This window comes from Miscanthus floridulus, chromosome 7 (assembly GCF_019320115.1).
Source record: "Miscanthus floridulus cultivar M001 chromosome 7, ASM1932011v1, whole genome shotgun sequence".
In the NCBI taxonomy this organism is placed as follows: domain Eukaryota; kingdom Viridiplantae; phylum Streptophyta; class Magnoliopsida; order Poales; family Poaceae; genus Miscanthus; species Miscanthus floridulus.
This window is the reverse complement of record NC_089586.1, coordinates 118,254,150-118,385,402: the sequence shown is the minus strand read 5'-3', so window position 1 is coordinate 118,385,402 and position 131,253 is coordinate 118,254,150. Positions and strand designations below refer to the sequence as shown.

At 46.4% G+C, this 131,253-nt stretch overlaps 6 protein-coding genes and 1 pseudogene across 8 annotated transcripts; 4 read left to right on the top strand and 3 right to left on the bottom strand.

Moving 5' to 3' along the window:
- Nucleotides 1-4,159: 4,159 nt before the first annotated feature.
- On the bottom strand, nt 4,160-6,775 carry LOC136464434 (small ribosomal subunit protein eS8). Its single transcript, XM_066463385.1, has 5 exons — nt 6,662-6,775; nt 6,447-6,519; nt 5,345-5,678; nt 4,751-4,926; nt 4,160-4,477 (listed from the first exon to the last, which is right to left on the bottom strand). Exons 1-5 carry the CDS (start codon nt 6,663-6,665, stop codon nt 4,399-4,401), a joined length of 666 nt encoding a protein of 221 aa, XP_066319482.1. The 5' UTR covers nt 6,666-6,775; the 3' UTR covers nt 4,160-4,398.
- A 38,605-nt stretch (nt 6,776-45,380) lies between these two features.
- On the top strand, nt 45,381-49,186 carry LOC136467718 (endoglucanase 7). Its single transcript, XM_066466488.1, has 5 exons — nt 45,381-46,105; nt 46,409-46,621; nt 47,130-47,330; nt 47,923-48,177; nt 48,278-49,186. Exons 1-5 carry the CDS (start codon nt 45,809-45,811, stop codon nt 48,974-48,976), a joined length of 1,665 nt encoding a protein of 554 aa, XP_066322585.1. The 5' UTR covers nt 45,381-45,808; the 3' UTR covers nt 48,977-49,186.
- Nucleotides 49,187-49,700: 514 nt separating this feature from the next.
- LOC136467717 (dynamin-2A-like) lies at nt 49,701-61,046 on the bottom strand. The gene is made up of 22 exons (XM_066466487.1): nt 60,717-61,046; nt 60,573-60,623; nt 60,372-60,492; nt 60,165-60,269; nt 59,694-59,755; nt 59,005-59,122; nt 58,569-58,914; nt 55,691-55,838; nt 55,491-55,592; nt 55,291-55,410; nt 55,007-55,090; nt 54,774-54,901; nt 54,235-54,322; nt 53,970-54,108; nt 53,545-53,621; nt 53,310-53,366; nt 52,782-52,920; nt 52,517-52,668; nt 51,950-52,063; nt 51,804-51,871; nt 50,595-50,761; nt 49,701-50,279 (listed from the first exon to the last, which is right to left on the bottom strand). Exons 1-22 carry the CDS (start codon nt 60,873-60,875, stop codon nt 50,065-50,067), a joined length of 2,760 nt encoding a protein of 919 aa, XP_066322584.1. The 5' UTR covers nt 60,876-61,046; the 3' UTR covers nt 49,701-50,064.
- Nucleotides 61,047-62,536: 1,490 nt separating this feature from the next.
- Nucleotides 62,537-80,582, top strand: LOC136467715 (pyrophosphate--fructose 6-phosphate 1-phosphotransferase subunit beta-like). 2 transcript variants are annotated; one of them, XM_066466486.1, is made up of 5 exons: nt 62,537-62,794; nt 63,020-63,175; nt 63,571-63,646; nt 79,350-79,490; nt 80,476-80,582. In XM_066466486.1, exons 1-4 carry the CDS (start codon nt 62,638-62,640, stop codon nt 79,351-79,353), a joined length of 393 nt encoding a protein of 130 aa, XP_066322583.1. In that variant the 5' UTR covers nt 62,537-62,637; the 3' UTR covers nt 79,354-79,490; nt 80,476-80,582. The 2 variants fall into 2 exon arrangements, with proteins under 2 accessions (XP_066322583.1, XP_066322582.1); XM_066466485.1 differs by having other exon boundaries at nt 63,571-63,692.
- A 9,109-nt stretch (nt 80,583-89,691) lies between these two features.
- Nucleotides 89,692-93,527, top strand: LOC136466126 (pyrophosphate--fructose 6-phosphate 1-phosphotransferase subunit beta-like; annotated as a pseudogene).
- A 1,842-nt stretch (nt 93,528-95,369) lies between these two features.
- Nucleotides 95,370-106,268, top strand: LOC136467713 (DExH-box ATP-dependent RNA helicase DExH15 chloroplastic-like). Of its 2 annotated transcripts, XM_066466482.1 has the most exons (16): nt 95,370-95,952; nt 97,212-97,387; nt 97,507-97,620; nt 97,979-98,087; nt 98,168-98,254; nt 98,541-98,659; nt 98,903-99,080; nt 99,231-99,830; nt 99,922-100,200; nt 100,285-100,491; nt 100,570-100,914; nt 101,416-101,652; nt 102,060-102,280; nt 105,012-105,111; nt 105,204-105,350; nt 105,466-106,268. In XM_066466482.1, exons 1-16 carry the CDS (start codon nt 95,440-95,442, stop codon nt 105,562-105,564), a joined length of 3,531 nt encoding a protein of 1,176 aa, XP_066322579.1. In that variant the 5' UTR covers nt 95,370-95,439; the 3' UTR covers nt 105,565-106,268. The 2 variants fall into 2 exon arrangements, with proteins under 2 accessions (XP_066322579.1, XP_066322580.1); XM_066466483.1 differs by lacking the exons at nt 102,060-102,280; nt 105,012-105,111; nt 105,204-105,350; nt 105,466-106,268 and adding an exon at nt 101,757-102,023.
- A 187-nt stretch (nt 106,269-106,455) lies between these two features.
- LOC136467714 (formin-like protein 16) lies at nt 106,456-110,999 on the bottom strand. The gene is made up of 2 exons (XM_066466484.1): nt 109,440-110,999; nt 106,456-108,065 (listed from the first exon to the last, which is right to left on the bottom strand). The coding sequence occupies exons 1-2, from the start codon at nt 110,798-110,800 to the stop codon at nt 106,616-106,618; spliced, it is 2,811 nt and encodes a 936-aa protein (XP_066322581.1). The 5' UTR covers nt 110,801-110,999; the 3' UTR covers nt 106,456-106,615.
- Nucleotides 111,000-131,253: the final 20,254 nt, after the last annotated feature.

The following is a 131,253-nucleotide window of genomic DNA, read 5'->3' as shown; positions in this document are numbered from 1 at the left end:
CTCGTCTGTCGCCTCGTCAGATCCTACGACAGACTTACTTGCAGCGTCACAGGCAGCACCAGCCCCAGCTCAGACCCAGACCGCTTCAGCGACACTTCCTGCTTCAGAGGGTCAGTCAGTTCAGAGCTCAGGATCTGATGATGATGGCGCCCAGTTCCATCTTGCTCCACGTACTTCAGCGCCCGACTCGTCCGCTGCAGCCCCGCCGTCCGACCCTTAGGTTTTGGTGTTTGACGCCAAAGGGGGAGAGGGTTTGAGTATGTGGACTTAGGGGGAGCGAGTTTTTGGGGGAGCTAGTTATCTCGTATTAGCTTATTATATACATTTGGAGTTTTATTTGTGTGATACACTATTACCTATGCATTCGTGTGTTTACTTTCATGCATACTATTATATATATGTGATAGTGCTATCTACGTGGTTGTGATGTTTGACATGTGTGATTTCTACTTCGCTTTTCTATATGTCATATCACTCGTGATTATGCTCATTTGCGTTTGCTTCCGCGTTTTATACTTTGAAGCAAATGAGCTTTGTTATTTGTACTCATTCTTAATTCATATCCTTTGAGTACATTGTGTTGGCTTGGGTCATATAAGCTTGACTAACTCTTTTGTTCTTATTGACAAAAGCTTATATGAACCAAGCCCGTCAAAAACCTCACTCCATAACATACTCGAGGTAGTATTGTCATCAATCACCAAAAAGGGGGAGATTGAAAGCATCTAGGCCCCTAGTTGGATTTCGGTGATTAATGTCAATACAAGATTACTATGACTAACGTATGTTTTGCAGAGGCAATTAAGTTAGGTCATGGTAATGGAGATCGATTGGGCAATCGAGGTTGTCATGCCCCTACGATGGAAATCGTTTCGGTTTTCAAAGGATGGACGACAAGGTTAAGGATAACTAGTTCTAAGTGTCGATTGGAGTTGGAGAGACACTTAGAGTAGTTTAGGACTTTGTTTTTCCTTTGGCCGTACTATGAAGGGGGGTATGAACGAGTAGCTTGACCTAGTTGAGTCTAGTGAATTAGGTGTGGTGCACACTTGTTAAAACTAGCTCTAGGTAGCTCCTATGAATGCCTAAGATCCTTTGGAGCAAACTTCATTCACATATGTTCGAAAGATGAAAGTGAATGGAGGGTCAAACACTGACCGGACGCTGGCTCCGGTGCGACCGGACGCTGGCCGCAGGGTCCGGTCAGTTCGTTTGACTGAGGTGGTTAAGTCTGTTGTGACCGGACGCTGGAGAGTCGTGTGACCGGACGCTGAGAGCTAGCGTCCGGTCGACTCCAGTAAGGGTCCAGACTTGGAAAAGTGTGACCGGACGCGTCCGGTCAGTGAGACCGGACCCTGAGGGTTTCAGCGTCCGGTCGAGTCAGTAAGGTTCCAGTAAGGGTTTTATGCGACCGACGCGTCCGGTCAGTGCTGACCGGACCCTGCCAGCGTCCGGTCGACTCTTTAAATACTGGTTCGCGGGTAGAACTGACCGGAGCGTCCGGTCATCACGACCGGAGCGTCCGGTCACCCCGCAGAAGCTCATAACGGATAGTTTTTCAGGCTGCCTTATAAATAGAAGCTCCACTCGTGAGTGGAGTAACTTTTGCTCATTCCAACAGCTGAGAAACACGTTTGTGAGTGCCAAGAAGAGCAAGTTCCTAGTGAAGTGTTTGTGATTTGAGAATCCAAGAGAGTAGCCTCACTAGTAAATCAAGAGTAGCCAAGTGTGCATCCATCGTCTCATTAGTCTTCGCGTGGTCAAGTGAGAGTTCGTGCTTGTTACTCTTGGTGATCGCCATCACCTAGACGGCTTGGTGGTGATTGGGAGTTTGGTGTTCACCCGGCGGAGCTTGTGGGTGACCCAACTCAAAGTTGTGAGCGGCTTTGGGTGATTCGCCGCGACGGAGTGTCGAAGAATCAACCCGTAAAGAGCACTTGATCCTTGCGCGGATCAAGGGGGAGCTACACCCTTGCGCGGGTGCTCCAACGAGGACTAGTGGAGAGTGGCGACTCTTCGATACCTCGGCAAAACATCGCCGCGTTCCTTTCTCTCCCTATTTACTTTGAGCACTTACTTTGAGTATTTACTTTAAGCAATTCAATACTTGTTTTACATCCATAGAATTGCTTGCTTGAGTAAGGTTGGAACATAGGTGGTGAGTTCGTTGTGCATTAGTTTGATAGAAATACTTTTCTAGGCACAAGGGGTTAATTGGGCTATCCGTAGGATTTGTTTATTGCAAGAGAATTTCGAATTAGCCCAATTCACCCCCCCTCTTGGGCATCTTGATCCTTTCAGATACATGCATAGAGCATTAAATGTAGACGAAAAAAAACTAACACAGTTTGGTTGAAAATCGTGAAATGAACGTTTTAAGCCTAATTAATCTATAATTAAACACTAATTACCAAATAAAAACGAAAGTATTACAATAGTCAAATTCCTAAATTTCACGAACTAAACACGGCGTGAGAGCGAATCTATAGCTTCTGGCAGGCCCTGCGCACCTGCGACTGTCGTGCCGGCAAGCGAGCCAGCCTGCATGATTTGTCACCCTGCCAGGTCAGGGCCATCTCGAGCAGCACATCGCACATGGAAGTGCTACGTTGCGTCAGGCGTCAGCCGCCGTTCAGCCTCAGCGGCGGTGGACTGGACTGGACGGGGTCACGGGGAACATCTTGGAGTCGGGCGTCGATCAATCTCCCAAACAGGCCGCACATAGGCCCGATCCCATGACAAGCGACGCTTGGCCCAAAAGGTCCGCAAGTCTGTTGCCACTGCCATGTCCACCAAGAACCAGCCTGGTGCTGCGTGCGTCCCGGCACTCGGCATCGGCAGTGAGGATCCAAGTTATCTAATGGTGTTTTTAATCAGTTACGGAGTAACTAACTACGGTTCAATGTAATTCAGTATATTTCTTAAGTTGCTGGCCAAGCCGACGCATGGTGGTCCAGTGGCAGGGCAGTCCCGCGGGACAATACCCGCCAGGGTTCAATCCAAAAAAAACAGGGTGCAAACATGTGTGTTCGGTGATACTACGCGTTTTCTTTGCATGTATGCGTGTGGTGTGAGTGTGGAGGGTGTGGGAAAGCTCCATATCTATCACTCAGCTCAAGAAACGGAGGATGGTGATGGTAAAGATCGTGACCACGCCAAGTGAAGATTGTCTGCTGGGCGGCTCCTTTTTGTCACTATCGTGTTGGGTTCTTTCTGCTCCGCGTTGGTTGTGTCTTTACGCCTGGTACTGTGTTTTCTGTTGGCCATCTGTTTTGGCCCTGTGTTTCCTTCTGCTAGTCTGGCCTGTGGTCCAGCTAGTTTCCTCTGTTTGTGTTTCTGTTTCTGTTTCTGAAATGAAAATGGATGGGGAAAAACATTTCTTCTTTCACGAGATCCATAGAGGCAGATGTATAAGAGGAAAGATGGACATGCAACCGAAAGAGTAGGATGGGCTATTGAGCTGTGCGATGAGGATTTGGTAGAAAGGACGGAGGGTTAGTTGCTATTGTGAATCGCGATGATCTAACGGCGACACAATAATGCGCAAAGTTTGGGTCTCTCCTTTGTCCATACAGAAACCTCAACAGGATAGAAAAAACTGCCCACGAACGAACGTGCAGGGTCAGGGGAGGAGTCGAAGAGAACAGTTTGATTTACGAAGAAACCATAACCGTATTGAAAAGGAACGCGGGTTATTGCTGCAGAAGTACGTCTCATTAGGTCAGATCTGAGTCTATCGCAGAGAGGACGGAATAATGAGGAGGCAAATATACTTTACTATTTAGCTTTCTTCAAAATTCACATAAATCCTATTTATTATGGTCTCCTCAGTTGTCTGAGAATTGAGACCAACTTCATACCAAGTTTCAAACGAGCCAAAGTCACTTCAAATCTTTTTTTTTTTTGTTTTAAAAGAATAAAAACAAGTTCAATCAAAGCCGCCGCAGATCGTATTGACCCTGCCAGCTCCAAAGCTCTGGCAGAGAGCTCTAGCTCTGTGCGGGGTGAAAGAGTGTTAGTGGAAGCCCTCGCCTGTGCAATGCGAGGAACCCAGGACCTTCCCTCTACTGCATGCATGGCCCACCCTTCGATCCATGAACACAATACATGATATCAAAACTTAAAACAGAAAATCAAACATATCGGCAGAACAATCTCATCGAGAAACCAAACCTGCTCATTGCAGCTAGCAAACAGGCAAAATAAATCACAACAATACATCCGGAAAATCTCAATTCTTAAGAGCTAGATAGAGTTGATTCATTTTTGGAAAATAGTGTTCTCATCAGGTCTGCAAAACATGACATAGACGCTCTGAACTTGAGACGACTAACAAAAAAAAGGAAGACTAATATTTAATAGGCCACATTTCAGCGGAGGACCATCCATGAGAATGCTCTAAGCTGCAGCGCCCTTGCCCTTCTTGCGCTGAAGCTTCTTCATGTAGAACTCAAGCTCTTTACCCTCAAGGATGTACCTGTTATACAAAAAAGAAGTGTATTGTAAGGAGCTGCCTGCAATATAAGATATAAGTGAAAATAAGGGGACAACTTCCATTCTACTTGAAGCCTAGAAGGATAAATTTGTGACAGCAGCCAACATACCTAAAATGTCTAGACTCACAGTGATTGTAACATAAAGAGTATAAACAAACATTAAGCTTTAAGCTACAAAAGTTAAATGGTACACAAACAGATAAGCTGCTCCAACAAAAACAAAGAAAGTCTGGTGGAAGTCCATTATTTCTTACCCATCAGCTCGGCCACACTGTCCAGGGCGGGAAGAAATGCACGCCAGCAACCTTCCACTGCTAAATTGCTCTTCAATGTGAGCGTCAAGCTCACGTCCCTTCTGACGCTCCTCAAGCTTCCTGTTGACATGGTTGCTCTTCTTTGTTTCCTCAGCTGCTGCCTCACCCTCTTGTCCCTGGATGAATGAATCTCAAACAATAAGTGATCCACCAGAGGAAACATAACAGACACTAAAGATAGAAAACCAATTAACTATAGATCTCTGCTTTATGGAAATACTTCAAGCAAAATATATTAATAAAAACAATCAAATTTAACATTTTCCATACAGAAATCTAAAACTCAATAGTGCAAAAACATGCAATTCAAATGTGAAACGTGGATAAGAAAAGAAAAGTTCTAAGAATCTGCAAGGCACAGGAGTAGACAATATAAACATACAAGAATGAGGTGAGTCAGTTGTCTTTAAAAGAGAGAACAGAAAGAGCTGATATTTGCTAGCTACAAAACATGATGTATGAACTATGAAGCCAATCCCTTATTAAAAACATTTAATAGTAAATAGTGAGACGCTGTGTTGCAAGAAATAATACCTCAGCAGATTCCTTCTTTGCAGCAGGAGCCTTTTTCTTCCTACCGATGTCAACTCCATAGTGAGTGAGGTACCACTGCTTGAATGGGGCAGCATCAACTTGCACAATGGCACTCTTCACAAGGGTTTGAGTCCTCACAAGCTCATTGTTTGATGCATTGTAGACCACGTCGAGGATACGGGTCTTGCGGGTAACAGCTTCACTTCCCCATGAGTAGTTACCAGTATCCAGGCGAAGAGCCCTCCACTTCACATTACCTCCACGAACACGAACCCTCCTCACTGTCTTGTTGCTTGACAACTTGGTGTTGGCCGGCTGGCGCCCAAGCTCATACCTTCAAGAGAATCGACAAACATAATAAATCTCTGAACAAAGTCCTCACATATACCTTCTAGAGGAATTGACAGACATAATAAATCTCTGAACAAAGTCCTCACATAGTATTGCAGGACACGATGAAGCCACATCAATAAACAACAATTTTAAGCTAATACTTCAAAAGAAGCTGATGACACCAATTCAATTTACCAAAATTTGCACATCTGATCTAGAATTCTGGTGTTGCCTCAAACACAGTACAAACGTGTTGCAATACAAATACATATCTATGATTATATACGTAATTAAGATGAAAATGCCTATTCTGAAACATGGTTACAAATATGATAATTCTCACCACATATCCCCTTAACAATTCCGAGAAGCTCAGTTGGTCACCTTCGAGAAAATTGAAAAATAGACACTGAATCAACAAATAAAATTACTTATACACCGTCAAGGCTGACATTCATTGTAATCATCATGGTAAACGATTTAACAGACACAAATAATTTTTATACAATAATCTAACCAAGTAACCACATAGTTGAGGGGTGTCATCTAAAAGCGCAAAGATCGCTGGAGGTCACCTAATGACATCGAGAGAAAAAAAAAACATTCCTCGATAAAACTCAGATCAATTAATACCGCCGTAACCACTTCAAGATCAAAGTTAACTACGCTAGGACCGCTGATCTAATCAAGCAGCAGTCTAAACTACAAACCGAAAGCACACATACATGAATCAAAACGAGAGAACAAAGGGAAGAGAAACAGTCATTACTTTCGCTTCTTCCTCCAGGCCTTTTGCTTTCCACCGGTGGCCCGGCGCTTGTGCATCGAGTCACGCGAGATACCTGCACGGACACATCCACATCAACCGCCGAGACGCCCATTAGCATCGCTCAAAACGGGGAACCACCGCGGCAGAATCGCTCAAACCGGAGAACCGGCGCCACAGAACAAGCAGAGCGAGAAGCGAGGAAAGTGGGATCGCACCCATGGTGGCGGCGGTGGCTTGGCTCCGCTGCTTCTCCTCCTCCTCCTGGTCCGCCTGCGCCGCCGCACTTCTGCTTGGGTATCACAAGGGAGAGAAGGAAACCCTAGGGTATGGGGTTTATATAAGGGGGGCGCCTCGGCTGAGGGTTAGGGCTTATTCACAGGCACCGGTGGGCTGATCCGACGGTCGTGATAGAGTGAGGCTGGCAGCGGCCATTTCTCAGGACGAATCAGCCCAGTTGGGCCCATCTGTCTCGCTAGGACAGGCCCGAATGAGAAGCGGCCTCGTTTGTATTGTATTGTATTCCTTTTTTTCGAGCATCATCCTATTTTTTCCTTATTTATGTATGGGGAGAAAAAAGAAGGCCATCTCCGAGAGTTTTTAATAATCCACTCCTAAAATATAGAAGATAGTTTTACATCAAGAATCGTATACTATTTCTAAAATAGCATAACCCCTTTTATATATTTTCTCTCTCTTACATTTGCATCAGGAACCCTTTGCTACTCCTTATTCTTTTCCACACCCTTCCACCTTTAGATTGACCGTCCGATACGCATGGGAAAGCACTATTCACATGACCGCTACTACACGCAAAGTTACACGCGACGGGGGAGGATTTTCCAAGTGCGTAAATTTTAGGAGCATGAATTAGAAGTTGTTGGAGGGTTTTTGTTTTTATCTTGCTAAAAATCAAGGATTATGAATGAAAATAAGATACTCTTGGAGATGCTCTTATTATCTTCGTTTGTATTCTTTTTTATCTCCGTTTGAATTCCTTTCGATCCTCTATTTAAATTTAAAATTATAAATTAGTGGTTATTTTTTACTGGTTCTATGAGAAATACGGTTTATTTATATAAAACAGACAGGATTGTGATGTAATGGAGGTGAGAAAACGGTTACGCACACTGCACACAACAACACTTTTCTATTGATCATGCGCGTGAGGATTTATACGGGATACATGAAGTCCCTTTGAACGTAAATCACCTAGTCAAGTTAGAGGTAATCAAGCCTAGAGAATAGCTTTACACTTACATACAACGCTAAGCTAACAGCGCCTGCAGTGCGATCGTGGTTGCTGCCTGGAGGAAGGAGCCAAGGATGGACAAACTGTCTAGAAATTGCCTAAACTGTTGAGTAGCCAAACCATTTTGTAAAAAAAAATAGTTTTTTGTACGAAAAAAATGTGTTTTGTATCATGTAAACCAAAAGCAGCAACATGTAGCGACCCCATTGGCTACTCCTTGATACCACATGATAGACGCAGTATCTAGACATTGAACGGCGAGCCAGTACTTTCCGGTAGTCGGCATCTGAATATGCAACGACTGCAGATAACCCCGGTGCCAAAATGAAGTCCAAGAGAGGTCGTTCCGTGAACATATATAAGGATCTGGTTGATCAGAGCCGAATAGAAATACAGCTGGGGCTGAAATGATCATATACGATCGTGGATTATTACTGCTGATTAGTTTGATGTGAGAGAAAAATACTGTTCTAGCTGAAAATTTACGATTGTTGACGACCAAGTGAACATGCCGATAGTGTCCTCATAAATTATAGGTGTCTCGTTATCGACATGAACGTCGTCTACCACTGAAACCACAAATAATATTAAATCCTAGAATATTCACTCCTACAAAGAGTCGAACCCAGGACATGAGGTGCTACCTATAACACTAGGCTACATGCTCTTTCACTTTTTGAGAATTTACTTTTTATTTGAGTGGAGCGTTGTCTTTATTCAATCACCAGAATAAGAATTACAAATGCCATCGGGAGGCTCCAAAAACAAACATGTTTGTCAGCATCAAAATTTGAACATCACCCTTTGAAGGTGAAATCAATCTTTGCAAAAGCTCTCATTTCTAGACTTTATTTGCTGGACGATGATGTCATACCTACTCATCCCCTCGTCCTATATGCTTCTCACCGCGTTGGCACAGAAGCCATAGCCCATTATCCTCTATACCTAAATAGGAGATCCACACCACAAAATTTTCCTAGCTTAGATCCCCACTACAAGATTTTCCTAGCTTCTCCTGCTGCCACATCATCATGGGCGCATCAACCACAATCACCATTTGAATACCGCATGCAACGTGCAACGCACAAGAGACTCCACCAACCTGCCCATGTAATCCCGTGGTCTCTTCGCCTACTTTGATATTTTGGCTTCCCACTTCCTAGTCCACCAACAAGACTATCCCCTGGACTCCCACTGCTTCTCTGTTATAAATGACATGCTCCAGACCATTACATCCGCAATCTGCCCTCTAAAGACTCCAAGAGGCAATCAAGAAAGTGCCACACCATTCCTATGTTGGAGCGTCACTTTGAAATTTCTGCACACCTGCCAAGATTGCCGTTTAGTTCTGTACACACATGTTGTACAGAACTAAACGGCAATCTTAACAGGTAATCTCTTATCCTGCCCGGTAATGTATTTTTTCTGCAATTGTATTCTTTTATCTTTCCTTTTTTTGTTAGACCAGAGTCCGCAACGATCATAGTAACTCTGTTATCCTTTTCTATACATTTCCTGTTTATTTGCATGATTTCAAGAACTTTCTCTCAAGTTAGCAAATTTCATATTGAATTAGTACGACTATTTTTCCTCTAATAGGATTAGGGTTTTGTTTATCTGCAAGTTTCCCTTTTCCAATTGTGTATTTCGCAGGTTGAAGCATTGGTTAATGTGATTATTCTATCTCACTGGTAACTGCAAAATTCTTGAAAGCATCACTATAATTTATTTGCAAGTTAACGGCCCTTGCTATATGCTGTTCGAATTATAATCCGGTGCCTTTTTACCTTTCACATTTCATCCAATCTATTTGATATGTTACCGCAACCAGGCAACCACACGGCAGAACCAGTTGCTGAAGTTTCCTCCGAACAACACAAAGACGCAAATTTACTCTTTACATTCATTGATGCCTCATGCAGAGTTTAATTCCATCCTGCACATCAAGCATCGAAATGTCAACGGGGAATTCCCCGTCGGGGTTACTGCCCCATCCCCGTCTCCGCGGGGACAAATTTCCTCCGTCCCCGTGAAGACTCATGGCGAGCACTTCTTCCCCATCCCTGTCCCCGCATCAACACCATAGCACGCCATAGTTTCGCCTCTGCTGCCGAAGCCGCGCTCACCGAAGCCGCCCTCGCCGTCGAGCTCGCCTCTGCTCGTCAGAGCCGAGGCTGCCGTCGTCGCCCGTGCTCTCCCTCTGCTCCGCCCTCTCCTCTCCTCCTCTGCTCCACCTCCACAGAGCGCCGCCGAGTTCCCTCTCTCTCTCTCTCTCTCTCTCTCTCTCTCTCTCTCTCTTTGCTTCCCCTTCTCCCTCTCTACTACGCGCTCACCGCCGCCCACCGCTCTGCTCCCCCGTTCTCCCTCAGCTCTGCTCCTCCCCATGGACGCAGGTCGCAGCGTCGCCGCACGGCCGGCCGAGCCGAGGCCGCTGCCGACGGCGCCCCGCGTCTTGCTCTCCACCCCGCCCCGCGCACCTGCTCTGCCCTCCTCTGCTCTCTCTCTCTCTCTCTCTCTCTCTCCTCCGCCCACTTCTTCCTCGCCCGGGTCGCCGCAAAAGCCGGGATGCTGCACATGCCGCCGGGGCCCGAGGGCTCAGGGATGCTAGGCAGAGGGGCTCGGGGGCTCCAGGATGCTGCACACGCCGCGGATCCGAGCTTCCGAGGCTCTGACTCCGACGAGGACACGGCCGCACGAGGCCAACTCAGACGAGTCGATGACGGGCGAGCTGCTGGGTGTGGCCTCCGCGACCATTAGCGTGCAAGAGCGAGAGTGCGAGATGCCGAGTGAGACAGGGGGTGGCGCGACATCTGGAGGACAGGGTTGGCCGGATAGGGATTGAGGAATGAATTTGTCGGTGTTTCGGACCGGGGGGTCCTCGACCGACTAGTGAATTTGTTCTGCGTGCTTCCGATTTCGGATGGTGATGCAAAGAGACACAAGGTTTATACTGGTTCGGGCAATCGGCGCCCTACATCCAGTCTGAGGGATAGAACTTGTATTCCTTGCACCAAAGTGCTCATAGTAGGGGGTTACAAGCTAAGGGAGAGAGGGAACTAGTCCCAGGTCTCGGCAGGGTGTGAGTGGGCCGTCTGAGACGTTGCTCTCAAGCGGCTGGAATGTGTGCGTGTGTGTATGTGTTATCCGGTCTTTTTCCTCCCCCCTAAGAGGCCCAAGTCCTCTCCTTTTATAGTTGAAGGGAGGACGAGGGCAGTACATGTATCACTATGCGACATCGTGCCAATAGGAGTGGCACGTCCGAACCCTGTGGCCCGTTTCGGTGGCGGCGTGGCCGTAGGAGCGATCCGTCCTTGGAATACTAAAGCGGCGTGGTTGTCCCATCAGGTCCTATGCGTCGTGGAAGCCCCGGGAATGTCTCGGAGCGGATGTGGCGGCGAACGTGCAAGCCCCGGTGGATAGATTGTGCGCGAGGCTGAGGCCTGGTCGGTGTCGAGGCTTGTACTGCGGTGGGGGGGTCTCGGCAGGCACGAACCCTGAGATTGCCGAGGCCCCGGTGTACAGTGCCGAGGCCTTGAGCGGGTGGCGGGTCATGGGTGTAGCGTTAGGACACAGTGGCCGGTAACCCCCGTCATACCCTGTCCCAGGTGCTGATCGTGGACACAGTGCTGGGACACAGTTACTGGTAACCCCCATCATACCCTGTCCCAGGCGCTGATCGTGGACACAGTGCTGGGACACAGTTGCCGGTAACCCCCGCCGTGCCTTGTCCCAGCCGGTATGGCGCTGATGCAACTTCGGGTCGCGTCGGCCATTCTATGACGTTGAGCCGCTGTTCGGCTGAGATTGCGGGAGTGGTTGAAAGTATTAATAAGACGTGACGCGCTGTTGGGAGGGTCGGCCGAGGCGGGGGGCGACGGACCGCGGACGAGTCGGCCTCGAGCGACACAGAGAATGAGGCCTCGCACGAGATGGAGATCAGGCTCCTTGCCGAGGCCTCGCGCGAGAGGCCTCGCGCGATACGGAGAACGCGCTTCCTACCGAGGCCTTCCGTGGAGAGCCTCGGGCGGGGCGGAGACGGCGTTCCTTGCTGAGGCCTTCCCTGGGGAGCCTCGCGCGAAGCGGAGTTGGCGTCAGGATGCCGAGACCTCCTGCTCGAGGCTCGAGGCGAGGAGGGGGAGGACCCGGTGGGCTTGGTCGTGGCGGGTGATGGGCCCACGACTTACCTTTTAGCTTTTTCTTTTTGGATGGGACTTTAGCAACCCATTTTGATGTTTTGCTTGGGGTACCCCATTCTAAGATACCCGACAGTAGCCCCCGAGCCTCAGGGGGAGTGCGTGCACTCCCCCTGAGGGTTTGCTAAGGCTTGGTTCATACCTGCCCCGTAAGAATTGGGGTTTATTTTTTCGAGGTTCTGGTGGGTGCGCGCGAGCACACCCGCCGGGTGTAGCCCCCGAGCCCCTGGGGGAGTGGAGTTACTCCTCCAGGGACTTTCTTCATTTCCATGTCTGAACGAGTAGTTCTTATTGCATTTGCCGAGCCCCCAAGCGCAAGTTCGGGTTGCGGGGGTCTCGGCGAGGCTGCAGAAGAAAAGCCCTATAGCCTCCACGTGGGGCGAGAGGTTCGTCAGGGGGCCCCTAACTTTGGGTATGACCCTCATGCTTCCTTTTGCTCAGGAGGAGGGGTGGAATGTGCCAGGCTACCCTCGATGGGCACGAGCGTGGACACTTCAGGTGAGCTGTTAGCGGGTAGTCCGAGTGGAGGCCCGAGCCCCGTTCGCCGGGGGTCGGCTAGTGGTCCAGAGACACACTCCAAGAGTACCAGGGGGTTTCTCTAGTGGGTGCCGAGGCCGTTCGCGGGCCTCGGTGGCTCGGTGCCTCCCTACGGTGGGATCCCATTCGGATACTTCCCCGCCGGTCTCGGACACGACTTAGGATGCCCCGAGCGACCGTTCACTCGGGCCTGGGCCATTCATAGGCTCGTCCTGATGTCGTCCCTGACTCTGTTGCCCTAGGGCGGCTGTCGAAGCCTTTTGGAGGCCCAACCTTCGAACCCCTGGACCGTAACGGGCTCGGCGCCCTTTTATCGTGTTTGTAGCGAAACCTCTAGCGTGGTTTTGGGCTGTTTGTCTTTGTCTTGGGTGTTCTGGCCCTTTCATCTGATCTTCACATGTCCTTTTCATTCGGACGGAGGGTTAGTTTGCCGAGCCCATTCTGGTCTCGGCGAGGTTGCAGGAAGAGCCCCTAGCCTCTGCGTGAGAGGGCCGTCGGGAATTCTCCTGACTTTTTATACGCCCCTCGCGCGTGAGGGTTTGTTTGCCGAGGCCCCTTTGGGTGCGAGCCCGGAACGTGGGGTCTCGGCATATTTGCAGGAGGAGCCCCCTAGCCTCTGCATAGGGCGAGAAGGCCGTCAGGGGTTCCCCTGACTTTTTATGCGACCCTCGCGCTTCCTTTTTGCTCGGAAGGAGGGGTGGAATGTGCCTCGCTACCCTCGATGGGCACGAGCGGTGGCACTTCCGGTGAGCTGTTATCGGGTAGTCCGAGTGGAGGTCCAAACCCCGTTCGTTAGGGGACGGCTAGCAGTCCAGAGACACACTCCAAGAGTACCAGAGGATTTCTCTAGTGGGTGCCGAGGCCGTTCATTGGGCCTCGGTGGCTCGGTGCCTCCCTACGGTGGGATCCCATTCGGATACTTTCCTGCCGGTCTCGGACACAACTTTGGGCGTCCCAAGCGTTTCGCTCGCTTGGGTCTCGGCCCCGTACAGGCTCACCCGCAGTCGCCCCTGACTCTGTTATCCTGGGGCAGCTGTCGAAACCCTTTGGGGTCCAGCCTTCGAACCCCTAGATCGTAATAGGCTCAGAGCCCGGTTCCTTCCTATGAAAGGAACAGGCCGCGGGAAATATCTTCCCTATCGGCTCAGCTGCGGGTGGCGCGTCTTTTGAGGCGGTTTCATGGGGAGGCGAAACGACGCCTGCTGCCGTAGTGGCCGAGCACGACGCGATGGACGGGACGTAACTATCCTCGCATTTAATGCGAGAGACGTGGGCGCGTGGGCCGCCGAAATCGGCTCGTGGTTAACCGCGCCGGACGGGGAAAACCTCCCCGATTTCGTCGCTCGTTTGTTTCGCCTCCTCCCTGCATAAATACCTGAAGAGTCTTGCCCCTCCTTGTCTTACCTTGCCTGCCACCTCCGTCGAGCCGTCGCCAGAGCAGCGGGTGCCGGGAAGAAGAGGAGAGAAGAGCGAGCCTAGGGAGAAAGCGAGAAAAAAGCGAGAGCGTGGAGGGAGAGAGAAAAACTCACCGCTGCGCCCGATTCCTCCGTTGCACTCATGGCCGGCAATGTTGTCGTTGTCGAGGCGGACCCTTGGGATCCGTCGGACGTCACCGAGGAGATGCTCCAGTCGCTTGTCGACGGTGGACTCCTCCGCCCGGTGACCGACCCTAGTAGGCCGGAGTGGATTGCTCTGTACGGCGAGCTGGAGCCGAGGCCCCACGACGGCTATGTCGTGAGCTTCGTCTCCTTCCATGAGCGTGGCCTCGGCGTTCCGGCGGACCAATTCATGCGGGCGCTCCCGCACTACTACGGCGTGAAGCTCCACAATTTTAATCCCAACTCCATCGCTCAGGCGACTATCTTTGTTGCCGTCTGCGAGGGGTATTTGGGGATCGCTCCCCATTGGGATTTGTGGCTCCACCTATTCTGGATGGGGCATACTACCAAGCCGACGGGCACGTCGGGCAAGAGGAAGGCATCGAGGGCCGGAGGCTGCACTCTCCAAGTGCGTCAGGACCGCCTGCACCTCTACATCCCGGCCCAACTCGCGTCCTCCAACCGCCGATGGTACACGAGTTGGTTCTACCTCCGCAACGACGACGGAGGGCTTCCCCCTTATACTGGGTGGATCGTGGGCAGTTGCCCAGAGAAATGAAAGTGGGGTGTCCCGAAGGTCGACCAGCCCAAGCTGGAGCCGCTCCTGGAGGGGCTGGCGAGGCTGCGGGGCCATGGCCTCACCGTCGCTGTGGTCGTGGCCGCCTTCCACCACCGGAGGGTGCTGCCGCTGATGGCTCGGCGGCGGCGGCTATTCGAGATGAGGCCGGGTGAGCCCATCGAAGGCACCCGGATGTCTTCCTCCGCCCTCTCCGACGAGGAAATTCATCGTCGGGTGGGGGAGACGGTAGACGCAAAGTTGAGGGGCGGCAACCTCACCCCCTTCGCGATGCGACCGTCACGGGGGTTCCTTTCGCTGGTAAGTCGAGTGCCGCTGTAGCCTCTGAACCTCCTCAATCTCCCTTTATCCCTTGTTTCCTTATGAGCGTTTGTCATTTCTTCAGGGGATGAGGGACGTGCGCTCCTCCCTGCCGCCTATTCCCGAGGACGCAGGGCAGCGAGCGATCAACCGTGCTCATGCCGACGCGTAGAAGAAGCGAAAGGATGCTAAGGCGACGAAGCGCACGAAGCACATCCTTGCGCGCGAGGCGCTGGATAAGCGCCGCCGTCAGCAACGGAAGGATGGTCTCCCGTTGGAGGAATCCCCGTCGACGTCGTTGTCGACGGAGGCCTCGGACGGGAACGACAAGGGCAAGGTAGGGCGAGGCCCCCTAGACCACCTTCCTGACATTGTGGAGGTGGCACCCGAGGCATCGGCAAGCAGCCCGGCACCCCTGGGAAGGGGAGGAGAAGCGGACCCAGGGCCGGCGGTGCCCCCCTCCGGGGCCGAGGCCGACACGCTCGAGGCGCGGGCGTTAGGCAAACGCGCCGTCAGCCTGGTAAGCTCGGCGGTCGCGGCGGAGCCGGTGGCGGTGGAGGCGACGCCACCGGCCCCGCAGAGGGCCAAAGGGGCGTCGGGGTCCGCTGAGGACCGACCGGCGCCGATGGATACAGATGCGACGCCACCGCCGCCGCCTCCGCCGTCACGGATGAGGTTTGCTGTGGTGAAGCTGGGGCTGCCCCGTTCAAAGTAAGTGTATTTTTGGCTGGGTTATGGTGTCTTCCGTTCGCCTTTTTGGTCTCACGCTGACCCTGTAGGTTAATTTTCTTTAGTCAGAAACGGCCTGTGGACGACCTCCCCTTGGTGCCCCTTAAGGCGCTTAAGGCGAGCCTCGGCTCCTCTGCCCACTGGGTGGCGGAGGCGCAAGCCACCATCCAACGCGGTGCGGCGTCGGTGAGGGTCGACCCAAAGGAACCGGTCACCCAAGGAGGGGTTGCCGAGGCGGCCCCTACACGGTCGGATGGGGCCATCGTACCCTTTGTTGCCAAGGCTCCCAGGGCCTCTGGGGCTGAGGCGAAGGAGGCCCCTACGCCCATGACCGCCGAGACCGCAGTGTCCACGGTCGACGTTTCTGCGTCTGCCGAGGCCACAATGACGGAGGCCGGAGCCCCTGAGACTGCCGAGGCCGTGATTGCAGAGGCCAGAGCCCCCGAGGTCACCGCGGCCGTCATGATGGCGGTGAGGCCGTCTGTGCAGGAGGCGGAGATACAGGCGGCGGAGGCCTCGGCCGTGCCCTTGGCTCAGGGCCCGCCGTTGTTGCGGGAGAGTGCCCGGGAGGTGGAGGTCTATCCGATCTCCTCCGACGACACTTCCCGGGCGCGGGAGGTGGTCGGCGCCGAGGAGACCAATGCCGTGGAGCAGCCGGCGCCGCTCCTAGACGAGGGAAGCTCGGCCCTCGTGCGGGTGTGACCCAAGCCCCGTGGGTGGGATCACCCGCGGGTACTATGGCGGAGCTGGGACGACCCTGAGGGGGAGCCTCTGTTCGCCCTCGAGGACACGGCCGAGGGCGGGCGCTAGAGTACCTTCGAGCAGTACCATGAGCTGGCGGAGCGGTCGCTACGGACGGCGCTGTCCGTGGTGGCCGACGAACTGCCTGGAGTCGCCCAAGTTTGTGTTTTCCTTTCTCGCGCGATGTTATTCTTTCCTTGGTTTTGTCGCAATCGACGACCTCTGCTCTGCCTCCTTAGGAGCTTGAGACCCGGTCCCTCGGGAAGTCGGTCTTCCTCCGGCAGGAGAGGGGAATCTGGGACCAGCTTCAGAGGCAGAGGGGCCTTCTTGCCGATGCTAACGAGCTTCTATCGGCACGAAGCGCGGAGGTGGAGGACCTCCGCCTTCGCTGTGCCGATGCGAAGGTCGAGACAGCCACAGCCCAGACGCAGCTCGCTCCCTTGGCAGCACAGATCAAGGAGCTAGAGGAGGAGCTTACCCGCGCTGTCAGCGATCAGGATGCCTTCAGATCCTGGGCTAAAGAAGCGATGGCCTCGGGCAAGGCCCTCGCCGGGTAGCTGGGGGCAGAGGAGAGTGCGCACCGGCTGACCAAAGGCGCTCTGAACAAGGCCCTTGCTACGGTTGAGGCCTTGCAAATCGAGGCTGTGGTTTTGAGGGGGACGGTCGAGGGTGAGTTTGAGTCCCCTTGTTTTGTTTTCTTCCTGTTATGTTCGCTCCCTAACTTCCTTGTATGACGCAGAGCTGGGGAGTGAAGCTTCCAGGGCGGCCGAGGCCTCTTGGGTCAAGGCCCAGCGGTTGGGGGAGAAAGCCGAGGCCTGTCAGGCCAAGACCCGACGCTGGGAGCTGAAGGCCAAGGGTGAGCTCCATGGGCTTCCATTCCTAACTTAGGTTGTTTCTTCTCTTGCTCGACCTTATTCCATTTTTCGTGGTGCAGAGTCTGAGGCAGAGATCATTCGGGCCACCGAGGCTTCCAGCGCGGTGCAGACGGTGCTCGAGACCGAGATCGGGGAGCACGAGGTGCTAAAGCGTGCTACCCTTTCTGCCTGCGAGGCCCTGGAGGTCGAGGGGGTTCAGTTGGGTAGCTCCCTTGGGAGCCGCTTGATTGCGCTGAGCAGCCAGATGCGCGAGCGGCTTCGAGGGGCACTACACACGGGTGTCAAGCAGGCGATGGCCGTCATCTCCTCTCACTACCTTGGCGGCGACCTCCCGGCCATCAGTGATGGCTACATTCTGCCTGATGATGACGAGGAGGCCCACGCGGCGGTTGCGAAGCTGCTGGAGGCGGCGGAAGGCCCTAGCACGGCGCTGGCGACGCTCTTTGAAGACGAGGTGGTTCCTCCCCTGCCATCTGCCGGTGCTGGAGGCCCTGAGCCTTAATCTGGGCCCTAGGGGCTATGTAAAGATAGAATAGGGGTTATTTTTGTATCATAACGTTTATGGCCATCGAGGCCTTTATTTCTGACGTATTTGTGTTTCTTAGTTGTTTTTCTCATGTTTCCGAGCCTTTGCCCTCTGTTGCTTCTGATCAGATTTCATTTGCAAAACATCCCTGTGGGGCCTAAGCCGTCCCTTGAGCGAGAGGTAGTGAGGGAGTGCCGTAGCCTGGGGGCGTAGGCCGTCTCGTGACTCTACCGGCCTCTTGCTTAGGAAACAGACCTTGGTCCGGCGAGTCTTTATAAATGATTCGTCAGAACCTGCTAGAGACTTGGCGTAGGAATTTTTTCGAAAAGCAACTAAAAAATGGTGCGTGGGACCTAGGGGGAGTCCCCCATCTAGCCCCCGAGGGAGGCTTGGTTCTGCTGAGGCAGAGCCGAGTCTCCCTTGTTGTGTTTATTGTACTGCCAAGACCTACAGTGGGCTCAGGGGGTTTCTCGAAAAGTAAAGACCAACTAAAGAGCGCTTTTTAATTGTATTTCGAGAAACAACATATACAATGCTTGGAAATTTAGGGATAAAAGCGACGTAGCTGTTCTATGTTCCAAGCGTTGGTGAAGATTTTGCCCTTTTCGTTGGCCAGCTTGTAGGTCCCGGGCTTCAGGACTTGGGCGATGATGTACGGTCCTTCCCATGGTGGGGTTAGCTTGTGGCGACCCTTGTTGCTCTGTGCTAGCCTCAACACCAGGTCGCCTACCTTCAGGTCTCGGCCTCGGACGCGTTGGGCCTGATAGCGCCGCAGGCTCTGCTGATACTTGGCCGAGTGTAGTAGCGCGACGTCTCGGGCTTCCTCCAGCTGATCAAGGGCGTCCTCTCGGGTTGTGCGGTTGCTTTGTTCGTTATAGGCTTGCAGCCTCGGGGAACCATATTCCAGGTCGGTGGGGAGGATGGCTTTGGCCCCATAGACTAGGAAGAAAGGCGTGAACCCCGTGGCTTGGCTTGGAGTGTTTCTCAGGCTCCAGATGACCGACGGGAGTTCGGCGAGCCATTTCTTGCCAAACTTTTTCATCCGGTTGTGAATTCTTGGCTTGAGGCCTTGTAGGATCATGCCGTTGGCATGCTCTACTTGGCCGTTGGTCCTTGGGTGTCCTATGGCCGACCAGGCCACACGGATGTGGTGGTCGTCGCAAAACATCAGGAACTTTTTGCCGGTGAACTGCGTCCCGTTGTCGGTGATGATGGTGTTGGGGACCCCAAACCGGTGGATAATGTCAGTGAAGAACAGCACTGCCTGCTCGGATTTGATTCGATTGATCGGACGGGCCTCGATCCATTTGGAGAACTTGTCGATTGATACCAGTAGATGGGTGTAGCCCCCGGGGGCCTTTTGCAGAGGCCCGACCATGTCGAGCCCCCACACGGCGAACGACCATGTGATGGGGATGGTTTGCAAGGCCAGGGCCGGGAGATGTGTCTGCCGAGCGTAGTACTGGCATCCTTCGCAGGAGCGTACTAGCTGGGTAGCGTCGGCGACCACCATCGGCCAGTAGAACCCTTGGCGGAAAGCGTTCCCTACGAGCGTCCGAGGCGCCGCATGGTGCCCGCAGGCGCCTGTGTGTAAGTCCCAAAGCAGGGTTTGGCCCGCCTCAAAACTGATGCATCGTTGAAGGACACCTGAGGGACTTCGCCTGTATAATTCGCCATTGTAGAGGGCGTAGGTCTTGGCTCGGCGCGCAAGCCGTCGTGCTTCAGTTCGGTCGTCGGGAAGCTCCCCCCGATCAAGCCAATCGAGGAACGGGACTCACCAATCCACGTCCTGATCAGTCTGTGGAGGTTCGGTGTTGACTTCCATGACCTCGGGCTCGGCCGAGGGGGTCTTGGCAGCAGAGGGGGCGTCGAGCTTTGCCATGGGTTCCCTAGGTGGGCCCTCCTCTGCTGTCGAGGTGCAGCCGATGGAAGGTTTGTGAAGGTCTCTGGCGAAGACGTTTGGGGGGACCGGGACCTATGCCGAGGCCATCTTTGCCAGCTCATCGGCGGCCTCGTTATACTTTCGCGCGACGTGATTTAGTTCAAGACCGTCGAACTTGTCTTCTAGGCATCGTACCATTTTGTAGTAAGCCTCCATTTTAGGGTCGAGGCAGTTTGACTCCTTCATCACCTGATCTATGATGAGCCGCGAGTCGCCTCGGACGTCGAGGTGCCGTGCCCCAAGCTCGATGGCGACTTGTAAGCCATTGACGAGGGCCTCGTATTCAGCCACGTTATTGGAGGCGGCGAAGTGGAGCCGCACCATGTAGCGCATGTGTACTCCAAGGGGCGAAATGAAGAGCAGACCCGCGCCTGCCCCGGTCTTCATCAGGGATCCGTCGAAGTATAGGGTCCAGCACTCCGTCTGAATTTGAGCAGGTGGCAGTTGGGTATCTGTCCATTCAGCCACGAAATTGGCCAAGACCTGAGACTTGATCGCTTTTCGAGGCGCAAAGGTCAATGTCTCCCCCATGAGCTCGACAGCCCACTTGGCTATCCTACCCGAGGCCTCCCGGTTATGAACTATCTCGCCTAGGGGGAAGGATGATACCACAGTCATTGGGTGCGACTCGAAGTAGTGGCGCAGTTTGTGCCGGGCCAGGACCATGGCGTAGACTAGCTTCTGGATGTGGGGGTAGCGCGCTTTGGTCTCAGAGAGCACCTCGTTGATGAAATAGACAGGTCGTTGGGTAGGCAGAGTATGTCCTTCTTCCTACCTATCTACTACTACGGCGGCGCTGGCCACTTGGGTTGTTGCGGTGACGTAGAGTAAGAGGACCTCGTCCATGGCCGGGGGTATCAGAACGGGAGGATTGGTGAGCAGCCTCTTGAGTCTGTCGAGGGCTTCCTCGGCCTCGGGGGTCCAAGAAAAATGCTCGGATTTTCTCAAGAGTCGGTACAGAGGCAAACCTTTTTCGCCGAGGCGCGAGATGAAGTGGCTCAGGGCCGCAAGGCATCCCATGACCCTCTATACTCCCTTGAGGTCTCTGATTGATCCCATGCTGGTTATAGCCGAGACCTTCTCTGGGTTGGCCTCAATGTCACGTTCCGAGACTATGAATCCCAAGAGCATGCCTCGAGGGACCCCGAACACACACTTCTCGGGATTGAGCTTGACGCCCTTCTCTCTAAGGCATTTGAAGGTTACCCTCAAGTCATTCATGAGATTCTCAGCCTTTCTGGTTTTGACCACGATGTCGTCTATGTAGGCCTCGACGGTCTGCCCGATGTTGTCGCCAAAAACCTGGGTCATGCATCGCTGGTACATGGCACCCGCATTTCTGAGGCCGAAGGGCATCGTCACGTAGCAGTACATGCCAAACGGTGTGATGAAAGAAGTCACGAGCTGGTCGGACTCTTTCATCTTGATCTGATGGTAACTAGAGTATGCATCAAGGAAAGACAGGGTCTCGCATCCTGTGGTGGAATCAACGATTTGATCGATTCAAGGTAATGGGAAGGGGACCTTTGGACAGGCTTTGTTTAGACTAGTGTAGTCTACACACATCCTCCATTTCCCATTTTTCTTCTTGACTAAAACGGGGTTAGCCAACCACTCTAGGTGGGACACTTCCTTGATGAACCTGGCCGCCAAGAGTTTCTGTACCTCCTCTCCGATGGCCCTGCGCTTTTCTTCGTCGAAGCGGCGCAGGCGTTGCCTCGTCGGTCTAGATCCGGCCCGGATGTCCAGGGCGTGCTCGGTGACCTCCCTTGGTATGCCCGGCATGTCCGAGGGACTCCATGCAAATATGTCAGCATTCGCACGGAGAAAGTCGACGAGCACGGCTTCCTATTTGACGTCGAGGGTGGCGCTGATCCTCAGCGCTCGGTCGTCGGGGCAGGCAGGGTCGACCGGGATGAGTTTGATGGTTTCAGTGGGCTCGAACGCCCCCGCGCGACGCTTGGAGTCAGGCACCTTGCCACTGAGTTGGTCGAGGTGGGCGATGAGGGTCTCGGCCTCCGCAAGAGCCTCGGCGTACTCGATGCACACGACGTCACAGTCGTATGCATGTTCATACGTGGACTCGATCGTGATGACACCATTAGGTCCTGGCATTTTGAGCTTGAGGTAGGTATAGTTGGGCACTGTCATGAACTTGGCGTAGCACGGCCGTCCCAGAATGGTGTGGTAGGCTCCCCCGAACCCGACTACCTCAAAGGTGAGGACTTTCTTGCGGTAGTTGGAAGGGGTGCCGAAGCAGACAGGAAGGTCGATATGCCCGAGGGGTCGCGTGCGCTTCCCTGGCACGATGCCGTGGAAGGGTGCGATGTTGCCTCGGAGCCTCGACCGGTCGATCTCCAAGAGCTCCAGGGTGTTGGCGTAAAGGATGTTGAGGCCACTGCCTCCGTCCATCAACACCTTGGAGAGTCGGGTGTTGCCGATGATTGGGTCGACGACCAGTGGGTACTGCCCGAGATTCGGAATACGGTCGGGGTGGTCATCTCGATTGAAGGTGATCGCCTCTCGAGACCAGTCGAGGTACTGGGGGTGGCCACCTTGACCGAGAAGACCTCTCGGCATTCCCTCTTGTGCTGCCGCGCCGTAAGGCATGCCAAGGGCCCACCGAAGATCATGAAAGCATTGCGTACCTCGGGGAACCCGTCGTCCTTGTCTTTGTCCCGACCGCCAGTGCCCTTCTACTTGGTGTCGTCGTCGGGGAGCCCGAGCCTGGCGTAGTAGCGCCGCAGCATGGTGCAATCCTCGAGAGCGTGCCTGACCAGGCTCTGGTGGTAAGGGTAGGGTTTCTTGAGCATGTCGTCGAAGGGCGTAGGGCCTTTGGAGCCTCGGGGATTCTTGTGCTCTGCGGCCACGACCAGATCAGCCTCTAGGACCTCCTGCTTCCCCAAGCGCCCCTTTTTCTTTTTCTTAGGGAGGTGGGAGGCTGAGGCCTTGGGGGCCTCTTCCCTCCGCTTACCCTTAGTGTCGGCGTCGGGGAAGATGGCTCCGACAGCCTCTTCACCTGAGGCGAAGCTGGTGGCGATGTCGAGGAGCGCGGCAGTAGAGCGCGGGACGTTGCGACCTAATTCTCGGATCAAGTCCCGACAAGTGGTGCTAGAGAGGAAAGCCTGGACGATCTCCGAGTCGCCGACGCTAGGTAGCTTGGTGCACTGTTTGGAGAAGTGCCAGATGAAGTCTTGGAGAGACTCGTCCGGCTTCTGGCGACAGCTCTTAAGATCCCAGGAATTCCTAGGGCGCACGTATGTGCCCTGGAAGTTCCCGACGAAGATCCTAACCAAGTCACGCCAGTCGTGGATTTGCGAGGGGGGGAGATGCTCGAGCTAGGCTCGTGCCGAGTCTGACAAGAGCAAAGGGAGATTGCAGATGATGAGTAGGTCATCGTCCGCACCACCTAGCTGGTAGGCCAGGCGGTAATCGGCAAGCTAGAGTTCCGGGTTGGTCTCGCCGCTGTACTTCGCGAGATTGGCCGGCTGTCGGAACCGGGCGGGGAAAGGAGCAGCGCGGATGGCCCTACTGAAAACCCGAGGGCCTGGTGGCTCAGGGGAAGGACTGCGGTCCTCACCACTGTCGTAGCGACCGCCTCGGTGTGGGTGGTAGCCCCGAGCGGGCCCCTCGTTGTTGTGGCGTTGTCGCCTGCTGACCACCTCATGGTCTCCCTGCACCTCACGTCGATTGCCGAGGCAGTCCAGAAGCACAGGGACCCTGTGGGCTATTGGCGCTCGGTCGGGCTCGGGACGAGCCGGGGCTTCCCTGTCCTGCCGAGGTGGTGCTGTGAGAAGGTTTGAGGCGCCCCCGTGCCGTCGGGAGGCGGAACTCTCAGCCTGCTGAACCGCAGCGGTCTCTAGGAGATCGCAGAGCTCGCCACAGACCCGCCGCCCCTCCGTGGTAGAAGGCTCGGGCATTGCATGGACTAGCATTGCCGCAGCCGCGACGTTCTGGCTGTCGCGATTGAAGACTGGGGGTTGCTCGCTCCCTTCGTCGTCATGGATGCGGTGATGCACATCGTGGGCTCTTCGTCGGGCTCCCTCGCCTTCGCCGCGGCCTCGCTGTTCCTGTTCGAGAGAGTCCCAAAGCTGCTGCAGAAGGAGTTGGTCTTGTTCGACCTTGGCCTGGAGCTCACGGAGCTGCTCTAGGTCTGGGCGCTGAGGTCGTGCAAGAGCGACGTTCTCATTTCGTGCGGTCGGCAGGACATTGCGTGGGGGTGTGATGGCGCCCGCCCCTGGACGAAGTGGGGAGCGGCTACCTGCCCCCTCATCCTCTTCGCCTGCCCTCGGCATCCCGAGCCCGACGTGGAAACACTCGCGAGTGGGGTCGTAAGTGCCTTCGTCGTCGGAGTCGAAGCAACCGAAGCAGTAGTCGCTTGCGGCCAAGAACTATCGCAAAGCCCCAGGGTCATGGAGCCCAGAGAAATCCACTCCGGGCCATGCCTCGTCCTCATCCGGAGAGTCAGCATGGGTGCTTAGGTCAAGACCGAAGCGCTGGCAGCGCTCTGAGGGATCCTCGTGAGTGGCAGCGTATGCATAGGCGTAAGAAGCGGCGACATTTCTCAACCCAAAGGGGTATGAGGATGGTGCCGTTGCCAGATTCTGCTCCACCGGGGTCGGTTCTTCGGGGAGTGGTGGAGCGGAGCTTGACGACTGGGCGCCATCGCAAGCCACTGGCAATTTCCCTTTGTCCAAGCTCAGGCCAGACAGGTCCCCCGCCAGGGACCCCGTACCAACAGCTGGTCGTAGGATATTGGTGGGGAGTGGCGTGCCGCCCTGGGTTCGCGTAGCGTCGGGGTGGCCCTGCTCGCGTCGTGCCTGGCGAGCGCGGCAAGAGCGGCCGCCCGGGCGCCGCCTGCGCCTGGGCTACCGGTGCGTAACTTCATCGTCGAACGGCGGGGCTCGAGGAGTGAGGAGTACCATGTCATACTCATGCCCTAGAGACATGAACTCTAGGCTCCCGAACCAAACTACGGTGCCGAGACGCAATGGCCATACCGGGTCTGCCATCCGGAACCTGCTGGGATGACGAAACTGACACGCAGCGCCCCCTACCTGGCGCGCCAACTGTCGGTGTTTTGGACCGGGGGGTCCTCGACCGACTAGTGAATTTGTTCTGCGTGCTCCCGATTTCGGATGGTGATGCAAAGAGACACAAGGTTTATACTGGTTCGGGCAATCGGCGCCCTACGTCCAGTCTGAGGGATAGAACTTGTATTCCTTGCACCGAAGTGCTCATAGTAGGGGGTTACAAGCTAAGGGAGAGAGGGAACTAGTCCCAGGTCTCGGCAGGGTGTGAGTGGGCCGTCTGAGACGTTGCTCTCAAGCGGCTAGAATGTGTGCGTGTGTGTATGTGTTATCCGGTCTTTTTCCTCCCCCCTAAGAGGCCCAAGTCCTCTCTTTTTATAGTTGAAGGGAGGACGAGGGCAGTACATGTATCACTATGCGACGTCGTGCCAATAGGAGTGGCACGTCCGAACCCTGTGGCCCGTTCCGGTGGCGGCGTGGCCGTAGGAGCGATCCGTCCTTGGAATACTGAAGCGGCGTGGTTGTCCCATCAGGTCCTGTGCGTCATGGGAGCCCCGGGAATGTCTCGGAGCAGACGTGGCGGTGAACATGCAAGCCCCGGTGGACAGATTGTGCGCGAGGCTGAGGCCTGGTCGGTGCCGAGGCTTGTACTGCGGTGGGGGGGTCTCGGCAGGCACGAACCCCGAGATTGCCGAGGCCCCGGTGTACCGTGCCGAGGCCTTGAGCGGGCGGCGGGTCGTGGGTGCAGCGTTAGGACACAGTGGCCGGTAACCCCCGTCATACCCTGTCCCAGGCGCTGATCGTGGACACAGTGCTGGGACACAGTTACCGGCAACCCCCATCATACCCTGTCCCAGGCGCTGATCGTGGACACAGTGCTGGGACACAGTTGCCGGTAACCCCCGCCGTGCCCTGTCCTAGCCGGTATGGCGCTGATGCGACTTCGGGTCGCGTCGGCCATTCTGTGACGTTGAGCCGCTGTCCGGCTGAGATTGCGGGAGTGGTTGAAAGTATTAATGAGACGTGACGCGCTGTCGGGAGGGTCGGCTGAGGCGGGGGGCGACGGACCGCGGACGAGCCAGCCTCGAGCGACACGGAGAATGAGGCCTCGCGCGAGACGGAGATCAGACTCCTTGCCGAGGCCTCATGCGAGAGGCCTCGCGCGATACGGAGAACGCGCTTCCTGCCGAGGCCTTCCGTGGAGAGCCTCGGGCGGGGCGGAGACGGCGTTCCTTGCCGAGGCCTTCCCTGGGGAGCCTCGCGCGAAGTGGAGTTGGCGTCAGGATGCCGAGACCTCCTGCTCGAGGCTCGAGGCGAGGAGGGGGAGGACCCGGTGGGCTTGGTCGTGGCGGGTGAGGGGCCCACGACTTACCTTTTAGCTTTTTCTTTTTGGATGGGACTTTAGCAACCCATTTTGATGTTTTGCTTGGGGTACCCTATTCTAAGATACCCGACAGAATTAGGGTTGGAATGGTGCATTGGTGCATTATATACTTCGTGACTTATTGGGCCTTTTACATGGGCCTGGCGAGTGGCGACCTGGCCGTCTGGTGCCTTCTTCGCGGGAAGAATTCATCGCGGGGAATCGGGGATCGGGTCCCGTTGACATCTTTAATCAAGCAGCTATTATTGGATGATCAACTCTCATTGTTCATGACTACATAAAAAACGGAGAACCACACATCCAGGCTAATTTGTGATAACACCAGTAATAAAACTTAAATTTATATGGATTATTACTTTTTTGCCTGTTTTATTTACGTATTTAAATTCTTTTTTTTCGATTCCCCTCCTTCCCTCAGCTTTCGGGAATTGCACTACAAAATCCCCGCAGCAACACGCGGGGTATCATTTAGTTTTGAGAATTTAATGGCAAAGGCTTTTGTGATCGCATATCATTTTGGAGGAATTGGACCTGGGACAATCTCCTTCCAGGCACGAACAAAAGCCCACCACTGCATGCGTGGACCTGGCCCATGGCTGTGCCTACTAGCGGCCTCGCGTATCATCTGCTGGCCTGGCCGCCACAACGAACGTCCCGCCACCCGGCCGAAATCTGCCGCCGCAACGAACGGCCCGCCAAATAAACGAACCAGCCGCGGTGCCTTCGCGGCGCGCGCCCGCTGCCTGGCAGTCGTTCTCGTTCGGGAAGTCGGCGCGAGTCCCCGTCCGGTCCGGCCTCGCCCGACGCTCACGCCTCGCCCTCGACGTGCCGCTGCGCTGCGCGAGAGCCCGCGCGGAACGGCGTCCCGTCCCGTCCTCTCCACACCACACGCGCCGACGCGCGGGCGCGGGACCCTGACCCTGCTCGGCAGCGAGCGGCGTGTCAATGCATGAAGTCGTGTGCTCTGACTCGGAGGAGCCCATCCACAGGCGTCGGATGGATTCGGATTAATGCCTGTGCAGAATTTCTTGGCCAGACCTTCCCAAGTTCTTGGCGGCGTCTGGCGAGCGTACATGAGCGACGACCGGCACGCCGCAGTGACGCACATGAAAGAACCTTAGGGTGGGCTACGCCACTACCACACACGGTGACACTGACACGGTAATCTGAACCTTCCAATCATAAGGACATCAATAATTTGTCAATTTGGTATGGTTCGTGCTGTGGCTCCATGCCTTTGGCTCCGTGGTGATGGATTGATGGGGTTATGGGCAGTGGCTGTCGCCAACCATATGTCAGGTGGCATCGTGACTGTGAGTCAGCGGCGGAATCAGGACTTTTAATTAACGGGGGCTAGAGATATAATAACATCTCGTAAATGTGACAACTATATGTATCTGTGTCTCAATAGTTTTTCAATACTTTTACATATATATTTAGTATTCATAGAGAAAGATCACAGTATTATCAGCGAAAATGGATGAAATGATAAGTTTTTGTGCTATATAATTAAAATTATATGATATTAAACACTTTTTACTGTGTTAGGAGGGGGGCACAGTCCCTGCTAGCCCCCCTGGTTGCGCCTCTACTGTGAGGTTTAGTTCTAGGAAAGCTTGCGCAACTCTGCACGATGCATCCCTGGTGATGGTTGCCAATGCATTAGCGGTCGGCGTTGCATGGTATCAGGCTTCCACCGTTGGCGCATGTGGTAGTGGTGCACGGACACAGTGTGGCCAGGACGTTTGAGGGCATGCAGGAGCGGTGCGGTTGCATTTGGTCCCCGGTACGCTCAGCTTGTTTAGCTCGCGAGCGACTCGCAAGCAAGCTCGTTATAGTAAAAGAACCAAATGTTTGGTTTCACTTAAAAAATACAACGAGCCTAGTGAGGTCACGAGCCGCCAAGAGCTTTTCGTCTAGCCCTACTCGTTACTCACGCTCACATGTGGCAAAGTGTAGCACTATTGAGCAACTCGATATATGTTTTGGAACAGGAGTATAAATGGGCTATTGCGGTAGCTATAGCCCCGGTACAGACGCCTAGAAGTCCAACGTTCAACCGGGGCGAGCTAGGAATAACTTGCTACTTGCAACAGTGGGTGACTCCGAGACGCCGTTCCTTTCGGTTGACTGTTCCTTGAAGTGGAAACTTTCTGAAAGTCTGGCCGTGTATAGATTAATTAATATATGTATGTACTGTGTATTTGAAAACGGAGCTAGTAAAAGTTTGTTATTTGGTGTGGTCACTTTCACTCTTTGCTTCATACTCCATATATGAATCTCCTCTGTCTCGTGGTCTTCGTTGGTTAAACCAAGAACAAGAAGCTGTCGTTTTCGGTAAAAGCCTACGTCAAGAAACAGCCTTGTGGGACACTGGTGCATCCATTTCTCTCTTCCAAACATTTCACTGTTCAAACTTCCTGTGGTCAGTATATTATTTGTCCCCCGGAAGTAACAACTGGCAGTACCTCCCAACCTTCGCCCGGTTCATTTGGCTTATAAGTCATATTTTTTTAATCAATGAATAATATTTTTTTTCATAATAAATTAGTCAACAGTACTTTTAGTTATGATTTATCAGCAAGCGAACGGACCACTTATTATGAAAACAAATGCAGTCCTGCGTCATCCTAGTACTCCTTATGTTCATTTCAGAGCACATACTAAAGGAAATGCTTTTGCCAATACTAGTTTAAGTAGTAGACCAAAAACTCACAGATATATATAGTACTGATATTCGACTGGTTTGTTCAGAACAGTACAGTTGGTTTGCCGTCCTCATTGAGCACCAGCATCGCTTACTGCGCTAAACACCAATCAGCAGCAGCTGCACACACCAGAGACAACCGATTTTTTTACAATTTGACCTTTTTTTTAAGTTTCTCATAAATAGACTCCTGGCAGAAAAAATTTAGGAAATAGACCCTTAGCTCGGCGCCATTGATGCTGGTGCCGAGCTCGGCGCCACCGTCTCTGGCGCCGAGCTCCTAGGCACAGTCGGTGACCTGCCAGGGGGCTCGGCGCCGAGCTCGGCGCCGTAGATCTTGGCGCCGAGCTCGGCGGCACTCACTCTGGCGCCGAGCTCGGAAATATCAACCGAGCCCGCGCCGGTCCTCTCTCTTCTTTCTCTCGCGCTCTAGCCCTGCCGACGCCGCCGCCCTTGCCCGCGCCACCGCGGCCGCCTCCGCCCCGCCCCACGCCGCGCCGCCGCCGCACGCCGAGCCCGCGCCGAGCGCGCGCCGCCGCCCCGCGCTGCGCCCGCGCCCGCTCCGCGGCTGCCCCCCCCCCCACGCCCCGCGCCACGCCCCTCGCCGCGCCGACCCCGCGCCGCCACCCCACGCCGCGCCGAGGCCGCCCCCCGCCCCTCGCCGCTCCGAGGCCGCGCCTGCTCCCGCGCCCGCTCCTGAGGCCGTGCCTCCGCCGCCCTCCACCGCCGTCCTCGCCTTGCCCTCCACCGTCGGCCCTAGGCCGCGCCCGTCGAGCCAGACTCGCCACGCGTAGCTCCGAGCATCCCGCGCTCGCCGCGCGCCACCGCTGTCGTCTGCCGCGCCACAGTCGGCCCGGATCTTCGGTCTGACCCACGCCCATTGTCCGCCGGCCCAGATAGGTAAAAATTATGAATATGCAATGTACCTACTTAGTTGGTATTTGTTATTTATTAGTTAATGTGATGACTCAGGTAGTTGATTTAGTTAGTGATCTAGTGAGATATATATGTAGATAGATAAAAACATAGACACATAGGCACATAGATATAGTTAGATAGCTACTTAGATATGTAGTTACATTTTTAGTTATCTACATATGATCTAGCTATTTAGTGAGTACATTATAAATATATTCATAGTTATTATCTTGATTACTTAGTTTGTAGTTAGAAAGTACTTGTTAGGTACTATCTATCGTCTAATTTGGACTAAAGGACATGCGTTTCGTTACTTGCGAATTTTTTTCGTGAACCTTTAATCATACTACACTTCTACAAAGGCATAAATGTAGTACACAGATTAACTATAAATTTATTAGAATATGTATAATTCAGAAAATATTGTACATACGCTTTGTAGATGAATCTAGGATTACCAAGCAACAGTGAACGAATCAATGCTTTTCAGACAGTAAACATAGAATTTTCAGATACACGGACGGCATCGAATTATCACATCACTGATATAGTACTGGCATGCAAGGAAGCACAACTCCACTCTATCTCCATCATCCATCTTATGATTGTTTGATCCAAGGGCTGAGGTGAAGAGGCACACGGATCGCTGACATGGCACATTGAGAGGCCTCCATTCCTTCTCTCAACCTATAAATAACCACTCACTCCCTCTTATTCACACACACAATAAGGAAGAAGAACACTCCTTAGCATTTGCTTTCGTTGCAGTACCAATGTCTGGAAGGTTGTCCAGAGGGAGAGGAAAGGGAAAGGAGACTACCTGAGGGTAGGAGGGTCCTCTTGGTCCCGATTTCTTTGAGGAAGCTCTTTATGAGAGATTTCCAGCTGAGAGCAAAAGTGATTTCACCAAAGAGACACCACTGAGAGGATATGATGAAAGGAAAAAAAGTGGCCAAAATGCATGCATGGTGAGGATTGCCTAGTGCAGATGTTCATCTAACTTCTTCTCCTCATATCTTGCATGGCAATCAGCTCATGATCTATGGTCATCTAACTTCTTCTCCTCATACCTTGCATGAGCCACCTTTGCGGCATGTTCCCCGCTACAACCAATCCCTTCATGTATAAAATACAATCAGTTAGCAACGCGATTATATTACATTTAAAACCAGACAATGAAAAAAAGGGTTTTCAGCCACTCACTGGCACATAATGTAGCAACATGCTCGTTCAAGACCTGCATCTGTACTCTTGTGTCCTCCCTTGCCTCATTCCTTGCCCTCTCCTCCTCTAACGTCATTCGCCTCTTCAATCCCCATTTGTTAAGCCCAGCATCGATCGGGTTACAAATAGCGCGCTGTTTAGCAAACTCACGCATCTTTTCTTTGTGATGTTTAACGAATAGGTTGACGTAGTCAGGTCCATATCCCCTCTTCCGTGCAATTAATTGCCTCTTCTTCAGTTCATCCAAGAACTTAGCTTGACCATCATAACATTCCCAACTGTATTTCCTAGTGCTCTGTTCAAAAGAAATATTATATCATATATGTCTTAGCAAAACAAACAAAATACGATTTCATGTTTACCAGAAAAATAACGAACCTCATCATACTCAATCATATGACCGCAATAATGGCCTATTCCAAGCTCCGAAGGGACTACGTGAAAGGTCCTTGTTTGGTTTTGGTAATTGAGTGACAACTTAGGTGGACTAATTGTGTTTATGTGAGATACACAGGTGATTAGTCCACAGGTACATGTGTGTGAGCAACATATGCCATGAAGGTGAAAATGGCTTGGAGATGTTGTAAAGCTCACACATGTGATGATGAAGGAGCTTAAATGCACATGAGACATGATATTGAGTCATGTGATCAAGGTGGAGAAGATCAAGACAAGACTTGGCTTGATGGACCGGTTGCAAGCATGAAAGGCAAGTCGAAGGCTTTAGAGTGATGGACCACGTGGCGGTGAAGCTTGAGCAAGACTTGGCGCCGATGGACGATGGCAATGGTGAAGAGCAAGTAAAGTCAAGATCGATGAACCAATATGATCACGTGATGATATGAAGTGGATCATATCATTGTTGATCGTGTTGGTGCATGTGTTGCATCGACATTGGAGGAGATGAAATAGAATACGCAAGGCAAAGGTATAACCTAGGGCATTTCATTTCACCGGTCATAGGTGTGTAGAGAAGTTTATGATCGGGTTTAGGATAGATGGCCGTACTATCAAGAGGAGCAAACTTATTTGCATATCGGTCATCTAGTGCCACTCGAGTGATCTAACTTTGCATCATCGCTAGGATCGAGTGGTGTGGCAAGTTGAGTGGCTAACATTCTTTGGGAAATGATTGTGAAAAGCTAACACACATACACATTGTGGTGTATACTTGGTAGTGTTGGCACATTTACAAAGGAGATGGAGTTGGAGTTGATGTGGATCAACTTGGTGAAGAAACTCCACCGGCGCCCTACACAGAAAAGACAGAGTCTCATTGAGTGCATCAGACGTGGGCACTGGAAGTGACCGGACGCTGGCAGGGTGCGTCCGGTCAGGCTGACGCATGATGATGCAGGAGCTGGAGTTTGACCAGACGCTGGGCTGCGTCCGATCATGTGCGACCGGACGCGTTCGGTCAAGGTCGATACCTTACTGTAAACAACCGGACGCTGAGGGTCCAGCGTCCGGTCAGTTGAAGCTGCTACGTCCGGTCTGAAGATGACCGTTGAACGCAGGTGACACGTGGCTGTCATCGGGCGACCGGACACTGAGGTCCAGCGTTCGGTCAACACGACTAGAGCGTCTGGTCGGCCCGACTTTTGTCCAGTGAAGGGGTAACGGCTAGTTTAGCCCTTGGGGTTATAAATAGAAGTGGCCTTCGGCCATGGCTGGTGCTAACCACCTTGGGGGACTTTGTGTCTATGCTTGAGAGTGCTTAGGAACCCTCCATCTCACACATACTTGATAGTGATCATCCGATTGTGTGAGTGAGCGATTCTAGTGCGATTGCATCATGAGGTTGCATCGAGTGGTACTAGGTGATCGAGTTGCAAGCCGGTGATGCTTATTACTCTTGGAGGTTGCCACCTCCTAAATGGCTTGGTGGTGGTCTCCGTTGAAGCCTGCAAGAAGCTTGTGCGGCGCTCCGGAGAAGTGCTTTGTGAGGGGCATTGTGCTCGCCCCGTGGAAGCCGCGAAGAGCAACTTTAGTAAAACGTGTCATTGAACTACCCTCACTTTCGGGGTAGGTTCTTGCGGCGCCCGACATGTGGGCTTGGCGGATGATGCCAATTAGCCGCCGAACCACCAAGTGAGCGGTCGACACAACGGGGACTAGCGTGTTGGCAAACATGTGAACCTTGGGAGAAAAATCATCGTGTCAACCTTATTCTTCCCATTGGTTTGCATCCCCGTTACACAAGCTTGCGATTATTTTTATATACATTAAGCTTGTGTTGTTGCTCTTGTAATTAGTTAGCTCGTGTAGCTTACCAGTTACCTTCTTGCTTGAGTAGCATAGAAGTAGCTCCCTTGCGTGGCTAATTTGATTTGTGTAACCTTGTTAGTTACATTGCTTAGTTTATGTAGCTAAGTAATTGCGCTCTCTAATTTGGCATTGGTTGTCTTGTTATTGAGCATTGTTAGTGAGCATTAGGTGGCTTTGTGCTTTTGCTTACTAACATGTGTAGGAGTTCCCTTGTTGATTAAAGTACTAGCATCATAGGTTTGTGTGATTTTGCTTCTAGAATTGGTTAGGTGAGCTCTAGCTAGCCTAACACCTTTGTTGCTTAATTAGTATCTTTGAAAGGTGCTAAAGAACATAGATAGAGGGGTGTAGTCTTGGCTAGACCGATTGTCTTAATTCTGCACTTGTTTCGGTTAGCCGACGCGTTTAATTTTAGAAAAGACTATTCACCCCCCTCTAGTCCGCCATCTCGACCTTTCACTAGGCCATAGTTGGATTTTACACCACATTCGCACATGATAGGAGATGCTTTGTAGATTACCCTTTCTTTCTTCTTTTCCTTAACCCTCCGCAGTTCTTCCGGTTATTGGTTCTTAGGACCATACAACCACTCCTTGAAACGACACTTCGCCATTGAAAACACCTAAATAATGAGACATTAGTACATGAACACATATAGCTCAAGATTTTAACACATATATTTTGCACTTACTTCATGCTTGTTTGGACACACAAACTCCAACGTATTCTCAGGGTTTATCATAGCTCGATCTCCGCAATCACACATAAGAGGTTTCTCGAGTTGTCTAACTGCGGCTAGGTGCTTCTCCTTAGCCGTCATTGCCGGAGGGTTAGGGGGGTGGAACCCACCGCTTGAAGTGCTCACGTGGATGTCTCCCTCTAAACCAATCGTCGAAAAAGAGGCACCTAGGATCAAACTTGTCTGCACCATCGATCCACTAAAAGAAAAAGCACCTCTCATGGTCCTACACAACGAGATTCTAATAAAATATTAGTACCATACTTACACAAATAAAGAAAAGGATAGAGCAAACAATTTCTTACATTAAACCGACTATATGTGTAGAAGCAACGCGCGGCTGTGTCCGGATGTTTCGATTGAAAAACATGGGTCGGGAAACCACAATCACAGTTAGGGACAGGAAGGTCAGGAGGGACGGGGCATCTTTGCTAGACGCGTCGGGGTATAATTCTTGAGGACGGTCCCGTTTTTGCCAAAACTCCTCCCGAAATATTTCTTGCATCTAACAAAACGGATGTAATTTAACAAACATAAATCAAAATATCACAAATAAATATCAATGAGAACTATAACTACAATACAACCAATTTCGTTCTAAGAACCGAAAGCAGTTAATATTAAACCCTAAACCTAGGGTTTCTCATTTGATCCACAACAATGAACCCATAACATAACTACATGCGCCTAGGTTTGCTAGCTTTTTTCATACATTCGAATCAACCTACGGTTGTATAATACATATATTGAGGGATACAATAAAACCCTAAGTGATGACGATTCTTAGGTTCAAAAATCCGACTAATATATACCGAATCGATGCGAAAAAAACAAGGAGGTGAGCGAGGATACCTTGCTCTCGAAGATCTACGGATCAAATCAAGGTTTTCAAGGTTCAATATGTCGATTCGTGAGGTAGGGTGAAGTGGGGAGAGAAAAACCCGAGAGGGAGGAAAAAGAAGATGAAGAACGCTCAAGCAAGAAGATTGGGCCGGGGTTAAATACAGGGAGCTCGGCGCCAGTCACTCTGGCGCCGAGCCCCCTGGTAGGTCACCGACCGTGCCCAGGAGCTCGGCGCTAGCATTCGGCGTCAGCATCAATGACGCCGAGCTAAAGGTTTATTTCCTGAATTCTTTCCGCCAGAAGTCTATTTGTGAGAAACTTTTAAAAAAAAGAGCCAAATTATAAAAATTTCGGCAGAGAGAATGAGTGCATGTCCTGCAACAATAAAGAACTCCAAGGCTACCTAGGACTGCAGATCGAGCAGCAGGCCGGGCCCTGCATCTGCATACAGTATGCATGCACACCAGAAGTTGCTTAATTGCTGGCATCAACATGCTAATTAAGAGCCATGTTGGTTTAAACTTATCAACCATAACGTTTCAGCAAAATAACACTGTGTTTCTCTACTAACAAATTAGCATCAGCATGCCGTTTCCCAGCCGGCCAAACAGAAAGACGACGGGGCGGCTCGGATCCAGTGCAAGTCCAAACGGGCGAGACTGAACGGAAAGGGAAAAAGGCGACGTGTGCACCCGCATCCGATGGTTGGTGAGGAATAGCGGCGACTCACCTCACGGCTATCGTGCGACCCACGCCAAGATGGGGGCAGCAGCTAGCGAGGCGAACCATGCGAGAACAGGTGCGACGGCGACGGCGACGGCGACGGCGACGCGGACCGGAACCGGACGGACCCCGGCAGCGGGCGGCCGGCAGGCGGCAGCGTACCCAACACACGCTGCTTTTTCCCTTACCTGACCTCCACACCGCACCACACGGATGCGCCACAACCCAAAATATTCGGTCTGCCGGTCTGGACTCTGGAAGTCTGGAGTGATGGAAGAATATATAGGGCCTCGTTTAGTTCCGCCGAATTGGCGCCGGCAGAAACACTGTAGCGGCACTGTATCTACAGTTCCGTTTTGTTTTTATTTGGTAATAATGGTTCAATTGTTGACTAATTAGGCTCAAAACGTTCGTCTCGCAAAGTACAACCAAACTGTGCAATTAGTTTTTGATTTCGTCAATATTTAGTACTCTATACATGTACCGTAAGTTTGATGTGACGGGAAATCTTCTTTTTGCATAGTGCCGAATTCTAAAAATTGGGGGAACTAAACAACCCTAGGTCTCGTTTACATTGTTGTTGATGCTGTTTGCCTGCACTTGAGCTGGATTTCGGACAGGAATTTGTGCATGCTGCTGTGGGAATTTCTTGGGAAATCGTATCGCGGAGAGATCAGGTTTTGTAATCTAATAAAGATGTGTTCATACATGGAGCGAGTTCAGACTTGAGATAGACAGTACAGTGCAGGAGCTGTGCCCTGAACTTCGTAGGCGAGGCAGCCACCACTCCCGGAACTAGGTCCACGCGGGACATACACCGTTTGTGCTCCACAAGAGGAGTAGGCGGATAGCGGCACATAACATATTGCATATCCCGACGTCAAACGAGGTGAACACCTTGTCTTAAAGCGTCTGGGACTAACCAGCGAGATGTCATCGTTGTCAATATCAGCCCTGAAGGCGTACGAAGAAATATTCAGCGGTGACCCCGGTAATATGCAGGCACTACGTGACTTGTTCCCTCCGGACGATGATGTGGGTGCGCGCAAGCAGACAGCCCGGGCATAGGCCTCCTAGCCGACGTCGTAAGTTAGGTTGATCATTGTCCAATGTAACAGTATATCTTTCAGTACATTAGGGAGGGTGCGAGCATCTATATACTACTCTTATGACCATCTAGGACATCGCTAAGACGTGTTGTGTTAAACTTTTTCTCTACCTTAATACAAAGACGTGCAAACATTTTGCGTAATTGAGAAAAGAAACTTCATTAGTTCAATTATAAAGAGCGCTGATGCAACATGATGACACTCTTTCTAGAGAAGTCAACACAAACTCTTGTTCAGGAAATAAACTAGACCCTCTTTTGGTCAGCGTCAGGCGTCGCCTTCCACTGGACTTTGTGACTTGTGAGCTTACAACGCGCCCTCCTCTCACTTATGGTCACTGGCGGAAGGGGTGGCCAGCAGGAGCCGTGGCCACCCCAACACAGTAAAAAAGTTTTAATACCCTTCAATTGCAAAGCACAAAATTTACCATTTCACGTATTTTTATGATAATATTATGATTTTTCGGTATGAATACTAAATACATATGTACACGCATTGAAACAACGTACTATTGAAATATACGCATAATGTATATATTTATCACTTCTGCTTATGGTTGCATACTTGCATTGCGGATTTGCGATGACTGTCTGGTTGGGCACAAGTACTTGTCAAGTGCATTACCGTAGGCTCTCGCGCGCGTCTTTGATCTCGTCGTAATGCACACGCGCGTTTCCTAGCCATTTTGGCGCCTCATCGTCCCACTCCCATCGAGACCATGCACGTTGCTAGGTAACCGTAGTTGCTAGAGTAGCTACCTCTCCAGTGTCCGGTCCGGTCGCTTTTAGACGCACGCACGTCGTCGGGCGTACGACGCTTTGTTAGAGCGGACTCATCTTTCGCAACCCTGCTTTTTGCTTCTTCTTCTCGTTATTAAGGGCCACCTCTCGCGGTGGTGACACCTTTCGATCTCGATCGCCTGCATCATCATCATCCCTGCACGCTACGCAACCCAAAATTACATGGTTATTTGGTAGACTGCGGCACGTCTGCAGTTGGCCCCGTGCTTATTTCCATGCATCACAAGTCACCGCGGCCGGCCAAACTGCTCGGAAATGTTCAGAACCGATGGCTCGGCCGGTTCCGACCGCTTCTCGGTTCAACTAATCAGTCTGCATGTTCTAGTTTCTACAGCGGCAGCCGGCAGCTCTTCCAATCTTCCATGCAATGCATGGAGCTAGTAGTACCATACATGCATGTGACTGGACACGCGATGATGCTCGCTGGCAATGGAGCCCACGGCGTCGGATGTCATGCTGGTGTCAGCGGGACATCATCAGCCTGCCAGGCCAGGCCAGGCCAGGGCGCGCCAGGCTGACCACGCCGTGGTCTCCGCAGCCTGCACATGGAAGCGGTGGGTGGCCCGGGGAGGCAGAGAGACAGGGACAGTTGGGGAGACGCACAGCTTGCTACTAGTAGCCTACTACGGAGTACTAGTGTACAATCCAAATTTTAATACTAGCTTCTCTTTTAATATCATCGTCGCTTTAAGATTATGTACAAGTACAACAACTACTCCAATCAGTGAACCTTTTTCTGTTCTGTAGCCTGATCAACTGGGCTTATACGATCATATACGATCGCGGATTATAAGCTAGAATAATATTTTTCTTTTATACCAAATCAGTCAGACCACTCCGCAGTAAAAAATCAACGATACATGCATAGGGTGACGTGTCATTGCCTTGCCTGATTGGCTGAAATGCACTAAAAAAACAAGATGCTCATGATTCTCATTTCTCTGAAGGATGTGGTACACGATCAAGTACGTAGGCAGGTAGCAGCACATTCACGGTTGGTTGAATGGCAGCGGGACATGGGAGGATTTCGCGTGTATCTGGTGAGAAATTGGGCGTACATTAGGTCATTAGCGTTTCGCGTGATATCACCGTAGAAACTAGAAATATATGAGAAATTTTATACTGAGAGGTTGCCCTAAGTACGGTTCAACATTTTTTTCGAACCATTAGATTTGGTATACTGCAAACTCCTGTTGACAAGTGGCCCAACATATAATTGGCATATCTGCTACAGTCTGACTTGGACAGATTTGGCTAAGTTAGGTGCCTGTTTGACTCACATAGTCCATCATTAATGTGTCGAAGAAAATACTCACCGACATAGGACGTGGTGCAGTGGAGTGCAGTGACTGTACATATACATAGACTTGGTCGCTCTCAATTTATATACTCTAACAATATAAACCACAGCTTAAGATGGAACACATTGGGGAAAAAATGGCCCTGAAAATCAAACTCTAATAAATCAGTTAGGAACAGTAAGATCACTGGCAAAGATTGACAAAAATCGTGTGGCTAGTATACTAGTATAGTTCCAAATCAGACCAGTGTATGCTGTGAATCTGTCCAAAAGAAAAGGAAAAGGAAAAGGAAGCTTCAGGAGCATTATTCAGCCACTAACAGAGAAAAAACAAATAGTATAGACATAGAACAGAAGACTTCGAAATGAGCAAAAAAACAAAACGTTCCAGTCCTCTGGAGTTGTCATTTGTCAACCCCTGGGTCTGGGTCGTCGATAGTGCCTAACATGAACTATTCCGCAGCTAGTGCCATCCTATCTCCCATTTTGACTCCAATTTATATATTGTTTTGCCGTGCCGCCCCGCCCCACGCCCGATTTCCCGACGACAAATATTCCGTGTGCCCCACGCCGCCCGGACACCCCGGCGGCCGGCGCGCATCGACGATCGGCGCCGTCAGACAACACGTTGACAATGTGGAGACAAACATAGGCAACTCAGCACCAGTATTCAGCAGCCGGCCCGCGAGGGGCGGCAGGACGCCACCGAGATGGAGCGACAGACACCCGTGCCGAACCAGGCCGGAGATCGATCGCGTTTCGGGTTCGCGGCAGCAACGCAACGAGCGGCCAACGGCAGATTTCGAATAAAAAATGGCACATCGCCGTTGCCACTGCCACCGCCGCCGCCCTAACGCGCTTTGAAACTGACGAGGGTGTTCCTTTCACACACACGTATGGCATGGCATGCGCGTCAGCGCGTGCGTCCGTCCGTCCGTCCGTCTACGCTGCCTCGGCCAGCCCAGCCAGGCCACTGGGTGGACACCACCATGAGAAGCTGGATGATGCAGACGCATGCACTGGGACTCCGACTGATCCTTTCTGTTCTGTTGTCTTCTGTCTTCTCATGCCTCGGCACTTGGCACTTAACTGTGAGAGTTTCTACTTTCAATCCTGAATTTTCGTGTTTGTGGACCATGCAATTTTTTTTCCAATTCTATATTTTTTGGAAGATTAAACCGATTCGTGTAAATTTTTATACAATTTATATAAATTTTCCACGTTCCAGAGAGCCCCTTACCAACTTCCTTTGGCTATAGCGGATAGTGGAAGCCCACACAAAAGCTACGCCTTCGTATGTACAAAAATGTATGTTTTTATCTTCTATGTGTGTTAAATACCGCAGTACTGGCTAAAACCATACAAATACTGAAATAGTGGAGCAATGCTTTAATCTCATAGAATGTGTGCTTTGGTCCATTAATCCATGTTCCTGTGGGGGTTAGAATCTCAGGAGACATAAGTATTACTCCATCCGTTCTAAATTAAAAGTCACTTTGACTTTTTTAGTATATCTATTTTGTTATGCATCTAAATATAATAATATGTCTAGATACATAGCAAATCATATATACCAAAAAAAATCAAAGCGACTTATAATTTGGAATAGAGAGGGAGTAGCTATTACAAGTTTGTGAATAAATTTAATATATTACTAATAAAAAATTGTGCTCATTCTGTGTGTTCATTTTTTAACACAATACTCATACATATACTTTATGTGTTCATATAGATATCCGGCTGTTATAAATTTACCAATGACTTTATTGTTTTTATCCATATTCATAACCCATGTTTACCACACCTCCGTATGGCTTTTAGTTACAAACAATGTGTCATGACATGAAAATTCTAGATTTGGGCTTTCCAATTTTGATCTTATCAGATGTAATTCTTTTATCAATACGTTAGGTTGAAACTATTGTGCTTATTAGATTATTTTTTTCACAACTCTCCTTTTAATTTTATATTAAAACAACTTGAGATTATAGACTAAACTCTTAATTACTATATCAGTATAAATAATGGTTTCAACCTACACTATTATGACTAGGGCCTTGTTTAGATCTTATAAGAAAAAAGTTTCTACGAGCCTGTGTATATATTGTCCAGTTTATTCTCTCACAAAGTTTTGAGACTCTTGTCATATTGCCCATTTTTCTTTTCTCTTTTCCTCTCTCTATACTTAACCTTAGCCACTTATAATCTTTTATTATAGTGGCTCTAAGGCAAGATCATTGAAGCAATAAATCATAAATGGTGGCACAATTGGTACGATATGAAAATTGGGCGCTTCTAGGGAACAGTACTATGACCCCGTTGGGCACAACAGGAGCTCTGACAAAAAATATTTTAGAGAGAAATAGTTCTCTGCTGAATCCGACAGGAGCTTTGCCAAACATGTTTTTTAGAGAAAAGTAATTCTCCTAAGAAACTGGGAGCTGAAAAAGTAGCTTCTCCTGATTCTATAAAGTGATCCTCCATCGTGATTTTGAGAGAGTTTGTGTTAAACAATCAAAGAGAATCACTTCTCTCAGAGAATCAATTTCCATGGACAATCAGAATCAGATAGAGCTATACCAAGCTGTCGAGCCAAAATATGAGTATACATATGCAAATTAGCGATTTGAGATATTTTTGAGCCATATCTACCTCTAAGACAGCTACAAGCTAACTGTAGCGATCTCACAATATAGCAAGGAACTATCGTTTAGCTTAGCATTTAGGTGCCCAAAACAAGCTACAACGCTCGGTTCTATTGAGCTATTTGAACCATTTATATACAAGCAAATAAAAGTTCCTATATATATTATGGAGCACCAGGGGTATGTGGTACGGTATGGTACCCTCGATCAGAAAATGGTGATCAAACAACATTCAAACATGTCAATCGTGGTTGCTTCATCAAACGAGCAGGGACATATGCAATTGAGCATGGTCCAGCTTGGTTTTAACCAAGCTCCGCTCCCAAGTCAAGATGCTTTGGGGGTGACAAGCCGTGTAAATGTGTAATCATGCTTCACAGATCGAATACTGAATTGTTCAAGTGATCTTTCCCTTTTGTAACTTGTTAATCCAAAAGGGAAAACGATGGGCAGGTGTACTGAGGAAAATGCGAATAAAAAAATAATAAATCGTTGCATAAAACATAAGCAAACTACCATCTTCATTGATTAATCTATGCCCCCAAATACTTCTGTTACAAGCCTTCAACTCTTCATAACAACAAGTGATTTATATGACTAAGATATGCGAGATGTCTTGCCGAGTCTGTATGATAAAACATCAACATCAACGGACTTTTAAAATAAATGCAAGTCCATAGATCAAGCTTTGGTCCCGTTCGCTTCGCTGAAATAACAAGCCGAAACACTGTTCTGGCTGATTTGTTGTGAAAGAAAAACATTGTTTCGTCTGAAAAAAAAAACAAGCTAAAAAGTACGGATTCTAAGACAAGCGAACATGACTTCAGAAACCATGAGAAAATGCATGTACATAGCTGAAGTTGACCTTCTATGCACCTGTTTCATACTAGACGTGAAGGGGAACAAATAAGGAAGGAGACGCTATCAATGTTTTTCTAGATGCTAAACACAAGATAGTTGGTCACCTGTTTAAACAGTCTGAACTATAGCAGTAAATAGGCATACAAACACTATAATTCTATACTAAGTTTTAAAATGTGACTTGAGATATATAAACTGTTGCACAATAAGACAAACAAGTAGACAAATATAATGACATAATAGTAGTCATGTAATTCTCACATAGTTAAATGATAAGTGCCATTACGCAATAGACGTTAAGTTCTAACAACATAAATATCAGATAGTTTTACCAAGTCAGTTCTCTATGGCCAAGACTATCGTATAAATGCCTCAACCAATGTTTAACGTGTTTAAATCAATTTAAACACATTGTTTAAACTTTTTTTTACTACTTTGAGCCTTTGACCATTTAAACTTTTTTTAATTCACCATTTAGGGCATAAACTACATATATACATACAATTTAACGTTTAGACGCGTGTAGATAACGGTTTAAACGAGTTTAGACGAACACGAGATGCTATATATCATATATGCCTAAAAATGTCCTTTAGTTCAAGTGCAAAATATCATCTTCCGATGGTCCTGCCCTTGTTATTTCCTCTCTATCCAACACTATTTTTCTCCCTCGGTCCACCACAACAAATGAACATGGGCAATACTCCTCTGCCACCATTAATTTCACTCCATCCTTAGCATCATTGCTCATGTTGAGCCTTTGTCATACTAAGGGCCAGTTTGGAAGCACGAAGCATTCTGTTCTGAGCGCCGCCAAACACTGCTCCTGCGGCTCGCTCTCCGCGTGAGGCACTATCCCTCCTCACTACGAGAGGCGAGCGAGAAAACCCACTCCCCACACTCATTTATACTCTTGCCATCTTCTGCCTCCATCTTGCTGCCTTCTCTATTCCCCTACCAGCTCATCCACCACCTTTCTCCCTCGCTTCACTTCCCTGTCTCCCCCATCGATTCAACGTAACCTCCTTGCTTGCATGGCCCTACTCCACTACCCCGTTGTTTCGGCCTCCCCCGCCACTCTTCTCTGCACAGATCCGACGGGGGTGACGGCCTCCACGCTTTATCATCTTCCTCCATCCTCCATTCAATAAATTAGTGTGCTAAAACATTTTATGCGTGATATACCTGATTTTATAGAGTGTAAGCCAGTATATCTTAAAACCGGATGGCTGAAAAATCAAGTGTTGACATCCTTAAAAACTCAGGTGTGGTATTTTGGTTCCAAAAGGTTGCCCCATAAAAGTATAAAATATTCGCGTTACAAAATGAGAGAACAGCACTCGTCGTCATCATGGCTGCTTCAACAACGAGAGGTAGTTCATTTGTTCCATCAAGCCTCTCGAGACTCCACAAAAAGGAAGAAAGAAAAGTCTTTTGCCAGAAAAAAAAAGCCTCAAACACATCTCCATGGGTAGTATGTAGCTACCAGCTCGCTAAAAAGAAAACCCCAACTAAGCTAAGCAGGCAGGCACGCGCGCGGTGGAAAACCCGTGCCGCCGATGCATCAACGTCGATCGTCACAAAAAGAAAAAGAGAAACAATTGAGAAACAATTAAGTGGCCAAGCTAGTGCTTCGATCACGTACACAAATTAAAAGGGCGACGATAGATGGCCGAGGTGAGGTGGTGCTTCTTCCATTTAATTTCTCCCTTGCTTCACAAAACAGTCTGTGAAGAAAGGAGGACGTGCCAACAGCACGACGAGCTAGAGAGGGGGAAAAAAGACGAGCCATGAAACGTCTGGTTGTTAGCGTTAAACTAGCATAAAGCATCTGCTAACAGCACATGATGATGCCCTAATAACAGGAATAAAGAGGGACGGAGACTAGTAGGGCTAGCTAATAGTACACGAGATGCCGAGATGGGTACCAAAGCACGGTCAAAATGTGGCTTAATTGGCCCGGGACGGGAACAATGATTAAGCTACGACGTAACGTAGCATACCATACCAAGGGATGGAGATGCAAGCAAGAAGCTTCCAAATTCCAACTTCCAATTAAGGGACATATCAATCGCCTTGGTGCAAAGAGAAATCAGCATCTGGTCCGGCCTACCAACCTGCCCTGCCCACCGATTGTGCGAGCAGGCAGAGGAGGGCGAATAATGTACGTGTTCTACAGTGGGAGTCGCTTGTTCGTCCAATGGATGGATGGAGCAGCGGATGGAAGAAAGCGACGGAGGAAAGGGGAGGCCAGGACAGAGATCATCAGGCCGTCCAAATCGGTTACAGCCGGGGAGTCACTGTCCGGCTGGGCCTAATGCTAAGTAATATAAAGTATAATCCAAAACTTGGCACTACTAGATGCATGTGTGTATGTATTAAGCGTACATATTTTTGTCCAAAGAAAGTCAGCCATCGCCTCGCGGATAGGTTGACCAAGAGGGCAGGGCGTGTAGCCAACTCATCCTGGCGAGACATGCTCGCGGTTACCGACAAAATGTGCCGGGATCATCTCAGAAAGAACAAAAGGTCGCGAGTAGCTAAACGGGAGCGCCCAACCCGGCTACAACTATTGTTCCGCTGGTATTAAAGTTGGTTGATAAGCTAGCTAAAGCTGTTTTTGCTGTGAGAGAAAAATATTATAGACTCTAGCTGATAAGTTCAAACGAACTAATCATCATCAGACCTGGGAAAAACATGTGTGTAAAGAACCGGGTGACGCAATGCAACTACCCGGTAAAATCGGAGTGCATGCATTTCCGATAATAGCTCACCGGCCGGCACGCTTACTGGGCAGTAGTGCGACGGGTCACCGACCAGACCAGCAGCAGCGTCACGTAAGCCAGGAGGGCCACGTGAAGGCATGCAAGCTGCCGATGACTGGGCTTCGATTTACCGCGGTCGTACTCGTACGCGTGCCTCACCTTGCGTCTGTGCAGGTGGCCGGTCGAGCAGTACGTACGTGTCCGGCCCCAACCGATGCACGAGCTCCGCCCAATCCGAAACCTCCGTCCAGAGTACCAGACCCCTCGCTCCGGGCGTCCGGCGCCCGGTCAAAATCTGCCCCGCCTTGTTCTTGCTTGCGTGCGTCGCCAAGGGCAAGGCCAAATCCACCCCAACCCAACCATTACCTCACCAAACCCGAACGAGTCCACGTCCGCCCCTCCAAACCCACGCTGACGCCACGGCACTGGCACCGGCACCGGCGGAACGCTCGATCCTGCCCTCGTCTCCTCCTCCCCCGGCCCCCAAGCCCTCCGCTGCCGAGTAGTATTCTATTCCGTCCTCCCGGGGGGGGCTGAACCAATTCAACACGCTGTGCGTGCGCTTGTGTCGGGCGGGCTCGCGGCAGGCAGGACGCTGGATATAAGCCGCTCGTAACAGAGGGAGGGAGGGAGGGCGAGGCCAGTCAAGTCAGCCCTCCGATCACGTGTCCGCAGCCACGCACACACAGACACACGCGCGGTGGAGGCGGCAGGGAGGAAGAGGCGTGCAGGCGGCCGACGCAGCAGGCGGCAGGTCACGGAGCGGCCATCCACCGCACATGCGAGAGGGCGCAGCGGCGCGGAGGCAGCCGCCGCGCGGGGACTCTCCTCGTGCAATGAGTAGCGCCGCCGCGACCGCGACGTCGTGTCACGGGCTCGGGGTCGCGCTGCTGGTGCTGCTGCTTGTTGCCGCGGTTCTCGGTGGAGCCGAAGCCGAGGGGAAGGCGCACAACTACGAGGACGCGCTGCAGAAGAGCCTGCTCTACTTCGAGGCGCAGCGCTCGGGCCGGCTCCCGCACAGCCAGCGCGTCGCCTGGCGCCACCACTCCGGCCTCACCGACGGCCTCGAGCAAGGGGTACGTTGCGTCACGTAAATGACACCGTCCCGTCCGCCGCTGTCGTCCCACGTCTCGCCGGTGCCTCCATTATTCCACGGTCGCCGCGCGCTGGTGCGTGCGCCAACCCGATCGGTTTTCCGACGAGCGTGTGTGTTCACACGCCGATCAGTCTTCGTTTGGTGTGGTCACCGAGCGGGCGTGGCGGCACGTCGAGAACGGCACGAAATCGAGACTCTAGATGTCTCGGTGGACGATCGCCGTGTTGATCCGTCAATTAACATGGCTATCTTTTCCTCCGTGATGGTGACGATCGCGGCACAGGTGGACTTGGTGGGGGGATACTACGACGCCGGCGACCATGTCAAGTTCGGCCTGCCCATGGCGTTCACCGTCACGATGCTGTCGTGGAGCCTGATCGAGTACGGCGGCGACGTCGCGGACGCCGGCGAGCTCGGCCACGCGCTCGAGGCCGTCAAGTGGGGCACCGACTACTTCATCAAGGCGCACACCAGGCCCGATGAGCTGTGGGCTGAGGTAAGACGACTAGCTAGGCTACAGTTACACAACCCCACCGCGTCGATCTCTCGAGTCGTCTGTCTCACCTGCCTGCCCATGCCGTGCCGAGACGGCGAGACCAGTTCGCTGTGACTTGGCCTCGCGTGCCAAATCTAGCTGTTGCACACGACATGAAACGCAACGTGATGAAGCTAGCCAAGCTAGCTAGCTAGAGACCAATTCAAATTCAATTATCGCTTGTAGTTTAGTGACTGCTTTCTTCATTCGCTACCTTTTCCTAACAAACATTCCAAACCGCATATGCTCTGGTATAATAATTAATTAAGTATATATAGCACACAAAAAGATATCTCTTTCTGGTGAATAACAACAACCGGGTTAGGTGGCCCGCCCATTGAACGTACGAAGCAGTAGCAATAAGTTATGCAGTTCCACATGGCATGGCATGGGGTTCCATCCAAAGCTAGCTAGCTGCTCGATCCATCCCAAACTAAACCAGCAGGTGTTGACAGTTTCGTGCGCGCAGGTGGGCGACGGCGACACGGACCACTACTGCTGGCAGCGGCCGGAGGACATGACGACGTCGCGGCAGGCGTACAAGGTGGACCGGGACCACCCAGGCTCCGACGTCGCCGGCGAGACCGCGGCGGCCATGGCGGCCGCGTCCATCGTCTTCCGCGACTCCAACCCGCACTACGCGCACCTTCTCCTGCACCACGCCCAGCAGGTAAATATTTTTGCCGGCTATGATTCGTGGGGGAAAAAAACATGGGCTGGAAATGTGGTGAACTAGCGGTAGTACGCGTACCGAACTTTGGAGTGTTGCGAGCACCTGCAGGCTGCTGCAGGACTGTTCCGTTGTGATTGTGTCAGTCCTCTCCTCCGTGGCAGGCACATGCCAAGTTGTGAACACGACGTTTTTCAGATGAGAGGTTTCTGTCGGTTCGTAGGGGATGCCATGTGGGGCCCGGGGAGCCGGCGCGCAACCTAACACGAAAAAGAACGGAGAAAAAAAAGGGAGGGATCGAGCTACCATCTGGTGGACGTGGAAAGCCTCCCGGTTTCCTCCATGATTAGGTCGCGAAGTTCAATCGCATAAAACTGCTTGGAAACTAAGAAATGTAAACGTCATCATGTGCATGCTAATTCAACGAGTCCTTTTTGGTTTTTCTTTTCGTTCGTTTATTTTTATAACAACGGAACCAGTCGTGTTAGCACCTGCTACCAATACGTGCCTTTTCCCATGCCAATTATGAGACCAGTTTTGATTGAATAACCTGCCACGTTACCTAAATCATTTTTCTTTGGTATCTTTGCAGCTGTTCGACTTCGCCGACAAGTACAGGGGGAAATACGACAGCAGCATCGCGGAGGTGAAGAGCTACTACGCGTCGGTGAGCGGGTACAAGGACGAGCTCCTGTGGGCCGCCCTGTGGCTCCACCGCGCCACCGGCAGAGCTCACTACCTCGACTACGTCGTCGACAACGCCGACAGCTTCGGCGGCACCGGCTGGGCCATCAACGAGTTCAGCTGGGACGTCAAGTACGCCGGCGTCCAGATCCTGGCAGCAAGGGTAAGTGACAGTGTACGTACGCCATAATGCCAGAACCCAAAGAGACAGACAAAGAGTAGCAAGCGAGACTGACACGTGCATGCACCCGTACTTGTTTCAGTTGCTGCTGAGAGGGGAGCACGCGACGCGCCACCGGAGCACGCTGGAGCGGTACAGGGCGAAGGCGGAGCGCTACGTGTGCGCGTGCCTGGGCGGGAACACGGACGGCGGCTTGGACGCCAACGTGGAGCGCAGCCCCGGCGGGATGCTCTACATCCGGCAGTGGAACAACATGCAGTACGTGACCAGCGCCGCGTTCCTGCTCTCCGTCTACTCAGACTACCTGGCCGAGGCCGGCGCCCGGACCGTGTCGTGCGCGGGCGGCGAGACCGTGGCGGCCGAGGAGGTGTTCGCGCTCGCCAGGGCGCAGGTGGACTACGTGCTGGGCACCAACCCCAGGGGCGTCAGCTACCTCGTCGGCTACGGCTCCAAGTACCCCAACCGGGTGCACCACCGCGCCGCGTCCATCGTGCCGTACAAGCACAGCAAGGAGTTCATCGGCTGCACGCAGGGGTTTGACCACTGGTTCGGCCGGCGGAGCTCCAACCCAAACGTGCTCGTCGGCGCCATTGTCGGCGGGCCCGACCGGCGGGACAGGTTCAGGGACAACCGGGAGAACTACATGCAGACGGAGGCCTGCACGTACAACACGGCCCCGATGGTCGGCATGTTCGCCAAGCTGCACCGGATGGCGCGGCAGGAGAGGGAACACGGGTCGACGACGCCGGTGCCTGTGACGTCCACGGCAGCTGAGGTGTAGATATATAGGATGTAGAGCGGGGGCTGTACAATTTTCCCCATTCTTTGGTTCATTTTTTTGGGGGTTTGAATTTCATTTTGCACAGATCGAGGTTATTGTATACAAGAAAGAAAAAGAAAAAGAAAAAGAAAAGGGTGGAGGCATCGACATGTGCAAATATAAATTCATTACCAGTACATATGAGGGGAAAAATGACATTCTTAACTTATTGGTCATTCTTGTCTGTACCTTTCCGTCGGCGATTCTTCGTTCGTGCAGTCCAGCTTAACAAAGAGCACGTTATCTTCGCTAACCTGGCGCTATCTAGTTTTCAATGCCAATCTGGCAACATAAGATCACTAGATCAGCTGCAGAACATGAAACAAAGGCACAAACACATGGTCAGACCTCAGAAGAATGGAAATAGTGATGCTTTCACATGATTGCTGTCCTCTCTTTAGAGCAGCTTTCTAATCATACAGTTTCTTTAGTCGTATAAACTAGGAGTCAGTGAAGCGTGATCACCTGCTCTTGCGCCCGAAGAATCACAATCGGTGCTACATAAAATATACATGGAACAAATTATGCCACAGTTCAGATGCTTCATTACCCACATCAGAGCCCAATAAGAACACAAGGGCCGTATCAACAAGCATGTGCGTATTCCAGCCCAACAATGAATTATACAGTATAATCATACTGAAGTATAGCACCACGAATGAACATGTGGTTTAGTCTAAAAGAATGGGAAGAAAAATGATACATGAATGGGTGTAAAGAATACATTTGCCAGTTTGATGGGAAGACTTACAGCAGAATCGTACAAAACCAAAATCAACTGATCCGAGGCAACAAAATCCCACAGGCTGAGGATTCAAAAGATCAATACCTCCAAAACGATCGGGAATGACAATCATCAATGACCTATATATTTCTAATTTTCTATAAACAACTTTGGTTCTCTTGATACACACCGTCCATCCAAATCTTCTAGTAAGCTCTCTGTTCTTTGGTCCCAGATGTGTTCTTCCGCCAGTATCAGTAGGGGATGAGAGCCTGGCAAGGGCAAATGATGCTGATTGGTCACATGTAATGATCAATCAATGTACTTAGCTTCTCCCCCCACTTGGTGGTGCTGGTGGCAACCGGTTAGGTGTGCGTCGGCTGCCAGAGTTGGCATCCCCATTTTCGTGGCGTCGGCCTCGACTGTCAGCACTTCTTGACCTTGTCTCATGCTGTGAACGGTCAACAGAGCCATTTGCTGCTGAGTCAAAGGCAGACTTCCAGTCCTCACCAGAGTGGCCAGGAGACCGTGGGCTACTCTCTGCAAGTAAATTTATGTCCACTCAAGGTTAGGCTCCACAATTTGCTACCCAAAAGAAAAAATAACTACTGTACAATAAATGGAAAGTACAACAAACTGGTCCACATATTTACACCGAGCAATATCGATCTAGGTATCTAACGAGTTTTTTTTGAGAGTATGGTATCTAACGAGTTAGCTGGGCTTCTAGACAAAAGTAATGAAATTGCACGCGAACTTATGAACTAAGCATCATACTAAATTGTTACTAGCTCATTATACTATACATTTCTGGACTACAATGAAAAAGGTTCTTGTTTGAAGTATAGAACTTACCAGCTCCAGAACTATCGTTCGCATATGAAGCTGCTCTATTGTCATGGATGCTGAGCTGGCGAGTGAGCTTTGACAAGAGGGATGATTGTTTTTGGTATTTTTCCCGCCTACGTTTAGCATTGTGGTCCTCTTGGAGTAGTTCTTCGATCTTTGCATTGCTTTGTGCACTAGAAGTGAGGAAATGTAACTGACTCAGCAATGAATTGTTAAAAGAAAATGCAATGACAGTGGAACAAAACATTTTCTTCTAAGTACTTTAAAATACTAGTAACACCTTTCAACAGTCACCATACAGAAGCACGAAGTGCGACAAAAAGAAAAGGTGAAGTGCATAAGTAAAAGAAGACTGCAATTTTAATAGACTTCTGCCAGAACAAAGTTTGCAAACATTCAAAAGAGCGAATACCCCATCTACAATCAGATCCAGAGGGATTAGGTGTTTATGGAACAAGATTGACGTTGAACTTAGCAGATGTGGTTCAAGATATGTAGTTAAGGAGTTAAAAGTTGAATTTCAATTTGCATAACCACAAGTCTTAAGCAAACAAGGGCACATTGTGAGTAAAAAGATGTGGTAAACAAATGATAAAGCAAGATGAGAAATACTAGTAATATACTATGCCTGCACCTGAGTGGCGCATACAAGTTATAAGTGCAAGAATACCAAAGACATAAGTGTGAGAAGCAATTAAGCACAATCAGTTTGAAGAACTCGAGCATGGATAGAGGCACTACTTCTATCAGTTTCCTCATTTCTTAGAATGTAATATGCAAAGCACCTACAGTAACTAGAAGGATCGTAAGTAGACCTTCACATAGCCAGGAACAAGAAGCATATTTAGTTGCAGTTCCATCTAGATGGTACCTCCTCCTTGTCTTTTTATATGGAATATAGTTTTGTCGAGGCATTCATGTAAATTTATTGATGTTTTTCAGGCTTTGCCCTTTTCATAGTATATTCCCTCACCTGCATTCGTGCTTAATACCTCACTAACTGCTCCCTCATGTTTCTAAGCTAAATTGGGGTAGCGTGGTCACTCTTTTCTTTCTCTTGGTTCCAAGGCCTTATTAATCTCTGTGCCCATCCCAAATGTGTCTTATACTTTACATAGTTTATTACAATTTTCAGTGAACCGAGGGAAAAAGGAGTGGGAGCTCATTCAAGAAGTATAACTATCCCTAATTTATTTCCGTAGAATAACCACCAACCTTATTGAGCTGTACAGTTGGTTTAGCATATCTTCTTTTGATTTCTCCACTTGGCAAAGTACAATGGCCTGGTCATGCAAAAGACAATGAACATTACTCCACGAATCACAAGGTTCAGAGAATCAACTGAAGCTATGAGTATAAACCTTTGGAACGTTTGCGGCCAAACTGTTCAAAACAGCTTCAACATAACCACGAACTTCTTGAGACATCCATCGAAGTTCTTCTTCAGGATCAGCAGGCCTACGGGCCATTGTATCCTTAAACAGAAAAGAGTTGTAGAATGAACAGTAAAATGAGTGATCTTGTGTTGGATACATGTAAATGAAAACACATAATAAGGCCATAGCTTTAGCCTTTAGGTAAGGTAAAAAAAAAACAATAGATATCCTTTAGTAGATAGCAAGAAATGAGAATTGTCCAGTTGGTAGGTGGCCTGCAAAATGACTTTGACTCCCTTCTTAAGCACACCTTCCCTTTGTGTCCGTGTCCACATTTTTTAGACACCCAACTTTAGTCAGTCCAACTTCACATGTTTGCTTTGGGAAGTCATAAGCTGGCAGGTTCAACTGCACTTGCAACGGTTCACACAGGCTAGATGAAAGGGACGACCTTTGCATTGGCCAAGATGACAATTCTGCTAAGGCTAAAAGGTTCACACAAAAAAAATACATGTACTGAGACACAAGTGACAAGTCATGGCCAGAGCTTACAAGGGATCCATCTGAACGGCTTTGTCTCATAGAACCATCCTCAGTTGGACCCTTAACAGAGCCCCCTCTGCTTTGAATAACACCTCTTATCTTCTTGATCCATTCATTCTTGTCAGCCATACTCTCAGCCTTCAATATAACGGCACTGTGAGCTGCAAATATGAAACAAGAACATTTATAGCAACAAAAAAGACTGAAAAGGAATCCCCCCCCCCCCCCCCCCCCCACCCAAAAAAAAAACAATGCAATGTACACGGGAACAAACCTTTTAAGACACTTTTGTAGGCAACCCTGTTAGTAATCTTAAAAACAAGACTTGGGCCTTTCTCTTGTCCATTTGCCTTCTTCGAATCCTTAGAACTCTTCGAGATCTCTTCCTCCTCTATCTCTTCCAGGTTGCACTCCTAAATAATGCAGCAGATAATTCCATTAGAAACAGATCGTCTCACGCTTCCCATAGCTGTGTACATGTTGTCACTGAGTTCAGATATGAATTCCAACTTTCCGCAATGAAAGAAACTGTTTAATATGTGGCTGGAAGTATACTACCTCCTTTTCAAAGTTCTATGTAACTGCAATAAACATTTAGCTTCGGCTGATAATATAGACAACATATTAAGACTGGTTGTAGAAACTATTTTCCTATTTGTCATGAAACTATTTCAGAAAATATATTTGGTACAAAATGATGGTGAAAGGTTTAAATTGGGGAACATGTTAATGTCCAGAGGGGCATCTATCAAACAGCGATTGTAGTATTCAGAATATAAGTAAGATTGACATCTAAGCACACCTCCAGGACAATGACGCCTCGAAAATGTCTCTCCTCTTGCTTCTTAGTGTATCCAAGCTGGACGGGGGAAAAGGATTATAGTAAATCATGCAAGCCATCTCAAATAAAAAAGATGCAAGCCATCTCAAATAAAAAAGATACTAAAGATCAGCAACAAAAATGTCAAGAACAATTATCAAAAGTTAACATTAAGAATAATCACAATTGCAGGAAATCATAAAGTAGATTTATTAACCTTCCCACTCTTCTCGTTTAGAACAAACCACCTTTTGCTCCATTCATTATTTTTTGCACTTTTCTTCAAAAGGTAACCTGGTCAAAAAAAAAATGTAACTAATTGAAGTATGACACTGGCTCCACACAGTTGGAAAATAAATTATAAAAAAATATGACTAGTAACACATTACACATAAATCTGAATGCCCGCTTTGTATACAAGAGGTAAAAGGTTACATAAGAGTTATGAATAAGTAAACAATTAACCAAATATATTAAATTCTTATAAAAATGGCTCATTCATTCTAATAAACTAAAATTGACAAGGCAATGAAATTTTAGAATATCTGAAGCGTTCTAGTACAGTTACATAGGAAAAAAAGCACTGCCAAATTGGTATGAGAAAATATGATGGTTATTCCACCCTATGGCACATTATCATACCTGCAGTTATTTCGCCGCCAGGCCCAGCAACCTGCAAATTTGGTCCCTCTTTTGTATCCTTATCTTGCTGATTGGATTTATCCTTCATTGATTTCAGGTTACCACCAGCTTCATCCGATCCAGTTTGGGGGCTTGAAGCCTAATGAATGAAAAAGAATGTTAACAGACACGAAAAAAACTAATACTGAGTCTAGCGGTCACTTTTTTAGTACAGCTCTTAAGTAAACAGGTTTGTGCATCCTGAGAAAAGAGGCAGAAGTCAAACCCGGTTCATCTTGGATTGTTCTGCATCTTGTCCTTTCTTAGATGATCTGTTATTTCTCAACTCATCCTCACGACGCTGTCTCTCCATTCTGCAAAACCATACCAAGACAGATGTATACTGAATGATGCATTCACATGATCATACAAATTCTGTAAAGGCCCCAGTTAGAAAATCATTTATTCATTTGAACTAAGTGAGCAGACGTTAATTAAATGAGGAACACAGAAATGGAACCTCACTTATACAACTTACTAGCGCATCATTTCATGGGGGGGGGGGGGGGGGGGGGGGGGGGGGGGGGGAGTGAAATACTCGAGCCTTCTGGCTATTAAAATTTAGGCTGATAGTGCTATTTAGGGTTTTTTTTGTGTTTGCAAGATTTTTATGACAATAAATCAAGAATAGGAAAGAGAAGGATTGCTATATGAAATTTATACAATACATAATGACATAAATCAGGTAGAGCAGATTGTTTGCTTAAACTTGCATTACAGCATATTTAATAAAATAGGCAAGATATTTGTTTAAAGAGTACTGACCTTCTCTGTACTAACCGGATGAAGTGTTGTGGAGGAACAAAAGCTCGCTCCATATCAACAAGTGCAACCACCATCTTTTTTGCATCACTTTTGAAAGCATCTAATGCATTAGATGCAATTGCAATGACCTTAACACAGGAATGTCATGTTCAAAAATTAGGCTTAACATGAATCATAAACACAAGTAGAAAAAAGGAGGGAAAGCTGGTTACAGTAAAAGAGCAAAGGCATACCTCCCGCTTGAATGGGGGGTATCTTCCTAGTCCTGGTGTAGCATTTGCAGCAGCGTTTACTATGTCTAACAAAACTCGGTGTACCTATTGTGTTGATAGACACAATAATTAGTTAGCATATCAGAAGCTACAAATCAGTTAAAAATTTGTGGAAGTGCGATAGTCTAAAGATACAAATATATCATAACTGTTAAGTTTATCTTCACCCAAATACAGAGAAAAATCAGATCTAGACAAGTAGGTAGCTTTAACTGTATGTTTGAATTCTATCAATTAAAACATACCTCTTCAACACAGAGTCGTGATGGCTCCTTGGCCATTTCAAGAACTCCTTTTATTAAGGATCGTAAACCCTTCTCTGGAGATATCAAATAAGGTTGATAGCCATCCGCTTCCAACACAATCTAAGAAGAGAATTCCATTTACCATAGGCCCAAATAATTGCACAATCTATAACTAAATACTGAGCAGCTTTTGAATTTACCCTCTTCACGTTGTTCAAATCAAAATGCCTATCCAATGGAAGTTGTTTGATCCTATCTGGAAATTTGCCCTCAAAACTTGCAACTATTTTCCAACCGGACCCCTTTGAGTGGAAAAAGTACAACAATCTAGTAGTCAGTTATTTCATTTGGTGACATCTTAGATATAACCAGAAAGCCACTAACAGGGCTCATCACTAACCTCACCAGAAGTAATATGAGCAAGAAATTTATCTTCGAATTCTCGACATAGCTCCAGAGCAACTGCTCTGGTTCCTTCAGCACTTTGTACCATCTGTTCTCCTAGCCTTGCAAGTTCATCTTGCACTATCTGGGATTTACCCTGAAGTCTGAAATTGAAGCAGGGTGTTTGCAGTTTAAGCATTATGAGCTAATATAAACTCAACTGGTAGATATAATAGGTGATCCGTAAAAGTTGCACAGTTCATTGGCTCAATGACTAATAGAAATTGAAAGGTGCTTTCTGGGGCAATTATCAAATTAGCATTTTAGTAGTCAAGTAGAAGCTGTCAATGTATTACTTTTTCAGACCGGCTATGTTGTATGGAGCAGAATGTTGGCCTACAAAGATTCGACATGTTCAACAACTGAGTGTTGCAGAAATGCGTATGTTGCGATGGATTTGCGGTCACACAAGAATGGACCGAGTTCAGAACGATGATATACGTGATACGTGATCGCCTAGAGGTAGCACCAATTGAAGAAAAGCTTGTCCAACATCGGTTGAGGTGGTTTGGCCATGTCCAAAGGAGACCTCCAGAGGCACCAGTGCATTGTGGAGTCCTAAGCCAAGCTAATAATATGATGAGGTAGAGGAAGACCGAAATTGACATGGGGGGAGGCAATAAAAAGAGATTTGAAAGCTTGGGATATACCTAGAGATCTATGTTTGAATAGGAGTACTTGGAAAGCAGCTATTGAAGTGCCTGAACCGTGACTTGGGGCTCTTGGTGGGTTTCAACTCTAGCCTACCCCAACTTGCTTGGGACTGAAAGGCTATGTTGTTGTTGTACTTTACTTTTTCACATGGCAGTCCTCTTAGCATTTGAATGTCGATCGAATAAGATGTCTGACGAGTGGAGAAGTATATTGGTACCGATCTACAAGAATAAAGGGGATATTCAAAGTTGTACTAATTATCGGGGAATTAAGTTGATGAGCCATACTAAGAAGCTATGGGAGAGAGTTATCGAGCATCGCTTGAGAGCAATAACGCGGGTCTCTATGAACCAATTTGGTTTCATGTCCGGAAGGTCAACCATGGAAGCCATTTTCTTAATAAGACAAGTTATGGAGCGGTATAGGGAGAAGAAGAAGGACCTACACATGGTTTTTATTGACTTGGAGAAGGCTTATGATAAAATACCAAGGAATGTTATGTGGTGGGCTTTGGACAAACATAAAGTCCCAACGAAGTACGTCGGGCTCATTAAGGACATGTACAATAATGTTGTGACTAGTGTTCGAACAAGTGATGGAGACACGGATGACTTTCCGATTAGGATAGGACTACATCAAGGGTCAGCTTTGAGCCCTTATCTATTTGCCTTAGTGATGGATGAGGCCACAAGGGACATACAAGGGGACATTCCTTGGTGTATGCTTTTCGCGGACGATGTAGTGCTAGTTGATGAAAGTCAGAAAGGAGTGAATCAAAAACTGGAGTTATGGCGGGAGACTGTGGAGTCCAAAGGTTTTAGACTCAGTAGAACTAAAACTGAGTATATGAAATGTGACTTCGGCACTACTACTCGAGGGAGGAAGATATTAGTTTGGAAGGTCAAGTAGTGCCCAGGAAGGATACCTTTCGATATTTAGGATCAATGCTACAGAGAGACGGGGATATTGATGAAGATGTTAGCCATAGAATCAAAGCAGGGTGGATGAAGTGGCGCCAAGCATCTGGTGTCCTATGTGACAAAAGGGTACCACAGAAGCTAAAAGGCAAGTTTTATAGGACGACGATTAGACCTGCTATGTTGTATGGTGTAGAATGTTGGCCTACGAAAAGACGACATGTTCAACAGATAAGTGTCGCGGAAATGTGTATGTTGCGTTGGATTTGCGGTCATACGAGAAGAGATCGAGTTCGGAACGATGATATACGTGATAGATTAGGGGTAGCACCAATTGAAGAAAAGCTTGTCCAACACCGGTTGAGATGGTTTGGACATGTCCAACGGAGACCTCCAGAGGCACCGGTGCGTAGTGGAATCCTAAGCCAGGATAGTAACGTGAAGAGAGGCAGAGGAAGACCAAAGTTGACTTGGGTAGAGACAATAAAAGGAGACTTGAAAGGATGGAATATACCCAAAGACTTAGCCTTAGATAGGAGTGCTTGGAAAACAGCTATTCACGTGCCTGAACCTTGATTGCTTCTGCTGGGTTTCAACTCTAGACTACTCCAACTTGTTTGGGACTTAAAGGCTTTGTTGATGTTGGTGTTGGTGTACCGTAACTACAGATGCAAAAGTTGTGGCAGGATCACTGAGGTGACGCATGTAGATTTTATTTGCATTTAACCTGAAGGTCAGTACAGACAATGAGACAAGAACATTTGCAATCATACAATTCTAAGGTGTTTCATCAGATGAGAATTAACTCGATCCTGAAAGGATTTTTGTTGACTGATAGAAGAAAAGGCATAGAGAATCTAACCTAAATGCAGTTAGGTACTCATCTAAAATTAGCGAAAGTGCCAACGCCATTGCACAAATATAAAACACACATGTTTAATCTACATCAGCATAATCTAGTGCTAATAAAATAAGTGGTATCGATCATTCTCCTTTTCTATAAATAAAGAAAGGATATTTGGAATTCTTTATATTTCAAAGAACATCATGGGAATTTGTAGACATCAAAGAAGAGGATGTGCTTTCAGTTTCACATTTGTTCAAATCTATATATCAAGGGTTTGACAATCATGGTCAGTAATTGACTTGAATGTCCTTAACCAATTAACTTTTTTCTGTATTTCCTTTTGGTTTGTCTTAGGCAACACAGAGTTATAATGCCTTTAAAAGTAAAGCACAGGATGATCAGCATTGCATGCATACCCGGTCAACAAGTTTGGCAGACGAACTTTCATCCGTTTACGTATCTGCTTAGCAATGGTATCCACGAGAGCAATTCTTCCCAGCTTACTCTGAGGTGCACCAGTTAGGATGGATTTAAGGGTCTCAGCCTCAGCTCGCCAAGCTATTTCCAGTGAATTATCAGACCCAACTGATCCTGATTGAGCAGATGCAATTGAGACAGACTGCCCGATTAGAGCAACCCACTCAATATCAGCTGCTGCTCGTGGGGCACCCTTGTTGGATAAAATGGCCTGAACACAAGAAACAGTTTTTGCATCTGCAGCTGCTTGATCGATTTTGCTTAAGACACCTATTGTTCTAGTTCCTACAACAGTTAAACAAGAGGAAATATCAATTAGTATTGAGAGAGTGGCTATGCTATTGTGGAGGACATGACTGAATTAGAGTGACAGACCATCTGGATCAATGTCCTTTGCTAGTCTAAGAGCTCGAGAAGATGCAACATCAGCCGCTTGCATTGCTGGTATCACAACGATCAATATTGCATCATTGTGCCCAGCATATTCACTGATCTGAAATGAGAAAAGTAGTAACCATTATAAAACATAACTGAGAAGACCCAACAAATGTAGGTCTTGCTGTGTGTCCTGAGCGTGAGTGTGAGTGCGTGTTTCCATGAAGGCCAAACAGCAAAAGACTCATAAGTGGAAAAAAACAAGTATTACTGCTTTGTGGACATTCAATCAGTAGCAGAACCCGACTATGAGTTGAGCAGGGGGCAGCACTTAAAAATTGTATGAATTACATAAATGGGAGGTGGCCATTTTGATGATTAAGCTGTGTTTTAACCTAATGGTCAACACTCTCCCATCGGCTAAATACATGGGTTGAAGCAAGACCAAGGTTTCTTGAGGAAAAAACCATTGGTTTTGCTATACTTACACAATAGCCTCTATAATTTCGAAGGATTGGTCTCTCCCGTTTATTATTTATTACTTCCTCTATTCCATTCAATAATATTCCTATTATATTACTATATTAGTGAATAACTATACCATCAGTTATTCTAGCGATTAGCGAGTGCCCAAACCTTTCTGAGTAGTTGATCACTAATGACAAAAGCATTGCAAAAAAAGTACTCACTGTTGAATCATCCATAACTCGTTGGTCTATGCCAGGTAAATCAATCAATTTCAATGGAGGAGCTGGACAAGCAGACAAAAAGATAACACAATGTGAATGCAAGACCCCAGAAAAACAGAACAAAGTAAACAGAAGCATCTAATGCATGCCATGTATTATAATTATCAGATATTGAGCTCATTCAGTATAAGGTTATTACATTTCAGTAGACCAATGCACTATCTTTCGATAACAATAGCATATTATTGATAGCATATCTCAAAAGAAATCATATCATCGTATCATTTCAGCATTAAATGAAACACAGAAGGTAGAAGACGTTAATGTTAATGTTCTACAACTAGAAGAAAAGTTTGAAAACGTTCCAGATCCTTAGCAACATTGCCCCTAAAGCATGCCCAATTATCCAGCTTGTTACCGAATTAGCAACATTCCCCAATTACAAGAGAAAAGTACAATCCAACAACACACCTGTACTTGTCCGCAACTTAAGGTAAATCTCATCGCTTCGGCTTCTCCCAGATCCACTGGATGCCCCTTTGCTAAGCCTATCCTGCAGTGAATGACGGAGTGCACCTGCAGGCCACACCACAAACCAAAAAAAGGCCACCAAACTCAGTAAAACGACCAACCGCGCCCATTGCCAGATCTAACTACGCGAGGTGAGATCTCACTCACTTGCCGACACCTGCTGCGACTTGCTGTCGATCTGTAGGACGATGGACTTGCTGCTGAGCCCCGGATCCCTCGCCAGGTCGACCACTATCGGTGCCCGCGTCGCGCCGTTCTCCCCCGTGGGCTGCAACACCACAGCAACCACAGTATCACGTAAGCGAATGCTCACAGCAGAAGAGAACGAGTTAAGCGTGACGCACTCACCAGCACAGGGTGGCCGATGAGGCTGTTCAGCACAGCCGACTTGCCAGCTCCCTGCACGGAAAGGGCGCAGAAAGGATTAGGTCAGATCGGAAGGCGGGGGCTGCGAGGGGGTTCGAACTCGCGCGGCGGGTGGTGGGCACTTACGACGCTGCCGAGCGCGACGGCGTTGAGAAAGGTGGAGGGGCGGCGCGAGGCGGTCTCGTCAGAGGGGTCATCGTCCGCAAGGAGCGAGGCGGCCTGCCGCATGGACTCGGAGAGTTGGACGAGCTCGTCGATTGCCTCCATGGCTGCCGCCGACGACATGGCCGCAGGGATCTAGAGGACGGTCGGGAGATCTCGTCGGGGTGGTGGGCTGGGAATTGGGGAGTTGCGGGTGCGGACTGCGGAGAAATTGGAGGCGGACTCGTGGAATCCGCGAAGCGAGACGGGTGTGTTTTGAGAGCCGAGACGGGCAGTCGGGCACAAAGGGCCTGACTGCTTTTCAAGTGATGGGACCAGCGACTCACCGGTGCGGTGCCGGTGTGGGGCGCTTCGTTTGTTTGGGCACGTCGGCCGTCGCCCGTCGGGTGCTGGGGCTGTGGGGATTTTAGATCTGGCTCCCCAGCCGATGAGTTTGTAATAAAGGAAAAGTGGGCTCTAAGACCAGTTTTAATGGAAATTTTATAGAGTTTTATGGGTATTAAATATGCTGACATGACACTGTCTTGATGAAAAGAGAGAAGATAAAAGTTTCATGGGAGTAGAGAGAGTTTCATGGGGATAAAACTCTTCTGCACTGTTTCGAAAATATGGGTATATTAAAAACTGTGAGATGAAACCTCCACCGACATTGGGCTAAGAGGCAGATGGTGGTACGCGGCGGGAGAGCCCGGGGCCGTGTGTTTTGGGATTTGGGCTACAAATTGGAAATTGAATACTTCGCTTTTGCGGATGTCCATCGACCATCATTCAAAATTGTTTGAAATCCTCTGCAGAAAAGTGACTTTGAAGAACCAAATCAAACAGCAAACTCTAGATGCCAACGCCCTAAGCCGCTAACAAAGCATATACCAGTACATAACTTTTTCTAGACAGATCTTGTGACTAATTTATTATATACTTTCTCTCTCTCCTCTAAAATATAAATCGTTTTGACTTTTCCAAGTTTATAGCTTCTGTCTATGTCATACATGCAAAACCAATATATCTAGAAAAACGAAAATAACTTATAATTTGAAACGTAAAGAGAACGGCTTATTATCAGTAGTCACAACAATCTATAATCAAAATAATATTAGTTGAAATTGTAGACATCAATTATGGGTAGGAAACTAGTCTGTCTTTTCTACTCCATTTTGAATAGACTATTGTTAGACGGCGTGGGATATATTCATGATAAAACCACGTGCCTCAAAACAAGTGTGGACTTCGCGCATTGAACTTTGAACTCGTTGCAAACACATTATAGTTCTGCTGGTTAGTTTTTCTCGTGGTGGAATCTGTCACACGAATTGAAGTCTTTGACTTGGTGCAGACGCTCACATCTATTTGAAATTATTTTAGGATTTAATAATGTTACTGTTCTTGTGGTAAATGACATATGTAGAGTGTGCCATGTGCGTGCATACGTCCATATAGATCAGTGTAGATGCATGTATGCAGTCAGATCGTTTAAATCTTTTTATTGAGCACGTGTGGGTTGGCGACGCACGATTTCCTTCAGGCGTGTGTGTTGTACCCACTGCTTCTATCGTGCCCGATTGCCCGTGATTTGCTTACCATTCATGCATGCATATACTTCGGACATTTCTAACAAAGTAACAACAAACAGAAAGAAGACAAGAGTGAAAGGCAGTTTTTCCATTGGGCTTGTGATTTGCTTGCATCCCATGCAGCATCTGCGCACGGGCGTTACTATCAAACGAAAAAAAGAAGGAAAAAGAACCACATATGATTCCATGCATGGAAATTGGACCGAGCCTTAGTCATTGCTAATGTTAGCAACACACGCCCGTGGATACGAGTCCCCTCCCACCTCCCCTCCTCTCGCATCATCGTGTTCTCCAATCCAAGACGAAGGCAGGCAATGGCGGCGGCGAACGGCCCATCACCTGGGAGGTTGGCTTCGGTTTACAGCGAGGTGCAGACGAGCCGCCTCCATCACGCGCTCCGGCTCCCCTCCGTCCTCTGCTCCCAATTCTCCCTCGTGGATGGGCCTCCCAGCTCAGCCACCGGAAACCCAGGTAACGAAGACCTGCGTCAGGATAATACTCGGGTGGATGATAAGTAGGTCCATTTGTGTATATGAATGTGAGTCCAGTGTCAAATCTATAAATGACCGATGTTTTGAGCAGGGACGGACCCACAGGGTATGCAGGGTTTTTCGTTGGCCTTGATCTTGTCTCATTCCTTGGTTTTTCGTTCAAGCTTTTTTTTCCTTACGTGCGGTTTTGGCCTTGTCGCCGCAGATGAGATCGCGAAGCTGTTCCCTAACTTGTTTGGGCAGCCGTCGGCAACATTGGTGCTGGCCAAAGAGGCAGTGGAGGGGAAGGCGCTGAAGGTTGGGGTGGTGCTCTCTGGTGGACAAGCACCCGGTGGGCACAATGTGATCTGCGGTATCTTCGGTGAGGTCTCTTTGATCCATTTATAGAATCAATCTTTTCAGAATTGCAACTAACAGTGGCAAGTTATCCATTTGGACATTTGTCTGTTCCCGTTTAAAAGTGGTTAGATAATAGGATTGTTCAATTGTCTGTTCCCGTTTATGAACATATTTATTTGGACATTTCTACCTTTTCGCCACATATATATAGTAGTACATGTCGTGGAGTAATATAATCTGGGCAGCTGGGCTGGGAATCGAATTTTGTTACAACATTTAGATTTGGAACTAATATTGGCTAATAAGTAATGAGCTCCGACCACTGATTAGTGGAGTCATTTAATTAAAGTTGTTGACTAATATGACGAAGTGCACGGCTATTTTAGTATCTTCTCGCTAATGCATCTGCCGGTGTAGATTTCTTGCAGGAACACGCAAAGGGAACCACAATGTATGGATTCAAAGGAGGCCCGGCAGGGGTGATGAAGTGCAAGTATGTCGAACTCAATACCGATTTCGTCTACCCCTACAGAAACCAGGTTATCCATGTTTTATTAGTGATTTCAACAAAATGATATGCATTTAACCATGGTCTAGTTTCCCAATGTCACATTGCTTTAGTTGGAAAGGCACATAGGTCTTTATATTCAGTTGTGTAACATGTCGATAGCATTCCACTATTTTTTTCGATCACGCAAAATGTTTGCGCGTCTTTGTATTAAGAGAGAGAAAATATTCAATACAACACGCCTTAGCGGCACCTTAGGAGGTCAATAAGTTTTACATGTGTAACACCCTTTGGTGTTACGCCTTAATCAAAACACTAAACAATATCATGAGCATCATGTTTATGTATTATTGCATGTGGTAAATAAGAAATTAGATTTTATTGCACTGATTCTCGAACTGAGCTCTAATTTATTCCTTGTCCAAATACTCTCTAGCACAACTCGACTCACTATTGTCATCCTAATCCAACTTCATCTCTCGCTATTTTCATCTTCTTCTTGATCCTTGGAGCACGCCTCAGCACACTCGTAGAGCAAGCCCGCGTAGCACATTTGCAGTATCCTTCACTGGCATGTTTCGCCACAGTGTCATTACTTTGCCGTGTCATGAATGGCGAGTTAGGTAGCAGCCTCTAGCGTGTTGCATGCGCTCTTCAGCAAACGAAGATGACCGACCACAGCAGCTCGTAGAAATTTGTATGTCATCCATTATTCTTGACCCGCACTAATGTACCCAAATAACATTCACTAGGATTCACCAGGTCATCACGTCCAACAAGCGTCGTGAAGTCCAAGTTATCCTTCCAACGTCATCTCCAAGTTATCCTTCCAACGTCATCTCTCTCCACGTGAGAGCTCCATAGCCACAAAGTCAAATGATAAATTATGGCCATTCACTAATTATTAGCATACCACTTGACAAGATTTATATCTCCATCAATCTCGCGACACGTCACTGTCATCTCTCGTTGTTCTAATCACTCCGCCTTTATTCGCTTGCTAATCACCTTGCAAAATTATCAGCGCACGTCGCGCTGCCATAGTGTGTCGCACACGTTACGCATTAATCTCACTCACAAGCTCGGCCCGCTGAGCACGCGCGCTCGCTCACTGCTCTGCAAACGCAGTGCACGCACCCTTTCCTCACGTCAGCACTGCAGCAGAGATTTTCAACACGTTAGTACTGCAGCAGCCAGAAAGCACTGTAGCTCCATAGGAAACACTGTTCATCCGAGAAACACGTTGGTCGCATCCAGCTGCTTTTGACCTGTGGTCTCCTCTATTGATTCCTTGAACTCACAGGAATGGTTCATTCCTTGGTCTTGACCCAAAGACTTGGACTATACTCATACACTATAGCTGAGCCGTGTCACACATTTGTCAGAAGCCTAAAGGCACTGGCTCTACTTTGACTTGTTAGGTGAGAGAGATTTGACCATGTATTACCTACCTGGTAGGCGACCTTCAATCCATCCCCAGTCGGCTCCATCAGATACGCACTCGTCAGAGGCCCTACACCCACCCATTTATTCGTTCAAAACTCACCGCATCCATGATCCATCCCACACGCATGTGAAAGGATCAAGATGCCCAAGAGGGGGGGTGAATTGGGCTAATTCGAAATTCTCTTGCAATAAACAAATCCTACGGATAGCCCAATTAACCCCTTGTGCCTAGAAAAGTGTTTCTATCAAACTAATGCACAACGAACTCACCACCTATGTTCCAACCTTACTCAAGCAAGCAATTCTATGGATGTAAAACAAGTATTGAATTGCTTAAAGTAAATACTCAAAGTAAGTGCTCAAAGTAAATAGGGAGAGAAAGGAACGCGGCGATGTTTTGCCGAGGTATCGAAGAGTCGCCACTCTCCACTAGTCCTCGTTGGAGCACCCGCGCAAGGGTGTAGCTCCCCCTTGATCCGCGCAAGGATCAAGTGCTCTTTACGGGTTGATTCTTCGACACTCCGTCGCGGCGAATCACCCAAAGCCGCTCACAACTTTGAGTTGGGTCACCCACAAGCTCCGCCGGGTGAACACCAAACTCCCAATCACCACCAAGCCGTCTAGGTGATGGCGATCACCAAGAGTAACAAGCACGAACTCTCACTTGACCACGCGAAGACTAATGAGACGATGGATGCACACTTGGCTACTCTTGATTTGCTAGTGAGGCTACTCTCTTGGATTCTCAAATCACAAACACCTCACTAGGAACTTGCTCTTCTTGGCACTCACAAACGTGTTTCTCAGCTGTTGGAATGAGCAAAAGTTACTCCACTCACGAGTGGAGCTTCTATTTATAAGGCAGCCTGAAAAACTATCCGTTATGAGCTTCTGCGGGGTGACCGGACGCTCCGGTCGTGATGACCGGACGCTCCGGTCAGTTCTACCCGCGAACCAGTAATTAAAGAGTCGACCGGACGCTGGCAGGGTCCGGTCAGCACTGACCGGACGCGTCCGGTCGCATAAAACCCTTACTGGAACCTTACTGGACTCGACCGGACGCTGAACCCTCAGGGTCCGGTCGCACTGACCGGACGCGTCCGGTCACACTTTTCCAAGTCTGGACCCTTACTGGAGTCGACCGGACGCTAGCTCTCAGCGTCCGGTCACACGACCCTCCAGCGTCCGGTCACAACAGACTTAACCACCTCAGTCAAACAAACTGACCGGACCCTGCGGCCAGCGTCCGGTCGCACCGGAGCCAGCGTCCGGTCAGTGTTTGACCCTCCATTCACTTTCAACTCTCGATCATATGTGAATGAAGTTTGCTCCAAAGGATCTTAGGCATTCATAGGAGCTACCTAGAGCTAGTTTTAACAAGTGTGCACCACACCTAACTCACTAGACTCAACTAGGTCAAGCTACCCGTTCATACCCCCCTTCATAGTACGGCCAAAGGAAAAACAAAGTCCTAAACTACTCTAAGTGTCTCTCCAACTCCAATCGACACTTAGAACTAGTTATCCTTAACCTTGTCGTCCATCCTCTGAAAACCGAAACGATTTCCATCGTAGGGGCATGACAACCTCGATTGCCCAATCGATCTCCATTACCATGACCTAACTTAATTGCCTCTGCAAAACACACGTTAGTCATAGTAATCTTGTATTGACATTAATCACCGAAATCCAACTAGGGGCCTAGATGCTTTCAATCTCCCCCTTTTTGGTGATTGATGACAATACCACCTCGAGTATGTTATGGAGTGAGGTTTTTGACGGGCTTGGTTCATATAAGCTTTTGTCAATAAGAACAAAGAGTTAGTCAAGCTTATATGACCCAAGCCAACACAATGTACTCAAAGGATATGAATTAAGCATGAGTACTAATAATAAAGCTCAATTGCTTCGAAGTATAAACGCGGAAGCAAACGCAAATGAGCATTACACAAATGATATGACATATAGATAATGCAAAGTAGAAATCACACATGTCAAATATCACAATCACGTAGATAACACTATCACATATATATAATAGTATGCATGAAAGTAAACACACGAATGCATAAGTAATAGTGTATCACACAAATAAAACTCCAAATGTATATAATAATCTAATACTAGATAACTAGCTCCCCCTAAAGCTCGCTCCCCTTGAGTCTACATACTCAAAACCCTCTCCCCCTTTGGCGTCAAACACCAAAACCTAAGGGTCGGTCGGCGGGGCTGCAGCGGACGAGTCGGGCGCTGAAGTACGTGGAGCAAGATGGAACTGGGCGCCATCATCATCTGATCCTGAGCTCTGAACTGACTGACCCTCTGAAGCAGGAAGTGTCGCTGAAGCGGTCTGGGTCTGAGCTGGGGCTGGTGCTGCCTGTGATGCTGCAAGTAAGTCTGTCGTAGGATCTGACGAGGCGACAGACGAGGGGAGCCTCTGAGTGGTCATGATAGGTGGAGCTGCTGTAGATGGTCCGGCAGTATGCATGTGAGGCGGAGTAGGCATGCCGGTCAACTCGCTGAATGATGCTCCAAGACTCCTGGAGACTGACGACTCAGGCACAAACAGCGAGGAAGACTGCTCTGGTGTAAAGCCCGTCTGAAAGGGCGTGAACTGCGGGGCAACACCCGGTGAGGCTAACCACTGGGACACCTGTACTGGAGGTGACGTGAACTGAACTGGAGGCTGTCCCTGACTCTGAAGCCCGATGGGCTGTACTGCTGGAGTCGTCGAAGTGGTAGGAGGCTGTGCAAGCTGGGGCGAAGGCTGTGGCATTGGGACCCCAATAGCTGTCACTACATGCTGCATGAATCCCATGAGCTGCTGCTGCATTAGTAGCTGCTGGTGCTGAAGGAGCTGCTGCTGCCGCTGGAACTCGTCCTGACGAGCCTGAAACTGTGCGAAGTTGGCAGCTGTCTCCTGTGCCTGTCGTGTCTGATCCTGCTGCATCCGCTCAAGAATAGCAATGAGAGCGGGGTCTGTCTGTGGAGCAGGTGGAGCAGAACTGGAGCTACCGGCCTCTGCATCGTGTCTGCGTGGAGGCATCTGAGGTATAGGCTGGTAGTCGTCGTCGGAGCTATCACTGTACTCGCTCACCTCCTGCTGTGCCTCTAGCTCCGCCTCCTCAGTAGCTGCAATCCCTCTGATGATCTCATCCTGCTGAGCTGCAGACTCTGGCACGTCGGGGCGACGGCTAGGCTGACTGGGTGCCTGAGGAGTGGCGTGTCTGATCCGCTGTGACAGGTTGTAAGCTGGGAACTCTGTGGTGGCACCTGTATACTCATCCATCATGCCAGGGGGCTTATCCATCACAACTCTGCGAATAAGGAAGGTGATCCAGTGAGCATAGGGAAGCTGCCTGCGACCCTTGAATCCCTCAGCTATAGTATCCTCCATCTCAGAAAGAAGGAGGTCCCAGATGTCAAACACTGTCATCTGCATGATGGCATTGAGAAGCCAGAGCTGTAAGCGAGTCAGGCCCTCCCTGTATCCCAACCTGGGAAGCAGTGTCCTCCTGATGATGGCCTCTAGTATCCTCGCTGTAGGAGTCAAGTCACTGGGGTTCCTGCTCGACCCCTCACCAAATGGCTCCTTGAAGCAATGCCGCACTAAGTCTGTAGGGGGTACCAACCCTCCATGGGGACGCCTGGGAGGTCCCTGCTGTCCATAGCAAACCTCATGCATCCTTATAGGTTGCTCCTGTAGTCTCAGTATCTCCCTGGCTCTGCCACTAGTCACTCTATGGTCTTTGCCGTTGAAGGCAAAGTGAATGAATCTGTGATGAGGATCAACATAGAGCGAGGCATAAAACTGACGGACCCAAGATGGTACATATATCCCCGTCCGTCCAATCAGATCTGACAGTCCTGGCAAATATGACAAGTATTGCCGAATGCTCTCTCCGGCTGCTGCCACAATGGACTCTATCTGACAGACCCTCTGTGACCTGAACACTGCCCCACTGTTAAGATATGCATTGTAGAAATCCTCATGCAGTGGCGTGTAGAACCCCTCAGCTGCTCTCTCATCCCTCCTCGGAGGAAACCAGACCTCAAACTCCACAAACCGCAGCTGCTGAACCTGCCTGGCTGTAGCGGCCCTCAAGTCGAGGTGAACCACTGGAGGCGGACCCTGTGAAGGACGTGAACCCCTGCGCCGTGTCACTGGCCTCGGTGGAACTGCAGCACTGGTACGACTCGAGCGGCGTAGCTGAGGTGCCGGCTCAGTCTCCTGACTCTCCTGAGTCTTCTGGGCTGGCTGAGGCTCTGCTGGTGGGGGCTGCTGCTGTGCTGACGGACCCTCCTCAATGGCAACCCGTCGTCCTGCCAACGTGGCAGTCCCAGCTGGACTACCATGACGACGCTCAGCCTCCTCAATCGCAGCTCTGAGTGCGGGTGAAACTGGCTGATCTGCAATAACAACTCCGCTGCGGGTACCACCTCTCTCTGCACGCTCTGCGGCCTCTGCAACAGCTGCTGCTCTCGCTGTCTCGGCGTCGGGGTACTTGCGCTTCTTGGATGTTACTTGCTTGGTTGACTTGCCCTTGGATCCGGCTGGCTGACGAGGCGGGGGCCTCCGATCATCATCGCCTGGGCCACCACCAACATTCTTGGTGCGAGCCATCTGAGCTGACAAGATGGTGAACTGTCGCTGATGAAGATCAACTGTCAATCTGCCGCTTTCGAGGCTTGGCCTCGATCCTTACTCGCGAGCTTGGCTCCGAGTTTACTGCCAACTGCCAGACGAAACACAACGGAAACGACACGCTGCACGATAGAATAGATGGATATACAAATAAATACCATATATCTAATAGTTGCGAAATCCTAATAGAGAAAGCAATGTAGATGCGAAATTGAATCGTATGGCTTTCTACCTGACGAACCGCGAACCGAGAAGAGGTAAGTTGTCACGCGGGGGATCTCAGAACCGGTTAGGGTTAGGTCAAATGCCCTAAATGCAATGGGGAACAGTGAATTTAGAATTTGATCTAGGTCACAGTTGAGATCAAGATTGAATTGCAAAGATTGCCATACCAATCAATGGGAGGATAGCCCTGGGTGGAGCGCGACTGGCGAGCGGGGGCCGAGCGTGGAGGCGCGGCGAGGCAAGGCACGACGGCGCGGCCAGTCAGGCGCACGGTGGCGCGGGTGCAGGCTGACCGGAGAGGTGGCGCGTGGCTGGGCTGCGACAGTGGCTCGGGCTAGGGCACGGCTGCGCGGACGAGAGGTGAGGCGCGAGGAGGCTGCGGCGCAGTGGTGCGGCGGCGACTTGGGCGCGGCGGCGGCTCGGCGAGGCAGCGGCAGCGCGTGCGCGAGATTGGGGGCGAGAAGGTAGCGGCGCTGGTTAGGTCGGAGCAGAGGAACACGGCACGGATAAATACCCCCCCGAACGCGACAGAAAGGAAAACCGGAAAAGAGTCCTTAAGACGCGCGAGATCCATTGACCGGACGCTCCGGTGGTAGCGACCGGACGCTACCACCCAGCGTCCGGTCGATTCCAGAGAGGTCCAAATCCTCTGGAATCGCGACCGGACGCGTCCGGTGGTCCTTGACCGGACGCAGGCAGGGTCCGGTCAGTACAACTTTGTCATCCTCCGATCGACCGGACGCTGAACCCTTTCTGACCGGACGCACAGACGCAGCGTCCGGTCACTCCTTCAACAGCAGTTCACCTCCTGTGAACTGACCGGACGCTGGACAGCAGCGTCCGGTGCAGCGTCCGGTGCACCTTTTTCAGCAATTCTTCAACATACCTTCGCGCTACCTGTTCCCAATCAAGTCCCAACTTGAATAAGATCCAAATAAACACCAATTGGGACTGATGTGAGTGACCTCTCTCAAACCCTCATATTTTTCAAAATATTTTGCCTTAGGCTATAATTCTTTTTAAGAAAGTAGGCAACAAGAGGGCAAATGGAACAAAACGACAAAACAACATTCATGCAAATGTAATGCTTGTAAGTAAATCTAGTTGCTTGTCAAGTTTGATCCAAGGTTAAGCTTCTTCACACGCTTTTCGGCGGTTATCTTAACCATGTTAGACAAGCCCTATATGCATTGCCACAAATTAAACAAGTTGTATTTTACAATGAATGCAAGGGACAACACAAGCTCAATTTTTTTGTGAAGTTACTAAAATCAAGTACATTGAGCTCGTTCCGCAATCTACAAAATGTAGCTTCATCTAGCGGTTTAGTGAAGATATCCGCTAATTGATCTTCGGATCTTACACCTTCTAGTGATATATCATTTTTGGCTACATGATCTCTTAGAAAGTGATGGCGGATATCTATATGCTTGGTGCGAGAGTGTTGAACCGGATTATTTGCAAGTTTTACCGCACTTTCATTGTCGCACAAAAGAGGTACTTTCTCTAGAACTACTCCATAGTCTAGTAAAGTTTGTTTCATGTATAATATTTGTGCACAACAAGCACCCGCGGCAATGTATTCCGCTTCGGCGGTGGACAAAGCCACACTATTTTGTTTCTTGGAGGACCAAGACACAGGAGATCTACCAAGCAAATGGCACCCTCCGGATGTGCTCTTTCTATCAACTTTGCATCCAGCGTAGTCCGAATCGGAATAGCCAATTAATTCAAATAAAGCTCCTTTGGGATACCAAAGGCCAATGCTTGGTGTGTGCTTAAGATACCTAAGGATTCTTTTTACGGCAATTAAATGTGTTTCCTTAGGACTAGCTTGAAATCTAGCACACATACACACACTAAACATGATGTCGGGCCTAGATGCGGTTAAATATAACAAGCTACCAATCATAGAACGGTAGAGAGTTTGATCAACCGAGTTACCTCCCTCATCTAGGTCGAGATGTCCATTTGTAGGCATTGGGGTCTTGATTGGCTTACATTCATCCATCTTGAATCTTTTGAGAAGATCTTTTGTGTATTTCTCTTGAGAGATGAAGATGCCTTCTTTCATTTGCTTGACTTGAAAACCAAGAAAGAATGTAAGCTCACCAATCATTGACATCTCGAACTCCTTAGACATCAATTCACCAAATTCTTTGCATGAGTCTTCATTTGATGATCCAAAGATGATATCATCAACATATACTTGACAAATGAAGATATGCCCATCAAGCTTCTTGGTGAATAGTGTGGTGTCGACCTTCCCAATGGTGAAGCCCTTCTCAATGAGGAAGTCCCGAAGGCGCTCATACCAAGCTCTTGGGGCTTGCTTAAGCCCATATAGTGCCTTGGACAACCTATAAACATGATTAGGATATCTAGGGTCTTCAAACCCGGGAGGTTGATCAACATAGACTAGTTCATTAATAAAGCCATTTAAGAATGCACTTTTCACATCCATTTGATATAGTTTCATTTCATGATGTGATGCATATGCAAGAAGGATACGGATGGCTTCTAATCTTGCAACCGGTGCAAAGGTTTCTCCAAAATCTAAACCTTCAACTTGAGAGAACCCCTTTGCTACTAGTCTTGCCTTGTTCCTCACAACAACACCTTGATCATCTTGCTTGTTGCGGAACACCCACTTCGTTCCAATGACTCTTGCATCTTTTGGTCGCTCTTCAAGATTCCAAACTTCATTGCGAGTGAAGTTGTTTAACTCTTCATGCATGGCATTGATCCAATCCGGATCTTTAAGAGCATCTTCTACCTTGGTAGGCTCATAGCAAGAGACAAAGGAGTGATGAGCAATAAATGAAGTGAGTTTTTGAGATCGAGTCATCACCCCCTTTGTTGGACTCCCTATGATGAGATCTTGTGGATGATCTTGTAGGAGAGGTGTATTTCTTCTATTGACCACTTGAGGAGGAGGTTGTGGAGCATCAACATCTTGTGCTTGTACCACCATTTGCTCATGGGAGATATGAGTATCTTCATTTTCTACTCTCCCAACTTTTTCACCATCTTGTGGTACATTTGATGAAGAAGGTTGGTTAATGACTTGTACATCATCTTCATCATCTTTTGGCTTGATGTCTCCCACCGGAATGTTCTTCATAGCCTCCCTCAATGGTTCATCACCTACATCATCAAGATTCTCATGTGCTCCTTGGGAGCCGTTAGATTCATCAAATTCCACATCATATGTTTCTTCAACCAAGCCGGTGGCATGATTAAATACTCTATATGCTTTGGACTTCAATGAGTAACCAACAAGAAAACCTATATCACAACGCCTTTGAAACTTCCCTAGGTGTTGCCGCTTCTTGTAGATGTAGCACTTGCAACCAAACACCCTAAAGAAGGAGACGTCCGGCTTCTTCCCATTGAGCAACTCATATGGTGTCTTGACAAGGAACTTTTGAAGAAATAGGCGGTTGGATGCATAACATGCGGTGTTGATTGCTTCCGCCCATAGAGCTTCGGGGGTGTTGTACTCATCTAGCATTGTCCTTGCAAGAGTGATCAAAGTCCGGTTCTTCCTCTCAACTACACCATTTTGTTGAGGAGTATAGGTTGCGGAGACTTCATGTTTGATTCCAACTTCATCACAATAAGCTTCTATATTTGTGTTGTCAAACTCTTTGCCATTGTCACTTCTTATCTTCTTTAGCTTCACTTCAAATTCATTTTGAGCTCTCTTGGCAAACTTCTTGAAACATGATGCAACTTCGGATTTGTCATGAAGGAAGAACACCCATGTATATCTTGAATAGTCATCCACAATCACAAGACAATAGAGATTTCCTCCCAAACTCTTGTATGTTGTTGGTCCAAATAAATCCATGTGTAGGAGTTCTAGCACTCTTGTGGTTGACATGAAGGCTTTGGTTGGATGAGTGTTTGCAACTTGCTTGCCGGCTTGACATGCACTACAAAGCTTGTCCTTCTCAAACTTGACATCCTTCAATCCTCTCACCAAATCATTCTTCATTAGCTTCTTGAGTGAGCTCATCCCAACATGAGCAAGTCTTCTATGCCATAGCCACCCAAGTGTTGTTTTGGTGAATAGGCAAGTTTTCAAGTTTGCATCTTCGGAGGTGAAGTCAACTAGATATAAGTTGTTGTATCTAAATCCATTGAATATCACTTGATTGTCATCTACTTTGGATACAACAACCTCCTTTTCGGTGAATAAGCATTGAAATCCAAGATCACACAATTGCCCAACGGATAGCAAGTTGAAGCTCAATGAAGCAACATAGAGTACATTGGAAATGGAATGATCATTTGATATTGCCACTTTGCCCAATCCTTTAACCTTGCCCTTTGAATTATCTCCAAATGTTATTTTCTCTTGTCCATCTACCTTTTCATCTAGTGAGGTGAACATACGAGGATCACCGGTCATATGTTGAGTGCAACCACTATCAATAACCCAATGACTTCCACCGGTCTTGTAGTTCACCTACACACAAGAGATTCAAGCTTTAGGGATCCAAGCTTGTTGAGGGCCCTTCACCTTCTCAACAAGTGACTTAGCCACCCAAATTTTCTTAGGCCTACTCTTGTTGGGGGGACCTAAGAACATGACTTTCATCTTTCCACTCGAATCTTTTCTAAGCATGTAGTGAGCATTGAAGGCAAAGGGTCTAGCATGCTTGGGCAAGGGTTGTGGTGGTGGAGTTTGACACTCATGAGCAAAGTGGCCTTCTTGTCCACACTCAAAACATCTCTTTGGCTTTGGCTTTGGCTTTGATTGTTGGTGTTGAGCTTGAGCCTTCTTCTTCTCTACACTTGCCATATATCCAATGCCACTTCTATCCATCTTCATGACGGTATTCATGAGTAGCTCACTTTGGAGATGCTTGCCTCTAGCAAACTTGCTCAATCCCACCTTGAGATGCTCTTTCTCCATCTTGAGCTTCTTATTCTCTTCCTTGAGAATATCATTGTTCTTCTCCTCCTTGAGTTTCTTGATTTCTTCTTTTAGCTTCTCATTCTCAAGGATCACCTCTTTGTCATGATCAAGAGTTTCTAGCACAATGGTGTTGTGACTTTTCATCTCTTCAAGATCTTTCATGAGCTTCTCATTTTCACTCTTGAGCTTGACAAACTCATCATAGTCATTGCACTCAACCACTTGCTTGCCCTTGCTACTAGATCCATGCTCAATGCTTTCATCAATTAAATCATCACATGAGGTAGCTATATCAATCTTAACAACATGGTTAGTAGCATCATGTGGCTCATTTGGTAAGAATTCTTGTGCAATAATAAGAGTATCATAATTGATCTTTAGAGTTGTATATTCATCTTTTAGCTTATTGTGACTAGTGATAAGCTCATTGTGCACCCACTCAAGTTTATCATTTTTATCTTTAAGCTCTTTCTTAGAAGATTTGAGCTCCTTAAGTTTGGATGATATGGAATCATTTGTTTCTTTGAGCTCATCATTAGTCTTTTCTAATGTATCACACTTAGCTAAGAGTGAATCATTTTTAGCATCAAGTTTTTCATTTGTAGCTCTACTCTTTCTAATGATCTTTGTATATTTTCTTAGTATTTTGACAAGATCATCATATGTAGGTGAGTCATCATCATCGCTATCACTATCATCATCACTAGCATGTTCATCATCACTACTATCATCACTCTTAGTTACCTTTCGTTCACCTTTGGCCATAAGGCATAGGTGTGTAGAGGATGATGGCGATGGTGGTGGTGAAGATGCAAGATCAATAGCAATGGCGGCCACCTTTTCATCGTCACTCTCATCATCGGATGATCCACTTGATGAATCAATGTCCGTGAGCCAATTACCGACAATGTAGGCCTTGCCACTCTTCTTCTTCTTGTAGAAGTCCCTCTTTTTGCCATCTCTCTTCTTGTATGGCTTGTTCTTCTTCTTTTCATCTTCATCACTTGAATCATCTTTCTTGCCCTTGTTCTTGAACTTGTCTTTCTTGGGCTTTGTGCATTGATGAGCTAGATGGCCAAGTTCGCCACAATTGTAGCAATCCATCTCGGAGATTGGCTTTCTTCTTGAACTTGTGAAGAACTTCTTCTTCTTGCCATCAAACTTGATGCCACTCTTATTTAGCCTTTTTAGCATCTTGGTGGTCTTCTTCACCATGAGGGCAAGGCTTTCATCATCATTTTCATCACTTGAGCTCTCATACTCAAGCTTTGCTTTGCCCTTGTCTTGGCTAGCTTTGAATGCTAAGTCCTTCTCTTTCTTCTTTGTAGAGGATGAGCCATCTTGTGGTGTGATGTGCATGTACATCTCATGAGCATTGATCTTTCCCAAGATTTGTGTCGGTGTAGCGGCGGAAAGATCACCTTGATGTAGCACGGTCACAATGTGCCCATATTTGTCAATGGGGAGGACACTCAAGATTCTTCTCACAACGTCGGATGGTGACATTTGAGTAAGTCCAAGCCCATTGACTTCCTCTACAAGAACATTTAATCGAGAATACATCTCATTAGCACTTTCTTTGGGAAACATCTCAAAAGAATTTAGCTTTTTAATCACAAGATGATAGCGTTCCTCACGCTCACTCTTGGTTCCCTCATGGAGCGCACAAACGTCCGACCATAGTGCATGGGCGTCTTTGTGGTTCCTTACACGATTGAACACCTCTTTGCAAAGGCCTCTAAAAATGGTGTTGCGAGCCTTTGCATTCCATTTTTCATAATTTACTTCATCGCCTTGAAGTTGGGCGGCATTCCTAGGTGCGGGGAACCCTTGGGAGGCGGCTCTAAGAATTCCAACATCTAGAGCTTCTAAGTATGCCTCCATGCGGATTTTCCAATATGGAAAATCATCTCCCTCAAAGATAGGAGGAGGTCCATCCCCGTGAGACATCTTGCTCTAAGCGATTAAGCTTATAAACGTGAGCACGAGGCTCTGATACCAATTGAAAGGATCAAGATGCCCAAGAGGGGGGGTGAATTGGGCTAATTCGAAATTCTCTTGCAATAAACAAATCCTACGGATAGCCCAATTAACCCCTTGTGCCTAGAAAAGTGTTTCTATCAAACTAATGCACAACGAACTCACCACCTATGTTCCAACCTTACTCAAGCAAGCAATTCTATGGATGTAAAACAAGTATTGAATTGCTTAAAGTAAATACTCAAAGTAAGTGCTCAAAGTAAATAGGGAGAGAAAGGAACGCGGCGATGTTTTGCCGAGGTATCGAAGAGTCGCCACTCTCCACTAGTCCTCGTTGGAGCACCCGCGCAAGGGTGTAGCTCCCCCTTGATCCGCGCAAGGATCAAGTGCTCTTTACGGGTTGATTCTTCGACACTCCGTCGCGGCGAATCACCCAAAGCCGCTCACAACTTTGAGTTGGGTCACCCACAAGCTCCGCCGGGTGAACACCAAACTCCCAATCACCACCAAGCCGTCTAGGTGATGGCGATCACCAAGAGTAACAAGCACGAACTCTCACTTGACCACGCGAAGACTAATGAGACGATGGATGCACACTTGGCTACTCTTGATTTGCTAGTGAGGCTACTCTCTTGGATTCTCAAATCACAAACACCTCACTAGGAACTTGCTCTTCTTGGCACTCACAAACGTGTTTCTCAGCTGTTGGAATGAGCAAAAGTTACTCCACTCACGAGTGGAGCTTCTATTTATAAGGCAGCCTGAAAAACTATCCGTTATGAGCTTCTGCGGGGTGACCGGACGCTCCGGTCGTGATGACCGGACGCTCCGGTCAGTTCTACCCGCGAACCAGTAATTAAAGAGTCGACCGGACGCTGGCAGGGTCCGGTCAGCACTGACCGGACGCGTCCGGTCGCATAAAACCCTTACTGGAACCTTACTGGACTCGACCGGACGCTGAACCCTCAGGGTCCGGTCGCACTGACCGGACGCGTCCGGTCACACTTTTCCAAGTCTGGACCCTTACTGGAGTCGACCGGACGCTAGCTCTCAGCGTCCGGTCACACGACCCTCCAGCGTCCGGTCACAACAGACTTAACCACCTCAGTCAAACAAACTGACCGGACCCTGCGGCCAGCGTCCGGTCGCACCGGAGCCAGCGTCCGGTCAGTGTTTGACCCTCCATTCACTTTCAACTCTCGATCATATGTGAATGAAGTTTGCTCCAAAGGATCTTAGGCATTCATAGGAGCTACCTAGAGCTAGTTTTAACAAGTGTGCACCACACCTAACTCACTAGACTCAACTAGGTCAAGCTACCCGTTCATACCCCCCTTCATAGTACGGCCAAAGGAAAAACAAAGTCCTAAACTACTCTAAGTGTCTCTCCAACTCCAATCGACACTTAGAACTAGTTATCCTTAACCTTGTCGTCCATCCTCTGAAAACCGAAACGATTTCCATCGTAGGGGCATGACAACCTCGATTGCCCAATCGATCTCCATTACCATGACCTAACTTAATTGCCTCTGCAAAACACACGTTAGTCATAGTAATCTTGTATTGACATTAATCACCGAAATCCAACTAGGGGCCTAGATGCTTTCAGCATGGATAATCATAATGAGGCGAGGTGATGAAACACTGTTCACCCATTCTACACGCATCCATCGTCAGCACAGTAGCGGTACGAGCATGACCTGACTGTGACCGCGTGCAACGAGTCGGCCTCTCCCTCCCCACGTCTCCTGCCTTTAAAAGGACACGCCGAGCCGCTGAGCTGTTCTGCTCCACTGATCATTCACTTCTCTCTAATCAAGTAACCAGCATCTCACATCCAATTCACCGCTTCATGTTCTACCATTTCCAAGAACACGCAAAGGTGCGAATAGATCAGTTGGTTAATCAAGCTTATTGGCCTCCTCTAATAATATTATTTTCTTCATCTCTAGAGCTCATTTGAATTTATTTATTTATTGCGAAATAAATTTTGTTAGATTCCTAAATTCATGATCTATCTGTTAGTGTAGTTAGTTCGTATAGTTCAGTGATACCTTTAAGGTTATTTTATTATTTTGAAATGCTTATTATTATTATGGTTATTTAGAGAATGAATTTTTATGATGTATTGGTAGAAGTGCTAGCCCTAGAATTCTTTTGCAGTAGATTCATTGTATTATTATGTGCTCACTGTAATTTTTGTGGCCTTAGAATAAGTGGATAAATATGGTAGCTAGTGCACCTTGTTTTATCATATATATATAGTAAATTGATATTAACAATAAGGATGTCTTTAGTTGCTAAGATAATATATGAAATATTTCATACCTATTTAGTGGGAATAATAGGTAACTTTGCGTATTAGTCATTAGAGTTAGCTTAGTAGCTTGGTAGATGTATTCTTATTTTAAGAGTTGTTGTTGCTGTATTACTAAGCATTGCATCATCATCACTGCATGCATATAGATAACGAGCCACTGGAGATCGTGACCTTCGGCGAGCAGGAGTACGACGAAGTCATCGAAGAGTACGAGGAGGAGATCCTCGTGCAGGAGGACGTTCCGGAGCCGCCCGTCACTGACTTTGCTGACACCGCGCCTGCCCAAGGCAAGCTCCGGTGCATAACCCCTATTTTTAATGATCACTGATATATATCTATGATGTGCATTTAAGTTACATGCATTTTATGGAAACTACATGCATAAATATATCTACCTATGAGTCCTACTAGTATAGGTCCAGTAGCTGCTATGCTTAGGATATCGGTAGCGTGAGTAACCTGCCGTTACTCGCAAATAGGTGATAAATATGATTACTCATGATAAAATGGTGGAAAGGAAAATGGTGACCGGGCAGGGATATGGTTGGGTTTTGGTGGGTGTAAAGGGTTATGTCCTGCGGCCAACAGGACATAGCTCGGTTACACTTTTTTCCTATCTGTGTCGATTAAGGACCGGTCGTTGCATAAGGCATCGTGGGCAAGTCACAGATTTATTGTCCCGAGCGTATACTTAGGTATGGGCGCAGAGAAGACTTGTTGCTCTCTTATCGTGGATCTGGCTCTTTCCGGACCGACTGATGGGAAGAGGAGGTGGTGGAGGTCCTTGCACCACACTGAGTCCGGGACTCAGGAGTGGGGGCTTGGAGTCCAAATTTGGACGGGGACCTAGACACCTAGGACAGGAGAGTGATGGGTTAGTCCTGCTTATGCCTGGGGTACAAGCAGAACGTGTGTTTTCGGGACACCCAGCTAGGCACATTGATTCGCAAATCGTCGGGCGATCCGGTACGGCTTGTCTCGTGTTTAGCACCGTAGTAAGAACTAAAAGTGAAAGAAGAAGAAATGGAACTGATTGCTCAACTCTTGCTTGAAAGTAGAACAGGTGCTTATATAGAATGGCTAGATGATAACTTAATAGGCTGATAATAATAATACATAACTAAGGACTCACTATTAGTATTGCTTTCTACCAAAAGAAACCAGCAAGCCATATAGCTTATCATATTCCTTGGAGTCGAGAAATTATTCCCACCAGTCAAATAAGTCTTACGAGTATATTGTGTACTCAGGATTTATTTATCCCTATTGTAGGTGATGCATGGGAAGTACCTTGTGTAGAGGATTCTTCTGGTGGGCTCAGACGGATCCTCGTCCCTATCGCTAGATGTTTATTTTTAAATTCCACTGTTTATTATTCCGCACTCTGATATTTGGTATTGTAATAATATACTTTTAAGAAACTCTGATGTATGAAATGGATAAGTATTGTAACTCGTTCTCATTATTGGATCCTGAGGAAAAATGTGGATCTTTCGGGTTCTCTCTTGGGGTGTGCCCGACGGATACCGCCCGCTATAGCTTGCTTTCGGGGTGCTTAGTGTCTGGTGGAAGACGAGCGCCTCCGTATATGTGTTATTTTGAGCGGTTCTGCCACAGTTGGTACTAGAGCCAATAATGGTTACGAGTTCATCACTCTTTTCAAAAACTTAAAAATTTGACCAACAAAAGTTTTGGAAAAAGTAGGATGCGATTATATTTGGTAAATAAATATAAGCCCTAGCAATATGGTATATCTAGGATAGCGGCACTAATTTTATCTAATCAGTTTTCTGCAGGTACACTGACTTACGTTGCGTAAGAAATCGTTTAGTATACGGAAAGTGAGTGTGCGATGTGCCGAAAAGTTTTCCGAATGCCACTATATTCTGGCTTGAGTGAACGTTTAGGTCAAAGCATGCATCATGATAATAGCATCTTACTTCAAATAAAATCCCCCTTCACGTATAATTAAATTAGTAAATTTATAGGACTAAGTAACGAAATGCTTTAACAAACGTGTTGTCATTTCTCTATCCCCTGCTTCTGACCTGGAAGGGTGTTCTAATGGATGGTTCATATCTCTTACAGATGAATCTAAGGTCCGGACGTGGGAGCACTAGTGCGGGGGTAGCTCACGGTCTTGGCGAGGGCCAAGGCGAGAGTGGCCGGGCCCATGAGCCCAACGGGGAGAGCCATGGGGCTCCACTTCTGGCCCCTCCTCCGCCACCACCTCCGCCGATGACTCTCGCAAAGATAATGGTAGAGCTGTTGGCTGCTCGCCAGGAGTCAGCTACTGCTCGCCAGGAAACAGCTCATGCCATGGACATTATGGCACATGCTATCGTGGGCCTCGACCACGGAGGCCACAGAGGCAACGGTGGGAATGGGGGTGGTGCCCACCACCCTGAGGGATAGTCCTTTTACTAGGACTTCCTCAAGACTCACCCACCCACGTTCACGCCGTCTGATGAGCCCCTGGAGGCGGAGCACTGGCTTCGCACTCTAGAGCAGAAATTTCGGTTGCTCGGAGTGACCGACGAGCAGAAGGTGTACTTTGCGGCGTAGTAGCTTTTGGGGTCCACAAGTGCCTGGTGGGAAACTTTCCAGGCCACGAAGCAGCCAGAGCATCTGACAACATGGCGGGAGTTCTTCACCTCTTTTCGAGAGTTCTTTATCCCTATTGGTGTCATCAACCAGAAGGTGACCGAGTTCCTGGAGCTACGTTAGGAGAACAGGATAGTGATGGAATATGTGAACAAGTTCAATCACTTGGCTCAGTATGCTGGCATCCATGTGGACTCTGATGACAAGAAGAAGGACCGCTTCTTTTGTGGTCTCGCTCCCATTCTTCAAGAGAAGTTGTACACGGTGAACTATCAGACCTTTGGAGCACTGATGAACGCCGCCATTGCCATGGAGGGTTTTCAGTGGGAGTCCTAGACCGAGTGGAAGAGGAAGCGGGTGGCAGCTAGATCCTCTAGCCACCCTCACACACAGAAGATACAGGTTGTCCGGCGGGGGCCCTATCAACCATCCGGCGGGCCTTCGTTCCGGCAACCCCAGCAGACTTCGCAGACTTCCTCTACTTAGTACTGTGCACCTCCGCAGCAGGTGCGGCCGCAATAGTTTTAGGGACAGCAGGTCCCACCTCATCAGGGGTTCAGGAACAAGCCTAGTGCTTGCTTTAAGTGTGGCAAAGATGGCCATTATGCCAGAGAGTTTCCCCAGCATCAGCCAGCTCGGTCCGCTCAACCATCAGTGAACTCTAGGCTTATTAAGAGGACCATCATCAAGAAGAAAGTGCCCAGCAGGTCTGGTCAGGTGCACTTCATGGATGCTCAGCAGATTGTGCAGCAGGAGGCAGTTATGGCTGGTATGTTTACCATCGACTCCTATCCAGCTTTGGTGTTGTTTGATTCTGGTGCATCATATTCCTTTATGAGCATGGGGTTTGTAGAGCGGCACAACTTATCACTTATGGCTATACCGTATGCCTATAAGATCTGTACTACGGGTTCTCAAATGTTCATCAATACCCACACGGATATAGTAAGTTTGGTATTAGCCACCCACACTTACAGTCTACAGTTCATGGTCATGCCTGGGCAAGGCATTGATGCTATCTTAGAATGAACTGGTTGTGGGTGTATATGGTAGTATTGGATATGAAGAGGAGAAGTGTGGAGTTACGGCTTCCTTCTTCTGAGGATAGGATGTCTCTTATTATATCCTTAGAACCGGTCTTATCTGTTGCTGCCCATGCTGAAGCCTCTCCTGATCTTACCGCTATCCCTGTGGTTTGTGAGTTCTCGGATGTTTTCCCTGAAGATCTTCCTGGGTTGCCACCGGATCATGAGGTAGAATTCTCCATTGAGCTAGAGCCTGGTACTGCCCCTATCTCTAGACACCTATACCACATGGCTCTAAGAGAACTAGCAGAAATGAAGAAGCAACTAGAAGAGTTGATGGACAAAGGTTTCATCCATCCTAGTGCTTCACCATGGGGTTGCCCAGCCATTTTCATGAAGAAAAAAGATGGTACTCTGTGGATGTGTGTGGATTACCATCCTCTTAATGCGGTAATAGTTAAGAACAAGTATCCTTTGTCCCGCATAGATACTTTGTTCGATTAGCTAGCTGGTGCCAAGGTGTTCTCAAAGATTGATCTCCGATCAGGCTATCATTAGATTAAGATCAAGCCACATGATATACCAAAGACCGCTTTCTCTACTAGGTATGGGTTGTATGAGTACTTAGTGATGTCTTTTAGTCTCACCAATGCTCCTGCCTTCTTCATGTACCTGATGAATTACGTTTTCATGCCGGAGCTGGATAAGTTTGTGGTGGTTTTCATTGATGACATTCTGATCTATTCCAAGAATGACAAAGAGCATGCCCGATATCTCCAGATAGTATTAACTCGACTAAGGGAGCACAAGCTGTATGCTAAATTCAGCAAGTGCGAGTTTTAGTTAGATCAAGTGTAGTTTTTGGGGTATGTGTTGACACTTGAAGGCGTTTCTGTAGATCCCAGCAAGGTGCAGGATGTATTGGATTAGAAGTCTCCTAAGTCTGTGCATCAGATTCGTCAGTTCCTTGGTCTAGCTGGATACTATCGGCGTTTCATTCCTGATTTCTCTAAGATAGCCTAGCCCATGACCAAGCTGCTCTAGAAAGAAGCTAAGTTTGATTAGAGCCCAGCTTGTGAGGAAGCTTTCCAATCTCTGAAGACTTTTCTGACCACTGCTCCTGTGTTGGCACAACCAGATATTGATAGACCCTTTGATGTATACTGTGATGCCTCAAAGACGGGGTTGGGGTGTGTGCTTATGCAAGATGAGCGTGTGATAGCTTATGCTTCGCACCAACTGAAGAAGCACGAGGTGAACTACCCCACTCATGACTTAGAGCTGGCTGTTATGGTCCATGCTCTGAAGATTTGGAGGCATTATCTATTGGGCAACAAAGTGCATATCTTTACAGACCACAAGAGCCTCAAGTATATTTTCACTCAGTCCGAGTTGTACATGAGGCAAAGGAGATGGTTAGAGTTAATAAAGGATTATAATTTGGAAGTCCATTATCACCTAAGAAAGGCCAATGTTGTAGCAGATGCTTTGAGCCGTAAGTCACATCAGGTTGAGGAAATACCTTTGTCTCTCAACCACATAGAGCTGCTAGCTTATATTGCATTGACCTCTGAATTGCTAGAGCAGATTATTCGAGAATAGAAGGAAGAGCCCGAAGAGATTTCTCACATCAGAAAATTGATGGTCGAAGGTCGTGGCCCTCACTTTAGCATTGATGAGCAGGGGGTCGTGAGATACAAGGATAGACTGGTGGTTCCATCTAATGAAGAGCTGAAAAGAAAATTTTTGAATGAATCTCACCATTCAAAGTTGTCTATTCATCCTGGCAGTAACAAGATGTATCATGATCTGCGTCACTTGTACTAGTGGTCTAACATGAAGCAGGACATCACCCGACACATCGCGGAGTGCGACACTTGTGGTAGGGTTAAAGCAGATCATATGCGTACCCTAGGATATTTGCAGCCCTTGCCCATTCCAGTTTGGAAATAGGAGGATATTTTCATGGATTTCATTGTGGGTTTACCCCGCACAACCAATGGTTATAACTCTATTTGGGTCATTGTGGACTGCCTCACCAAGTCGGCTTATTTTATTCTAGTGAAGACATCACATACTTCTAGGAAGTATGTGGAGATATACTTTGATCGGATTGTGACCCTACATGGAGTTCTCCTGACTATCATCTCTGATAGGGGACCGGTTTTTATGTCTCGTTTCTGGGAGCGACTCCAGAAGTGCCTTGGGACAAGTCTCCTCCACAGTTCAGCTTATCACCCCTAGACTGATGGTCAAACAGAAAGGGTGAACCAGGTGCTCGAAGACATGTTGCGAGCTTGTACCATTTCTTTTCCTGAGAAGTGGGATGACTGCCTGAAGTTAGCTGAATTCTCTTAGAATAATAGCTATCAAGAAAGCATCCGCATGGAACCATTTGAAACTCTATACGGAAGAAAGTGTAGGACGCCACTCAACTGGGTTGAAGTGGGGGACCGTGGATATTTTGGGCCTGAATTCATAAAAGAGGCTCAAGAGAAAGTAAGCATTATTCAAAGTCACTTGAAGGCAGCTCAAAGCCGACAGAAAACTTATGTTGATAAGCGGAGAAGGCCCTTGGAGTTTGCAGCTAGAGATCGTGTATATCTCAAGGTGTCTTCGATGAGAGGGGTGCATCGGTTTAGCATCCATGGCAAGCTAGCCCCTCGATATGTGGGTCCATATCAGGTGTTGGAGAGATGTGGTCCAGTGGCTTACCATCTACAACTTCCAGATATTCTATCTGCAGTACACAATGTGTTCTATGTATCACAACTGAAGAAGTGTTTGTGGGTTCCTGATGAAGCGGTGGAAATGGAAGGACTTCCCCTCCAGTCAGATTTAACTTATGTGGAGCACCCTATCAAAATCTTGGATGAGAAGGAGAGAGTGACCAGGAACAGCATGGTAAAATTCTACAAGGTACAGTGCAAAATCATTCTGAGGCTGAAGCCACGTGGGAACAAGAGAGTTACCTATTGAAGCATTACCCCCATCTCTTCAATGGTTCTGATAGTTAGTTGCTGCGTCGAAATGTATTTCTTACCTTTTTCTCACTAGGCACATGAAATCTCGAGTCGAGATTTTGTTTTAGGGGGGTAGATTTATAACACCCTTGGTGTTACATCTTAATCAAAACACTAAACCATATCATGAGTATCATGTTTATATATTATTGCATGTGGTAAATGAGAAATTAAATTTTATTGCACTGATTCTCGAACTGAGCTCTAATTTATTCCTTGTCTAAATACTCTCCAGCACAACTCGACTCACTATTGTCATCCTAATCTAACTCCATCTCTCGCTATTTTCATCTTCTTCTTGATCCCTAGAGCACGCCTCAGCACACTCGTAGAGCAAGCCCGCGTAGCACGTTTGCAGTACCATTCACTGGCATGTTTTGCCACAGTGTCATTACTTTGTCGTGTCATGAATGGCGAGTTAGGCAGCAGCCTCTAGCGTGTTGCACGCGCTCTTCAGCAAACGAAGATGACCGACCGCAGTAGCTCGTAGAAATTTGTGTGTCATCCATTATTCTTGACCCGCACTAATGTACCTAAATAACATTCACAAGGATCCACCAGGTCATCACGTCCAACAAGCGTCGTGAAGTCCAAGTTATCCTTCAAACGTCATCTCTCTCCACGTGAGAGCTCCATAGCCACAAAGTCAAATGATAAATTATGGCCATTCACTAATTATTAGCATACCACTTGGCAAGATTTATATCTTCATCAATCTCGCGACGCGCCACTGTCATCTCTCGTTGTTCTAATCACCCCCCGTCTTTACCTCGCTTGCTAATCACCTTGCAAAATTATCAGCGCACATCGTGCTGCCATAGTGTGTCGCACACGTTACGCATTAATCTCACTCACAAGCTCGGCCCGCTGAGCACGTCGCTCGCTCACTGCTCTGTAAACACAGTGCATGCACCCTTTCCTCACGTCAGCACTGCAGCAGCAGAGATTTTCAACGCGTTAGGGCTGTAGCAGCACAGAAAGCACTGTAGCTCCGTAGGAACACTGTTCACGTGGGAAGCACTGTTCATACGAGAAACACGTCGGGCATAGCCAGCTGCTTTTGACCTATGGTCTCCTCTATTGATTCCTTGAGCTCACAGGAATGGTCCATTCCTTGGTCTTGACCCAAAGACTTGGACTATACTAGTACACTATAGCTGAGCCGTGTCACACGTTTGTCAGAAGCCTGAAGGCACTGCCTCTACTTTGACTTGTTAGGTGAGAGAGATTTGACCATGTATTACCTACCTGGTAGGCGACCTTCAATCCATCCCCAGTCAGCTCCATCAGATACGCACTCGTTAGAGGCCCTGAACCCGCCCATTTATTCTTCAAAACTCACTGCATCCATGATCCATCCCACACGCATGGATAATCATAATGAGGTGAGGCGACAAAACACTGTTCACCCATTCCACACGCATCCATCATCAGCACGGTAGCGGTACGAGCATGACCTGACCGTGATCGCGTGCAACGAGTCGGCCTCTCCCTCCCCACGTCTCCTGCCTTTAAAAGGACACGCCGAGCCGCTGAGCTGTTCCGCTCCACTGATCATTCACTTCTCTCTAATCAAGTAACCAGCATCTCACATCCAATTCACCGCTCCGTGTTCTACCATTTCCAAGAACACGCAAAGGTGCGAATAGATCAGTTGGTTAATCAAGCTTATTGCCTCCTCTAATAATATCATTTTCTTCATCTCTAGAGCTCATTTGAATTTATTTATTTATTGTGAAATAAATTTTGTTAGATTCCTAAATTCATGATCTATCTGTTAGTGTAGTTAGTTCGTATAGTTCAGTGATACCTTTAGGGTTATTTTATTATTTTAAAATGCTTATTATTATTATGGTTATTTAGAGAATGAATTTTTGTGATGTATTGATAGAAGTGCTAGCCCTAGAATTCTTTTACAGTAGGTTCATTGTATTATTATGTGCTCACTGTAATTTTTGTGGCATTAGAATAATTGGATAAATATGGTAGCTAGTGCACCTTGTTTTATCATATATATATAGTAAATTGATATTAACAATAAGGATGTCTTTAGTTGCTAAGATAATATATGAAATGTTTCATACCTGTTTAGTGGGAATAATAGGTAACTTTGCGTATTAGTCATTAGAGTTAGCTTAGTAGCTTGGTAGATGTATTCTTATTTTAAGAATTGTTGTTGTTGTACTACTAAGCATTGCATCATCATCACTGCATGTATATAGAGAACGAGCCACTGGAGATCGTGACCTTCGGCGAGCAGGAGTATGACGAAGTCATCGAAGAGTATGAGGAGGAGATCCTCGTGCAGGAGGACGTTCCGGAGCCGCCCGTCACTGACTTTGCTGACACCGCGTCTGCCCAAGGCAAGCCCCGGTGTATAACCCCTATTTTTAATGATCACTAATATATATATCAATGATGTGCATTTAAGTTACATGCATTTTATGAAAACTACATGCATAAATATATATACCTATGAGTCCTACTAGTACAGGTCGAGTAGCTGCTATGCTCAGGATATCGGTAGCGTGAGTAACCTGTCGTTACTCGCAAATAGATGATAAATATGATCACTCATGATAAAATGGTGGAAAGGAAAATGATGACCGGGCAGAGATATTGTTGGGTTTTGGTGGGTGTAAAGGGTTGTGTCCTGCGGCCAACAGGGTATAGCTCGGTTACACTTTTTCCCTGTCCGTGTCGATTAAGGACCGGTCGTTGCATAAGGCATCGTGGGCAAGTCACAGATTTATTGTCCCGAGCGCATACTTGGGTATGGGCACAGGAAAGACTTGTTGCTCTCTTGTCGCGGATCCGACTCTTTCTGGACCGACTGATGAGAAGAGGAGGTGGTGGAGGTCCTTGCACCACACTGAGTTCGGGACTCAGGAGTGGGGGCTTGGAGTCCAAGTTTGGATGGGGACCTGAACACCTGGGACAGGAGAGTGATAGATTAGTCCTGCTTGTGCCTGGGGTACAAGCGGGACGTGTGTTTTCGGGGCACCCAGCTAGGCACATTGATTCACGAATCGTCGGGCGATCCGGTACGGCTTGTCTCGTGTTTAGCACCGTAGTAAGAATTGAAAGTGAAAGGAGAAGAAATAGAACTAATTGCTCAACTCTTGCTTGAAAGTAGAACATGTGCTTATATAGAATGACTAGATGATAACTTAATACGACTGATAATAATAATACATAACTAAGGACTCACTATTAGTATTGCTTTCTACCAAAAGAAACCAGCAAGCCATATAGCTTATCATATTCTTTGGAGTCGGGAAATTATTCACACTAGTCGAATAAGTCTTGCGAGTATATTGTGTACTCAGGGTTTATTTACCCCTGTTGCAGGTGATGCATGAGAAGTACCTTGTGTGGAGGATTCTTCTGGTGGGCTCAGACAGATCCTCATCCCAATCGCTAGATGTTTATTTTTAAATTCCGCTATTTATCATTCCGTACTCTGATATTTGGTATTGTAATAATGTACTTTTAAGAAACTCTGATGTATGAAATGGATAAGTATTGTAACTCGTTCTTATTATTGGATCATTAGGAAAAATGTGGATCTTTCGGGTTCTCCCTTGGGGTGTGCCCGACGGATACCGCCCGCTATAGCTTACTTTCGGGGTGCTTAGTGTCTGGTGGAAGACGAGCGCCTCCGTAAGTGTGCTATTTTGGACGATTCTGCCACAACATGAACGCACCCGCCCTAGCAGCCTTCCATTATTTGGCATACAAGTCTTATAAACCATGCTTCCTTTAGTTTGCATGCTATTGATGAGAATAGATGAGAAACAGTACCTTCAATAGGTTAGGGGACATAACGTTCTTTATTCTTCTTGATTATTTTATAAATCCGTTGAAATTTAAAAACAAGTTAAGAGTACTTTTCTTCTCTTTTTTCCAATAGGGTGGATTAATTTGATATGATCTGTAGTGGAAGGGATAAGATCGAGACACCAGAGCAGGTATGTCCCTTTATCTCCAAGTTTTGCCTGCATAAGCTTGCTAAATACATCTTATTCCATATACTGAAGCATTTTTCAACTATGGCTAAAATACTGTCCTTGTGGGGTCATCCAGTTTAAGCAAGCCGAAGATACAACCAACGAACTTGAGTTGGACGGACTTCTTGTTATTGGAGGCGACGATTCAAATACTAATGCTTGCCTTATTGCTGAATACTTCAGGTTGGTTGCTTGCAGAGTGCAAATCACCATGCTGCTCCATTGAAAATGCTCTTTGTTCACTTTTGTTATGAAATAAGCTTTGTACTTAGGCTTAAAAATAATAAGATACAATATATATATTTTTTCTAAACAATGCCATCTTGAATTATTATGTGATAATGTTATTGTTTATCACAATGGCAGAAGTTACATATGCTGCTAGAATGCAACCATTGCTGAGTCTAATGGGGATTCTCTGCTTTATCACAAATGAATCTAGTAAAAATGTGACCCATGCTTAGTAAGAGGCATTTCTTTGTAGGGGAAAGAACCTGAAGACTCGTGTTATTGGGTGTCCAAAGACAATTGACGGAGATCTAAAATGTCATGAGGTCCCAACAAGTTTTGGATTTGACACCGCTTGCAAGGTATAATGTATTTTTCATACATCGAGTTTTTTAGCAGGTAAAAAAATTTAGCCCTGTTGAAGTCAAAGAATGACACAACAACCTTTTCTACTCTATTATGTGATCCAGATTAAAAAAATCTTAACTAAGTAACCGTATTTTTATTCAAGGTTGATCTCGAAAGATGTGTATACTCATGTAGAACTAGCCATATAATGTAATTGGTGTATTATATTTTGTAGATATACTCTGAAATGATTGGAAACGTGATGACTGATGCACGATCATCTGGGAAATACTACCATTGTAAGCTATTTTGCTTATTTGTTTTTTTTATAAGCTGGATTTTTTATTTCCTAAAAGGAACCATCTGCATAAACAGGAACAAATTAAATAAGTAGTGATTGCGTTACCTACCTCGTTAAATATTTATTATAGATTGCTCATACATCATTCTTCATTAGTTTAGCCTACATGAATCATATGTTCATAACTTTATTAGAATGCAGCTAAGGATATTTTTTTTAACAATGGTAGTAAGTCATTTCGAAACATTGAGTCATGTAATTTCATCTTGTTGAATTCGTAAAAACAAATTTTGTTTTTCTTCCCAAGGACAAATAACTTAATAGTTGCATTACTAATTTTCTACCTGCCAACCAATTATGGTTGACCATATTAACATTTCCTTGACATCTCACTGCAGTTGTGAGACTTATATGGGACGTGCTGCTTCTCACATTACATTGTAGTGTGCCTTACAAACACACCCAAACATTGCTCTTATCGGGGAAGAGGTTAGTACTCTTCCTTTGGATATCTATTTCATGTCGTATTTGTTTTTTCTGATCTTTACTCGGTGCCTTTTGCTAGCTTAGATATGACTTTAATAGTGTGCGGTGAGCATTACATGATGAGTGTGCTTATGTCAAGGACTCAAGGTTCTATTCGTGTTTCATTTGAGCAACGAACATTTGTTTGGTTCATGACCACCTACCCTCCTACATTACTTTCATAGATATTTTTTCTACCAACGGACTAAATAATGTATGAATGGGTTCATTTATTTATAAAATGATTGCAACTGATGGAATTTCTATTTTTGATATGGTGTTTATGTTTGATACACAAAAATGTTGTTTCCCCCTTCATTCAGGTTGCTGCAAAGAAGCAGACTCTCAAAAACGTTACGGACGACATTACTGATATTGTCTGTAAGCGTGCTGAACTTGGTTACAACTATGGTGTCATCCTTATACCGGAGGGTTTGATTGATTTCATACCCGAGGTTATAAGATACCCTCATTATTTGTGTTCATTTAGAGCCAATGAGAGTTCCTTGATCCTTAGACTTGGTTGCACCTAGATATATTTTCTGCACTACTCATGGTTATTCTATGTTCATTCTAAGTGTATTTTTATCTCTGCCTTCCTAGGTTCAGAAACTTATCGCCGAGTTAAATGAAATTTTGGCACATGATATTGTTGACAAAGCAGGTGTTTGGAAAAATAAACTTGAACAAGGATCCAAGAAACTGTTTGAATTTTTACCTCCATCCATCCAGGAGCAACTTTTGCTGGAAAGAGATCCACATGGAAACGTTCAAGTAAGAAAATTTTCTTTAACCGTCTAATCTAGTCATTAACATTTCTTATTCTGAAATTTGCTTCTGACATCTCATGATGTTTCCTTTTTAGGTTGCAAAAATTGAAACAGAGAAAATGCTTATTGCAATGGTTGAAACGGAATTAGAGAGAAGAAAAGCTGAAGGAAAGTACAAGGGCGGTTTCATTGGTCAATCCCACTTCTTTGGGTGAGTGTTTAGATCTTTTAAAAAATAGATATTTCTTTATGTATGGGTAAAAAATAAATGTATTATAATGGTTTTCTCAATGTCAATTTTCAGATATGAAGGGAGGTGTGGCCTTCCAACTAATTTTGATGCCAGTTATTGCTATGCTTTAGGTTATGGTGATGGGGCTCTTCTCTAGTGTGGGAAGACGGGGTCTTATATCTTCGGTACATATTCCAATTTATCATTATAGGATATCGTTGACATGTTTCTATGTTCATATATTTAGCAAAAGGTTCAAGTCATGCATGAATGCACAATATTATTATTCAATTTTATTTTTTTAACATTATCATGCCTAACCTCACATCAATTTCTATAAAAACCCAAGAAGCAGCACATACAAATGTAGTGATGATTATCTGGTTCACTTAGTTCTTTTATAATTTGTATAATGGGATGTCTTATGGTTCTTTATTTTGTAAACTCAGGTTGGTAACCTTGCTGCCCCTGTGTCCGAATGGACCGCCGGGGGAACTGCATTGACATCATTGATGGATGTTGAGAGGAGACATGGTATCTTTTAGTATTCACTAAGATTTAGTTACGATATCTTTACTTTTTTTTGAAAGAGCAATCTCTTTACTTTCTTCATCTTTTTTGAAAGAGTAATCTCTTTACTTTCTTTTTATTTGTATTTATGTTCCAAGTTTATGTAAAAGCAAAAGAATAAATATTTCTATATTTTTATTTGACGTAGAAGAATATTTTCTGCGAATGGATAATAATTTAACGTTCTCTTTTATGGCTTTACCATATTTTACTCCTGTCATTGGTTATAATGTATTGTTTTGTTGTTTTGCTATTGGAAGCATTTATTCTCTATCTCTGACTTTGCATGTACAACTGCAATTCCACAGGCAAGTTCAAACCAGTGATCAAGAAAAGCAATGGTAGAACTTGAAGGTATGAATTAACTTATCTCTTTATATTTCATTGTTATAATGAAACACCTGTACACTCATCAACTCCTAAATTTCTATGTTGAGAAATTCAGGTGCACCATTTAAGAAATTTTGATCCCTGCGAGATGAATGGGCCATCAAGAATCGATACATTAGCCCTGGTATGTAGCAACAAGTTTTCTATCAGTGACAAATACTTGTAGATGAATGATTGAATGAGTTAATAAGCTAACATGATGGAACTTTCGGCTAACATAGGACCCATCCAGTTTATTGGCTCCGGAGCAGACGCTGTCACCCACACCTTGCTACTGGAACTTGGTGTTCAAGCCTGATACACTGCCTATCTAGTTCCCAACCATTTCATTTTTTTTATTTCCCAATTTTGGTATAGAAGGTGTGTTCCAAAGCTAGTTTGCGGTATCTATATTGCACGAGATCGCAGAAATGTGAATAAGAGGTTTAGGCAATGTTCTCTACATAGTATTATGATAGCAATAAAAACTAATTTTTTTTAGCTCATGTTCATGAGCTATTGATACTATTTTTTTTTTGCTAATCACGGTACAAACAGAGACAATGCACACAAATTCAGTCCTAAGAACACGTACACTGAGACTAGGCCGACAAATTTTATTATGAGCACCTTCGAAGGACTGAGACTGAGTCAACAAATCTTAAGATTGACGAAGTCATCACAGGCGTGTCACTGTTAATGGGTACGTTACCTATCACTGAAAGAACAATACAAATAAATTCTGAAATAAATCTAAAAAAATATAAGCACTCATTTCTAGCTGAGGACTTAAATTTACCACAAGGAACCCAACTAGCTAAGCTACACTCAGTTCACCTTTGTGATACCGATTTGTAATCAAGATGATATATTAGCTCACATAGAGGTTGGAAAGTGTGGATTTTGCAAGCTGATTAGTTTATGGCTCTTTACCTGAATTAGACGTACGTGTCTCCCTAGGTACATTTTATTAAGCTAAGGGGAACCTCGTAATAAACTTATTTAGAGATACAAATATTGCTAATATTTTGTACAAATCTAGTCAAAACTGAAAAAGGTTGACCCACATGTTTCTCGTAGCGACGAATATAAAGGGACAATAGTTATTAGGATCGGACCACATATTGAACCGACGAAGCCTTCAGTTCACAGTTTGATTGGTCTAATTAGTTAAACTATTGATTTAAAATTGTTTAATAGAACAACTACATGGCGGAGTTATGAGGAATACATGTTGAAACCCTCCCACAGCTTGTTTTCGCTCTTATTTCATCATATTTCATCTCCCTGCGCATAGTGGTGTTACTTATTCCCGCCTCAGGTGGACAACAATGTTTGCATCGGCTTGGAGTGGTTCCTTGTAACCAGTTTCACCGGTCTCCATCTAAAGACCTGTGTGAACCGACAAACACTGGCTCTAGTTTTTTTAGTCTGATCGTCGGTCTTCTAATAACCGTGCTGTTAGGACATCAAACAAGCCGACCCTCAATAATAAGTGAATATGGCAATCTTGATGTGACTTACGATGTGTTTGGCAACCACATGGAAAAACGGCATGGAAATTAATGGTGGATGTTGATAGAGGAAATTAAGGTGAAATTTTGACTTTTAGTCTCGATCTCTTGTTTGGTTTATGGAGAAAAATAAAAAGGGGAGTAGAGAATTTATATCCCCTATTTGGTGGGTAGATCTTTGAACGTGAAATCATATGACAAATCATGATAAATAGTGATGATGCACTTATCTCTTCGTTAAAAACACACCTCCAACGCCTCTTCTAGAGAATTGATTAGTGGTGCTCTCTAAACTCTACCTTTTCTTTTAACCAAAACTCCCACTCCTATAAAACAAACACACGATTTTTAATTTTTTATTTAACTCTAATCTTCCATCCCCTCCTTTCAATTACCTCAACCAAACGTAATTTAACTCCAATCCTTCGTGTTCTAAAAAAACTCCAATCCTTCGTTTCCTCTTTTCAATTTTTCTTTTGAGAATGTTTCCTCTTTTCAATTACCTTCAACCAAACGTGCTGTTAAAAAAATTTCCTCTAGATGGCATGCCGTTAGGAAGGATAGTGCAAACGGTAAACCCACTTCTTTGACGTATTTAGGCGCTTGCCGTCTCAACGAGTCAACGTATAGAAGTCTTAAAACAAAATCCGAAACTTTATCTCGTCTCCTCTCCGCCTCTCCCCGCCTCCTCCACCCCGAAGCATCGCACCTCCCGCCATGCACTGTATCGCCCCCCGCCTGCTCCTCTTCCCACTCCCGACCGTCTCGCGCCACGCGCTCTCGCCAACCCAGACGCTACCTCTTCCTCTCATCCTCCCCTCCCGCGCCTGTAGGCTCCACCTCGCCTCCGCGCGCTCGCCGTCCCGCGCCGCCGCTTCGGTTTCTGACGACGACGAGGATGAGGAGGTTGACGTGGATGACGACGACGACGAGATAGGCATCCGCGACGTAGACGATGAATACTACGACGATTTCGGTGACGGGGATGAGGGAGATGAGGCCGACGAGGAGGCGGTGGACGAGGAGAGCGGTGGTGAGTACGAGGAAGAGGCGGAGGAGGACGAGGACGAGGACGAGAGGGAGGATACCGCAGCGCGAAGGCGGGAGTCGGAGGAGTATAAGTCGCGGCGGGTGGCGAAACTGGTCGCTGAGGTGCGGGAGTTCGGGGAGGACATCATCGACTACAACGAGCTCGCCGGGATCTACGACTTCCCCATCGACAAGTTTCAGGTATCGTTTTGGTTCCTGACTCGATGGGCTAGCCCTGCTTCTATTTGTTGAACCGTGCAACTCCAATGCTGGGCCGGTAAAGTTAAATGCAGTTTTGAATTTTTTGTGGAAGATTTCTCACACGTGTAATTTGTATTTTGTAACGACAAGGTACAGGTAGTTCTTCTCTGCAGCACACTTTCTAATTTAAGCACTCAAATTTGAGTTCCGAAGAAAGAAACTCCTGGGAGTCTGTCTACTGCACAACCATGTGTTTTATACAATTTCAACACATGATTTTTTTTGCACCATAAGATTAAGATCCAACAGCCTCCATTCTTCTTCTACCTTCAGACAATCACAAGATCACAGATCCACAGATCACAAATCACATATCACATAAAACAATTTTTTTCTATGGAAGGATAAATTACAGTGCGGTTGGTTCCATTGCCTGCCCGTTCGTCATGGGTCGTCGCGTCGTGGGGCCCTGGCCAGGCGCGATCGCGTTCGCGTTCGCGTCCTCTCTCTCCCTCTGGGTCTCACCTGACACGACCACGCACATACCTGGAAGGACGCAGACGAACCGAGGACACGGCTTGGCAGATCTGACGGACGCAGACGAACCGAGGCAATGATCCGGTGGACTAAAAATCCATGTGTTTTTTTGTGCTAAAACACACGTGTGTTGTATAACATTTCTGCCTAAATTTGGGGGGCTCTATTTCTTTTCGAGCCATTGTTTGTTGGAATGGGCATGGTTACATAGTAATATTGTTTTTGTGGTGGTGGGGGGTCGGACTTGGGACCATGGTGGTCTCATTGTTAAACATTACAATTTCCATCACCTTTCCCGGGGAAAAAAACTTTCACGATTTTGACTGATTTCTGATGGCATTGTTTGGGACAAGCTACTCTTGGGATGTTTTGTATAGCACTACTAACTAAGCAGGCAACAAAAGAATCTGGCATGGCCTTCATAAAACTGTAGTAGTTTACTGATTTAAAAACCTGAATTAGTTTAATGGGTTTCAAGTTAATTTGAACTAATTTCAAAATTATAACTTAGTTATTGGGCATTGTGATTGGACAGATAACATAAACAATCCCTCTTTCAGCAATAAATTGTCTTGAAGGCGGATATGTTTTTTATGCTGCATGTAAATCTGATCATTCGGGAGTTATATGTTCCAAAATTAATTTAAGCAATAGGAGCATTATCCAATGTCCACAAGCTATTGTACTCCGTTTTTCTTACCCTGTTTCCTATCTTCTTGTAGCGCTTGGCTATACAAGCATTTTTAAGAGGTTCATCTGTTGTAGTTTCTGCACCTACAAGTAGTGGGAAGACATTAATAGCAGAAGCTGCAGCAGTCGCAACAGTAGCTAGAGGAAGGCGTCTCTTCTACACAACACCATTAAAGGCCTTGTCAAACCAGAAGTTCCGTGATTTCCGGTAAAATGTTATTTTCTGATTCTCCTACTTTTGCAGGTTTACTATTAAATCCATAAAAAAATAAATCAGTTTATCTAGTAAATTCATTTTTGACACAATTGGTTGTACAATTATTTCAGGGATACCTTTGGTGATCATAATGTTGGCCTTCTTACAGGAGATTCTGCTATCAACAAAGATGCTCAGATCCTAATTATGACGACAGAGATTTTACGTAACATGCTGTACCAAAGGTATTTTAGAGTGATATACAATGATCAATATGGATTGTTGCAGATACTCACTCTGCATACCAGTTTAGCAGTTTGCCATTTTTAATTATACAAATATTGCAGAAGCTTTTATGATGAGAACCATTCACAGTAGATATACACTTAAATAAAATTATTGCCAGCCTTTCCCAAATTGTACACGCTGATTTTAAAATACATGTGATTTCTTTTCTCGATAGTTTTCCTGTTTCTTAACTATAAGGTAGTGTCTTTAGGAGGTCAATCTTTTGCCGGTAGGTAGTTCTAGGTCGTAAGTAGTAACTGATGTTCCCTGTCCTGCATCTGAGATGAGTCTTGACATCTTCTGTTTGTACTGCAGTGTTGGCATGACAGCCTCTGAAGGTAGATTATTTCAAGTTGATGTCATTGTTTTGGACGAAGTCCATTATTTGAGTGATATCTCACGTGGCACTGTTTGGGAAGAAACTGTATGCTATTGGATTACTCTCATATTGATCACTTGTGTTCATGTTGGTCATTTGACTTAGCCACTTTTATCATGTCTTAGGTCATATATTGTCCAAAGGAAGTCCAGCTTATATGTCTGTCAGCCACTGTTGCAAATCCCGATGAATTAGCTGGCTGGATAAGTCAGGTAATGGCAGATTCATGTTTAATTATTTGTGAGCTGGTTTTCTTTATCCTCAGTGATGTTTATGCAAGAATGTGAGCTTGTCTTCCTACTATAAATTTAGGTGCAATTTTTCCTACCATTGGCCTAGGATTTTCTCTTACTATAAATTACACTGAGACTGCACAAACACATGCATGCGCAAATGTTTTGTTATAAACATAATGATTTACCTTTATTTGCTCAGTATTGCAAGACATTGTTCTATTTTCTGAAGTATGGAATCATTCTTATGTATCTTTCCTTGTAGATTCATGGTAAAACAGAGCTTGTAACATCGAACAAACGTCCAGTTCCGCTTACTTGGCACTTCTCGAAGAAATACTCATTGCAACCACTTCTTGATGGAAAGGGGAAAAAAATGAATAGGTACCAGATGTGCAAGTCCATTTTAAAAGATAAGGGATGTGGTTTTTAGAGTGGTCCAATTTTTTTCGTGGAGACATGCAGAACTTTAAACTCAAATTCGTTCTTGATATTAAGGACAAAAATAAAAACAAGTGCATATGGATCTCATGAGTCATGACACATGGGTTTTCCTTTCACACTGGAATTTATATTTGAAAATAGGGGCCACATTACAACTTTCATTTTCTTCTTCTATTCATACAGGAAACTGCGGATGTCTAACTTCCAAAACTTATCATCTCCAAAGAGTGAGTTCTATTATGTCAAAGGAAAGAGGAGATTTAGAACAAATAAAATTGAGCAAGGTAATAGCAGCTCTTTTGACATATCGAAACAGGTTCAGTTATCAAAGCATGAACTCAGCAATATGCGCCGTTCCCAAGTATGGACTAAAATCCCTTTTAAGCTTTGCTTACTTGCTTTCTTACATAATAGATTTGAATTGCCATTTGTTATTTTTCTTCCTAGAAGACGTGGTCCAATTATGTGGAATGACAAATTGATGCCATTTTCTTGGTACCTTCGAATGCAGGTTCCACTAATACGTGACACTTTATCACAACTATGGGAAAATGACATGCTTCCAGCTATTTGGTTTATTTTTAGTAGAAGAGGGTGTGATGCAGCTGTTGAGTACCTTGAGGATTGCAGACTGTTGCATGACTGTGAGGCTAGTGAAGTTGAACTGGAACTTAGGAGGTTCAAGATGCAATATCCTGATGCTGTTCGAGAAAGCGCTGTGAAAGGACTGTTGCGAGGAGTTGCGGCCCATCATGCTGGTTGCTTGCCACTGTGGAAATCATTTATTGAAGAATTATTTCAGCGTGGCCTTGTTAAAGTAGTTTTTGCGACAGAAACCCTTGCAGCTGGGATTAATATGCCTGCTAGGACGGCTGTGATGTCTTCTCTCATCAAAAGAATAGATGCTGGGCGCCAGCTCTTAACCCCAAATGAACTATTCCAGATGGCAGGTCGTGCTGGAAGGAGAGGGATTGATACAGTTGGGCATGCTGTTCTTGTTCAGACTCCATATGAAGGGCCTGAAGAGTGTTGTGACATCATCTTTGCCGGACTTGAGCCACTTGTCTCACAATTCACTGCATCATATGGGATGGTTTTGAATCTTCTTGCCGTATGTATTTTTATTTCTTTTTATTATTATCTATTCAGAAGTTCCTGCTTTCTCCAGATCTTTATCTAATGGGTTTGAATATGCTGTCCAGGGTTCAAAAGTTACACATAATCAGAAAGAATCGGATGATGTTAAGGTCAAGCGCTCTGGAAGAACCTTAGAAGAAGCTCGAAAGCTCGTGGAGCAAAGCTTTGGGAATTATGTTGGGAGCAATGTAATGGTTGCTGCCGAAGAAGAGATTGAAAGAATACAGCAAGAAATACAATACCTCTCTTCAGAAATTACTGATGAATCTATTGACCGAAAATGCAGGGAAGAATTATCAGAGGAAGACTATGCTGAGATTTCCCTTCTACAGAAGAGACTAAAGGTAATATTCATTGTTTAGTTGTTTTGATCTATTAAAGTTAATAATATACTGATCCATCTAATGTTCTACACCCCTGCCCCTCAGGAAGAGAAGCAGATCAGAAATGAGCTGAAAAAAAAGATGGAACTGGAGAGAATGGCTGCATGGAAAAATCGGTTAGCAGAATTTGAAAGTGGCCATCTTCCTTTCATGTGCCTGCAATACAAAGATAAGGATTCAATTCAGCACACGATCCCTGCTGTATTTATTGGAAACCTCAACTCATTTGCTGATCAAAAGATCACGAACATGGTGAGATACTTTTTTTAAAAAAAAAAACATTGCAGAAGGAAAACCTAAGCATGCTTACTCCTTATATACTTACTGCAGGTGGAAGATGATTCACTTGTTTCTGGCAAGCAGAAACTTGATAGTGGGGAACAACTCTATTGCCCATCTTACTATGTAGCTTTAAGTTCAGATAATTCATGGTATTTGTTCACAGAAAAATGGATAAAAACTGTTTACAAGACAGGTCTACCTGCTGTCGCTTCTGTTGAAGGGGGCACACTCCCTAGAGAAACCCTGAAGCAGCTCCTTCTGCGTGAAGAGTTGATGTGGGATAAAGTTGCAAAATCAGAATATGGCTCTTTGTTAAGCATGGATGGTTCTTTAGACACATGGTCGTGGAGTCTCAATGTTCCTGTGCTTAATAGCCTTTCGGAAGACGATGAGGTTAGACTTGCTCCTTGGCTGTTCTGTGACGTTGTAGTAGACAGCTAGACTTAACAAACACTAGAATTGATGTTCCAGTATGAATGTTATTATCTTGTATCTTGTAATGGTTGGGTCCTAAGATTGGACTAGTGCACCTTACCACTGGCAGTCCTATATTGATGCTAATATAAAAACCAATCACCAATGCCTACGCATAATCTCAGATAAGCCATGTTTTATAGGCATAGTTAAATTAGTTCCCTACGAAATGATTTCCAGCTTCTGCATGCCATTTTCTGTCATCATACAGAATAATGGCGCTTTTTGTTTTTTGTTTTTTTTTTGGGGGGGGGGGGGGGGGGGGGGGTCTTCACCTGGACTCAACCCCTATCCCTCTGTATATGTTGGTTAATATTATTCAAATAATCAATGTCTGAAATTAGGAGGTCCTTTTCCAACTTACAGTTATTTTAGGTTTAACTATCCTTTGTTAAAATTTTAAACTTATTTTGATCACAGGTAGAACGATTTTCCCAGGAACATCAAGATGCTGTAGAATGCTACAAGCAACAGAGGAGGAAGGTTTCACATTTGAAGAAAACAATAAAGAGTACTAAGGGTTTCAAAGAATTCCAAAAGATCATCGACATAAGAAATTTTACAAAAGAGAAGATTGAGCGCTTGGAAGCTAGATCCCGTCGCTTGACTCGACGGATAAGACAAATTGAACCGACCGGTTGGAAAGAATTTCTCCAGGTTACCATGCATCTTTTTCTATATTCATATATTTTTCCAAGTATCTCTTCATGCATCAATTTCCTTATGTTCTTTTCTGATCTTATAGCTGAACTACATTTTAGGCATTGCAGTATGAGCTGCTGCATCCATTGAAGGCGATGTCCCCCACGCCTCGCCCTACTCCCCTCTTCCACCAATCATTCCCGATTTGGGCATTTGGGCACAATGGTGCCTTGCTCTCTTACACTCACTCATCATAAGTGGCACTTGATAATTCTTAAGATCTGATGGTTTCTACCATGTCTCTACATACATAGGTCACATATGGTGTTCATTTGCATATTGCTTGTCTATCCGTATGTTTGCCATCAATGGACATTTCATCAGGTATTAATTTGTGGTTCTCTATATGAAATATTTACCAGATTAGCAGAGTCATACAAGAGGCTAGAGCATTAGATATCAATACTCAGGTAATCTATCCTTTGGGTGAGACGGCAGCAGCTATACGAGGGGAAAACGAGCTCTGGCTTGCTATGGTTCTAAGGAACAAGGTCCTCTTGGATCTAAAGCCATCTCAACTGGCAGCGGTTTGTGGAAGTTTAGTCTCGGAAGGGATCAAACTTCGTCCTTGGAAAAATAGCAGGTGCAAAACTGTACTACCTTTTTTGTTTTTCATGTTTATGTTTATAACTTGCTACATATATTTAGTGTCCTGATATATATGATGTGATGTCTACATTTTTTTTGCAACCACAGTAAGCATGTTTTTCCTTAAGAGGGAGAGAAAGTTACAACACACAGTCATAGTAAGCCTAGTCTTACCAAGACCAGCATGATCCTTGCAAGACTAATCTAAGAAGTATTACCAGCAAAGTTCACAATTAAGTAATTACATAAAAACAATTTGTGACCGGACGACGAACAGCACTAAGAGAAGCAGCAAACAGTGACACAACTAGCAGCTAAAGGTGACCTGTCAAGCGCCTCAACGCCCAACGTCGCCGGACCGCGGCTACGTAACTCGTAGTCACGCTCCAGGCCTTCACCGTGAGAAGATCTCACCGGTGGCTTGAGAGAGTTTGGGAGAGAGGAGCAACTTTAGGATAACTGATCTTGCTTAATTCTCTCCATGTCTGTTACACGGCATATATGGCCAATGGCCCAACCAACTCTCCTATAATTAAGGCATGCAAAAGGAAACTAGATCCTATCTTTCTAAACTTAGCCACTGACGGTGGCACCTGCCTTAGCCGCGCGCTCCGCAGCCCTCCTGGTGTCACGACGGCGCCTATAGGTGCGCCCGTACATGACATCTCTCCCCCCCTCGACGTTCAGCTCGTCCTCGAGCTGAAACTGGGGAAATTTGTCGCTGAAGTCTGCAACATCCTCCCAGGTCGCACCAGCAGTGGACTGCCCTTTCCAGCGGATGAGCACCTGCCGAACACCCTTTGCCAGCCGGTACCGAACAGCCTGCTCCGGTTCTAGAGTCACCGCCCCATGATGAATGGGTGGAAGGGGAGGTGGCGTAGCCGGTGGTGCGCCGACGAACTTCTTGAGAAGGCCGACGTGGAAGACATCGTGCAGCTTGGCGCGCGGGGGCAGCGCTAGACGAACAGCTACCTGGTTGATGCGCTCGGTGACTTGGTAAGGCCCGACGAAGCGCGGCTTCAGCTTGCCCTTGGGCGCCTGGGGAAGAGAGGAAGGCCATCCACACGCGCTCCTCCGGCATGGTGCGCTGTTGGCGAAAATAGGATTCGCATTTGTTGATGAAGAGCATCGGATCGGTCTTGCCATCGAAGCGAGGGAAGTCGAGCTTCTGGAATCGTGGGGGCCGATCCAGATCACGAGGAGGCTCCTCGCGGCTGCCGCCGCCGTTGTCCGACGACGATGATGACTTGTCCTTCATGGTGGCCATGTCGGCCTTCACGGAAGACAATTCAGTCTGGAACGACTTCATCATCTCCATGAGGTCCTTGATGGTGGGTTCAGCCATGGTGGTGGAGTGGCCGGTGGAAGGAGTGGACGTGGAAGGGGGTGGTGGAGGGCTGGAGCGGGTGGGAGAGGATGTACGTGACGCCGATACCAGGTTGTCAAGCGCCTCAACGCCCAACGTCGCCGGACCGCGGCTACGTAACTCGTAGTCGCGCTCCAGGCCTTCACCGTGAGAAGATCTCACCGGTGGCTTGAGAGAGTTTGGGAGAGAGGAGCAACTTTAGGATAACTGATCTTGCTTAATTCTCTCCAAGTCTGTTACACGGCATATATGGCCAATGGCCCAACCAACTCTCCTATAATTAAGGCATGCAAAAGGAAACTAGATCCTATCTTTCTAAACTTAGCCACTGACGGTGGCACCTGCCTTAGCCGCACGTTCCGCAGCCCTCCTGGTGTCACGACGGCGCCTATAGGTGCGCCCGTACATGACATGACCCCTCTAACTCTAAGCAACTAAGATCACGTGCAACAAAGTTCCTAACAGCATAGCAACGTACCCAGCCATTGAGGCCATGCACAATCCACATGAATATGGTGTCTGTTGTCATGGAAACACTTGCATGACAAGTGGACAGAAGGATCTGTCACCTAGTAGGCCAAAGTAGCCGTGATTTCACTCCTCCAATCAGAACCAGGGAAAAGCTGCCTGACGGATTCACGTTTCCATGAGGAAAGTGAGCTTACAGAGGTCTTTCAGTACTGCACAAATGAATTAGCATCCGGTGTGTCCTTGCCCGTGGCAATGCCAAGCTTCCTGATGAGATATCTACATAATATAGAGTTCCTTATCCAATTTGTTTTCAGCAGCAAGATTAGTTCAAATGCGCTTGCATTTAATTAAAGTATATCAATGGGACAGATATCTGTCACATTAGGCTTTCTAAAAATGTGGATATATCAATGGGATAGGTATCTGTCACATTAGGCTTTCTAAAAATGTGGATCAGCACATTGTTTGTCTCATATATGCTTTCCACTGTAACAATTGTAGTACTTCGCTAGCAAAGATAATGACAGCTCAACCATGCTGTTGTACTCATTAGAGTGTCTATTCACAGTTGCCGTACAATGCAAGCCCTATTTAGCAGTGACATAATGCCCCTACCAACATGTTTAAAATTCTGTTTCCTAGTTTTTCCTCATGAGAAAAATACACAAAGATTTAGAACAATGTCCAAAGACGGACTAGCCATGTGGGAAATTTGATGTCAAAAAATTACAGATACCCTGTAGGCTGCAGTCTTGGCCTTTTCCCTCTTTATTTAAGTATAAGAATTCATTAATACATTTTCATCTGTATATGGTTGATAGTTCTTTTAAAAAAAAAAATGTTTGGTCTCTTCTTAATGATGTCCTGCTGACTGTTTGGCTGTTTGCAGCTATGTATATGAACCTTCTTCTGTTGTTACTGGTGTTATAAGTTATTTAGAAGAGCAGAGAAATTCGCTAATTGATCTCCAAGAGAGACATGGTGTTAAGGTTTGGCATACCATGCTACTGTGTTATTAGTGTTGTTTGTCCAATTGTTGTCTTCTCTCTGTTTTCTGATTTGTTTATTCCTTTGCATATAGATACCTTGCGAAATAGATGCCCAGTTTGCTGGGATGGTTGAAGCCTGGGCTTCAGGGTTGACCTGGAGGGAGATAATGATGGACTCTGCAATGGACGATGGAGATTTAGCCCGTCTACTCAGGCGCTCAATAGATTTACTAGCTCAGGTCTGTTATCAAGCGAGCAGACTCATTAACCAATGTTTCCCGTGGATTATCTATTTTTGATAGCGCAATACTCTGTCATGATGCAATTACACTGCATAATATCTTGATTTTCCAGATTCCAAAACTGCCCGACATTGATCCAGTTCTCCAAAAGAATGCACAAATTGCTTGCAGCGTCATGGACCGAGTACCGATTAGTGAGCTTGCTGGTTGAAAGCCTAAAACTTGTGAGTACTACTAACAGAGGGTTTGCCCGGCTGCTTATTTTACAATTGTTATAGGTAGGCAATTCTTTGTTGTACCGTGAAAAATAATTACCAGTTGTCACAATGAAGAAATCCAAGAGCAGTTGATATCCCACTGGCTAAACATGCTTTTCAAGAAGATCAACAACTACAGTGATTGATTCAAGGAATCAGAATTCAGAATGATGACAAAGACAAATGGCATCACATGTGAGGTTCATAGGATTGTTCATCCAAAAAATTCTCACTGCCAATTCCAGAATTTCCAACCACCTGACCCAATCAAAAGGATATGGAGATCAAAGCACAGCAACAAGCTCTAGATTTTCTCACGGCTTCTTCTAGATGCCTGAACACCAGAAATATACTCAGAATCAGTGTCAATGGATATGACTATTATTAAGTGGGTACTGTGCCACACAAATATGGAAGAAACAGTGCTGCATCTCTTCTTTGGATGTCAATTCAGTAAAGCCTGTTGGCATTGGGTTGGTCTCACCTGGATCATGCCTCTACCTTTTTTCAGCATGATGACGCAAGCAGGAAAAAAATATTTACAGTTACCTTTCTTCATTCATGGTGATTTTTTTATAATAGTAGCCTGGAAAATTTGGAAGCAACGGAATGGAGTCAATTTTTTTACAAGAGACCCAACATATCTTCTGACATGGCTATCTTTCCTAATTGTCTCTCTATGTCCAGGTCTTCTCTCCTTTTTGTTAACTTTTTAGCCTTTGTATTTGTACAATGCCTTTACATTTTCTTTATATAGCCTACCAACAGTAGGGGTTTTCCCCTCAAACAAAGATATCATTTCTAAGCAATTGAGATCTTCACGTCAAAATTTTTTACAAATTTCTGTAGAATTCTATTCGGTGCTCTCAATCTGGATCTTGATTGAAGAAATGGACAAAAGAACCAATGTAAAAATTGCTTTATGTACAGTCTGCAGCTATCCTATACCTCTACAACAACCAATTCAAAACAATGCAAACAATCATTTACAGCCACCCGTTCAATCTATTCCTCATCACTACTTGAATCAGAATCTGCACTATCCTTCATGAAGTGCGCTGGTAGGTTTGGAAATCTTGGCATGACCCTCTTCCTTTTGCCATCTGCCTCTTCGGGTGGTTTCTGAGCTGGTGCTGCTTGAGCATCGGTGGCTTCCTTTGTCGCTGACGCTGTCGCTGCTGTTGTGGCCGCAGCCACCACCGTGGGGGCAGCAGCTGTGTTTGGCTGCGATGACGATGGTGCCGGTTTCTTCTGCTGCACTTTCCTCTTGATGTCCACACATGCCTGATCAACCATACCCAGGAAGTCCCTCACTACGATGAACAGCTGGAGGGGATGTGCGTTCCGCTCCTTGGTGGCACCGGCATGGTAGTACTCTGTTGTCTTCTGGACCAGCTCAAGTACTCTTTCCTGCTCCCTTCTTAGTGCCTTCAGCTCCTGTTCTGCAGCCTTCACAAATCCTCGCAACCCCCTCGCAAATCCATCATCACTGCAAGTCTCCAGGAGCCTCTTGATCTCATTGAGTCGGCTGTCTAGAATGGCACACTCGCTGACAACTGCATCGTAGTCGACCAGTGCGGCTCTCTTCACGTTGGCAAACTCTGTGCTGAGACCACCAACAATTGGTAGCCCCAAGTTCATGTATTCGTTCTGCCTTTCCTCCCGTGATGGCCCCTGGCTTGCAAAGCCTGCTGCTGAACTGCCTCCCTCGTGGCCAGACCTTGCGAGACTGCCTGAGCGGCGGATGCTGTGGTTACGATTGATGGCAAGCCGCTTTCCCTCAGAGCGGACAACCTCCTCAATGACGAAGTGCAGCAATGTGGTGCTCCCATCAGTGCTCTTCACGTCAGAGAGCTTGCGGAGCGCTGTAAGGTTGAAGGCCTGAGCGTTGCCACGTGCTGTTCCAGCATTCATCCTGTTTCCTGCCTTGAGCACGGCCTCGAGCAGCTTGAAGAACAGGCCCTTTGTCCTCAGCTCCTGGCTTGCCAATTCCAACGTTCGAAGCGAGTGCTTGAGCTGTGCAACCTCAGCACCATAGTTCACCTTGAAAAGCAGTGCATTGACACGTGCAATCGGATTGGGCACGTCAAGGAGGAGGCGGAGGAGGAAGGCCTCCGTAGGGGCAAGCCTGTCGGGGTTCCCAGAGAACTTCAAGATGGTGAACTCTTCTTCTTTAGAGATGTTGAGCCGCGAAAGCTTCTCCAGGACCTCAGTGCTGAGTTCTGTGTTCCCATCCCGGAGGGCGTCGATTATTTCATCCCGCCCCACCGTGAGGGACTTCAGGATGATGGAAATATTGTGCGACTTGCGTGGCTCGAGCAGGAATATTTGCTCCGGCGAGTTTGAGCGCCCGAGGCCGGCCGACGATCCAGCAGATTCCTTGGAGTCTGCAGATTTAGGCTTGCGGTTTGCTGCTGCAGTGCCGAATAGAGCCTCGATGATGCCTTCGTCCAAGCTGGAAAGACACCAGAATTGACACAGTAAGAAACTTGAGATGATATTCGATCCATCACAAATAACTGAATAATTATTGGGAAAAAACATGTGTTTTCTGAGCACTATGTAATACTAGTAAATTCATGTGAAATTGCTCGTATCAAAATTGCGGTAACTAATAGCTGACACAAGCTCGGTTTCTTCAATCATGCAAAGTGATGCTGTGCCGTGACAACTGACTAGTGACTCCAATGGCACAAGTGGACAGAGACAATTCGGGGCCATCTTGATTGGGATTGCTTTATACCCTTGAATCCATGATTGCTTTGTAACAAGGTAAAGTGTCTCCATTCCTATCATGGTTTGTACAACAAAATAGTAACAATAATATCGTTGCACATTTTGTGAGTTCCGGTTTGCACAACAAAATAGTAGAGTAATATTGTTGTCCATTTTGTGAGTTCCGTCGAAGCGTCTTTATCTGAAGTAAATAGAAACATAGAAAACCAAATTCCCAGCATTGACCATTGTTTCGACAACAAAGTTTGGCCTTTAATAAGCTTAAATTCGTACCAAAAGATAGATCAGAGAAGTTGGGAATCTCTGCTACTCTATGCACTGGTTGACTCCACCAAATAAGAAATATTCATACTACTTGTTCAATGAAACTTGAAAAGCATGCTACACCAACTCGTATAGTACTTGTTCCACGAAATCCCGTATACCCATTCTATTGATCATTTCTTAATCAGTAAGCTCAAGCTAGACAGAGAACGCGCTTTAGATTAAAGCAAATCTCGCCATCTATCTTTGTCCCAGCCTGTATGTAAAGTACTCTGGATCCTACGCGCACAAAAAGGCACCACAGGACTTGGATTTGGGCATCCGATCGAAGATGCTGCGACGTCAGTCCACCGAAAAAGCGGCAGCCATGGTTTGTCGATACCATCGAGGAACGTGCTCCTACCAAAATGCTAGTGAAAAGTCCTCCCCATAATTTATTTACTGTTTACCTCTGTGGATTTGTCTTTGCACTGGGGGATTCTTTTTCATGCCAAGTCTAGTGAACCTGCGTGATTTCTCTCCACTCTATAGAAATACTCCTAGAGCTCAATGCTGCTGATTAAAATTAGTGGAAGTACTCGCAAAATCCGCAGTGTCCGATTGATTTGCATGGTACTACCACATGAACTCTGAACTTGGTACTCCACTACTCCATCCGTCCCTATGTCTCAGTACTGTGTTCCTACTGATCCTAGTGACATTGTTGTCCTAGCGTGCTCATGAAGCGCCTAGAATGAAATTCTGACACCTATCTCGATCGTATAGTGGCAGTACTACGGTAATCAGCAATGGAAATGAGAAGCGGTGTTAAATTCAGGGGGGGACTTACTTGAATGAACCGCCGGTGATCTTGTCCCACACCATGGAGTGGTCGGTGGCCTGCACATTGACCTTGTCCCAATGCAGCGGCTTCAGCTTCGCCTGCTGCTCGCCGGCCCCGGATGGCATGCCCGGCGCTGTCGGCGGCCTAGAAGAGGACGCCCATGCCCCACCCTTTGGAGGTGGCGGAGGCGGCCCTCCTTTTTTTCCTCCTGGTGGCGGAGGGGACGGGCCTTTGGGCGGTGGTGGTGGAGGCGGGCCACCTCTGGGAGGTGGCGGCGGAGGTGGGCCCTTGGCCGGTGGTGGCGGCGGAGGTGGGCCCTTGGCCGGTGGCGGCGGCGGAGGTGAGGCCTTGGCCGGTGGTGGTGGCGGCGGCGGCGACGCGGCTGCTGGTTTTGGAGGTGGCGGTGGAGGCGACGCGACAGCGGCAGCGACCATGGGTGGCGCAGGTGGCGGGCTTGCTCTCCCAGGCGGCGGCGGCAGACCCGGCGATGCGCTTGGCGAGGCGGCAGGTGCAGGCCGCGGAGGCGGGCGGGGCACGGAGCTGACAGCGACGGCCGGGGTCGGCGGCGGAGGACGCGAGGACACGGAGAAGGAGGAGCTGGAGCCGGAGCTGGGCGGGTGCAGCGAGTCGTCGAACATGGCGGACGCGGAGTCCAGGGAGCCCACCGGGATGAGCGGCTCCTGATCTATCTTGTTCCTCCTGGACCGTCGCGGCGGGGACGGCGGCGACGACGACGGCTGGGGCTCCGGCCACATCTCCGCGCGCCAGTGCTGCTGCTCCTGCCGCTGTTGCTGCCGGGGCGGAGGCGGCTGCGGGGGGCGCCTGCTCCCCGTAGGCTTCCTCCCTCTGCCGCCGCCTTCGCCGTCCTTTTCGAACTCCCTCCAGTATATCGCGTCGAGGCCGTTCTCATCCACCATGCCGAAACCGCCCCCTCCCCCGCCCCCGCCCCCGCCCCGCGGCAGCCGCCTCGGCTCCCTCTCCGGCCGCTTCCCGGCGAAGGCGCCCTCCTGCGGCTGGTTAGGATACCCATTCCCGCCCCCGGCCGTCAGCTCCTTCTTCCTCCCGTGGCGGAGGAAGAGGAAGAAGGCGAGGCCCGAGACAGCGAAGCTGCTGAGCGCCGTGCTCACCACCGCCACCGCGATGTCGCTGCGCTTCACGGACGACGACGACGACGGCGACGGGGCGGTGATGGGTGACGGGGACGGGGGTACGATCGCCGGCGGCGGGGTGGCGAAGGCCGGCGTGCGGGTGGAGGGGAACGTCGTCTGGATGTTCCGCTGTGGCTGCGCGGCCGCGAGTGGGGAGAGGACCACGGCGACGGCGACGGCGAGGAGGAGGGGGGAGAGCGGGCGCGGGCGCGGCGCCATCGGCGTGATGAGGTGGGGTGGGGGTCTGGGGGAGGTGGAATGGAAATTTGACGGGGGGGCGGGATGTGGGACGAGGTGGGCCTGATGGACTTGCACGCGCTGCTGCTGCTGGCTGCTGGCTGCCGCCGGCTACGTTATTGTTGGGTTGGGTTGGGTTGGTTGGGTTGGGGTTGGGCTGTTGGGTTTGGGTTGCGTTGCGTGGTGGTGTGTTGACTTGGCCGGCCTGCGGGCTTTTGTGTGTTTGTTTTACTCGGTCCGGCCGAGCCGGGACGACACGACGGCCGAGAAGACGCGTCGTGTGTGGTGCCTGTGGAACGCGGGAGGGAGGGACCGAAGGACCCGGCGCGGCGGCGCCGAGGCGGAAACCGCGCGCGCGGGCGGGCGCCGTTGCTTGCGGTTCGTCCGGTCGCCCTGCTGGGACGCGGGGTTGACACGGCGGGGGTCCCATCGACTGATGGACCCAGGCGTCGGTTTGAGATGGAACGGACCGAATTTTTTACTTTTTAGCTTTTTTTTAAGTTTTTATAAATAAACCGCTGGATGAAAGATTTTAGAATCTAGACTTTTAGCTCGGCGCTATCGATGCTGGCGCCGAGCTAACACGTCTCAGCGCCAGCATCCCTGGCGTCGAGCTCCTGGGCTCGACACTAACGTGGCGCTGATTTAGCAGGCATCTCGGCGCCGGCGACTCTGGCGCCGAGTTTGGCGCCGTCGACTCTGGCACCGAGCTGTGCAAAAGCTAGGGTTCGTCCGGTGAGGTGAGGCGGTCATGTGATGTGAATGTGACCTCTGTTTACGACCGGTACACAAAGGACTTTGGCTCGCTGCCCGATCGTGGAGCAGCTGTTTGACTTGACTTGGCTGCCGGTTCAAAAAGGTTTTGGTCCTGCAGCGGTCGTACCAGAGCTCTGGCAGTTGAACACGGACCTCTGCATCTCGTGGAAAAGCGAGGTGAAGAAATAATGCAACAAAAAATTTCTACCGAGAGCATTGTGTTCCTTCTGACTTTGATGCAGAGAGCAAAATGGTTTTCTAGTTCTGTAATACAATGCCGTCTCATTTTCAATGTGCGAAAGTTGGCATGCTTTTTACTACTGCCAGTCACGCACCGGCTATGGTGCAGGCAAATATGAAAAAAATAATTACCAAAGCAATCATAACGTGCTATGAAATTTATAGGCTATATTTTTGACGCTGCAAAAGGGGACAGGACCAGCCACACAGAGTTCTCAAATCATAGGCTACCCTGTTAGGGCTTGTCTATGAAGGACTCTTTTTATCCGGAAAAGCTTGTAACTATCGGAGTATCGGTTTCCAAGGAGGAGTTAGGCAAGAGGTAAAAAGAGGAGTATACCCCTACACATCCAGTTTTCAACATAAAGTGTTGTGTAAGTTGTGAATCTTATGATTACTCATTGGAATTTGCTGATCAACAGGAGCAAATTCAAGAGATACCATACTTCCTCCTTTCTTTTTATATGTCATATTATCTTTGTCCTAAGTTAAACACTACTATCTTTGATCATCAATTTTTTTTTAAAAAAAAATCGTTATAGTTCCACCGCATACGAATTATTATATATTACGAAAATATTTCTTATAGTGAATCTAAAAGCATAGATGTTATGTCACGAGTCTATATTTATTTGCTAGTAGATCTTATTTGCTAGTAGTTTAGAATAAAAAAGAGTAAAGTGCACCATCGGTCCCTAAACTTGTACCGCTGTGTCATCCTAGTCCCTAAACTCGTAAATCGACCGTTTAGGTCCTCAAACTTGTTCATCCGTGTCATCTCGGTCCCTAAACTTGTTCGGCTGTGTCATCCTAGACCCCTAAACTTTCAAATCACCCGTTTAAGTCATCAAACTTGTTAAGTTGTGTCATTCCGGTCCCTAAATTTTTTGTTGCATTATTTCTTCACCTCGCTTTCCACGAGATGTAGAGGTCCGTGTTCAGTTGCCAGAGCTCTGGTACAACTGCAGGACCAAAACCTTTTTGAACCGACAGTCAAGTCAAGTCAAACAGCGGCTCCTAGATCGGGCAGTGAGCCAAAGTCGAACCCTAGCTTTTGCACAGAGCTCACCTCACCTCACCGGACGAACCCTAACTTTTGCACAGAGCTCGGCGCCAGAGTCGACGACGCCAAGCTCAGCGCCAGAGTCGCCGACGCCGAGATACCTACCAAATCAACGCCACGATAGCGTCGAGTCCAGGAGTTCGGCACCAGGGACACTGACGCTGAGACGTGTTAGCTCGGTGCCAGCATCGATGACACCGAGCTAAGGGTTTAGATTTTAAAATCTTTCCTTCAGGAATCTATTTGTGAAAAACTTTAAAAAAGAGCTAAAAAGTAAAAAACACGGTGAAACAGAGAGGTCAAAAGGGGCACGTAATATCTGGACGAAAGCCCCGTCTCCGAGGCTTTGTTTAGATTGCAAGTTTTTTCACTCTTTCTCTATTACATTAAATCTTTGGATATATGCACGGAGTATTAAATATAGATAAAAAAATAACTAATTACACAGTTTGATTGTAAATTACGAGACGAATCTTTTAAGCCTAGTTAGGCCATGATTGGACAATAATTGTTAAATACAAACGAAAATGCTACAGTATCCCATACTGATTTCTAACCTCAGTCTAAACAAGGCCCGCATGTTGAAGTCGCGGCTCGCGGAGCGTCGCAATCGAGTGTAAAATCTGGCAAGTCGTGCCTCCGCCGGCGCCGGGGTGAAAGCTCCGATTTACAGCGGCGCCCACACCTGGGCTCCCGGCTTGCTTGTCGAAAAAATTACTTTCTCAGCAAATCAGTTTCCACCGCAAAGGTTGCTGGGATTTGTTTTTTAGGTCAAGACCAACCGGTTGCGTGTTCGCCCAACGGAACCTTTTGTGTTTGATGAGCGCTGGCAGGGTCTATTCGGCTGATATTATTTTATTGTGAGAGAAAAATATTATAGATTCTAGTTAACAAGTTAACTGATAAATTTAAACGAACAGGCCCTCCGAATTTGTAGGCTGTTTCGCTGGCTTGAAAAAAAATTAAAATACTGTTCCGATTAATTTATTATGAAAAAAAATACTACGACGACAGAAAGATATTGTTTATGTAAATAGTAACCACGTGGATGAGCTGGCCAGCACCGGCCAGCCGAACACCCTTTTGGCTCGCCCGCACATGGCTGGGCCGGTGGACGACAGGGCGGGAGTTCCAAGGCCGCGTTGTTGGATTCGGCTGCAAGCTCTAATGATCTGGGTCTCGTTTAGATTGAAAGTTTTTTTACTCTTTCTATCATATTAAATCTTTGATATATATATAGAGTATTAAATATAGATAAAAAATAACTAATTATATAGTTTGATTGTAAATTACGAGACAAATCTTTTGAACCTAGTTAGACCATAATTAAATAATAATTGTCAAATATAAACAAAAATGCTACAATATCAAATACTAATTTCTAGCCTCAATCTAAACAAGGCCCTAGTTGCCGTGGATCGCCGGATATAGAGTAGGGACACAAGTACACAACGCGTCCAAACTCCAAAGCCCACAGTGCTGCTGCTAGCCCGGCGCTGTTCTACTCCGTTTTACAGTTCGCAGTGTCGTCTTGTCGCTTGCGTCTGCCCTCACGCGCTGGGTGACGCGTCGAGTTGTTGGTGTGCCGTAGGCACAGGCGCACGGCTGCGCCTGCCCAGCACGCATACGGCACACGACTTCGTGTGAGCAATTCATCGTGCATCCCTAGAGTTGGTGTACATCAGTACATGTGGTGACGCGAGCAAAGACTGCTTCTTCAGCTGCATCATAATAATAGACAATTAGACACGAGTTAAAAGACCGTTTCTTCGATTACTCTTACCCTCATAAAAAAAATGATACTAGTAGCTCCTTCTTCCATGACTAGCAGACTGTTCGGCAGCTCGTATCTGGTTTATAAGCCTTAGCTTATCGGTCAACAAACAATATTTTTCTCTCACACTAAACCAGCCAGCAGTACTTTCAGCCATGACTTATAAGCCAATTCAACCGAAACGAACAAGCTGTAGTTCGTTGACTCCCTTGACAATCTGGCGAAACAAATTGTTTAGGAGGTCGATGATTGATGATATGTTTCGTAAGTCATGAGGGCCTGTTTGCTGAGCCGCAGTTATGGCTTGAACCAAACTAACCCTACAGAATTGTGACCTCGACGTCCTGTTTGCTTGAACTGCTTTTAAGCCACGATACAATGTTTTTCTCTCACAATAAATCAGTATCAGCCGTATAAACCGTCAGCCGAACAATGTAGCAACCAACCAGATATGCCGTGATCTTTCACATTTATCTTTAATGACAAATATGCTTGTGTATATTGTAACAGAAAAAATACTTTTTCATAATCAGTTTAATAATACTTATTTAATATAACATTTAATAATACTTTTTCACATAGAGGTAGTTAAAATTGAAATTGTTTGGCTCATTAGAAATTGAAATTTGCATCCTTTTTTAAAATAGAGTATATTTTAATATTAGGTAAAAGTATAGGGTGTCCTACTTCCAAGTTTCAAGTGAAACTAATTATGCACTTTCTTCTAAAATACTTCCTCCGTCCATAAAAAAATGTAATTATGGGATCCATGCCAGTCAAACTAACTCAAGTTTAATTAAATTTATAGTAAATAATATTAGCATTTATGTCTCCAAATAAATTTATTGTGAAAATATATTTTATAACTAATTTAGTAGTACTTATTTTATATCATGAATATTTGTACTTTTTTATTTAAATTTTGTCAAAATCCAAATTATTTGACTTCTCGACAAACGAGAATTGCATTCTTTTATGGACGGAGGAGGGAGTGATGGCCCTGTTCGCTGGGAGAAATTTGAAAGAATTTAGAGGAATATGTGAGAGAGTGAATAGTGTTTTTCATCCACGCACAGTAAAATATGGCTGGTTTTTTCAACCAGCCGAATGAGCCCAATATTAACTCAACCTTTTAAAAACGCAATGTAGATGCAGACCCCCTCCCCACCCTCACCCCCACACCCACACACAACACAATCACTTCTATGAATACATGTATAAACAACCTATCCTATAAACACTTACAACTGACTAGGTCAATGTTGACAAAGTTTCCATAGAATATCCCGTACCACACACACACAAAAAACATTGTTAAGTTACATAATATAACTAGAAAAAACGAGCACTTATGCTAAGTCAAAAACTTTATCGAATCATGAGTAACCTAACCAACCGAGCCGTACTTAATTTGCAGCATTAACTCTAGTTTTCCTGGCGCCCCCTCATGCTAACTGCAGCCTTTCGTCAAAACTATTTCTACATCCACACAAAATCATTTCTCGGTCTTACCACTAACTTTGTCTACTCCCTTCGTCATAGGATGCAAGGATGCATCTTTAAGGATAGTCATAAGGTCAAATGTTTACACTAACCAATATATATTTACTATAGTAAATACTTTTGGTAATTTTTTTAATTTACAAAATTTTTCCTTGTAAGTACAGTAAAAGACAAGTTAGTTCATATCACATGTATGTTTGACAAATGCATGGAGTATTAAATATAGACTAAAAAATAACTAATTGCACATATTACGACTACTTTGCCAGACGAAATTTTTAAGCCTAATTAGTTAATGATTTGATAATGTGGCGATACAGTAAAGCTAAAGTAGAGAGATAAGAAAAGAAAAAAGAAAAAGAAATAAAGAGATACTAACGTACCTGCTTCCAGTACCTACTTCCGTATGCTGCGGCTTCCTGGGCCGCGCGTCGTGCTTTCCCGCGCGTTATTCGGCGGACGGCTCCAGTACAGCTGTTCGAACCATATGCTTTCCGCTAGGGACTAGGGAGGGAAGTTTTGCAGTCCGGCCGTTCGGACGAAAACAATGTGCCGATAGTTCCCGCGCTCGGAAGCATGCGGCTGATGAAATATTTTCGACGCCCTACGTCTGGCTGGCCCACTCGCGCGCGGCCCACCTCACCTCTCAGCTGCACATGGCCCAGCTCGCTTCCGCACTCTGTGGGTGAGTGTCACATGAGCACACGCAACGTTAACAAAAAGTAATAATTTAATGGTGTTGTTGCTTTATTCGAAGCTGCTAATCCACATGCTGCTTAAAAAGAATAAGCGTACGTAAGCATTTGCTAAGTTTTAAAAAGTCATAACTACTACACTAAGTATCTAAATTAAATTACGATTACACCATCATGTTTTTTAATAAATCCTTCGAAACAAGATTCCACATGAATATATTTAGATAAAATTTTATAATGAACATTTATCTTGTGAACATAGAACATATTTTATTGAGTAGAAGCAATGTTCTAAGTTAAAAAAAAACAATGTTCCGTCTTCCTAAGAAAAATATTCTCGATTTAAAATAACAATATTCTAGTTATAGGTTCGTGATACTATAATATCTATAAAAAATAATAACAAAAACTATAAATATATAGAAACAGTAAATAAATTAATAAATACCATAACATACATAAAACTAATAAAATTTAGAGTAAATAAAGAAGGAAACAAAATAAAATACCATAACTTTGGTCGTGATGTAACCCGGATAAAAGCATCACTTGGAAAAAAAATAACATAACAAACCCTAAACAAATCACAAGGAAAAAAATCCACGTTATAGAGGTAAGTTAAAAAGATCATCACATTTAAACAATCTAAATATATACCATAGAACATCTCATGGGAACTCAAAGATAATCGTACATTTTTTTTAAAGATAGAACATTTTTTTAGTAGAAGCAATGTTCTAAGTTAAAAAAACCATGTTTCTCTTTTATAAGAAAAATATTTTTGATAGAAGAATAATATTTTAGTTATAGGTTCATTCAATTAGTATTATAGTATCCATGAAAATAAAAAATAATAACAAAACTATAAATATATAGAAATAATAAATAAATAAATATTATAACATAAATAAAAATAATAAAATTTAGAGCAAAGCAAAAGGGAAATAAAATAGAACATCACATGTACATTATGTGAACATTACAAAAAACATATCACAGAATATCATAAGTATACTATGTGAACATCACATGTATATAGCATGACCTCACAAACACATAATAGAACATGAAATACATACCAGGTGAACGTATAAAATACAACAAAAAACATCATATGTATACTACATGAATATCATGAAATACATCGTAGAACACTAAATGTATACTACGTAAACATTACAAAACATATCATAAAACATCATATGTATACAATGTGAACATCACATAATACATCATAGAAACATCATATGTACACTACTTGAACAGCCCCAAAAGATACCAAATTATATTATGGAACATCATAGGTATATCATATGAACATCACAAAATATATCGCATAACATCACATGTATACTAAGTAACATAATAGAGTACATTATAGAACAACATATGTACAAAATCAAACGTTCTATATAGAAAAACTAACAACGAAATAAACAAAAAAGAATAAAACATAAAAACAAAACATAAACAAATAAAAATTTGATTACAGTAAAAATAAAAAAAATATAAAAATAAAATAATAATAATAATTCAAAAAGCAAAAACAAAAAAATGAAGCACAAAAAAGAATAAAAATGAAGAAAAGAAAAGACAAGAAAAGAATAATGAAAAATCACATGAAATGAAAATAAAAATAAATTGAAGCAAGGAAAGAAAAAATAATAAGGAAACAAAAGGAAAGAAAAGAAAAGAAAAGAAAAAAGAAACAAAAAGAGAAAGAAATTAAAGAAAGATAAAAATGTAAAAAAAGAAAAGAACAATAAAAAATTAAATAAAAAAATACACGAAGCACAAAAAGAAAAAAGAAAAATAAAAGAAAAGAAAAAGAAAAAGAAAAATAAAAGAAAAAAATAATATAATAAGACATACAACTAAAAGAGAAGCTAGCGTAACCGCCTACCTAGAGTTAAGAAGAGGAGAAATATAATAAAAATGAAAAAAAGAGAAGCTAACTACCAGCCTGCCGAGAGTGATCGGTTGCGCTTTGATTCGTGCAGTGGATGGCTTCGTGCGCTACGTGGGCCGTTGACTTGGTCACTGGGCTAATTCTGCCCATATACTCGCCAACGCGCGGGGAGTCACTGTGGAATCATCGACGTGCTGCTCCGGTCCGAACGTTTAGACCAGAAGATTTTCGAGGGACTAGGGATGTTCTCTTCCCTGCCTAATTAATTTTTGTTAGAAACTATTCAGATCACATGGTCATAGATGTAGCTGGGTATATCTTATAAATGGATAGCATGTCCTAGTATATAAACTAGACATAGATTAGAGGGGGGAGTAGTGCTAGGTTATCGACCATCATAGGCCTTCGATCTAGAGGCGTCTGCCATGGGTGTTACCTCGGTGTCTGCGTGAGGGCAGTGACGGTCGATAAAGACGGTGTTGGTGATGGGCGGTGGCGACCGACGGTGAAGACTGGTGGCGGCGCAGTGTAGTGGTGGCGGTGATGCAGTCCGGTGGCGACATGGCTGGTGGCTTCTCGTCACTAGCTGCGCGCTCTCTAGATCGGATTCGGGTTTGTCGGTGGGAAGCTCGGCTCAAGCGAACCTCATGACTTGAGCCACCAACCCCCGTCTCTATTTATTTCGCAGTTGACATGGGCCCTCCAACCATAGTGGGTTGGGCGCCCCCAATCAGGACGTGGATCAAAGGCCCAACTGGGCCGTTGGGCTCAGTTTGTGATTAGAGATCAATCTAACAATCTCCCCCTTGATCTTCTACCATCCTTCAATTTTATATCATTTACTTTTGTTCATTCCATTACAGATTAGCGTATAGAGCATGTTTCATCGTCACGGTCAATTGCCGATAGATTTAACAGCTACAATACACCACTCTGTTCTAAAATAGATACTAAACTTTAGGCCTTCTTTTGTCGAGGAATTATAGGTTTTCCCTTAAACCCATGCTGGCTACATGCTCTCTGAATATGTTGAGTGGTAATTCTTTTGTAAGCGGATCCAAGAGCATCTTTTTGGTACTTATATGCTCAAGACTTATGACATGATCCTAGACTTTATCTTTCACAACATAATACTTTATATCAATGTGTTTAACAGCACCACTTGACTTATTGTTGTGAGCATACTATACTGCTAGATTATTATCGCAGTATAACTTAAGTGGTCTTTAGATGTCGTCAATCACCTTCAAACTGGGTATGAACTTCTTTAATCAGTTCACCTATCTCGTTGCCTCATAACACGCTACAAACTCGACATACATTATGGATGATATAGTGACGCTTTGTTTTGAGCTTTTCCATGAAATAGCTCTCCCTACGAGAGTGAATACATATCTAGATGGGGATTTTCTATCATCTCCCGTATAATCAGAATATGAATATCCCACTATATGGAGTGAATCAGATCTTTTATACGTCATTATGAGGCTTTTCGTTCCTTGCAAATAATGCAAGACTTTCTTTACTAATTTCTAGTATTCAATTCTAGGATTGCTCTGGAATCTGCCAAGTAATCCGATAATAAATGCCAATTCCGGGCGCGTACATACTTGAGCATATTGCAAGCTTCTGACAGCTGAAGCATATGGAACCATTTTTATTTAATCAATCTCATATTAGTTTCTGGGGCATTGAAAATCTCCATATCTGTCGCCCTTGACTATAGGAGCATGTGAGAGACTACATTTGTTCATACTGAATTTTTTTAAGATCTTTTCTATGTATGTCTTTTGTGACAGTCCTAATATCTCTTTACTTCTATCTCGGTGAATCTCGATCCCTAGAACGAACGAAGCTTTACCAAGATCTTTCATATCAAATTTTGAGGACAATTTTTTTTTTGTTTGTAGTAGTAGACTGACATCACTACTAGCAAGTAAGATATCATTCACATACAGGATAAGAAAGACAAACTTTTCATTCTTAAATTTTGCATAGACACAATTGTCCTCTACATTATCTTTAAACCCAAAATTCCTTATTGTCTTATCAAACTTTAAGTACCACTGTCTTGAAGCTTGTTTTAATCCATAAATAGATTTTTTAGGCGGTATCTCATTCGTTCTTTTCCTTCCATGATAAAACCTTTTGGTTGTGCCATGTAAACATTTTTCTCCAAGTCCCCGTTGAGAAATGCCGTCTTTACATCTATCTGATATAATTCTAAATCATAATGTGCCACTAATGCCATTATGATTATGAAAGAATTCTTACATGAGACTTGAGAAAAGGTCTCATTGTAACCAATCTCTTCTCTTTGCGTAAAGCATTTTGCCACGAGTCTCGCTTTATATCTCTCTATATTTTCTTGAGAGTCAAGTTTTATTTTGTAGACACATTTACAGCCTACTGTTTTGGCTCCTTTAGAAATTATTTCCAAGTCCTAGACTTTATTGGCATTCATAGATTTCATTTCATCTTCCATGGTCTCAAGTTACTTTGATGAATGATCACTTCTCATGGCTTCTTCAAATGAGGTGGGATCATCCTCTATTTAAAATTCCTCGGTGTTGTATACTTCGTAGTCAGCAGGAATATCTGATTTGCTAACTCTTTGAGACCTTCTAGGGGACTCCACATTTGGCACATCTTCTGTTTGAGGCTGTTGTTGCTTCCCCTCATGTGTGGCAATAGGTTCTATAGGATCCTGAAGAACAGGTTCCTTATCATCATTCATTGTTGCCATAGGTGGAATAACAACTGGTGCTGGCACCATAGTATCTTGCACTATCGGTGCAGCGACAGTAGGAAGTGAGAAAAATGGCTCATGAATCATTGGAGTGGACGCATACACCCGCTTCTCTTCAAGGTCAATTTCTCGAGCTACCATGCTCCCCTCATCATTTCATCCTCTAGGAAGACAGTGTGTCTCGTTTCTATAAACTTTGTATGTCTGTCTGGACAGTAGAAACAAAAACATTTTGACTTTTCTGGGTAGCTAATGAAATGACAACTTACTATTTTAGGATCTAGCTTCCCAATGTTTGGGTTAAATACTTTAGCCTCAGCAGGACTCTCCCATACACATAAGTGGTTTAGTGAGGATACTCTTCCTGTCCACAACTCATACAGTGTTTTAGGCACCGACTTACTTGGTACTCTATTGAGAATATAAATGGTGGTTTTTAATGCCTCCATCCATAGGCTCAACGGTAAGGTGGAATAACTTATCATACTATGCACCATATCCATCATAGTACGATTGCATCTTTCAGCTACTCTATTCTGCTGAGGTTTGCCCAGTGTAGAATACTGAGCTACTATGCCATTCTCCTGTAAGAACCTTGCAAAAGGTCCAGAAACTTGGCCATATGGGGTATGCCGACCTAGTACTTTCACCCCACAGTCGGACCAGACTATCTTAATCTTTAAATTGTGTTGGTTTTCAATTTCTGCCTTAAATATCTTAAATTTATCCAATGCTTCTGTTCTTTCTTTGATTGGATAAATATAGTCATAATGGGAGTAATCATCTGTGAATGTTATGAACGAATCATAACTATCCACACTCTTTACAGAAAACAGACCACAGATGTCTATGTGAATAATCTGTAAAATTCCTGCGCTTCGTTTGGCATCTTTCTTAATTTTCTTTATATACTTTTCTTTTATGCATTCTCTGTATTGTTCTAAATCTTAGAGCTCTAATGGATGAAGAATATCATTCTTAACTAGTCTTTCTATTCTTCCCCTCGAAATATGGTCTAAACAGTAGTGCCATATTTTTGACAACGCATCGTGAGCTCTTTTTCGTTTTCTGTTGACATCCGCAGACGAGGATACATTCTCATTGTCGCACGCAACGTTCCCATCATCGCATACAATATTCACATCATCACGTAGTGATAATAAATAAAGCTCATTTTGTAAGATAGCAAGACCAACACATACATTATTAAATGTTATCTTACATTTGCCATTTCTAAAATGACAATCATATCCATCATTGTCCAAGCATGAAACACTAATCAAGTTTCTCTATAAAGAGGGAACATAAAGTATATCTCTAAGTAAAAGTGTGAAGCCATAACAAGCTCTAAAGAAAGATCGCCAACGGCTTCGATATCTGCTCGGACTCCATTTTCAACTTTAACATGCCTTTTTCTTCTTTGTGTAGTCCTTATCGAACGGAATCCCTGTAAAGAATTAGCAACATGAATAATTGCACCTGAGTCAATCCACCAAGTAGATTTCAAATACTATACATATATGGATTTATTTATGAACGTAATAATATTCCCACCTTTCTTTGCCATGATCATCTTTAAGTAATTGGGACAATCTTTCTTATAATGTCCCGTCTTCTTGCAATAGAGACACTGGTCTTTCTCTACTGTGAACTTATTCTGCTGAGGCTCATGCAGCATGGGACCGTTTCCCTTTGGCTTTGAGGAGGAGTTAGCATTATTATTCTTTTTCTTGTTGTCTTTCATATAATTGATAGTGCCACCATTGGCAGCTTTTATTCTCTCCTCCTCTTGCACACACATAGCCATGAGCCCCTCTAAGTCCCATTTTTTGGGCTGTATGTTGTAGTTGACAATAAAAATATCAAATTTCTTTAGCAAGGAAGCAAAAATCATATCGATAAGGAACTCTTCTTTGAGAGCCAGATCCATTAGTTTTAGCTTAGATGCTAAATTGCTCATCCTTAGTATGTGCTCTTGTAACACCCCAGGTGTTTGCCACCAGTTAAGTAATGGGTTTGAGCTAAAACATGGTATATTAAGTGATGATGAAGATGTCAAGGTCAAACCTATAGAAACAAGCCCCAACCTAAACTTGGATATTGCACCTTTGCTCGCCTATAGACCCCTTTTCAAGATATATGCTTGGGTGGTGTTATTGGAATATCTTCATGTGTCTCACATCAATACCCATCTATATTGATCTATGGAAAAGTTTCGTGAAGTTTGGAATCAAGAAGTCACATGAAATAACGAGTTATGTCCTTGCTTGAATTATTTTATAAAATGAATGGAATTCTTGATCGTCAACCAAATCTTGCAACCATGCCCAAATGACTCTAGATGAACTCTACAACAAAAGTCATGAAAGGTTCATGTTGGGCAAATGCCAAGAAAACGCTCCAATGGATCAAAAAGGATAATTTAAGCTTCATAGTGATCCTACTTCGGTCAAAGTAGAACAGTAGGTTCTATACTAGTTTTGAGGTTCGACCTTAAATGAAAGTTGTAGTCCATATCATGTAGAACAAACTTTGTTTTTGGACTAAGAGCTAGATTAGCTTGGAAGTAAGTCAAATCAAGGTCACAAGATCGAATTTGCCGTTGTTTTCAGCACTTAGAAATATTCTAAGTCTGGAGTTTCGCTAAGCAACGACGTTGGCATTCCGCGTTCTCCGAAATTCGCTAAGCAACTTGAGTTGGTCTAAAAATAAAAGTTGAAGGTTATACTATGGAGAAGAGCATGCAAAAAGTTGCACTGAGTTTGACCGAGTTTTGACCTCCGAAAGTGAATTTCTATGACCGTTATCAAGGCGCTGACACTGACAGTTTGTGGCTTAATTACCCGCTGTTGAAGAGCTCTAATGACCTTGGTCTCTAAATGAAAAATGTAGAGCAGCTCGTGGGCTTCAAACTTTGTTTTGGGCCCGAGGTCTAAATCGGCCCAGATCTAGCCCAATCTGGCGTCCACCTCGCCCACTCCAGCGCCTGCCACCTGTTCGATGGAACGCCAACGTGGTTGCCATGCAACAGTTCGCGCCCCACCATTGCTGCCCTGCTGCCACGCGCCCCTGTGCCTTGCTTGACGTAGTGGAGCACCAGAGCACTCGCCGAGCTTCTCTCCCACTCGCCCTCACTCCCTCTGGCACTCTCTCGCGCTGCCTCTCCCTCTCGCTCGGAGCTGCAGCCATGGCCGCCATGGCCGAGCTCGCCGCCGCCGCGTCCTCGCCGCTCTAAGCCCCCACGGCCGCAGCCACATGCACCACCGCCTTTGCCTCGTCGTGCTGCACCTCGTGTGCACGCTCGCCCAAGCCATTGGCCACCGGAGCACCGCCGCCGGTAAGCTGCCGCCTCCCGCCGTCGCCCCGGCCGTCGGCGTGTGTGGCCAGGCCACGTCGGGCCTCCTCGGAGCAAGCTGCGGCCACCTACGGGTGCGCGTGGACCCACTGGTGCTCCTCCGCCCCTCAGCCGCCGACGGCATGGCCTCCTCCGGCCGGAGCAGCGATTCCCCGGCGATCCTCTGCTCCAAATTCGCGTCAGGGACCTCGTACAGCAATTTGAAGAAAGGGAGGGTCCTATCTGCAATGTCATAGACTCATGTGAATAGTGCCATAAGGACTAGTTTGTAATTATTTTGCAGGAACTTTGGAAATTCATAGTAAATCATAGAAAATTCGTAAAATAGTAAATGATGACTTTTTGGAATCCTTGTGAAATTGTCTATGCAGTGGATCTATAATATGGCATGTTTTAGTTTAAATATTTTTCGGTAAAAATAGATTTGTGCAATAAGGTTGTAATGCTAGTTGAATTTGTTATTTTTCATAACTGTAGATCTAGGGCTCCAAATGAAGTGAAATTTTTGTGGCATGCTACTCATGTAATAGTTGATGTGTGGTAAAAATTTCATGAGTATTGGATGAAGTATGAGTGAGTTATTGGTTTATCTTTCTCTCACATGATTTCTTGCTTTAGCAACTTGTCTTTTTCATAGAGGTTGCTATATATATTCAAATCAAGTGAAAATTGTACAGTAGACTATTGAGAGGATATGTGAGCCACTGTAATTTTTATAGAATTTATTGTATACTTTTGGTATATGTTCATTAAGTCACCTTGTTATCTAAAATAAATTAAGAAATGCATTAAAAGAATTTATTTGGTCATGGACACTAGGTTTTCTGGTGTTCTTTAGTCATGTGTGAAATGTTGGTAAAGTTGGTTTTACCCAATTATGTATTTGCAACATAAGTTAATAATTATTTTCTTGCCGGTGTGGTTTATGGACAGATCTGGGAACTTAGCAAAGTTCTTTATGATAATGTGCTTTGTTGTGAAACTTGTTTATACAAAAGTTGTAGATAATTCATATATCTAGCTTCTATTAAAATTTGGTGTCATTTGGCCAAGTAGTTTAAGAGTTACAGCTGTTTAAAGTTGAGTTTCAAAAATGGTTGCTTTCTGTCAATTGTAGACTAGTTTCTGTAAATAGATATATTTGACTTAGTTAACTTGAGAATCATGCTAAGATGATTAAAGATGAATTGTATAAAATTTCATAAGCTTTCCATAATGTCTTCTTGCAAGTCATTTGGATTTGTGTAACTTCAGTTATAGCTAAATCTTGTAGCTGCTGTTTGCATGTCTAGAAATTGACAGATTCTAATTATAGTGCTTGCTTGTATATTGTTAAGTGTGACGTATGCCTTGAATGATGACTGAGTTAGAGCACTTGAGATCTTAGGAAACTTGTGTTGTGCTTGGTGTTGTCGTCTTCTTTGCCATCTTAGCATGATAGATTGTGTGATGTTTAAGTTAAGCATCACAAAGTACTTAAGTGTGTTAGTGTAAACTCTGCTTGTCTTGCTTGCTAATTTGTGATGTGTCTCATGGTACTATTCTTCATATTTATGCACTTGCATATTACATCTCATCTAGGTACGCTAGATGAACCACGTGAAGGACGTGATGTTGGAGCCAAACCCGAAGACGGTGTTTGATGGATCTGTCCCGAAGATGGAAGGACTAAGCGAGTGCTAGGATCTGAGATGTCACCAGGATGGTGCAAGCTAACTGAACTGACTTGTGTCGGATCCCAGGCAAGCCCCAGAGCATTATAAGTCTCCTAATTTATAAAAGCAATTCTTTCTATATATATGAGTTTATATATTGTTGCATTAAGTTGTAGGAGTTGATTGAAACCGTTGATGTATTTATTACTATCCTTGCCTACCTTATTACCTTTTACCCGGTTAAGTTAGGATCAAATAACTGCTTAGCCTTGCTTAGACCGGTAGCGATCGGTGATATCCGGTCACCTACATTATAGGTGGTTACTGGAAGAATTTAGCTATGGAAAGAATGATATCCTAAAATTAACCATGTGTGATGGATAATTGGAGACCGGACGGAAAAGTTAGAGGCAACCAGACAGGGTTCTGGGGTGCTGTTAGTTTCCGTCTGTGTCGATTAAGGACCGACCGTTGTTGGGCCTCGAGTCATGTTGAACGCATGCCTTATATTTAGTTGGCCGGATAAAGTACCTTCCGACCGCGAAGCTAGGAGATTATTTGGGCCGAGTAGATTGCCCGCAGCGCACTGTGCTGGAGCAGGTGTGGTAGAACACGGGGGCGAGATGATAAGACCAAAGTGCAGTCGGTCGGCCCCCGGGTACATGTGGTTCCTGGCAAACTTGAGATTCCTGGATAGTTGACTCGGTGATCAATATCTTACTTTAGCGGGTGAGTGAGGTTTGTGTAAGGAATAAATCACCAGCTGGTTAGGAATCGATTCGAATCACCATCGCTCCTGGATAGTGAGCACTTGACTCGAGTTACTGCATCGTAGTAATTATTATGGAACAATGATGGTTATCTGGATGGTATGGGATATGCTAAATCTAAATTGGTAACTAGATGTTATTGGTTAATCAAGTGATTGCTATAGTACAGGTGCTTACCTAGATGGATAGGTCATAATAAAGATGATGCAAAGTACTTAAAATGGTTTCTTTATGATAGCTTATGCTTTTCGCAAACAAGTCAGCTAGCCCACTAAAGAAAGCCTTACATGATCCTTGGTGTCATTTGTTTTGGTTTCCGATGGGTAAGTCTGGCTGAGTACATTCGAGTACTCAGGGTTTATCCCACCTTGTTGCAGGTGATGTTCTCAACCTGTTGATGATGGTGGCTAACCGCCGATGGGCTCGATGATTCTATACTTACTTCTCATCTATATGCTTTTGTCAGATGATGTCACTTATGCTAGCAATATATTTGGAACTTATATTAATGTAATCATTTGAAAGCTATGTTGTTTTCACTAAGCGGTTTTGAAATCCAAACTTGTACTATTATTTGTTAACCCCTTTGTAATATTATTTTCGCTGCAACCTGATGTATGTGATGTGTATTTGCTTAATCACGCGATCTTGGTTGTGATGTTGATTTACCGAGGTCTTTTGGGACACTCGGTGGACTACCGGGTTTATATGAGTGAAAGTATGGGTGTGTCAACGTGTTAACGGGGACAACTGTACTTGATCTCGTATAAATTAGGCGATTCTGTCATAGCTCTCTTATACCATCATTTCTAGAGTATCTCTCTGTCACTAGCTGCTTTATCAGCTGGGTAGCATATATATTTGAAGAGCTAGTGAACTGACTCTTTATTCTATAGAGGTACTCGGTGATGGTATTACACTCTGGGATTGAGCCCACAATTACAGGTTCAATCATGTTCTTTATCATAGCCATACATATCTTGCTGGTAGTGACCCACTTCCTATGCTCAAGATGATAGGACATCTTTTGGGCTTCAAAATCCATCTCTCTAGTTGCCCAAGCGGCATCAGCCTTGTTTATCTTCCTCATTGATGCCATAGGCTCAGTGGGACACGGTGAGGTAACTACCCAGTTCACCTCAGCTAAGATGAAGGCCATGTCAATCTTTTTCTTCCACTTCGTGTAGTTGTCACCTTTGAGAGTGGGGATCTCTTTGATACAACCCATCAAGTTGTATCCGTCTGAAAACACAATTCATATGGAGTGAGAACATAAACATAATAATAACAATTGCATGCCTTATTTTCAACGTTGATCAAAATTAAAACATACAATTGTCCTCTATACTAATTCTACATCATCGTTGAGCAGAAATAGAATTAATGCATGACAAAACATCATAATATTGCCATTAATCAACGTTGGTCAGAATAATAACAATATTATAATAAACTAAAAACATAACCATTTTTCAAAATTAAATTCTCCCGTTGGTTCGAATTTAATAATGAAAATAACAACTTTAAATACATAGCAGAAAAATAATTCAATTTAATAAATTTTATCCACAGAAAAATTCTCTTTTCTATTTACTAAGCCATTTATCCATTTCCTAGAAAATAAATATTTACTAGAAAAAGAAAAAAATGATTCAAAATGAATATTGTTCATCAGCCCAGCCGGCAAAATGGCCTGGCCCACTCTGCTTGCGCGCGCGCTGTGCTTCCCAGGCCACAACCTGGGCCTAGGCCGATCGCTGACCCGATCGATCTGCACCGTCCATCTTAATCCAATGGCCACGCGCACGTTTCGCTCGAAATAAAAGCCGACGCCGCGCGCCCCCAGGGAAAACCCTAATCCATTCTCTACTGCCATTTCTCTCTCTTCGTCTCTCTTCTCAGCGCAGCGAGCAGCAACCGAGCGATGACGAGCGCGAAGATGGCGCCATCGCCGGTCCCCTCGCCGGCGTGCGCGCTCCCCAGCGGGTGAGCATGCCGCCGTCGAGCGGTCTGGACGGTGGTGCCCTGATCCCCTCTAAAACCCTAGATCTGACCCAGCCACTTCTCCTCCTCCTCTATCTTGGTCCCACGACAGCACGAAGACGATGATGGCGCCGTCGCCGGCCCTCTCGCCGGTGCGCGTGCTCCCCAGCGGGTGAGCGCGCTGCTGTCGAGCAGTCTGGCCGCGGCACCCTTTGCTCGAGCACCCGCCCGTGCGCCGACGAGGCGGGATCACGGTGCAGCGGCGAGGTAGGCCTCTTCCCCTTCCCCTTTTCTTTTTCTTTGATTTTCCTTTCTTCTTTTCTCGGATCTATCCGATTTAGGGTTGGAGATGGGGTTAGGATCGAGATTAGGGTTTGGTTAGGGTTAGGGTTTCACTGTTGTTCTTCCCCGTGACTAATTCATGGGTTAGGTTTTGGCTTTGAGATCCGAGACCCTTTCTTTTCTATGTTCTTCACCCAATTAGGGTTAGGGTTCGGTGACCCTCTTCTTTTCTCAGATCCAAACGGATCTACTCTGTGTCTTATCGTTCACCCGTTCTAGATCTAAAAACCCTAGAAAAACCTGGCTCCTGTACCATTGTTAGAAACTATTCAGATCACATGATCATAGATCTAGCCGGGTACATCTTGTAAATAGATAGCATGTCCTAGTACATGAACTAGACATGAATTAGAGGGAGGAGTAGTGCTAGGTTACCGACCATCGTAGGCCTTCGATCCAGAGGTGTCTGTCATGGGTGTTGCCTCGGTGTCTGCGCGAGGGCAGCGACGGTCGGTGAAGACGGTGTCGGTGATGGGCGGTGGCGACCGACGATGAAGACTGGTGGCGGCGCAGTGCAGTGGTGGCGGTGACGCAGTTCGGTGGCGGCGCAGCTGGTGGCTTCCCGTCACTGGTTGCACGCCCTCTAGATTGGATTAGGGTTTGTCAGTGGGGAGCTCGGCTCTGGCGAACCTCGTGACTTGAGCCACCGGCCCCCACCTCTATTTATTGCGTAGTGTGACAGGGGCCCTCCAGTCATAGTGCGCTGGGCACCCTCCGATAAGGACATGGATCAAAGACCCAACTGAGCCGTTGGACCCAGTTTAGAATTAGAGATCAATATAACAATTTTACCTCTAATTCATTTGGGCGTAGGAAGACGAGTTTCCGGAGGTTTGTGAACCTGGTGGCGAGCGACTGCGCCAAAAACAACTACACGCTGCGCCGCATCGACATGTCCCCACCAAGGCCTTGTTTAGATGCCAAAAAATTTGACAAAATACTACTGTAGCGGTTTTTGTTGTTATTTAGCAATTAGTGTCCAATCATAGTCTAATTAGGCTTAAAAGATTCGTCTCGTGGATTTCGTTTAAACTGTGTAATTAGTTTTATTTTTTATTTATATTTAATGTTTCATGCATGCATCTAAAGATTTGATGTGACGGGAAATCTTGACAAATTTGGCAAAATTTTGGGGGAACTAAACTGGCTCCAAGGACGGGAGTGGGAGGTCACTGCTTGGCCTGGACCCGCCACTAGTGGATGAGCACTGTCGCCTGCCTGATGCCACCACGAACTTCGACCCTCCCCAGCACGTCGACTCCCACGGCAAGATGGACTTCATGCTCCTGAAGAACAAGGTGGTGGCCACGAACAAGAACGGCCACGCCGTGATGTACGACCCCGACATGCCCGCGTTCCACCACTTGCCCTTGTCGTTCGCCAAGCATAAATATCTCCCCATCTCCATCGCCGTCGGCAACAACCTCTACATCCTCGACAGGCAGACCAGCTTCAATAGTGGCAACAGCTGCCGGAGCTTCGAGGCACTCTACCGCCCACTGATCCCGCAAGAGCACGGGTGGGAGTGGCGCACTCTCCCGTCAATGCCGCCGCCCCGTTTCGCCAGGAACGACGGTGACAGAGACCGCACCTGCGTCACATCCGTGGCGGCAGTTCAAGGCGGCCGCCGGCGCGGCACCC

Bases quoted from the DNA above. Each gene is read 5' to 3' on its own strand.
- LOC136467715 (XM_066466485.1), top strand. From the start codon at position 62,638: ATGGCGGCGGCGAACGGCCCATCACCTGGGAGGTTGGCTTCGGTTTAC. The intron at 63,176-63,570 runs GTGAGGTCTCTT...CTGCCGGTGTAG, and splicing joins TGTGATCTGCGGTATCTTCG to ATTTCTTGCAGGAACACGCA. The intron at 63,693-79,349 runs GTTATCCATGTT...GCATGCATATAG, and splicing joins TCTACCCCTACAGAAACCAG to ATAACGAGCCACTGGAGATC.
- LOC136467713 (XM_066466482.1), top strand. From the start codon at position 95,440: ATGCACTGTATCGCCCCCCGCCTGCTCCTCTTCCCACTCCCGACCGTC. The intron at 97,621-97,978 runs GTATTTTAGAGT...TTTGTACTGCAG, and splicing joins CGTAACATGCTGTACCAAAG to TGTTGGCATGACAGCCTCTG. The intron at 98,660-98,902 runs GTACCAGATGTG...CTATTCATACAG, and splicing joins AAGGGGAAAAAAATGAATAG to GAAACTGCGGATGTCTAACT.
- LOC136467714 (XM_066466484.1), bottom strand. From the start codon at position 110,800: ATGGCGCCGCGCCCGCGCCCGCTCTCCCCCCTCCTCCTCGCCGTCGCC. The intron at 108,066-109,439 runs GTAAGTCCCCCC...GTGTCTTTCCAG, and splicing joins ATCACCGGCGGTTCATTCAA to CTTGGACGAAGGCATCATCG.
- LOC136464434 (XM_066463385.1), bottom strand. The intron at 5,679-6,446 runs GTAATGACTGTT...ATTCTCTTGAAG, and splicing joins GCCTGGAGGAAGAAGCGAAA to GTATGAGCTTGGGCGCCAGC. The intron at 4,927-5,344 runs GTATTATTTCTT...TCATTCATCCAG, and splicing joins CAAAGAAGGAATCTGCTGAG to GGACAAGAGGGTGAGGCAGC.
- LOC136467717 (XM_066466487.1), bottom strand. From the start codon at position 60,875: ATGTCGTCGGCGGCAGCCATGGAGGCAATCGACGAGCTCGTCCAACTC. The intron at 55,593-55,690 runs GTTAGTGATGAG...TTCCACTCAAAG, and splicing joins CTCATATTACTTCTGGTGAG to GGGTCCGGTTGGAAAATAGT. The intron at 50,762-51,803 runs GTTGGTGGTTAT...CCTCACTTCTAG, and splicing joins CAACTGTACAGCTCAATAAG to TGCACAAAGCAATGCAAAGA.
- LOC136467718 (XM_066466488.1), top strand. From the start codon at position 45,809: ATGCGAGAGGGCGCAGCGGCGCGGAGGCAGCCGCCGCGCGGGGACTCT. The intron at 46,106-46,408 runs GTACGTTGCGTC...ATCGCGGCACAG, and splicing joins CCGACGGCCTCGAGCAAGGG to GTGGACTTGGTGGGGGGATA. The intron at 46,622-47,129 runs GTAAGACGACTA...TCGTGCGCGCAG, and splicing joins CCGATGAGCTGTGGGCTGAG to GTGGGCGACGGCGACACGGA.